This window comes from Chiroxiphia lanceolata, chromosome 2 (genome assembly GCF_009829145.1).
Source record: "Chiroxiphia lanceolata isolate bChiLan1 chromosome 2, bChiLan1.pri, whole genome shotgun sequence".
NCBI lineage: Eukaryota > Metazoa > Chordata > Aves > Passeriformes > Pipridae > Chiroxiphia > Chiroxiphia lanceolata.
In genome coordinates, this window is record NC_045638.1 from 100,291,041 (window position 1) to 100,435,219 (window position 144,179).

Here is a 144,179-nt window from a genome sequence, read left to right on the forward strand (position 1 = left end):
AATCCCCTTGCATGGGAGGACAGGTGATGCTCAGTTCTGCCACAGCTACCAGTGTTTTCTCAGTGGAGTAATGCAGGTATTGATACAGATTTATAAACATCTCCTCTTGTTTGTTCTATATTCAAACTCCTTGTAAAATTAAGATAAAACAAACAGGGAAAAAAAAATCAATGTAAAACACCAAAGGTGAATTTGGATTTATGTTATCTGAAAATCTATGCAGCCCTGATGAACCTAAACACAGGTCAAATATGATGAAATAACTGTCAAATCTTGTTCTGTAGTTTAGCTCAGTTTTCTGAATTTTTTAGTAAACTTAATCTGTATGTCCAGTTTAAAGTTAAACTAAGCATTGTGAAGGCACACAGCCTTGTTTGGGGCTTTCTCTGCAGAAGTTTCACAGTGTCAGTCAATCATAATCTATGCACTAATGACTGTACACCCCTTTGGCTTATTTGTTTACTCCTCTCAGCTGGAAGCTAGCAAAACACATGCTGGCTTTTTGCTTTTTGTTATGCAACAGACAGCTGTCAATCTCTGTCTAATGCTGTCACAGCTTTAGTAATCCCCAGTGATGAACAGCTGTGCCTAAGGATATGAATGAGAATAACTGGTACTCATTTTATTGTCTATGTGGTACTATAATGATCTCTCTCTCCTTAACTTTTATTGGTTTCTATGTCATTTTAACTTGGTGTCACTCATTTTCTAGTGCAGAATTTCCAAATTGCACAAAAATGTTTTGTCTTTTGCATACAGACTTACAATGAAAAACAACTTAGTTTCTATTAAACTAGTTCAAAAGCTCTTGTGTTTGCTTTGCTTCAGGGTATGAAGGAGCAGAGTCAGGGTGATTATCCTGCCTCAGCTGCAGAGCAGTAACTGGTTAGGCCTTTTAACTGTTTGGACTCATTTCCTTAAAGCAAATTTTGGTCAAAGTTACAACTTTATTTTTTTCTATTGGTTGAAAAATGGAGTTGCTGCTGTCACAGGGTTTAATCTACCATGATACATAATAGTGGGCTTGGCCCAAACCTGCTGACAAATTGGTTTTTATTTAAGAAATCTGTTTTTGACATTGAGGATATATGAGTGTCGATTTATAAACCTGTCACCTGAAAAATGCAAAGTAATTCAAATCAGAATGTTTTAGTTATGCTTTCCTACCTTTTGTTTTGACTTTCTATATGAGAAAATATCTCAACTTTCCATTATTATATACTTCTGAGTATGTATGCATATATGTATTTAATAATGCATATTTTTTATCATATTGATGGCTTTGGCAGTATTAAACCAGAATATCTAAGAAGATTTCTTTAATGTTTTCAAATCAAATCAGTTTTTTATGCATGAAATGACAATATTTTCTGGGTTTAAGAAAATACCTGCAATTTGGATGAATGTGTGTTTTCATTATCTGCCAAGCATTAGTCAGTGCAGAGCTTATTTTGCACTTCACTCTCCTCCCTAGGCTAACTCTCCACTCGCTCAACAGCTCCATTTTCAAAGAGCTTAGTTACAGGAAGCAAGGTAGGGATTTATGCTCCTGTGTGGGATCAGACTCACAGGGAGGGAATAGGTACCAACAATATACAAACCTGGAAGTTCTGCCATTGCTGGGACCTTTGTTTTCTTCATTCTGAAGTGGAGGGTATGTGGGGTTTTGTGCTCATCAAAGAAGCTGCTGCTAAAGGTGTAGCAAATCTTCCAGGTGGTGGGGGAGGATTCCTCCCATCTGTGCACTTCTTCAGTGCCAACCCCAGTTACCTAAGCTTGATGCAGTGCTCTTGAATTTAGCTATAATATGATGGGCATCATTTATCTTGGGTGACTGGAGTCAGTCCCATGCAGGATGAACTTATCCCCTTAAAGCTGAGATGTGGGTAGTACATTCATTCACCTTTAGAGAACCATGTATATGACTGTGTGCAAGTTAATCCATAGTAAAACACTTCAGCTGCCCATTATTTCATTATCAGGTACCATAAAAAAACCCACTGTCACGTATACTGTGCCTGAAATTCGACCGTCCTACCATGAAAATGTTGTTCTTTTAGCTTCTGGCAATTACAGAAGATAGAGCTGAGTTCCCTGCGCTGCTATATCCACCAGCAAATGTTAGACTTGGTTATTACTGGGCTCTCTTTAGGCTTAGTGTTGAGCAGATGATCTCCCATATTATGACGTGTTTTGTCTTTGCGGACAGGATGGGTAGGAACTTTGTCTTAGCATGTCTCCTGTGGGAAGAGAGTAGTGAGGTGATCAAAGAGCAGTGTGAGTTTGGGTGATATGGTAATGATTTTCCACTTATAGTTAGGTAGTTTAAAACTTATATGACTGCTCTTGCTGAAAATTCAGTTCTTTGTTTTTCTGTTTAAGGTCGAGGTTTGACTAGATTGGCTGGTCTCAGTGACAGACCAGCACTGATTTTGTAGAGAGTACTTGAAAGATTTTGATGAGGTTACTTTAGCAAAAAGATGAAGTCCAGTTGGCCAAACACTCTGCTATGTGAGAGACAGCCCTGGAGAGCTGTTAACCAGTGCTGACAGATGGCCCCCAAGTTCCTTGCTGCTCTTAGTGAAAAGGTCTGAATTATGTCCCTGATAGATGCATCCTTATTAGATTAGTGTAGTGAAATAGAGCTCCTGTTTCCCCTTCACACACTCTGTGCTTCTCTTTGATGTCAAGAATAGATGTTAGATACACGGACTGGCCTCCTCTACAGTTACTTCTCTGCCAAGACCTGCTGGTTTTCATCATCCTCAGCAATTCAACCGAATGTAGGAGAATACTGGTGTGTGTTTTAATTTTATTTTTGGTTTCTTTATCACAGAACAACTACACAAGAGATCTTCACTTGCATTTAGCAGGGTGAAATGTGGGGCTTACATTATGAAAATACCACCGTGAGGGAATAAATAGGTAGAAACTGCCTGAACAAAACAGAAAGAAACAAAACCAAAAATGCTAATTTACAGGTTAACTGAGAGCTATAAACCACACTTAAATAAATAAATAAATATTCAATTAACTGTGATTAATTATGCTTCTGTACATTAGTCCTGCTTGTCTTTTTCCTCAGCCTAGTCCAGGAAATGATTCCAAATTAATTCTTGGTCAGCCATGCGGTTCCTGGCAGAGTAAACATCCTATTTTTTAGAGAGATAAGTGGTGATGTATCTGAGATCTGCAGAGTTCTTTTTCAGCAGTACTGACAAGAGTATAGTAGTGTAGAGCTACACATATTTCAAAGAAAACTTTTGGCTCTAAATAACATCTTACAGACTTGATGCTCATTTAGTTACTTTATGAAGGTGTCCAAGAACATTTTCAGTGTAAGAAACAGATTACTCAGGTTTCCAGCTGGGACAGACTGGGGAGAGAGGAAAAAGATATTTAGTAATTACCCAACTTGATAATTTAAAGAAGACAACTGAAAAGCTACTGTGGTAGGAACACCCACCCTACTGTCTTCTATTACTGAAAAATCTGATGAAGATGCAGATGAAAGACATAGGTAATACAGCTTTCAGCATAGGATGTTATTTGAACACACGACTAGAGCAGAGCTGCTCTCCTATAGGGAGGAGCAATGGCGTCTGTATCACTGAATCACAGAATTATTGAGATTGGAAGCGACCTCTGGAGATCATCTTGTCTTACTCACCTGCTCGAGAAGAGCCATTTATAGCCAGGTGCCCTCGACCATATCCAGATGGCTTTTGTATACCTCCAGGGAAGGAGATTCCACAGCCCCTCTGAGCAACCTATGGTAGTGCTCAGTCATCCTCACAGGGAAAAAATGTGCTGTTCAGAGGGAACCTCCTGTTCTTCACTTTGTGACCATCACCTCTTGTCCTGCCACCAAGCACCACTGAAAAGTCTATACTCTTAGTGCCATCTCTCTCAGCCTTTTGTCAAAGGAGAAGTGCTCCAGGACATTAGTAATTTTTGTGATCCTTTGCTGGACTTGCTCCAGTATATCCAGGTCTCTCTTGTGCTGGGGAGCCCAGAACTGGACACAGCACTCCAGGGTTTGCTTCAACAGTGCCAAGTAGAGGGGAAGGATGACCCCCCTCAGGCTGCTGGCAGTACTTGCCCTAATGCAGCCCAAGACACTTCTTTGACCCAAGGGCACGCTCTGGGTCATGTTCAGCTTGGTGTCCCCCAGAACTCCAAGGTCCTTTTCTATTAAGCTGTCTTCCAGCTGGGTGGTCCCCAACCCCTACTTGTGCAACCCTTATTGTTCCTCCTCAAGTGCAGGACTTTGCACTTTTCCTTGTTAAGTGCACAAGGTGCACTTTGTACCCCTTTGCACAAGGAGGCCTTCAGCCTCCTGAGGATGGCAGCACAAGCCGCTGGTGTATCAGGCACTCCTCCCAGCTTTGTGTCATCTACTGACTTGCTGAAGGTGCGCTCTGTCCCGTCATCCACATCATTAATGAAGATGGTAGAAAGGATCCCAGTGTGGTTCTCCAGTGCAGCAGAGAAGTTTTGAGTTAATGAGGAAAATAAAAGCAAATAAAAGTATGTTTTTAATAAGCTGGAACATTACTTTTTTTTGGCTGAACATTTTGAGGGATTGCATTGCCTCCAATATCCTTCATCTGCCCATTAATCTACTAACATCAGTTAAGATTCTGTTCATTTATCTATTTACTTTTGAGGTTCTGGTATGTAAAATAATTATCTTACTTTTTAACAGGGTGTTCTGCTATTGCATAGTTAACATTTTGTAAATGACTCTGCTAGCATTCTTTATCAATTATGCCTCTTTGAATAAAAGGTAATGCCTCAGGCCCAGATCTAAATTATTTGCATGTAGCTTGCTGATGTGTTCTTTTTGTTCAGTCTAAAATTCCACTCTACCTGCAACTTCATCAAGCAGCTCTGCTTTTCTTGATGCTCAAAAGATGGGAGAGATGTGAAGTCAAATATGCTTATCTTTTTATCAGGAAGAGGAAAAGGGACATTAAACAGCTTAGATGATTAGACAGACAATATACTCTAGGAGAATGCCTTCAGTATTGGTGAAAAAAATATTATGACATATGAATGGCAAGTTGTTGGTGAGTGTAAAATATTCTGTAGGTTCCCATGCCTGGGGACTTTGGAACTAGCTGTAGAAGAGATGCTGGGACTTATTATGGAGAATATAGCATCCTTTATATTATGTTTCCAGCTTCTCAGCACCTTAGCATGTACTGCTGGTGATTCTATTCCTTTTGCTTGTAGTTGTTCTGAGCCAAGCTGTAGATGAATGGAGGAATATGGTTCTTTGAACTTCCAGTCCAACATTTCTACTGGCAGTCCACTTGAAGAGAAAGGAAAAGTGCATGTTTCATACTTTCCCATTCCTGTCCTCCTATCTTGAACAGATTTAGGTCAGCTTCTTGAGTACCCAGCACAAAAAAAGGGAGAAATTTTTCTTCTCTCTCTTTTTTTTTTTTTTTGGTGTGGTATCAAGGGAAAAAACACAGCCCTTCATGGTGATGATCAGTTGTAGTGATTCACCTGCATTTCAACAAAGCTGTTGATGGTATAATGCAGGGTGCTCTGCACTGTGCCATCTGGAAAGGGGGAGGAAGTAACAAATGCTAATAAAACATTAATAATGGTTTCAGGAGGCATTGCTATATATAGCTTGAATTAGTTCACATTTCTTTTGAATCCTTTTATACCCTTATGAAAGCAAACATTTTCAAGCTTGGGTGCCTGAAGTTAGCCTATTGAATTCATATAGGAACTCTTAAATAAATGTCTCATGTTGCTATATCACATAATTTCTTTCTGATCCTGAAACACTTTCAGCATCATTCAGTATATAAGGACTTGTAAACCTTTAATTTTTTATTAGTGGCTTATATGTAGAACAGCAATTTTTATAAAGCAATTCAAAATCTGACGATAAAAAGAACTACATAAAACCCTGTTATTTACTCTTCTTCAACTGCTTGATATATACAGAATGTTCCAGGAAACCTGTATGTTGTTTCCATTTTTAATAATGGGTGAAACTATCTCTTCCTAGGACACAGGTTGAATCATAATCACTTCATCTTGTAAGGAGCTTCCTTCTGTGCATAATGCTTTCTCTGAATTCCAGCAGGGGAAAGCAATCACGTGAGAGTGGAAACAAGGTGGTATTCGCAACTGAAGGGCATAAGATCAAGTTTTTGCTGATCAAGTTTCAGAGGTGCCCTAATGTACTAAAATGAAACTTCCTCTGTCATATATGTCTAATCTAGAAATCACATTGATCAATAAATAAGTTTATAGACCTGTGTGATTATTAATTTTGAATTCACTTAAAGCAATATATAACAACTTGACCAATGTTCACAATTAATATGTATGTAAATATCTTTTTATTATATTGGCTTGGATTTGCATTTTTATGTATGTTTGTGATTTAGGGTTTAACAGGAACTCATTCACTTCATAAATATTAATTACTGCATAGGCTTTATTCCATATTAGAGCATCTGGGGGAAAAGTGCTGATCATTATATTGCTTGTGAGGATGTATTTTTGCCTAAAAATACCTCTGGATAAATTCAATCTGATTTAGAGAACATTAGTCTGAAAGGTGTAATGCATTAATTTCAGGCATAATATTTTAATAGCAGCAACTGCAATGTAACAGTGTGTTCAGCCCTTCAGTCTGAGATGTGCTGCATTGTCACAGTGTCCTCCAGCAGAATTTGAGTAGCCAAATGGGAGAGTGATGTCATCAGTTTAATGTTATATGGTAGTAACAGAATATGCATGTCCATTGTCGTTAAATTGTAAAAGACCAGTTCTTAGGGCAGCTCCTGAGTTAAAAGTAAATCAGAAAACTTTCCTGTCCTCATTAGCAGGATCATCAACTGGTGTCAATCAGGATTGCTCCATTGATTTCAGCACCGAGCCAGATGAGTGACTGACCTTTCTCTCTTTAAAACATAACCCAAGGCTGAAATGATTGTAAGGTACATGGGATGGTCCACCTTTGCTGCATGGTGCAGCATGTATTATTTTCATAGGCACCTTGACTTGGTGAATAATTTGATTACAGTTAGTTAGTCAGTGCCTGGAGATCATATTTTTTCTTTTACCAGGTCTTCATCATCTTAACATACGCCTGCTATGCCTGCCACCACAGCATTTGACTTGCTCTGCTGGCTGGTTCAAAAAAGGGCTGTGTAGTCACCCAGTCTGTATTTGGAAGATGAAATCCATAGCAAGCTTCACCTGAAATAGTACATGACTTTTTGTCAAGGTGATAACAGTTTGTTGTCATTTCTCTTGAGGGCTCTGGGTCCAATCTGTCCAGCAATCCAGGGACAGTGTTTGTCTCAGTTCTTTGTGTCTAGATCATAGTGTGGGCTGTCTTAGTTTGACTTTGAAATTCTGAACATAGTTGCTATTTTCTGAGTGTTCTGAGCACCCAGGGAAATTCTTCAAGTGTAAACTGCTTACAATAAAACTCTTGTCATATATTTTAATGTGCAATATATTTTCCATAGCTATTTAGATATCAAATCTGAAAAAAATGCTGGTTTTCTTCATAGGCATGTTCTATGTGTTACCACTACAGTCTTTTACCTTCTGGTTTATTCCACAGAATGGTACAGGTTATGGCTCAAATGACCCTAAATGCCTCAATACCTTCATGTTTGAGAGAGGATCAGTAACTCTGTACAGCATTAAGCAAAACACAGTTCAAGAAGTGCAGATTTGCTCTTTCCAGTCTTTGTATAATCATACTGGAACAAAGCAAGTTTAATAGGAATGTTTGTAACATTGCATTTAATATTTTTTGTCTAAATATTTTACCATTGTTTTACTATTTATGTTTTCTAATTTAGGCATGGAAAGAATCATGGATTATGTATCCAATAACAAACTATGATTATTGTTGCCAAAAGTAGATGTTGCTTCTTTATGAGAGTGAGTACAAAAAAGGAGGAGGCAAAGTTCTGAAAGAGAGCCCAGTTCATAAATGAGTTTGTGAGGATAAAATATGAGAAAAGCCACATATTCTTGAAAGAAACAATGGTTAGCAGAAAGGCTTTGGTCATAAATGAGAGGTGAAGCTTCAGTATAAAAGGCTGAAATATATTATAAAAATGGTAGAATTCGGGGATTAACTCCTGTCTCTGTTCATGTCAGTGGAATAATTTATTTTGTTTTCCTTACTTTTTCAGTTACTTTATTGGGACTTTTGGTACTTAAATACTTTATATGTACTATTTGTACTCTGGTAATCTGGTCAAAGGTCCATTCTATTGACTTGAATTGTTACACAAGCATTTTAGGTTGTATTCATAACAATGTACAAAAAACCCCCACAGTTTCACTGCACTTAAATGGCCAATTCTTCACTAACTTTACAAAGACTATAAAAAAATCATACTTGTAACTCCTCTTTTCTAAAGCAGCATAATTTCTTTTTTTCCCAGCCTTTTCTGTAACTGAAATGAGAAATTAGAAAACCTAATTATTTACTAACATTTCTGCAGTCTATTATGTATTGTTTTCCATTCCACAAGAAAATACTATTAAAATCAGAATATTTAATTTCAGTAGAAGAGTTACCAAGAACTTGATTATACTACCAGTACAGGGACAGTGCATTTATCATTTTTAAACACTTATTAATAGTAATTAATAATTCCAATCTTCTTTTTTTTTTTTTCTGAAATGTCCAGAGCAGTTTGAATGTAGTCTGGTTGACAGACAATTAAGTGGTCACCAACTCTTCCTCTCAACTTAAAGACAAGCTACTTTTTATCAAATAAGTTTGTGATTTGCATGAAAAGATACTACTTTATGTACATTTTTTAATGAAAGAGGGGTTTTTAAAAAATATTCCTTGATGGTAGGAAAGTAATTATTTTATTAAGTGAGCTGAATTCTGATGTATTGTTGACTATAAAGACAATTTCCTAACTGAGTGTTGGAGATTGTCACTTTGGCAAAATGAAATAAGCAGTTTCACATTTTTGCTATATTTTTTTCTCACATGGGTTCAGACCTCCAAAGACAATGAAATAATCTACATCTCAGAACTAAAATATCTGGAGAGATGGCAGGTTTCTGCCTTACGAGTCATGTAATGACTTTCTGAAATTCCTTGGTCTAGCCAGTAATTTTACCAGTAAATTTGCCAGTACAATTTTAATTTAATTGCAATTTAGTTGGTAATGAGTTTTGCTACTTCTTGGGTAGTGTTTCACTGCACCCAGTAAGATGTGCACTGGTCTTGGTAGTTTGTTCCATACTGGACTTGGCCTCTGGGCACTGAGGGGCTTAGGATTCTCCCTTGGCTCAGCTATTAATTGAGAACTACCCTCTTTTCTTTTGTTGTTTCCTGTCTGTTCTCAGTGGCTTATCTTTCCCTCTCTTCTATCCCCTTAACTGGAGATTTCTATCCCCAGCATCGCCAGAATTAGGATTCTATCCCACTCTTGTGTGAAGGGGGAAGGAAAGTAACTATGAGCGGGAATTTCCTCCACTTAGTGAGCTACTAAGAAAATAATATTTTTATCCTTCCTCAGTAGATTGATTTGGATTTGCAACTTAAAAAATTTGGTGGTCAGGCTATATTGTGCTCCAAAAAAAAACTTGATCATGGCCCCATGGTCCAAACAGTTTGCGACCTCTGCTATGAAGCAGTGTCTCTAGCAAACTTGTTCTCCTTCTTAAGGTTAACCTACCATAAATAGCTGAATTTGTGGAGTAGTGTAGGGAAAGCAAGTAACTCAAGGGAAATAAGAGTTAATAAGAAGATCATAATCCTCACTTTGTCAGAAACCTTAAAACTGTGTTGGGCTCAAAATTACTAGTTTTAAAAATGAAATATGGACAATATGCAGCGAGAGAATAGAAATTACTTGAATTCCAGTGTCCTGTCTGAGTTGATTTACAGCATTTTCTTAGGCTTGACCTGGATGACTTCTTCCAAGTTTAATGAAAGCTACAATTCAAAGTGTTAAACTTCTTTCTCTTATCCTCTTTTCTCTTCTATACTGCATGTTTTCAAAGAAGACTCTTCTATGTTTTATAACACAGAGACAATAACAGTGTTTTATTGTGATCTAAACTGATTGCAGCATGTGTCACCCCAGCAGCTTTTTACACAGGTGTAATGGGGACAACACAGCAGCTGATGCAGTATGTTTACAGGGTGAAAAACAAATGTTTGCACATTCATGATTTAGGAGATCACCAAATATCTAAAAGGGCTGAGACAATGAGCCATATGTGCACGTGGTAGTCATAGGGTAATGTTTCTCATTTGGGTTTAATGTATATTAAAGAGATGTGCTGTGTTTTCTTCCCAACAGAGAACTTCCATCCTATCAAATAGGAAGTGGTCTGGTCAGTGTGAAAATCCAGAAGAATGCATAGTCTTATGCAGACTTGACTTTTTGCGACTTTGAAAAGTAAATCTCTTTTCAGGTGTTTCCAACACACGTTGAAATTACAGGAGCCAAAAGATACCATGGATCTAATTGAATGTGGTTAGCCAAAAGAATAAGTATCTTCCCTTTTTTTTCTTTTCTTTTTTTTTTTTTTGGAAAAGGGTTTTGGTGTTGTTTTTTTTCCCCCATATTTTTCAAATTATGAAGTGGGAATTTTAGGAGGTGTATTTCCTACACTTCCTCCACCCTGTTTTCCCTTTCTCTTTTTCTACCACCTCTGTCCATGAGAAAGAAGGACATGTTAGCTCTGAGCTGCCAGGTTAACACACTGTAGTGACTGGGACAGTGCCCTGCTCCTAGCAGAGGCCACAGATTCTGGCCTTGGCTGGGACTTTGGCCTGTCTTGATGCTGCCCAGATTTCTCCTGCCTTCTGAGGCTGGAGGTGAACAAATTCTGATTTCCGCAAACTGATGTGCAATTTGTATATTGCAATTTAAATGGTAAGCACTTAGAATCATAGAAACATTAAGGTTGGAAAAGTCCTCCAAGATCATCGAGTCCAACCTTTTACTGAACACCATCACGTCAACTAAACCATAGCACCGTGTGCCACATCCAGTTGTTCCTTGAACACTTTTAGAAAAGACAACACTTTCAGTGAAGCAATTCTTCTGACTTCTTCATTTGCCTTATTCCAGTATTAAAATACCCTTTTAAGAAGTATCCACAGGCATTATTTTCAACCTTCCAGACAGCTGCAGAGACCCTGTGTTTTCCTAGCTGTCTGAAGATAATCACATCGAAAGTTATTTCTCATCATCCTGCAGGCAAGTAATAGGTTTAATACATGTAGTTTTACCCCTGAGCTGTTTTCCCTTTCCTTTGTTTCTCTAATTCACAGCAATACATAGTTCTCTGATGAAGCTTAAGAAAAAGTATCAAGTGTGCTAGTTTCCTGTCTTTTATGTCTGTCTCCTCATCCCGCCATACATGAAACACATTTAAGTATTCTCAAGTCTCCAAAGTGGCTGCCATTTATTCTGGCACTTAGGTGGTTCCATTTGGTGCCACCGTGTGCTGCAGCAATCTGAGGTTTCTATTCTCAGCAGATGGCAGGGGGATGTATTTACCTTTCTTTGGGAATACTATTCTGATGAAAACGTTTGTGCTGTGTTTGTATGTGGGTCACTCAAATGACACAGCCTACCACAGAACTCTAGATCTTGGCTTTGCAAGGTCTAAAGCATTAAGAAATGCTTAAGTGGTCCTATTAACTTCAAAGGAGCTAAGTATCTGAAAAACGTTTGAAGGCCTAAGTCTCCAGATGCATTGGGACCTTGACATTTTTATTGCTATTTCCTTTGCATTGAGGCCTCAGATTCCAAAAGTGAGTTTCACTTCTATTTGGTGAAAGAAACATCACATTTTTTTAGTGCTGTTCCCAGGAAAAATGGGTTCTGAGATGTGAAAAAAGGAAAAATATCATTTAGTCTAATCCTCTCTCTCTCTATAAGGAGTTGACCTTTCTTTCCATGGTGATTTCAAGATGCGAGTATGAAGATGAAATGTCCTAAACCATGGAAGTTTATCTGTGTAGTGTTTGGAGGGAAACCAACATCCAGCCAGTCTGTAATCCTATATTTTGTGTATTTTATATTTTGCAGACCACACTAAAGCTAGTCAATAGAAGAAGCCTGAGATGTTTTGTTTCGTCTTGCTTTCTTTTGCTTTGTTTTTGTTTGCTTGGCATTTTTAACATCTTCTCTGATAACTAATACCAGCACAGACATCGCTTTGCTTTATTTTCCTATTTTGGTCTCATACTGTGCTGTATGCTATTCCTACCTGAATCCTCTGCCTTCCTTTCACAGAATTTTTAATTCCCATGTTCTCCATATCCATCATGTCTTTTTTTTCATTATATTGGGTATTGCTTGTCCAGCGTGACAGCAAAAAACTTTAAGTGATGCATCCATTTTGTCACCAGTATCTTGAATCAGCTTTGGAGATTTTTATGCATATGTTGATATAAAACTCTTAGTGAGTTCTCTTGCTGCTGCCAAAGTGGGATTGAGTGGTGGCAGTTCCTGTGATACTTGTGCTCAGTGGAGAGGCAAATAAGAAGCAGCAGCATCAGGTTTCATCCTTCCCCTTTGTTTCCTTCTCCACTACCCATCTCCCACTGTCAAGTGGCTTAACATGTTTGCTGCTGGTAGCTTTATGGTTTGAGTATACAAACAAGCCACATCAGCTTTTTTTGGATGTTAGTTCCCTTGGCGACCAGACCCTTCCACCCCAATTACCTTTCTCAAGAATATGCTAGAATCAGCCACTAAATACATCAGTGTGTGTTTCTGTCTTCCTCCTTCCCCATTCAGCTCAAACCCAGCCAACACTGATGTTACTCTAAGTGTATGTTTACAGCTCATCCATCACCTTGGCACTGGGGACCTTTTGGATGCAAAACATTCTGTCTTGCTGTATCTCACAGTTGCAAGTAGTCATTTGTACTCTAGCTGGAGGTGGGAAGCTGTTTCTAGGCCACTTGTCTAAACAAACAGAGCCTTTTTCTGCATCTGGGGTCCAACTTAAGACTCATCATTTATACCCTCTCCCACATCTTCCTTTCTCACTGGAAGACATGGCAAAATGAAAAATAGTGAAATATAATGTGCCAAAGGTTGTATCATGTGCTCCAGCCACCCTTTCTGGCCTAAAAAAATCTCTGTCCTCCAGGTCTTTTGAAACAGTTTAGTGGACAGTCCTAGGTTCTTCCACCCTTTTTTCTAGGCTTAGCTTTAGATCTAGCTTTCCTTTGGGCAAGAGGATATTGTCAGCACAAAACATATCAATTTGGAAATAGCTGTATGGATATGGAAGCTGATGCTGCAAGAAAGAGGAAAATGTATACATGTCTGTAGAGAAACTAACTGCACAAAAAAGTAAGCTAAGCAGAGCTTCTTGTATGGATAGAATAGACAAGTACTGTATGCATAGAACCTGCAAGTAATGGGCATCTGGAAAGCCACCTGGTTTTCACTACTTCATCCATAGCTTAACAACTTGTACTTGTGCCATCTAAACATTTGCCCTTCTCTGTTGCCAAATTTCACTGTAGAAATAGTGCCAGACAGAAATAAAAGATGAGCAAATAGAGGGCTTTAGGCATCTACTGTAAATTTGTACTCTGTCAACTAGGAAGAGAAGTTTGGGTAGATACATCTCACTTGCTTCTCTGTGTTTGTCTCTGGTCTCTGCCTCTGTACAGGAGCTGAGAAGTCCCAGAGAAGTGCTGCAGTATTTCTGTCCCGCTTTTGCAAATCCAAGGCTTTTCTTTATCTCTCAGTAAGGTTCAAACAAACTACCTCACACAACTGAGGGTGTGTCAGAGCTGAGCCTCAAAATTGCCAAAGTTCTATTATTTTTTTCACCAAAACTGTCCCTGTATTGCTGGAATCACACTTGCCCTTGCTGTCTCTTTATGAACAAGCTATTGTAATTTTTATTTGAACCTACAAATTCCATATTCATGTCTACGAGCAGAACTGAAGATGTTTGTTTTCTCAAGTGCTTCAGTCATCCTGAGTGAACTCTGTAGAAGTGACAGTTGACATGCCTTTGGAGAGGCCTTGTACAAAATGTATTCTGTTCTGAATCAAATGCTGAAGGCTACAGTGATGTGACAGGCTTCAGGGAAAGTGACTGAGGAGCTAGCCAGGCTCTAATAAGAAATGTTTGAAAGAAAACAGAATGAGACGAAGGGAAAAAATAATCCCACAAACAAATCAGAAAGAGAAATAGAGGATGAAGATGAGGGTGTAGAGGTAATCACCATGATGCTAACTAGATTCTTGCTGTCTTGACTGAAGCCAAAGCTCTGCCCTCTTTTGCTTTCTTCCCTTGTTCTTTTCCTCCCATTCTCTTTCTGTGCCACTGTAGCAGGTGGGATGGATTAAGCTAACCTAACCAGCTGCTTGAGCAAACTACCCACCTCCATTTGCAGGTAGTGGAGATAAACGAACATTTCTAGGATGTGATTTGATTGACTTGTTTTTGGTGTCCATATCAGTGTGATATGAATGGTGCCAAAATGTTCATTTATGCCCTTTAGTCAGAAGAGGAAGCCTCAAACATAAACTGGGAGTATACATTGTAGATGTATACTTGGCCAGATAAAGCATACTGAGAAACAGACCAAAGCTGTGGTCACTGTCTTGGTGTGCTGCTAAGTCTTGAGGTTGGGGCTCGGTAGCTCTTTAGTAATTATATAGAGGATTGAGAGAGCCATCCTCTGTTCAAAAGCACAGTTTCCCTTCACAGCTACTCCTGAAGCAGAGATGAAACATGGTGCTTAAAGAAGCTGTCTAATACAGTGGATGATTAGGTCAAAACTTGGACAACTTCTGTCATTATTAAAGCTTCTGATCACAAATTATGGGCATCTTAGGGACAAGAATTGAGAGAATGACAGCACTTTTGAAGGCTGTGGTAAATTTTGGGAAAGAACTCCGCAGCTAAAATGATGGGAGGACTCAAATCTTTGTAAAATAGAGTAAGGAAATGATAAAACTCTGGACAACAACAAAACAAGACTACTCTTTCAGCTTTCGTGCCAAAAATAGCCTGCTTTTGGGATTGATGGTATTTAGACTATCTTCTAGGAAGTAAGATTGGATTTTCAGATAAAACCCCTTTTTTCCCCCTTCTTTTTTTTTGATAGCAAATTGAAGTCGTGGTTTATTTTCATATAATCATAGAATGGTTTAGATTGGAAGGGACCTCGAAGATCACCTATTTCCAACTCCCCCCAAAACTGGCAGGCACACCTACCATTAGACCAGGTTGCTCAAAGCCCCATCCAACCTGGCCTTGAATACCTCCAGGGATGGAGCATTTACAAGTTCTCTGGGCACCATTTTCCAATGTCTCATCACCCTCATAGTCAATAATTTCTTCCTGATATCTAATCTAAACCTACTCTCCTCCAGTTTGAAGCCATTCCTTCTCTTCCTATTACTACATGCCCTTGTAAAAAGCTCCTCTCCAGCCTTCTCATAGTCCACTTTAGGAACTGGGAGGCTACCCTAGAGTCTTCCTGGAGCCTTCTCTTCTCTAGGTTAAACAGCCCCAACTCTCTCAGCTTGTCTACACCTCTGGAACAGAGGTGTTCCAGCCTCTCATTATCTCTCTGGCCTTACTCCAACACATCCATGTCCTTCTTATATTGGGGGCCCCAGAGCTGAATGCAATACTCCAGGTGGTGTTTCATGAGGACAGAGCCAAGGGGGAGCATCACCTGCCTTGACTTGTGGGTCATTCTTTTTTTGATGTAGCCCAGGATGCGTTTGGCTTTTTGAGCTACAGGAACACATTGATGGGTCACGTTGAGCTTCTCATCCACCAGCATCCCCCACCTCCTTCTCTTTAGGTCTGCTCTCAATCCCTTCTCTGCCCAGGCTGTATTTCACTTGGGATTGTCTCAACCCAGGTGCAGGGTTATATTATACTCAGCCTTGTTGAACTTTTTCATTCTTCAGCCTTTCTGAAATGAAATGCTTTGTTCCAAAAGGATAAAAATATATGATTATGCTGTGTAATGGTTACTAATACTTTGTCTCTTTTTTTTTTCCCCTCATAGAACTATTTCTCAAATTCAAGTTGAATTGATAAGAATATCTGGATTGTTCCTGGCTACAACTGAATTTAGCACCTGGTGAAAACATTTCAACCTTTCTTAATGAGTCTTCGTCTACACAGAGATGTTTTCTGGAAGGCTCTTTGTTCCCAATTTACGTCCTAAGCTTATCTTCTGTTGTCTTTTTTGTGTTTGTGTTGCTGTGAGATTCATTCTTCCAGTCAGGGCTGAAGGTCTCTTGAATCAGGCATTCTGCCAACACAAGAAAAGTGGTACTTACCCTAAAGAGGTCATCACCTGACTGTAGATGAGAAAAAAAGAAAAAGCACTTAGCATAATTTCAACTTCTGTGTCTGAACTTTTCATTATGTTAGTTGTATTCATGTTCCTTAGCCATGATCTCGAAAACTGTTCTGTGTCTCCTTATGCTGCTATATAGAAATGGCCATTAGCCTTCATATGGGTTGTTTTTTTAGGGTAGACAAAGGTACATTTCGAAAAGTGAGATGGCTCTGTGTCTTCATCAGTAAAAAACACTGTCCTTGCCTGAGCAATTATGGGTGAGTTCTTGGAGCTTCTGAAAACCTAGATCTCAATAAATCAAGAGCTGACTTGACAATGGAATAATTTCTGTCCTTGTACAAGATAAGTCTGGCACTTTCAGAGTTGGAGAAAGTGATTCTGTGATCATTGTTTAGCAGAACTGCCAGTGGACCTTTTTGAGGGGCTCTGTGGACTAGATGGATTCAGTCAGGAATGTGTGTAAACCAGTTCAAAGGCAGAGATTATTCACAGTTCATCAGAGGTCTGTGGCCTTAAGAAAGTGTCCTGTAAGTGTATGTAAGGAACAGCAATACTGTTGAAGAACTACAATTACTGGTAAGCCACTTTTACTTTGGAAACAGTTATAGTCATTCTATTTCAATGCAAAGTAGTTTTCTGGTTTTCTGTTCATGCACACATCCTCTTCCTTATGCATGCATAAGAGAGAAGTGCAAGGACACTGGAAGAAGGGTTAGCTCTCTGATAGTCCCAAGCCAGGAAGTACCGCAGGATTTACTGAAATATTTATTTTTTGAAAATTCCTAGCAATATTTCCATGTAAAAAGGGTTATTGCTAAAATTATGTACCATTACTGGCTACTGGGGTTCTTCTACCTGTAACTGGCAATTGGATCTACGTAAAACATCTGAGCTACTACTAACAAATAGGATTTCCACCATCTGCCACATCTATGCAAATGTCTGAATTTCAAAAAAATCAGGTAAGGGTAGTGACTGACAAAAAAACCCAACCAACCAAGCCCCCTCAAAATGCTGTCTAAATGCAGTGCATGGTACTTGGTTGCTTTCAGAGAGCAGCTGCATCTAATGTTTGGAGTTTTTTTGGTGGTTTTGTTGTTTGGTTTTTCTAAACTGGCATAAAGATATACTTTGTTTTTGAGATGCTGAAATTAGGATTAGAATAGTCTTGTGGTCCTGGGAATCAAGATATCCCATTTGCATACTGTTTTAGCTATAAGCTATAAGCAAAAAAGAAAAACCAAAATACCAACCAAACAAACAAATAACCAACCAACCAACCAAAAAAACCCCAAGCCCCCAAACCCAAATAAGCTAACTCCTAAAATAAAACTTTTTTCTTGACATTTCCCCCTCAAAAAATCAGATCCTCTCTGGGATTATATAGTAAGTAATATAAACTTCTGGACTGTCTATAATTGAAATACATGTCTGCAGTCATAGGTACCTAAACATAGCACTTGAAAATTTGTTCACCAGTTAGATAGGCAGAAAAAAATTATTAAAAACTAGTAGCTGAATCAAACACATTTAATAAATATCGTATTTTCTGTACAATGTTTTCTATGCACTCCTGACCAGTTGGTGGCTTCCTGTTTCCGTTGTTAAATACTGTGGTAGCAATAAGACAATATATAGCCACGGATATTACATTGATTTACTGGAAGGGTACTGTAGAAGAACAGGAAACTTAGTTGGCCAGTATTGCACTGCCATAACAAGCATTGCTGCCAGATAATTAACCTTGCTGTTTGTTTAGCACCCTCAGAAAACTTCATTACCAATGCAGTCAATTATCTTCTGGTAATGGCACTACAGAAGGTAGACTTGCTTAATTAAAATTCTTTAGACCAAAAAGACTGTATGATTAGGGGACAGATATTGGAATGGGACAGAATAATCTCTCTGAGCAACATAGCTCATGAAAGTCTTGTATTTTACATTTCAGAATGCCAAATTTTGCATCTTTTTCCACACACAAAATAACAATACTACTTATGTATTCATTCTTCCACCTACATACATTTCCCTGCTCAATAACGTCTTTTCATAAAGCGGCTACGGTGGAATGAGGAAAGAGCTAAATCAACCATACAGAGTGCTTTAAAGGGTAAGGTTAGAAGTGTATCCATTGCATGGAAGGAATTGAAAAGCAATGAAGATTATTTCTGCTAAGTGATGTAACTCATAGCTGTGCAGGTACGTGTTAGGTATTGCTGAGGAGATTCTCTTGATGGCCTCCCCTGAGGAAAGAGATGTGATTTGTTCCCCCCTCTGTGACAATTTGCATTTCCACTTTCTTTATAGATCATCAAAGAAGCGGAAAAAGGCCTGAGTTCTTGACTGTCAGCCTTAGAGTAGGACTAAAGGCTGATTGATACGGAGATAAAGTTCTGGTTGCCTGTTTCTGTAGGGCTTGAAGATAAGGTTTGTTTTCCATACTATAAAAGGCTTCAGAGCTTTGCTCCCACTTCCAAGAGCACTTGAAAGCCCAGCAGGTCCATTAGTACAGTCTTAAATTGATTAGTTAGTCTTATAGTTAGTTCTGTATTCCCAGACAAGTGAGCCCTGACTGATACGTGTTTTGCCAACAAAACCCTCAGTGGGATGGAATTGTATTACTAAAACTGTTCTTTTACCCATCTGTCTCGTTTCATTCATAGCTGATTTTCTTGTGTGCCTGCAAATTTGCAGCCTTGCTGGTCCACTGGAGTCCATGGGAAGAACTCTTCAGTGTACATACAACATAGTGTTCTGTGTAGCTATTTTTGTAATAACAACCTTAGCTTAGGCATGGTATACAATTTATTCAGTACCTGATATTCCTATCAAGGACTATATTTTTAAAGGTAAATAAATGTCACATATGTGATACAAGTGAGGGAAAAAAAAAAAAACCACTAAAATAAATGGCGTAGATTAGAACATCCATTGCAATCCAGCACCCAGTCTACAAATCCAGGTTGGAAAATCGGATTCAGGTATCTCTGTGCCAGATTACCTCAAAAAATTCAAGTCCTACATTGTTTTTGATAATAGGAATTGGCTTTATATGTCAACTATGCACATTTCAAACCTTCATCTGAACTTTCTGATCTATGGTCTTTTTGGGTGAATTGATAATTGCTATAGAGTAGACTCCAAAGGTAGAAGCTAACGAGGTGAAAGAAAATTCTGGTGGAATGGAGTTAATGGCAGAACTCATGTTGGTTTTATATAGCCAAGATCCCACTTATGATTTCTGTATGAACTCTTAATTTCTAGAGTCTTAAATATGTCCCTAACAACTTCAGAACCGGAAAACCATAAGAAACATGAGAGAATAGCTGAAATCATATTTCCTTTAGTATCTCTTTCCGTAAATAATCTCTGTTATTAAGAAAATAATTGTGATCATTTCTGCTAATTTTGTCTCAAAAGAATAACTGTACCCACAGTGCTGAAACCAGGTATTCTTCCTTACTCTTTCAAAAAACCCAAACCAAAATGTAAATAAGTAGCAAAGAGCTACTTACGAGGCATTGCTTCTTTGCTAAGCATGCAATTAACCTATGGACCTTTCTACCTTAAGTTATTATTGAGGCAAACAATTTAGCCAGATTCCAGCAAAGCCTAACTATTTTTATAAGTAGTGAGAATAATCCAGACATATAATAGCTGCTGTAAAATATAATGATTTTAGGAATTGAGTTAAAGGCACAAGCAAGCTTACTAAACCATAATTTTACCTTGTCTTGCCATATTCAGTGTTTTAACAAAGCCTCAAGTCAAAACTATGTTGGTTTGGGAGAAATTCAACTTTCTACTTTAAAAATGTGTAAGTTATATGTTGCTGGTTCTCTTGAGAAGTCTGAAAAGTGACAGATGAAATTCAGATTAACAGAATGCTTGCCTTTTACTTAAAAAACAGCATTCAAAACACAACGGCAACAAAAACATTTTAAAAAGTCAGAGATCTCTTGTATTCAAGATCATAGTTCTTTATAGACCTGACCTCTAAGGTTTCAATATTAGTGGCAATTGTGATTGCAGAAAGACAACTCTGTGGGGTAGTGTGAGGAAAGGACACGTTCATGTTCACAGCTGATACAAACACCCAGAATCACTCCTTCCCCCCCCCCCCCCCCCCCCCCCCCAGAGTTCTGTGAGCTGCACAGGAGGACAGAAAGATGATTGTGTCCTCTTTTCTTTTTTATAATAGAACCATGATAGAAATTAGAGGGCAAATGCAGGCTTTCTCTGGAACGTGCCGCAGATGTCTCCAAATGAATGAAAAGTTTCATGTTTGAATAAGTTATGGTGTTTCAACAACACACATCAGCAGAACTATAGTAGAGATGTGTGAGTAAATAATAATGTGGCTTCTTTCTTACCATCCTCATCCCTGAAGGTATTTATAAATGTGACACTTAGGGACATGGTTTAGTGGGACTTGGCATTTTAGGTTTACAGTTGGACTTGATGATCTTTCGGGTCTTTTCCAACAAAAATGATTCTATGATTCTTGTTTTTGGTTAGTGTAGCTTGGATTACTGTGCATTTATTACAATTTACAAAACTGGATATAGACAATTCCACAGCTGGTAGTAACTTTCTTAAGAGACTGAAACTTCGTTTATATCTCCCCTCAAGAGAGGCTTGTCCACGCTTTAACAGTTCTTGTTGCAGTATCCAGTTGTGTGCCAGAGTGTTTCCAGATGATTGAAATATAAACAAAACCATGGGCACCTTGCTCAAAATAATGAAACCAATAAACTAGGTTGCCCAGCCTTATAGGAATCACATTTTCTTCAGTTGCTTTGTGGCAATAACAATGATGGGTTTTGTTCAAGTGCTGGTAGATGTAAGAGATGAGACTGACCCAGGACAGAGTAGTATTTTGACGGAGCAGGAAAATTACCTCTCCTTTTGAGAAATCTACCTGCAACTTTAAAGCGTTTTATGGATAACCTTTATATTTGCTCCTTCCTCGCTCTGCACAGAGAACTGGTGATGCCACAAGGACACTGCAGCCTAGAGCAGATGCTAGTACCACCTTAAATTAGCTTTTATCATTCAGTGATTGATTTGCAACCAAGTGTCCTTAAACATATTTGTTCCCCCCAAATACAGTAAACTCAAAATAGATCCTCAAGTGAGACAAAGTAGAAACAGATTCAAGTAGATGATATACTGACAATTACTGTATAGAAACAATAAAACAGGGAAAAAATAGAAACCACTTCAAATCTTATTTCCTTCCAAAAGAGAGTGTAATCAAGGTATAATGAGCATTGAAATTAATAAATTAAAAATAAATGCCCATAAGAGGGAGAAAAAAATGTGTTAATCAGTTGGCAATTATATTTTTGGCATTGTAAATTAATTCCCTAAATGAATCTCCTTCCAGTTTATTTCACTCCATTATCTGTTTTCTTCCTTATTTTTTATCTAATGATTAGCATTTCTGAATTCTGTACATAAAGAAAATTTTTAAAAACCAATGTTTGTTTAAAGATAAAAAAGACGGGGTGTCAAATGCAAGATTATGACATTTTGTCCTTTCCAATCTGTGAGGAAAGGAACAGAAATCTCCTTTTAATGAAGCTGTCCTTTTAGAGCTTTGTTTTTTCCTGGATCAAGCCTGGTGGCTTTACTCATCCTTTCAGTAATGGTAATGATTCTCAGTTGTCTCCAAACTACCACCAGACAGCAATATGCAACAAAGCTCATCTGCTTCAACTCCTCCATGTTCTTTACCCCACCCTCAAGTACTAAGAGGCTCATAGACAGCCTGATGAGTTTTAAGTTAAGAAAGAGGGGAGGAGAAAATCCTAACTGCTTATTGGCAGTTCCTTCTCACTTATGTATCTCCTGATATAATCACAACAGCGTGTTCTTTATGCTCATGCATCAAAATCTGCACTAGCTAGATAATTATTGATGCTAACCTGAAATAAAAAAGGAAGGAATATGTTAGATAGCATCTAGGAAACTGATTTGATCTCAGAAGTAATTAGGAGAAAATAGCAGCTGGAATACTTTGCTTTTGTTTTTGCCTCTACGCCACAAAAAACCCCCCCAGAAAAACCAAACACAAAAACCACCACCACCACCACCAAAGAAACCACAACACCTAAAATGTCAACATTGTGTTTTGTAGATGAAAAATCTTGAAATAGAGTGAACGTCCATAAATGTAATTTGCCATAGCAAATGTAATTTGCCATAGCAGTTCAGAGCAGGTGAGACAAAAGGCTGAATTGCTCATGACTTTCTGAAGTACAGCAGAGAAGAGAAATTTATTGCTGAAGCAGGAGGAAGGGCAGAACCAGCACATAAACCAAGATGTCACTAAGATTTCAGCACTCAGGTGGTTTAGGATCCTCTGAATAGTGAACATTTCCTGTATCTGAGGGGCTCAGACACTGCTCTCCAGACTCTTTGGAGCTATGTTCAAAGGTAAGGTGTCAAGCAGACATGAAATATTCTGCTGCATTTGCCTGCCATGCATCTTGGGAGTGATGTGCCAAGGATTCAACTTGGTGAGCTAAGGAAGAGGGATTCTCTCAGTTTCTCCCTCTGATCTGTTTTTCAAGTACCCTGTACTCTTAGAAGGAAAATATATCAATGTGCTGCTTGCACTTCTACCTGGGTCTATGTTTCTGTCACCACTAAAGTCCTCTACTGTGCTCATTCCTGCCACCTGTCCTTACATCCTTCCCCATTACACTAGCTTCCCTAGCATCTTGTGGGGCAGTGACCCAAGGATCTTCACAGCATGGTGGAATTTTGCATGTGCCCTCTCCTCTTGTGTCCTCCCAAACAGCACCTATCCTGATTGGAGTCAAGTGGGGGAAATAGAATAATTTGCCAACCAGCTTGAGCCACTATATGTGGTGTAATGTTGGGAAAGAATAAAACATCTAAAATATTAGCACAAGATGGGTATTCCTGATGGACCAAATGGATTCTGTATGAATGTATGTGAAACATAAATGTGGGGTGTTGGCTCGCAAAGTTCTTGCCTGGGAAATGAGGGAGAGGTGCACCTGTCTTCACTAGCCTCTGAGGAGACCTTCAGCTGAACACACAGTGGCCAACAGTTTTGAAGTTACAAGATGAAATGCTTGTGTAGGAGTGTTTCTGATAATCTTGTTTTTTTACAGTAGTCTTGTCATACTATCATAAGGATGTTTCTAAGTGAGCTGGGTCACCAGGCAGCAAGTTTGTGAGTTGCCTTGACTGTGTGTAGGCTGTGCTGCTTAGAGGAGGGAGTGTTCTGTCCATGCCTACGTGTGCTGGAATGTGATACAGTACCTCTGAAATAGGTGCTGTTCAGATATAATGTAAAGAATTGCCAGCAACTAACCCTGTTCTGCACAGAAAATGAATATTCATATCAATTGTTCAATTAGGTATGTATTAGTTTTGCCAAAAAAACACACAACTATGGCAAAAGATTAACACAGCAGTATTATGTTCTGTATTATCCTAGTTCTGTCCTGGTTTCAGCTCTAAAGATACTCAGGATTTCTCTTTTGGAGGTGTTGGATTGTTTGAAGATATGGAGTTGGTAAATCTTCCACTAGTACGATTGTTTGTGTTAGATTTTTACGGCAATAATTTCAAGCTATTCTGTTTCATGTTACTCTTGTTGTCAGTAAATTTTTTATAACAGTATTCTTAGTCTGCTGTAATTGGATAATACTCCATCAATGATCTTTCTGTGTCATATTAAATATTCCTATGTAGTGTGCTAACAATGTGTATGTGCTCTCCTACATCTTAACAACTCAGTAACTGCAAGTGTTTCTCTGCAAAACTGGCAAACCCTGTAAAATGGACCAGGGCTCTTGGACTATAGTAAGTTGGGCGGTGATGGTGTGACCTGTGTGGTGGGCACACTTTCTCTGCAGATGATGTTATTCCTGTTGTTCAAGAGACTACTTTATTCTTCACTTACCAAGCTTACTGTTTGAAAAAATTTTACTGTTTTGATGTCAGTGTTGTATAATCCATTACAGGGTTTTTTTTTATAGAATCATAGAATGGCTTGGGTTGGAAAGGATCTTAAAAATCATCTAGTTCCAACCCCCTGGCTGTGGGCAGACACGCCTTTCAGTAGCCCTATTACTCAGAGCTCCATCCAACATGGCCTTGAAAACCTCCAGGGATGGAGCATCCACAGCTTCTCTGGGCAACCTGTTCCAGTGTCTTACCACCCTCAGAGTAAAGAATTTCTTCCTAATATCTAATCTAAACCTACTTTCTTTCAGTTTGAAGCCATTCCTCCTTGTTCTGTCACTATATGCCCTTGTAAAAAGTCTCTCCATCTTGCTTGTGGGCTCCCTTCAGGTACTGGAAGGCCACAATTAGGTCACTCCAAAGCCTTCTCTTTTCCAGACTAAACAATCCCAATTTTCTTAGCCTTTCCTCATAGGAGAGGTGCTCCATCCCTCTAACCATCTTGGTGGCCCTCCTCTGGACTCTCCCCAACAGGTGAATAATCTTTTTTGTTAAAAGGAAATAAAATATATCAGTTTTTGTTTACGACTGCTGAATAAAATCCACCCTTAGCCATGACATGATTCAACCTGTAGGCAATGCTTACATAATAACTCCCACATGCAGATAGCAATGTTTCCAGTATCATTCTGCCCCTTTCCATGCCTCTAACACTTCCTAAATTGGTAATGCCCATGGGAGCTTCATCCCTGTTTGTTTACGTAAACGGAGTTGCACTGCATCCTATGAGCCTGCTCCTTATACAGTCCTTTGTAACTTTGCGTTTAGATGTGCAGAATTACGAACCTTGGTTCAGATCTTTGTAAGGGGGAGGCCTTTGTTTCTGAGCCATTTAAACCAGGGGGCTTCAATGATTTTAAGACTCTTCTTTCTATAGCGATGCATTCATTTTATAGCATAAGCAACTAATAATAAGCAGCATGGGTCACTTTCCTGCCATTTCAGTGTCTCCTAAAAAAATGCCTGTTAGTACAGCAGCAGCAGCGTGGAAAGGACTGTCAGTTTAAAAAGTAATTTACAGCTCCACAGAGAACAGGGGCATTTGATTTAAGGAGTGTGCTTTGAATAAAAAACGCTGTTGGTCATGCGAGGTTCTTGTCCTTCCTCTGTTTCTGCACTCGCCAAGAACTAGACTGGCCTCCTGAAGGGACATTTATATGTTCGTTTGCCAGTCTTGAAGATCAAAACGTTTCCCGTTGTGTACAAAGGAGCAACCTGTAGCTTAGCATTGGGCTTTCTTACTATTCCTCCCTTTGCTCAGGTGCCAGGGAACAAAATCTGAAGAGGCAATTTCTGCTCTCAGTTCTGCCCGCCCACCCCCTCCATGCAGATAGGGAGAGCAGCATTGTACTGTGCTGTTTGTTGCTGTCACCAGGCACGTAAGGAACGAAGGAAAAGGAACAGGAGCTACTGACTGGTGAAACATTGGAAGTTGTAGCCAGTAGTGAAGTATCATAGCTGATGGATCTTTTCAGTGACAGTGGTGGTGCCTCTGAGCAAGCCCTCCTGCCCCTAGAGGATGGTTTTGCTAGGGTTATGGTCAAGAAAGAATGGGAAGTTGGTGTTTATTATCTGTCAGGTATCTGTTTAATTTGCATGTAGAGAGTTGCTCATGTACTTACATAGTGTGCTGTTGCTTTTGGAGTGCAGAGCCATCTCCCAAGAACTGTCATGTCACTTTTTACAGAGAAGGGAAAATAAACATGGTGGGCCAGAAGACCTCAAGACCTTACTGCTTCTCTACGGGGCTCTGGAAAAGAGGCAAGGGGCTTATTTTGAAAGCCACCTACTTTCTCATTCTGCCAAGATCTGAATCCAATCATAAGGTGGAAATGCTGTGGAAAGTCATGAAGTTATCCTTGTGGTATTAAAGATTTCTCTCTGTAAATAAGTCCAGCAAAGCTTTGAGGGGGATCTAAAAGAAAATCCACACACATATATGAGTGTATAAAATATATATGTGTGTGTTGATATAGAACATAAAAATTTTGATATATATACATATGCATTCATAAAATAGGAAATAAAGGCTCTATTTATTGATAAAAGCATGTTGATGAATATATTCATCTTCCAGTAAAATTCACATTTGGAGAAAGAACTAAAACTACCATCCTCACTCTTTTTTTTCAGCAGTCATCAGGCATTTCAGGACACAAACAATCAGAGCTGTCCTGCTGAGCTTTGCTAATAGTACATATGTGCTGTCTGTTCCCTCATGTTTTTCAGCTTTCCTGTAATTCATAACTAAGCCAGGTTGCAAAAATACCTGGTACTTGTCTAGCAAATCATGTCATGGCAGTGTGTGCAGCAGCGCAAGAGGGAGTACTGGGACAAAATGAGCAGTAACTTGTTTTTGCCACAGTAAACCTAATGTCATCTTGACATCCTGCAAATCCAGGTGCTGCCTACAGGAAAATTGTGTAGATAACCTCTGAGAAAAGACAGCCAGTAAACTGCATGATTTCTTAAGCCAAATCATCAGAGCTCCTAAAGCTTGTTTTACACCATAAACCAAGATTTATTCTTAGTTCCCAAGTTTTAGGCAAACTTAGTCTCACTATTCCAACTTCCTCTAACTTTTGCTTACACAATTTTTCAATCATGGTGGTCCAAAAAATTGCAACACTTTAGCTAGCTGACAACACCAACTTCATGTCCATGTTATTCAATCATTAAGTTTGATAAAGGATCTGAAAGAAATCTACCAAAAAATCTTTTTTGTCTGTTTTTACTAGCATTCAAGTGGTCTAACTACCTGTAATTACTGCCTTTTTGTTTCACAAAACTGTTGTAAACAACCAGGTACTCCAGGGTTTGTGTCAAATAGTAAAAGTAAAGAGGATGGTTGTATTCTTCAGACTTTGCTGTACTTATTACTGTCAAAGTTTTTAGGACAAGGGCCACCAAGAGGTGCTTCTTATCAGTTCCTTCTTGGGATCTAGACATTGTCTGCTGGGCTGAGATCTTGGAAAAGGGAGATTATTTGTGTGCCTTTTATCAGTGTTGGATGCAAGGTCTGTGCAACCAGAGAGAGCTTAATTAGGTGCTTACTTAAGAAAGGTGAAAGTTACTACCCTTCCCTGCGTCCTTCAGTAAATCAGTGCCTACTTAAAGCTGCCTTTGTTCTGAGGTCAGTGCAGTTAAATGAACAACAGTTTTGCCTGTTTTCCTGTTACTGTTTTATAAAAGGGTGAATAATGTTAGGGATGTAGCAGAAACAGAAGTGTTATTAACTTGAGACTGTATATTGTTTATTTTCTGCTTTTCCTTGGGAGAACTTTCTGTAAATCACCATTCTTGAGGATCAGTTGATACTGGACGTTACATTCTTTGAGGGTGCTGACTTCTAAATAAAACTTTTCACTGGAGTGAAATGTTGGATGAACCTGTATTTTCCAAAAGAAGGCTAAACCCACTAAGTATAATAGTATTACTTTAAATAGTAATGTGGGAAGTAAACCCCATTAAATTATGCTGAGCTTTATCAAAGTCCTCACTTGACCAACAGTAGGCATTCACATAAGGTATTCTTTTAAACAAGAATAAAACAAACCCAAACTGCAAAGTCCACCACACTGCAAATTGTCCAATCAATAAAACAAATGGTTAATTTTTAATGGGATGTTAAAAGCCCTCTCAAACTTGATCCATATTTCCATAAAACTGTTAGAGGCAAATTTAAAGAGGAACAATTATTTATTGAGGATATTCCATTACGGCTGTGTAGCTGTGAGTAGGAAATGAATCTGCAGCAGAAAGCCAGGGTTTAAATCCATTCCTACACTTGACATTCCAGCATAATTTCTGATTGACAAAGTAAAACTGTGAAGTAAGTGTGATTTTCAACTCTTTATTTTTAGTACAATTTCCACTTCAGGAGTGCCTGAGGTCAGACAGGACAAGGTGCTCTGCAGGTGCAGCTTTCATGGGTGCCTGAAAAGAGTGATCCCATCAAAACAGGCCACTGGCTGCTTTGATGCTCATTGTTAATGATAAATAAAAGCACATCTGCTATACCTAAGTGCTCCATAAGCACTCTTTTCCTGAATGTATGGTAAAGGGAAGTGGGTCTTGGAAGACCCAAAGAGCAATTGGCCTGTGTTCTGAGCCTAGCAGTGAGGTAAATGTATTTACCTAGCAGTGAGGTAAAAGCATTTATGGCAGAAGTAAGCAGGCAAGGTGACTGGTTTTTTATACAAAGTAGGCCTTGGAAATCAATTTTTTTTTTAATTGGGGTAACTGAAATGAATGCTCGGTTTGGTATCAGACTTAATTAAGTTTGGGTTTTTTTGTTTTTGGTTTTTTTTTTACCAAAAAGTTCAAAGTAGAATGAAGGTGATGCAATTCAGCATTGATTTTCTTTTGGGAATTATTCAGGCTCCATACTATTATATCATAGTGCAGGGCAGGTTTCAACATTACTATTCTTCATTGCAATTAAATAAATGCAAATGCACTGTGTCAAGAGGAGTCTGATCGAGGAGTCTGGGTTATATTGTATATTTGGGACTGCAGTATTTAGGAATTAGACCTGTGAAGCTCTGTGTCACTGTAGGAAAATATATCTTGAGCATGAAACAAAGGATTAAGAGTCTAGACTATAGCCATATTAAATATTTTGATATGAGGAATGTTGATATGCTTGATTATTTTTATCAAAAGTGCTAAAGCAAAACAGATCAGAGGATTGGAGCACCTCTCCTATGAAGATAGGCTGAGAGAGTTATGGTTATTCAGCCTGGAGAAGAGAAGGCTCTGAAACCCTAGAGTAGCGTCCGAGTATCTCAAGGGGTCTACAAGAGAGCTGGAGAGGGTCTTTTTACAAGAGCATGGAGTGTTGGGGCAAGGAGGAATGGCTTCAAAGTAAAAGAGGTGAGGTTTGGATTAGATATTAGGAAAAAATTTCTTACTGGGAGGGTGATAAGACACTGGAACAGGTTGCCCAGAGAAGTTGTGGATGCCCCATTCCTGGAGGTGTTCAAGGCCATGTTGGATGGAGCTCTGAGCAATCTGGTCTAAAGGAAGGTGTCCCTGCCCATGACGGGGAACTAAATGAGCTTTAAGATCCCTTCCAACCCAAGCCATTCTATGATTCTACAATATTATTTACTAGTTTAATTTCTAGTCTGTGAAAATACTAGGAAATAAATAGATGAAATCTAACTGGAATATATGGAAATTATTGTGATTCAGGATATAAATAGGTACTGGAATTTCCCACAGAACAGATATTCTAAATTTCTTTCTTTTTAAGTGTTAATGCTTTGCATGTATAAGAGGTTTAATGCTAGCCATGTTCAAGGTGTTACTCTTAAGTTTCCAGACCTAAGTCATTGAGAACATTTTCCTGCAGACTTTGTCTATCACACTGCCTACTTCCTCTGAGAGAATCTGATGTTGTTAGATTAAAAAGAGAGAGCTGTTGTGAGCTTGATTCCTATGAGAAATCAGTGGGAGCTGCTCTTGGTGTGTGATGAACACAGGATGGCCCTTCATAGGTCTATGCTAACTTTCTGTAAATGTTTAGATGACGGGAAACAAGCCAGAAAAGTCTACTTTCACACTGTTTTTATTATTTCAGTGCACATACAGATTCATGGAGAGCTCGATACAGTTCATATATTCTGATATGTGCTACATGTCTACTTTATATATTAGGAGGTACCTGGACTTTGATAAACTGAGGTAGAATCTGTGATAGGACACTTGAGAAACTGTATGATATAAACAAGTATCTGTTTTTTGAGAAGTTGCGTAACAAGAAGGGATTGTGACTAACTTGGCCTTTCTTCTCATTAGCAAATGGGAGAATCCTGCAGGAAGCCACAGCTGCCTGTTTTTCCTTTAGCAGGGCTGCACAGAGGAAGAAATCTGGGCTTTAACAAAGCCAGGGAATAAAGTCGGGACTGGCACCAGTGCTGAGAGCTTGTGGAATTTTTCGAGGTGTTAAAAGGTTAAGCAGAGTCTGGGAATGAACATGTTGCCTTTGTGACGTGTTCTGGAGCCAGTGAAGATCCCAAGTGTCTTGTAACACTGCAGGAGTTCACGTGTTTAGACAAGAATATTTCTTCAGCACTCATTTTCTGCTTTTGCTTCAGTGATGGGGTGCTGCTCCTGAGCAAAGTCCTTGAACAGTGGAAGAAGAGCATCAGCAAAGCTCCTGTGCATTACTTTATGAATTGATGCTCAGTATCATTTTGAAAGGATCTCTGTCATGCCTTCACATAGTTCATAGCGTACATTAAATAACAGTACTTACAGGTCCACTTTTGTATGAAGAGTTTGTTTTGATTTTTTTTTTTAATTCTGTGCCCTGATTCCACCCTGTGTATGGTTTTGTTTTATATTTTGTAGTTGATGATTTAAGGCCAAGGTGCTGCTGTGTGTGCTTCTTCAGTAGTCTTATGCTCTGGTGTTCTGTGGAAATAATGAATCTTGTAAGTACCTTCAAATTATCTTAATACTGATCTGTAATATTTATTCTGTAATATATAGTCTTATGTTCTAGACAAAGTCTATGTTCATTTTAAGCATACTTTTTTTCTGAAACAGCTGAATTACTTATTGGAGACATAATTGCACTATGCAATTGTATGTGATGTTTGCTTTTTTATTTAATCACTTTAAGTGATAAAGTGAATATGTCTGATCACTGCTTGTCCCCAACTCCTCTGCTTTCCAACCTTTGAGATAGTTGAAGTTTTATTTAGGCTGGATATCCACAGGACCTTGACGGAAATCACTAAACTGCTATGGTGGATGTGAATCATTCGCTTAGAGAGAGGAAGAAACTGCATAATCAATTATTGATCTCTCCTGCTCTGTGCTTCCTTTTCTGATTAAATCCTCCAAAATATTGATACAGGCTTATAAAAAAAAAAAGGTATCAGATAGGGGTGAATGTGCCTGACCTTGCCATGGGATGAAGTTGAAGAGCAGTGAGACAGGGAGAGTGCAAGAGGAGAGGTGAAGTCATCTGGTAGTTTACAACTGTCACTGTATAGCTTCTGAGAGAGAAACTTTAAGAAAGGCTGGTGTTCAATGTTTCTTCAGGCATTGTTTCAGACAAGAATCCCATAAAAAAAAAAAAAATCTAAGATACATGAACCAGGTCATTGCCAAACATGGGCCCAGAATTAATCTCCTCTGTAGTCCACAACTGCTGTTCTGTCTGGGCAAAACCAGAACAAATTCTCACAGCCTTCTGTGATATACTGGGGAAAAAAAAAAATAGGTTGAACAAATTTATTGAAAAGGCTGAGTGTTCGTGTCTCATATGCTTGAAAGGCTGGTGAGTTTTTTCATGGGCTAGCTACCTTCCTGCTGGAATTATTGTTTAATGAGATTTGATTGCTGCACTAAGGGTTGTCATACCTTGAGACGAATGTGGAATCCTCATTACGTTCCTTTGTGGACCCAGGGCCATAGTCTCTGGGACTTTGATGGTTAAATCCAGTTCCAGATTTTTGTTTAGGGGCACCTTTAGCAGGTATGGAGGAAGGGCTTAGTAAACAGCCTTAAATCAGTTGAAATTGTCACCTTCTGGATGGGAAAAAAATAAATTAAACAAAGCAAGCCCCAAAGATACCACGTGGCAGAGACCATTCCACCTCAAACCAAAATCAATGTTATGCTTCCTGTTATTGTGTTAGAGGATTGAAAACTTGCTTTTTCAATTGATTTGTTTTCTAGTGCAAAACTAATTATGTCCAATGCAGTTCTTCCTTTACCTTCATCCGGAGGGGAAACTCTGTTTGCAGTGGTGGCTCCTGTCCTTTGCTCAGACAGCTGTGTCAATATCCCCATTGCTTCCTTGTTTGTTGAAAGGTGAAAGATCGCAAACTTCAGCTAAGTTCTCCATACATTTATTCAGTCAAAATGCCCTTTTCAGCCTTTCCAGCCCCCAGACACCTGCCATTGATTGAAACCACCCACAGGGGTGCCCTTACAGAGAGAATGTACACATGGATGCACCTCAAGAGGAATCCATCCCTAGGAGTGCTGGATACTAATGCACTTTGCATTTGCCTGGACTTTTCAGAGATGCTAAATGAAGAAGTTGAACTTCTGAGGGATTTATAGTCTTAAATGTAGTGAGAGATTGGAGGGCTTTTATTTTTTTAATACTTTGAAAAAGTGGGCAGTTGGGAGAAAACCCTCCCTCCTTTTAGTAGTTTTTAAGCCTAAAATGTTTCTTTCCTGGAGATGTATGGTAGGTATACAGAGAAGCATCTGTTTCTGGGGTTCCTGTCTGGATTATTACTGTGCAACTCTTTCAATGCCAGATGATGGCAGAGTGGATTTCATGGTCTGTGTCAGCCTGAGAGATACGGTGGCATAGTCCAATTTGGGGTTAAGTGATCCACAGGCTTCATATGTAATTCACTCTCTTGAGGTGTTAAAATTGCAGAGTCCCAGATGTTTTACTCAGGATGGCAGCAGACTGTCATGCCCATGCTAGATTGTCATAAATTCTAGACACACCAAATTATGCAGTAGTAAATCAATTCTGCATGAAAAAAAAGCTTTCCGCAAGAGCAAAACTTGTTCTCACTGAATGTAAGGGCTGGGAGGTAGACTTTCAGAATAATGGTTTCCCCAGATGGTGAGAACTGCATTGGGCAGTAAAAGCTCCCACTGACATTGCCTTGCTAAAGAACAGGTCTCAAAGCACCACGACAGCTTGGCAAGGTGATCCTCTGCATCAGAGCCCCAGCTGCTGCAGAGCTCTGGTGCAGCATGCTGGGAATTCCACAGCAGCTCCCCTGTGTATGAAAAAGGACAAAGGTTTTAATAAGTTAATTGTGAATTTCTCCAACCCAGTCACTGTACTTGCTGCTCTCTACTATGTATTTAGTTGTTGTTTTACATTTGTTTCACACTGTTCTCTCTTTTCAGTTTTCGGAGATGGCAGAGATGTTTGCATTGTTGACACATAACAGTATTATAGGTGCCAGTGGCAAATCAGGATTTAGACATACCAGGATGGTGATCTGTGTGCTGAGTGCTCCTTGTTAGCCGAGAGACTCTCTGCAGTATTGGAGCAACTGACACATGAGGGAGGAAATAAACAGGAACAACACACTTCATATCTCAGGAGCAGTAAAGAAACAGGATTTTCTGAGAAGTTAAATATTCATAAAGTAGTCGTCTCTAAGGACTTGGGGGTTTTTTAAGCCCCTGAACACTTCCTCTGAAATGGTCTGTACCTCAAAAACTTCAATTAAGATTTAATTCAGCATCAGATTAGAGAGAAGGTTGCTTTGGTGCTTTTGTGATGCATATGACTGTTTGGGTTTCTTAGAGTAGAGGTGAACAATTCAAGTGTAGGTAGACAATGAAGGACTTCAACTTATCAGTCCTCCCTCGACACCATTCCTCCTCCTGCCCGACTGTATACAGGCTCCTGCTATGTGCCAACTCTGACTGTACCTCCTACCTGCAATGCCCTGGTTTTGTCATGTCCCTGGCTTTGGGCAGTGCTTTATTTCTGTTGGCTACTTGTTGTCTTGGCCTAGTTTACATGTTTTGCTGTCTCATCAGGTAATATATTAATGCCATATTTTAATGTTAATGTATTAGGGTTTATATCTGGCTTTATAACTCACTGTCTTTCTCTGTTGTGCTTTACACAACATTATTTGGAGTTACAGTTTTAGTTCAGAGGTTCAGTAATCATTAATCTCTTGGGTAGATGCTAGATTGCATGGTGAGTCCCTTCCAACCTGAATGATCCTATGGTAATAATTAGTGCCACAAGCATCCTGTGTTTTCTGTGGGCATGGAATTTTCTCTGGAATAATGAACCTGGAGAAACCACCAGGCTGCGAATTGTGATATAGTATTACCTTTGTAAGTTTATTAGCAGTAGGAAAGATGATGTTCTGGTGAAGTAATCTATCCCATTGCTCTCAAGGCACTGATAAATCAGGAGGTGGAGACAGATATCTGTGTTGTTAGTAATTTTTTCAGGATTAACTGGGCAAAATTAATACCCCCAAATTCCAAATACATTAGTGGGTACCAAAAATCCCAACTCTTTACACCTAGCTCTCAAACTCTCTAAGTCTTCCTTAATATCTTCGATGAGATTATAAATGTTTGATACAAAATATATTTGCTGTATCAAAAGTGGAACAAATAGAAGAATGATAGAATAAAATAGATTTAGTATAAAATAACATGGGGATTGATTGATTGCATTATTGATTGCACAAATAGGTTTGGTGCTTTCATCATTAGAAAATTACTTGCCAAGAGTTGAAAGTTTTAGACAAGTTTAACTTCCTGCAAAACAACCACATAACTGCAGGTTTAAACACTCAATCCAGGGTTCTTAAGAGTATAAAAGAGCTTGGTGCAGGTCATGCATTATCATGTCCAAGTTATCATACACATCACCAATAAAAAACCTTGGCTTTTATGTATCTTTGTGCCAAAAATAGTGATATAGATTAAGTGCTTCTCATTTTCAGTAACAGTGTCAATATATGTGGGTAAGTCTCAAAATGTGTACTTTTCTAAGTTAATGAGGTCGTTTTTGAGGTGAAACAGATTACTTGCAAGGAAGAGCACCACCTTGTGTCACCAAGAATAATGTTGCTGTGGTGCGTGATTCAGAGAAGGAAAGGAGTAGATTTACAAGGTTTTATCCTCTAACAGGATTTATAGATCTCGGTTTCCTCTTTCATTTGCCTTTTCTTTTAAGACCTAACAGGGAAACTGATTTTTTTGAGTGATACAAATTCAACAAATCAGCTTTATTTCATCGATATGAAAAGCTCATTTTCCAATTTCATCTCAGATTTCACTTTTTTAATAGATTCACTCCAGAGAAAGATTGCTATGAAGTCTGAGCAGATTTTCAAACTGTCAATTAGGCTATCAGTCCTTTGAAACTTAAATGTGGTGGTTTTTTACAGACTTCTTATCCCTTACTTCATCTTCCAGAAGCTGTAAGGAAGGAAAGGGATTTTATAAGCTTCCTTCTAAGTAGCATGCAGGGACGCTCCTATTTACACTTGTACAGCTTTAAAAATTTGTATACTCATATTCAATTTGTGGCGAGATTCTTGCAGAGGAAGACACAGGACCTTCAGCCAGACCCATCCACTTTTTGTCAGACTGGATGTTCAGTCAGGCTAAAATAAGTTATAGCTGCCTGGACAGGGCACAGATCAGGACAATGTTAATCCTACCAGCACAAATTTCTTCTGACACATTTTTACACAAGCAGAGGCTTTGGCAATGATCAGTTATTCAAATACAGTGTTAAACAATTCATACAACAGTGCATGAGCACTGCCGGAGAACAGGATGGCAACTACTCTTACTTTCATAGAAAACACAAAATTTAGACAGTTTACAATACATTGATTGTAAAATGACAGTTTTAATGAATATAAGAATATCAGCAATAAGCCATAAGGTTTTGTTTGGGGGAGTTTTTGTTTTTGTTTGTTTGGGTTTTTTTGTTTGGGGAATTACTTTGCTAAAGTGCAAACTTTTACAAAATTCAGAAGTAATGTTTGTTATTAAGGACACTTTATTACTATTGCCTTAGGCATTTATCTCCACAATAGATTAGCTTTTACCACTGAGTTTTATTGTGCTATTTACATAACTGGGACTTAGCTGAGCCTTGAAGACTGGATCTCACCTGTTCTTTAAGAAAAATGTCATTTTATGCTTTCTGACTTGTTTGCTTAGAAGCTTGCTGATTTTTTTTTCAAATGCATATTTCTATTTTAATGACAAACCCAACAGCTTCAAACCAAACCTAAAGCTGACTCAGAGAATAAAAGCAAGAATCCTCTTCCCTGCTTGTGACATGGATTAGTGTAATTTAGCCAAGTATCTGTCAGTCTTGTTCAGTGCGAATAAGATCCCACTGGAGGGATTTGAACTACTGCAACATTCATCGTTTGTTGTGCTAGGACAGACTGTGATCTGGCACTATCAGGTGTCAGACTAATCCTGCAATGTTAACAGGCTATGAAACTTATTTGTACCTGTTTAAGACTGGTAGGTGTGGATGAACCAAACGCAAGCAGTGCACGGTGGATTGAATGTAATCCCAGATATTGCTACTGCGGTAGTAGTAGTGCCCAGTACAGTTCCTGCAGTTTGAAAGGGCACACCCATGGATTAGGGTCCTCTAGAAGGAAACAGGGACAAAGGCCAAAAGTACTTCTGAAGCTGTTCCCTGAACAAAAGAGAAAGGCTGGACCTAGACTGAGTAAAGAGATTTAAAGTATTGCTTTAAAGGGTTTTTTGCTGCTTTTGCCTGGGACAAATAAAAGATGCTGTGACTTACCACCGTTCCTGGTTTCCTTGGTAACATTCTGCATGTTGGGAAGTGGCTGTTTGAAAGTCATGTTAAAGGAAAAACTCTTGGAAAACTATAGTTTGATACAAGACTTTTTCTGTTCTCATACAGCAATAAACATGTATGTATGTTTTTCAGAGAAACTCTAATAGAAGGACCCATTTGTGTGTTGCTGACAAGTTTCATTGCTGATAAAATATACATTACAACTCTAGTCATCCTGGCAGGGATGTCCTGGATCTTTCACCTGATTGGTAATATATAGTGCACAAAAAAATGCTAGGTATTAGTTTGCTTTAAGAAACAAGGAGTAAATAATATGTTTGGGTCATTTTGTAGCATGTTTTGTGAAGCAGTTGACAGCTATTTGTTTCCTCAAGTAAAATTCCTTGTTCCATTTTCATGGCCTGATTGGGGAATTTAACATTTGTAAAAAGTGTTTGTCTGTTTATCTGATAAAAACTCTTGAATCTGTCACACAAAGGTGTTTAAAACTTACAGAGATATCTTCTATCTTCCTGTCTACCACAGAAATAGTTTCTGTTTAGAGGAAAGATGCTTGCACAGCCTCTTTTGCCTTTGGGCCTTGATCCAGTAAAACTTTTAAACTCTTATTTGTTAATGGCGAAAAAAATCCAAGCATGAGATTCTGAACAGAAGTATTAATGGCCTGAATGTTCAAGCAGTCAAGGGAGGTTTCAGTCACTTTCCTTCTCCTCCTGACAATATTTTAAATATTTTAGAGTGGTGAAGGACAAGACTTTTGGAGCAATGCTGGTCCACGATGCTCGCAACAGCTGCTCTGTAGCATTACAATGTCAAACCCCAGATCTATTGACAAAATTTTCAGAAATGCTGATTTTTTATAAAGCTGCTAGTAATGTGAATGGAAGGCTGAGACTTCTAACTGTGGCAGAGAGCCCCTCTTCTAGGCAAAGAGCCCCTACTTCCCCTGTGATCAGAGAGATCTAATCTGACCTCCACGTAGCTTTCTCCTCAGCAGGCTTGGTCTGCCAAATATTTACCTTCAGTGGGCTTGGACTGGCAATCCTCACCCTGAGCTGCCCAAACCATTCCTTCAGGTGTGCAGAAGGCTTGGGCACCCAACTCAAGCCTGTGTTCTCTGCTGGAAAAGGAGCTTGTCAAAATAATCAGTTTCTACTGTTGTTAAAGGAAAAATAAGGTGTTCTATAATGAACACCTAAGCTGAAGGCTGCCAGCTTGATGGCCCAGTGTATGAGTCATTCATGGCTTGTTGTACAAGTATATTTCCAAAGCAGGTGTTCTGCAAAGTCCATATTTAGGAGGCAAACTCAGAAAATCTATTTTCAGGACACAATTCTCAATTTGATTTTTGTCCTTTTCTCTACTGAATTTTGTTTTTATCAAGTACAAGCAAATTTTCTGCCAAAATCTACATTGTATATGCAGAAAATAATATGAAAGAAATTGTCTACTGTTTTCACAGACTAATATTTTCTGTTGTTGTCAACTTTCTGGCTTTTTTTGTATTCGTAAGTATTTTCCTTCCCTTTTAAAGAAACCAGCAACAAAGAAAATATAATCTTGGTTTTAGTCCTCCATAGACACAGCTTTATTTACTTTAAATTCCTGTGCTGCTGAAAATACTTATGTTTATTTCTAGAAAAAAATCAATAAAAAGATTAATCACTCTGAGTTCTCTCTATTTTCAGGAGAACTAGAATAAGAGTCTCACATGTTAAGAGTGGGGAGATTTTCATTCTATAACAATTTTTTCTTTTTAAAAAACTCTGGGTTTTTTAGCCCACACTCATAGAATACAATAACTACAGTATTAACTAGTGTGACTCATAAAAACCGGAAAAACTATAGCTTATTTATTCATCTTCTACCCAAAGGATACAATACAATCAGTTCCTTTTAAAAATGTTTGCAAAAAACATTATGTCAAGATCCAAGCCCAAATATTGTTTTTACTGAGAAGGTCAGTATCAGAAATGCACCTGTATGTCATTCTGCCTAAAATGCCTCACTAAGTGCATTGCAGCTTAATACAGATGGTATTGTGTGAACAATCCTTTTGGAAAAATGTTGGCCATCTCCTTCCTGCTGTCTTTGTTCATTGTAGAGCACCTTATTTTTCCTTTAACAACAGTAGAAACTGATTATTTTGACAAGCAATGCTTAGATACTGCAATGTGTTTCAACTGGACGGCATTTTCCTTTGTCTCATAAAATGAGTAGCTGTGTCTACATATGTTCTTCCATATAATTCCTCTCTTCATTTCTGTGTTTGATCTGGTTCTGTGATCTAGTCTGCTTTGTATTCTTTCTCCTTCACCTATGATGGAAATCTTGGTTGACTACCAAAAGTAGTCCAGCCTCTATGTCTCATATGTAAATTCTCTGAAACAGGAACTGTATCTTTGTCCTTCCTCTAAGGTTTCACTTAGATCTGTGGGACTACAGGCACACCAAGGGTTCAGGTTATAATGAAGAAATGCTTGGGCCACTCACTAAGATGTGCTTGTATTGAAGTACAGGGAGGAATACATATCATACAGCACAAGAATGGAGGGTATCCTCTCTTTCTTCATATCCCTTTCTGAATCTCTTTAAAATGTTTCACAATGCTATTTTAGGTACTTTACCATGTCTTCATGACTGCTGTGGATTTTGACTATTGTAATTACTTTCTCACAGATGACCCTGGCATATAGAAATATTTAATAGGTGAGAAACGTTGCTAAGGAAGTTCTAGGGAAATCTTCATTATAATAATGGAGTTTTCCTGCTCACTAGAAGGGGCTTTTAATTTTCTTATTGTGTTTTCAAATATTGTCTCTGAAACTGGACCTCAGCTTCTCTTGCTGCCGTTGGGGAAGAAGACAAGGAATTTAAATCCCTATTTAGTTAGCTAGTTTTACTAATGGAATTAAAAATTCAGCAGACTTGTTGGGAATTTCAGAGGAACTCAGACAGATGTCTGCAAAACCCCTTTCTCATAAGAACATTTTTGTTGTGCTGTTATAGTTCTCTGTTTGTGTGAGATTTCCTCTTTTCTTTCCTAATGGTGCATCTACGATCACCTTTCCAGTATTTAAGCTGTAGCATTTGAGCTCAGATATATAAATATATATATATATATATATGGGCTCAGATATATATAATTTTGACACCAGAAGAGAGGTTTTGTTGGACCAGTGAGGAGGCAGCAGAAAAATTCTCAATTGTGTTCTGCTTCTGCTGTAATGGTCCCAGATTAAGATTTTTCTCCTTGACACTATGCCCAAAGTAAAGATTTCAGTCTCCAAATATCAAAATAATGAACTCATGTAGTGCTTAATTGTTTGATAATAAACTGCCCAATAAGTCATTTATGTAGCATGGCACCATGAAAGATTTATCCATAAAAACTGACTTTGCCCCCCAGGAACTTGAATCTTTGTTTTAGCATGAATAAGCATTTTAAAGCTGAGTAGTACCACTAACTCATTGATTAATTCTGTCCTTCAAATCAATGTATTATATAACCCTTTCATCCCTGCAAATCATACTAGTCAGTTCCCAGTGCATTAACTGTTCTTCCAAAATATCATCTCCTCTTCTACCCTCCCCTACATTCTTCAAATTAATTGACCTTCTCCCCACTTCCAAATCAATTTTATCTCTATTCTTCCATGGTGTTGTAGGACTTCTCTGCTTTCCAGTTGTTCCTGTTGTTTTCCAGTGCTCTCAAATCCCTCATCATTTGAGTTTGTCCTCACCCTTTCCCCACTGCCACACCTATAGAGGGGCAGTAACAAAATCTGCTTCCAGCTCCTGACTCTTTGCTTCTCTTGTGGAGCAACCAGCAGGGCTCAGTCTGCCCTTTGCTCTTCAAACCCTTCTTTAATTTAATGAGACTGTGCAAAACACCAAATAGTTTCTACTGGGGATCAACAGGAACAGGAAGGGCCAGCATCGCCTCACGCAGCAGCAGGCAAGGCAGGAGCTGGCAAGTCTCCATCCTGGACTCCCAAGGCAGCTGTATTGAATACAGGGCAGGCCAGAAAAAGCACCTAGCTTTTGGTACTTGTTTGGGATGCCTCTGTTAATACAGAGATCCTTTTTGTCCTTTCTTTGTGGTCTTGTGCAAGAAAACGTCCCTGGCTCTTTCCCCAAAAGCCTAGCTTTGAATGAGAATGAAATAAAACAGATTATTGTATCTGCACAACACTTCAGCAATAAACATTATCATCCATTACTTTTTTTTCCAAGTGGAAAACAGAGGTGAACAGATATTCATATGTGAGATTGGGTCTTTTAGGCAGCCAAGATGGAAGTATAAGAAAGCTTTTTTTTCTTGTTACGGAGTAAAACTGATAACAGATAAGAAATGTTTTGCTAAATGCAAAGCAGGGTCTTTGGAATGAAAAATCTTTGATCTCTGTGGGTTTTGCACCTCTGTATTCTAAGGTTTACCAATTAGAGCATTATTCATGGAACTTCATGGGAAAGAAAAAGATAACTTTCTGTCTGTGATCTGAATTTCTCAATTTTCCCTATGTACTAAGAATTAATGTTGCACATAGTTCAGCACCAGTGGTGTTACTGTTACATTAAATTGATTATAACAACGTGTGGGATTTAGGGGTGGTAAAATATAGACTGTTTTATGTGTACATCACACATGTTAGCTTTATCCTTGTAGTAATTCTGCAGATCTCAGTTCCTTTCTATAACTGCATATCTTGACAACAAAAGTATTGATGGTGCTTTGATTTTAGTAAAAAGCAGGGGAAAAAAAAAGACAACAGTGGAATGATAAAGTTCTGTTGGTGTGCAGATTTATAATGTGCTAAATAGAAACAGAAGAATTAATTTAGTAAATGCTTAATTCACAAAACAGGTTTATGTCTGCATGGGTGAATTGCTTTATTGACCTGAAATGTAAGGACAAACAACACATACTAAGAAAAAAATAAAGTACAGCACAGATGTCCCTGTTCTTGCCCTGCAAGGTAGGGTTTTTCTAGTTACAGAGCTTTGAAAGATCTTTATAAAAAGGGAAGAAATCATGTTGCTAAGATTAATTCCTAATAACACTTCACTCTTCCATGGTCCTTTGTTTATCTTTGCTTTCTGTGGCTTCTTTACTCTCTCGATCTGGTAAGATTTTTTGTAATCTTAAAGCAAAGGGAGTCAGCAGCCACAATTAGAGACAAAGTCTCTGATTGCACTTTTATATTCTTGGGGTAAATGTCTCTTCTCATGATGTTCCAAATTTGGCATCTCCTATGTTGTGCTGTTGCTCCTTTGTCCAGTTGGATTTGTCTGATCTTCTCTTCTAGCAGCAGAGAATCTCCAGAACTCGTGAATGGCAAGGTACAGGAAAGCTGAACCGAAAGACACAGATTTGCCACAGCTCTCGTGTAAGTTAGGACAAGAGCAAGAAAAGCCCTTTAAAGTTAGAAAAAGTGTTTTTCATGAGGGGTGTTACAAACTTAGGACAAATATTCAGTTTGGTTTTAATCCATAAATTTCAGTGTCTGTTTGCTGGTAGAAATAGGTTGATAGAACTATTCATAGAGTTTTGATGAATTCAGTTTCTTTCTTGGCCTCAGGGCTTTCAAGCCCACTGCTAAGCCATAGCCCACACTCTATGTGGGGTTGGCAGTCAGGTTTCAATTCCTGCTTGTCCTTCCTTTGAAGTGTTGTCTGTGTTCTGCCAAAAATGCAGAATTCATGAGGAAAAAAAAATGACAATACAATTATTGTGGAAGGATACTCACAGCTGTGGGTTTGAATCCTGCTTTAGTGGCCATGGGCCTAACCTTTCATGTATTCAAAGGCTTGAAGGTATTTTACCCATAGGTTCAGAAAGTTTCTAAACTTTCTAATTCCTATTTTATGATGAATCTTTTACTACATCAAAATGTGGTGTCAAAAAATTCTGTTCTTGCCTACCAAATTTGCAAGAGTCACCTGTGTTTCAATAAAGGAGTTGCACAATTTAAGTGTGATTACAGTGTGCTGGTTTTATAAATTAGCACTATCTAAGCTTATTCATATGAGCCAGCCTCCTAGTGCTCTAATTCACATTTGATCTGCAAGGCAGGAAATTAGCATACACTAAATGGCTACTCTTTACAATGGCTAATCATTGGGGAAAAAATCCTTTTGCATTTATTGTTCATAGGGAACTCGGTATTAATATGGCTATAATTTGTAAAGCTAAAAAAATTCCATTGCAGCTTAATGGATTCATGTCAAATTGGTATAAATTGCTACTATACTTTTCTCGTAGCAGGAAGGGCTGTTGCTGTAAAAGCTGATGAATCTCACTTTGTGAAAAGGTAGGTAAGGTGACATTTTAAAGTTGAAAACAGCAATTGTAATTTGGAATCAATACTTTATGCCCTAGAATAATGTAAGGTACTGTTCTGTCCTAATTGGCTGGAAGCTAAAATGTTAATGCCAACCCAGCAGATGTATCCCCAGCCTGTAGTTTCCCATGAAGATTTGGTTTGCAAATAGATGGCTTTCTATTTATGGGTAAAGTAAAGCCTAATTGTGAGTCTTCACAGTACCAGGAGCTGCAATGACTGCGACTTTAAGGGAAGTGACTGGCTGATCACACTGATGCCGTAGAGCATACCAATGAGCTGCATCAATGTGTCTTTTCCAATATGTGAAAATCTTCAATAATCAGCAGAATGTAGACGGCAAATATCCCATTGTTTTTAGCAGTGAAGTGCTGCAAGATCAGAAAAATATGGAAACCTCTAATTGGATTGAAAACAATGATTTCCTCTCAAATATTTTTCTGACTGAATATTAATATAATCCAGTGATGTCCCAAGTAATAGCTGCAATGCACAGATGGTGGCAAATTGAAAGACTAAATGACTGAAAGTGTTGACATAGTAGATTAAAAATCCATCCTGAAAATATTTCTATTTTAAAAATCCGTCCTGAAAATATTTCTATTTCAGTGTGTACTTCCTGCATTTTACCTCCTGTTCAGACTACTAGATTTTTTATTTGTGTGGCATTTTCTCCTGTAGTCAGTCCAGCCAATGTTACACTAAAAGCCTATTTCTGGGGCAAACACACCTTATGTAAAAGTAAGGCCATGTTTTTATTGTTAGTATAATTTGAAGTTTTGAGAGTTTGATCGTTGTTAGTCCAGCTCTAATTGCTGCAGGACAAGAAAGAATAGTAATGCAGTTAACATTACTGCACACCCCTGAGTTTCTGCTCCTTTTGTGGAGTTACATTTGCACTGTCACTACTAATCTAGATCCTAATCAGTGGTTTCATTCTGGTGCTGGTCTCTGTGGTAGGAGGGTGATGAAGAGTTGTCAGTGTCAGGAGTTCTTTGCCAGGAGGAATATGATACTGAATATGTTGGTGTTTCCTTCTTCACCTCTCTCAGATTGACTTGGGATCATCTTTATATATTTGTTAGCAGACTTTTAGATCATACTCTCTTCATTGGTCTACAGTTCCAGGTTACATCTAAATCTATTATATACTTTATGTAATTAGGTATGATTTCTTTATTACTGCTAAAACCAGTTTTGTCCCGCTCAAGAGCTGCATGCTTTTAACTAACCACATGAATGAGCTGGTTTAGATCTGTGGGATCTCCAATGCCAAACCCAGGCCCCCTCTCGTCTTCCTTTGCCAGTAGTACTCTATACCACATCCTGTGTCTCCACTTCCCAGATCTTCTTTTGTTGTACCACCTTGTATTTTGCTATGCTACATTACTGTACCAGAGTCATAAATATTTCATTTTTTAGCATAACTGCTTTTTACTCCTTTCTGTATGAAGCAGTGGTTGTACCACACAAAGATAAACAAAAGTAAAACAAATTAGCCATAGACAACTGATCAGTTGGAGAAACTGATGTCACAGGTAAATTGAGTACAGCAAAGCTAAAGGAGGTCAAAGGATATCTGGACAGAGCACACCTGACAAGCCACTGTCCTGAGGCCTTGTAAGGTCAGAACAAAGCTTAGGGCTGGATATCAGAAATTGCAGTACCATGGGTTGCCAGAGTAACATGGTTATACGAATTATAGATGAACTGTGTTGAAGGTACAATGGTTTAATATTACCCTTGGGGAGGGACTGTGTATTTACCATGATGATAAACATTATTAAAAAGTTCTTCTCCCTTTTGATAAACCATGAAGGTATACTGTTTGTTTAAGTTGCAATGCTTGACTGAGAGAAAAAAAAAAATTGGTTGGTTTTGAACACTGGAAAATGCACAAAATCAACTAAACTTACATTCTGTGATGTCCTATCATGTGTCTGTCACTAAATCTCCTGCCCCATTCAGCAGTGATCCCATATAATCTTTTTTCCATCATTCACTGCTAAAGTGTAACAGAAGCTCTACTTGTCCTTGATGTCCTCGGCAAATTTCAGCGCCAGTTTATCTTTGGATTTCCTAAGACCATGCTTACATGCCCTAAAAATGTTTTAAATTCCTTCTTTGAACCCTATTTAGCCAAGTCAAATACCTGATATATCTGTCTGTTTTCCTAAGTATCAGAATGTACCGTTCTTCACCTTAGAGGATAGGCCCTCAAAAATCTGCCAGTTTGCCTGAACTCCTGACCCTTCAGAGCCACCTTTTGTGGGATCCCAATGATCAGTTTCCTAAACAGGCTGAGGTTTGTTCACCTCACTCACTCACTCACTCACTCACTCACTCACTCACTCACTCACTCACTCACTCACTCACTCTCTCTCAGGATTTCAAACTCTGCTGCTCCATGATCACTACAGCCAAGGCTGTCACTTTTTTGTTTCTGAATAGCAGATCCAGTTGTGTGTCACCTGAATGGCCATCCTGTACCTCTGTCAGGAATTTACCTCACCCTCCAGAAATCTTCTAGATTGCTTTTGTCCCTTCCAAGAGAGATTCAGGAGATTAAAGTCTTCCCCAAGAACCAGTGTCTCTGATACAGAGACTTTCTGAAGTAGTTTAGAGAAGACCTCACCATCTTTCTCACTCTGGTGGGGTGGTGTGTATGAAAAAGCCCTCACAAGGTCTCCCTTTCTGGCCTTTCCCCTTCAAAGGGATGTAAGGTGTGTGAGGGGAGAGTAGTGGGTAATCAGGAAACATCCTCATCTGAGCTCTTGGCTCTTCAGGGTACAAGGAGGCTCAACAACTGATGGCTGGCAACAGGAGGTCATACTAAACAGTGAGCTGGTATAAGATGTTTATGAAGCAAGTTACTTGCCTTCCAACAGAGGCAGAGGATTTCAAGTGAATGTTTCCAGTGTGTTCGTGAAAAAAGTTCTTTTTCTGTCAAGAAATAATATTGAGATTTCATTGAAACCTTTTGGTCTGAAACCGAAATCTCTTTAGGTTGCAATGAAACTAATTTTTTTCATTAAAAAATTGATGCTTTCTGCAAGAAAGAACTTTGCTTTTCAAATGGCTCTGACAGCCATCAGAGCATAGAATATTGTTTGGTTTAAATGGCAATAAAAACAACTTGTGTGTAAAGGTATTGGGGAGTGTCCTCTGACCGCCTGTTTTCTGGACATAAAATGCCAGTGGATTATTATGCAGGTAAAAGCAATGAATTTTGGAAGTATATTGGTGATAAGTGTTCAATTAACATTTGCTGAAATAGAACAGAACTCACTGCTTTTTTTTTATTACACTTTTAATGAACTTTCATCACTCACATGAACAGAGCTGAAAAACAGTCCCTCATGTTTAAGTTGACCACTACTCAATTCTGAACTGTTTGAAATTTGTCTTTCCTTGTAAAAAAGGTGCTAGTTTAAAAATGTTCTTAATGTTTAACTAATTTTCTTTATCTTAAAGTTGTTTTTTTTTTTATTCATACAACTTTGTCAACTCTCTCCACACCCAAACATCACTTTATGTAGTACTTGAGAATATGGCTGTCAGTGCATTGAAAACATGTAATATGAATCTCACTCCTATGAAGCTAATGTTATTATGAATTCATGTAAGCTAGCTGCAAAGTACTTTTCACGCAAACAAAAAAAAAAATAAAGAGAAGGTAAGAAGAGAAGCGAGTATCTTAGTGACATTTTTCACAGAAACAAACCCATTTTCAAGCTTGACCGAAATGTGAAAGTGTGATAGTGGTTTTGCATTTCATCATGAATATTTCAAACACATCTGATTTCTACACATGCTATGATTGCTAATGTGTGAAGTCACTTAATTAAGTATACGTTTAACCCTTCTTTTCTTTCCTCTGGAAGGTGCTTATAAGAAATTGAGCTTTTAAGCTAAAACAAACCCACAGCCAGCATATATAGTTAGCCCAGACTTGAAAAACAGGCAAAAATCACTGTTGAATTATTCATTTCTTTTGTTTGTCCTAAATGAAAATAATTTTTTATCCAGTTACAACTATTGTATATTCTTCAGCAGGCACTTGGCGTGAAGGTCAGCAATAAATTCTTCCTGCTGCGATGTTTTCTGGGCCCTGGAATCACATATAATGTTAATTTTCTTTGCATTATTTTGTGATTTTACTTGGTCGAGCTAAGGATTGATTCAAGATTATCTTTGTTGGGGGCAGCTAAAGATTGATTCAAGATTATATTTGTTGGGGGCAGGGACTTGAGAGGAAGGAAAATGAATCCATTTTTTTTTTAACTTGTAGCTGAAGAGGATCGCAGATTTGGCCTCAGTTTTCTTTTTTTTATTGAAAGTATTTCAAGAGAGGCAGGGGAGAATGCTTGTGCTGTCACACATTTAGGGTAAAGGAGGGCAGGTGGAGGCTTCTGAGAAGAGCAAATTTTTTTCTTTATTAGCCTCTACTTCTTTCTCACTTGAACCAGGAATAACAGCATCCTAAACCCAGGTTCCTAATGACTTCAAAGGGATTTGAATCAGGCTGTCATATAGTAGTTTTCTGAACTTAGTCCTTGTGACTGAAGAGGCGTTCCAAACCAGCGACTACAAACCCTGCACTGCTGTCAAGTGACTGCGCTGTAACCTTGCGTGGCTCTGTGGCATGACTGACGCAAGTATCGCTGGCCTGTGCCTGATCTGCCATTGCAAGTGACTTCAAAGTTGTGTTCGAGTCTTTAATGGGAGTCGGAGGTCACCAAAAGGCACCTCTTTGACTTCCCTGTCAGTGAGCTCTAGATAACTACATTGTTCCTCTCCGAGAGGGGAGAAAGGGCAGGATCGGTGTTCGTGGCAGGGTTTCTGCAGTTTCCTAATTGAGACCTTAGTTCTGATGGTTTGCAGCGTGAGAGCACGGTTGGAAATTGAACTGGGGGGAAAAATACATGATGGGGCTGTCATCTCCTTCCTTTGGCTGTATATATCCAGTCAGTGGGCAAACACAAGACCTGAAAGGATATAGGAGGCACGGTAGGAGGATTTTTACCTTTTTTTTCTACTGCTTCTGCATACTTCCAGAGAAATTAGAAAAAGTCCTATTATCAGTTAAGTAAAACTTTTCTTCAGCTTGCTGTCACAGTGTGACTCTGCCCTCTCCATCATGCATTGGCTTGTAGGACACATACATATCTGGAGAAGAACATGGTAGAGGTGCTCAGGCAAATCTGTCCCACAGGAACTGCACCTCTTTCTGATATAAAATTTCTTATGCTGCCCCTGACAATTAAAGGGGCTCTAAAATCTCATGTCCAGCTATGGGAGTATCTTCCTCTGAGCAAATATTGTAGATGAAAGCTGCAAAATCTTCCCCAGGGGAGCCACACACAAGATATAATATAGGGTTATATTGGCAGTCAGTCTGGAAAGAGAAAATTAATATTGTTTAAGAGCACTGTGAGGTCCTCAGGACTGTCCATGTGACATTGAAAGCTATTGTAAGTCCTGCTAGCCACTAAGATTTTGGAAGCTACCAAGCTGTTTAAAGAACATGGTCCCTGCCTCTCCCTTCTGTCTGTGATGTCTGCAAGTTCAGTTCTTTGAAGGCATCTCGAATATGTCCTGAGGGTGAAGCAGTTTCCTCACCCACCAGAGTCAACAATGAGAAAGTCCCATAAACTGTAATATCAGTTTTGACAGCCTGGCTCCAAACAACCATAGGAAGCCCTCAGGCTATTAATCTCAGTATGATTTCTTTGTCACTATATTCATGTAAGAGAGTAAGTTGCCTAATTATGTGAATTGATAGGAGTTTACAGAATATAAAGCTTCTTGCATACTGGAGCTTTGCACAGGTGCCTTTTAATGTTCTACTGCAAGAAACTCTAGTCTTGTGCAGATTCTTGTTGTGGATGTCTAACTAACTAGTAGGATTATTCAGATATGTGACACTACACATGGCTAAAAGTTTTATTGGATAGCATAATCACTCAGTGATTTAAAATCCTGCCTTTTGGTCACTGAGTACTCTGAACAAATACGAAGGAAAATAAACAAAATGAGTACCTTAACTGAATGTTATTAAACATGCAATTAATTGGATTTTGTTACCACTGGATCAAGATATAAAATGCTTACTAAAATAATTCTACTCAGTGAATAATCCATTGTATTGGAAAGGATGTTTTTCTTTTCACTTTGCCATATGCAACTTCCAATGGGGTTGTTACTTTTCAGGCTTACAGTATAGTTGCTTCTTTGTCTTCCAGTAATTCTGCTTGAGCCTTTTAATGAAGGCAACCCATAATAAGTTATATCTGCCACAAAACTTTTTAAAACAAAAGCATAGCAACCAGAAAGACTATGCAAAAAGTCTTCAAGAGCAAAAGTATTTTGGGATAATGTGGATTTGCCAGGGCTGGAAACTTAACATGTATATTACTCCTGAGAAATAATTGAACCAAAATGAAAGTGTAGAAGGCTGTGGAAATTTGAAAATTTATTTAAAATGATTGATTAAAAAACTTGAGGTTAGTGAAAGACTTCTATCAACTGTGTGTAAATTCCTTTTTCTCATCTCCGGTACGTATCTTGATGTTATGGTTGGTTTGCTGGTTTTGTGTTACCACTCTTTTAGATTTGTGTGTTGACACGCGATCACATTAGCAATACAAGCAGGGCCACATGAAATGTTTTGAAGATCACAGAGTCATTGAATCATTTAGACTGGAAAAGACCTCTAAGATCATAGAGTCCAATGGTTAACTCAGCACTACCACTAAATCGTGACCTCAAGTGCCACATTTACATGTTTTTGAACACTGTCAGGGATGGCGATTCTGCCACTTCCATAGGTAGACTGTTCCAATGTGTGACCACCCTTCCAGTGAATTTTTTTTGCTAATATCTTTTCTAAATCTCCCCTTGCACAATTTGAGGCCATTTCCTCTCATCCTGTCACTTACCCGGGAGAAGACCTTTGTACAACCTCTTTTCAGGTAGGTTTCCTACGGAAGGACAGGCTCAGAAAGTGACCTTACTAGCTGTTTTCTGAAGCTGTTTACATAAACATAGCAAAAAAAGGAAGTTTTTGTATTTTTGACAATTTTTAAAGTTTTTGCAATAATTACTGACAAGTTCTCTTTAAAATGCAAAGCTCATTAACATAAGGAGATGTATATTCACTTTTAAAAATAGAAGGAATATATATTTTATCTTTGAAGTATAGGAATGTTTATATATTTTTGAATTTAAATTGAACATGAAGCAGAAATATGTTTAAATTTTACAAGAAATATTCTCATAAAAACAGACATGCATAATTAGATCTTACTCATCTGAGGGCAAGACACAAGAATAATAATTTCTCAGTTCAGAACCAGAAAACACAGAAACATGAAACTCAAAAGTATGTTTGTGTGAGAATATAAAGTGATGGCCATCACACATGAAAGTTGTGTGAATGTGTGTATGTGTGTGGATATATGACATGTTCTGGTTTTGCTCACAAATACACAAACACCCTTAGATAAAAAACAGAAAACATATGACCCTGAATTGAACGGAGTCTCATTTGCAGAGATGTTTTACATTAAAAAGAAGTTTTCGAAAACAAACCCTAGAAACACTTCCAGGTAAAAGTTAAAGAACACAAACCCTGAAGTCATCAAAGCCACTGATTTGAAAGTCAAGTCAGTTCTAATAAAGTGTTAAAAGAATAGCTTAAATAAGGTTTCATGTTAATAAGTTCTAATAGTGAATAATGGGAATAAGTTAAGTAGTTTGTTTAAACTAGTTCAATATTAATCCATGGTTATTTGATTTAGCATTGTTTAGAAATTTTGGATTCTTTTTGCATTTTGTTCCTTGTTTACTTTTCTATATCCAACAAATGTTTAATAATCCTTTTTAATTAGTTAAATGTTTTTAATATTGGTGCTAGTTTTAAGAAGTAATTCATTGTAGCATTATTTAGAATTTTTGTATTCTTTTTGAAAATGGATTTAATAGTTTTTTGATTGATTAGATGGTTTTTGTAAGTGCTAAGTTTAAGAAAACAATCATTGTAGCATTGTTTGGGATTTTTGCATTTTTCTGCTTTTTGTGTGTTCCCTGTCTAATGTCTTGCATCCAACGAATGATTAATTGGAGTTTCTCCAAAGCCTTTGTTTTTCAGTTTAAAAACAGAATGGGGGAGATGCTGGATTCAAAAAATATGAATTCTGCAGAGAAGAATTTGAGCAGTCTCTGCAAAATGCCATGAGCTAGGAAAGCTGGGGAAAAACCCTTTTTAGTAACTTCATCACTGTGGATTCTTCCTGCCTCCTCCAGCACAATGGAAGAGACTCCTTGCATGATGTTATCATATGCCCTGCCCAAGCCAGAGAAACCACATCCTGATTTGATCAACCTGTGCAGAAGAACCATTGTGTTTTATCTCTCCTTTTGTGTTACCTGTCCTCCCTGTAAAATCCCCCAAGTTAAAGTGGGTATTTCCCATGAGGTAATTCCTAAGACCCCAAAGATGTGTTAACCTGGGTTTTTCTCTTACCTCATCTTTGTGAAACCCCCCAATTTTAGTACCATGAATATGTAGAGCCCTCTGTTGAACATGTAAACCCTGAAGCCTTTAAATATGAAATTGTGAATCCAATAAATGATTCCAGTTTTCTACCTCCTCTGAGATCGTCTTAGCTTCATTGACCTCTGCAGTCTCCCCTCAGCTTTCTTTTCTCCAGGCTAAACACCCCCAATTCCCTCAGCCACTCCTCATAAGACTTCTGTTCCAGACCATTCACCAGCTCCATTACCCTTCTCTGGACTCACTCCAGTACCTCAATGTCTTTCTTGCAGTGTCGGGCCCAAAACTGAACACAGGATTCAAGGTGCGTCCTCACCAGTGCCAAGTACAGGGGGACAATCACTGCCCTGGTCCTTCTTCCCACACTATTTCTGGTCCATGCCAGGAAGCCATTGGCCTCCTTGGCCACCTGAACATGTTGCTGGCTTATGTTCAGCTGTCTGTCGACTGGTGACCGGCAATCCCAGGTCCTTTTTCACTGAGTAGAAAACTTACTTGACTTCACTGGAGATTCGTAGCAATGGTAGAAGGGGCAGACATTCTTTTTGAGGTATTTGTAGGATTCAAACTCATATTACAATGATCAATCAGATCTTAGATTGGTACTTTGAAATCCACCATTTTACGTGGAAGTAAGTACCACGAGATACAACTATGAATGTTTATAAATTGCACATATAGAATATTGTTCCCCTGATTGCAAAGATGGACTTCAAATTGGCTAAGTTAAGCTTCTAGATAATGGGAGATCTTTTATTACAAAGAAAATGTACATGAATTCTGCCTCTATTATAAAAAATAGAGTGGTTTTGTGGGATGTTTCAAGTAAAATGAACTTTAATGTAGGAGTGTTTTTCTTATAATGAAACCTTCCAGCTGCATCATATCCCTGGTACCAACCCCTGAAAATTTGTTTCCTAACAATGCTAAGAAATGCTTAGCATATCAGTTCCCTTTGAATAACCATACTAATCCTAAAAATGGTTGCTTTGCGAGCTGTTTCACCCTACCAAAAATTATAGCAGTGCTTCTGCAGCTTCCCAACTGTGGAATGATTTTTTTTTTTTTAATTTTTTTTTTTGCCTTTGGATTGGTGATTTTTTTCATTCCTGTATAACAAAGACACTTCTGAGCTTCTCAGCAGGTCTTATAAAATGCCAGTTGATGTACTTATTGTCCTCAACCAACGGAAGACCTCTCACCTTTCTTTTAAGAAGAAATTTATTCTCTTACACTGTCTGTGCTTTCTTTCTAATTGTTATTCCTTTCTTGTTTTCTTGGCTCTTACATTCTTGCAATTTATTCACAAGTAATTTTTTATAATAGATTGTACCCTTGTTACTTTCCTTCCATCCTTAATACTACATTCTGTTCCTCTTTCTCTCCCCCTCTCCCTCCTTCTCTTCTTCTCTTTCACTTTTTTTTTTTAATTTGGTAACCGACATGCTGAATTTCAATATTGCTTGTTAAATTAAACTTTAAACTGTACCAAAAGTGAACCTGTAGTAACACAAAAGTAGTCATTTTTGTGCCAATGATGTTCAATTTAAGCATTTCTGAATTCTTTGGTGTTTATCTTTTTAAAACCCTCATTAGCATAGAAATGAGCATCTCTCATTTCCTGCTATCCTGCATCAGATAGCAAGGTGTCTCAATTTTATAAGAAAGACATGAAGTTTTAGGGTAGATTACAAGGTGTGACAAGAGCATGCAGTGAACCTGTGGTTTAGATAAGGATTGTATTTTGATCTCCAAAATCACAGTTTTTCTTTAGTATTCAAATCAATCTCACTCAACCCAAATGACGTAAGTGGACACTATGCTATGAGGAGGCAACTGAATGGGGATATGATTAGTTCAAAGTACATGAATTATCGTGGAGACAGTAACAACTTCTGCTGTTGATGCATAAAAAGTTATCAAAATGTACCCACTCACCTGGACTAGGTGCTTTAAAAACATACAATTTGGGTGAATACTGGTGTATTCAAATGTTTTTGCTAGTGTATCAGTGATCTATAATGTCTAAAAGACAAACAGGCCAATACAGAATGTCACTAACCCCTGATGTATGAGCATACAGTTGTGCAAATGGATTACAAAATGTAACAAAATTTATATATATATATATATGATACAGTTTTTCTTTATCAAATGAGCTATGAGACTCTAGATTTTTACTTAACGATTTTGCAAAATTGTTTGGTTTCATGATGCTACCATTTGGCTTATTATTTGGTTTATTATTTGGCTTCCATATATTCTGGAGCTGTGGATGTCTGTTACTGATACATAGCAATATTAAAGGAAAAAAAGCCTTGAGGGAAAGTCAGAAAAAAGCTTTATCCCCAGTTCATGTCTAGAATCTAGCGTGGATCATGTTTCATATGTGAAATCTGAGACATGACAAGACATGAGCAAAACTGCTGATGGGATTCACATTAGTTTTGGAGTGAAGCTGGCAGCCTAGGGGAATCTGAAGCTGTCATCAGTGGCATAACCTTTTCAAGTAAAGGGAGCTGTGATTAGTTTAAAGCCAGTTGAACTCATGGAACAAATTAGTCTTCTGTTCATTCGAGTAGGAGCTGCAAGGATTTGGAAGAGAATCCCATATCACTGAAGTTGCTGAACAATGCTAGGATTGATGGTCATCTCAATAGCAGGAAGTTTCAGGGAGCAACTTCAACTCAAGTAGCACAAGCTCCTTTGGACCACCTGCACTAATGCTGGCTGCAACAGCCTGTGTTGTGTTAGGAGTATCCCATTAACTCTTGGAACAGTATGATGGTGTGAACATCTTTGCATGAGGAGTGTTCTGCTCCCCATGAGTAGGCTATTCCTCTTGCAGCATCAGCTCTGCCCAGTGGAGGTGACCTAGAAGTTAAGGTGTAGTATCGCAGGTTCCGTGAATTTGGGTAAGGATCTGATTTGGAATTATTTGTCATTGTTTGACAGTGAGATGTCTAAGGTGAATTCCTGTCTTCTTTGAAGTTGGTCACAATATTTGGTTGGTTTAGGATTTCTCAGAGTATGTTTTTTCATTTGTTTTACCAAACCGAAGATCAGGGGAGCTGGTTGGTTGTTTTGTATTATTTGTTTTGGGGGGGAGGAGGGTGGATGTGTTTTCATCAAGAAACTTAATAGAATAATGTACTAGACCCTGTCTTTACTCTTTTCTGAGGTTTCACTAAGCCCCTTGATAGTGTTGCTTTGTTTCAACAGTACCTATATGAAACTGCAAAGCTTTTCCTGTTTTCAACTGTAAAAGATGGCTTTTGATCCTCTACTTTCATTTTCTTGCGTTGAACTCTTTAAAAACACAATATAGTAGAGTCTACATGAGAATTGAAATTGCTTACAGAGAATTTTACAGTAAATTGATATCTAGAAATACTGCATTGCTGGAAAATTGTCTATTTATCTTAGTATCAGGGCAGATATGATAAAGATATGAAACATAATCATCAAAGTTCTATACCTTGGGACAATTTTAGTTCAAGGCTAAGTATGAAAAAACCTCACCAACTTTTCAGAGGTTAGTATTTTTATTCAGATACACTTTCTGGTAAAATATAGCATACATTTCCTATGAAATGTTTCAGAGAAAATATATTTTGCTGTGGCATAGCTCACAAAAAATGAAGTCTTATGGATTCTATCTGTACAAACACAGACTTTATTAATGCGTACATTCTTTTACAAGGCAAATATAATGCACATCTTAGTATCTCTGAATTGCATTAGAATACCTATAATTAAAATTTGACTTGAAATCTGCGTAGCAGGAGATAATCCCAAGAAATAGTTGGAGGGTTGGAGGTTGCGTGTGTCATTTACATATTTTCTTTATTATAAGGATATTATACCTTGTTGCCCAAGGTATCCAAGTTTTTTCACCTGCTGATAATTTTCAGAATCAGATTCTGGATACTCTGCTGTTTCCTCAGTCGGGCCATCATGTACTTCTATACTCTTAGTGGGACAGGAGGATGGGTTATTCATATTCCTGAAAGCAGAAATATCAGTCTCCCATCCTTAAAAGTCTCTTTAAGAATGGCTATGTTCACTTACTTATCCTAATTTAAATGTATGTGTGGATATGTTTGAAGCTGTGTGTGGCTTGGTACCTCTGTACACTATCATGGTATTATCTCAAGTCCAAGCCTGCAAATAAATGTTAGGGTGGAAGGATTCATGATAGATACAGTCTAGAGGCCTAATTCTTAAGAGATCCATAGAAACCTACTCCCCATCCCCTTTCCAAACATATTTACCTAATACTCATATTCACATACAATGTAGCTTGTCAAATTCTTCAGCTTGCTACCCATTTTCTACCTAAGATAAACTGAATTTCAAGGACAGACTGCCTTTTAAGACTGTACCTGGGGAAGACAATTTTTGTGCACTATGGCCTGAGAAAAAATATAAGAAATGTGGGACCTTTGTGCTACGGGGTTTAAACCCCCTACTCTTCTATCCTTAAAAAAATATTCCAGCTACAGGACAAATCTGTGATGTGGATCACATCCTTGCAGCTTAAGTCGAGCCAAAGGAGTGCAAGAGATGCAAAGTCAGTTTGGACCTGAGAGGTAATAACAATCCTGAGGGAACTTGGCTGGCTCCTGGGTGCCTGGAAGCAAGAGGATCTGTGCTGGCAGTGGGGAGGATGATCCATGAACCTGTGTTTTGCTTCAAGTTTCTTGATGGGAATCCAGCTGTGGAATACTCGGGTTTAGGTGGAACAAAATCTGCTGAAAACCAAGTTTAATGGTCTTCACTTTTAGGTTTCTGTTTCAGACTGTTGGGGGCCAGAGCTGCCAGACTCTCAATGGTCAAGTGCTACCATTTCTGTCAGACTTACAAGAAAGCAGATAGTTGGTAGCAGCAAAGATTTTTGCCCAATAATTATCTGGACTTCTGCAATATGACTCAAAGTTCTGGCTTTTGCTTATTGCCATTTGATTCTGCTGGAACTCTCTAATCTTTATAGCAGCAACTCCTGATTTACAACAGTGCAGGGATTACTAGAAATAAGACTTGATATTGTCTGATGGAAAAGCTTTATTGAGTTTAATAGCATATAATAAGATTTCCTAGGGCTTCTTTCTCTTTTTTTTTTTGTTCCCTTATTCCATTATTTTACTAATTGAATCCCATCTGAAGACATGGTTAGAGAAAATCGCTATGATTTCTGTAGGAGTGACTAGTCTACATCAAATTGTCATAGATTTAGCAAAAGAGTGCTTTGCTGGTCTGAATCCTTTGAAAATTCTGTAAGATTTTATTTTAAAAGTTGATAAAATTTATTTCTGATTAGTTTTTACCATTGCAGAATACCTAACACATATAGTTTCAGCTACAACACTGAGGCATTACAAAGTTTTGTGAGCCTGAATTTTGTTCTTATTTAAAGTGCTGTAAATTCTTCCTTTTCGGTGTCTCTCTCTCTTATTTACATCAGTGTAAATAGGATGTGATTCAGTCTTGCACTGTGTATTGAGAAATTGTTTTCCTTTAGCTTAGACATTCTGTTAAATTGAAGGCTAATAGGGTACCAGGCTTGCAAAGCAAAGAAGAAATTAGTATTTTCAGGTCTGAGCAGACGAATTTCCCTAAAATTGATGCCAAAATAAATCCCCAAAACAAATGATTTATGAACTTACTCAAGCAAAATGGATTATTCAAATAATTACTTAGTAATAGAGGAAGTCTGAGCAATGATACATCCAATAATGAAGCTGCCCACAGAATCTGATGCTCAGGGAGATTATGAGGGATTAAGACAGATTTTTTCTCATTCTTTCAGCTCTGCCACCATCCTACTGAAAATGCAGAAAATTGCTTATGATGAAAAAGAGAGAACTTTTTCTTAGAAAACATAGCAAAGTTAGGGTTGCAATTGAGGAGATTTTAAGCAAACATGTAGATTACAGTAAAGGTACAGGTTTAATTCACTGGTGAAATCCTTGCTAATTAGATCTGAGAAAGTCTGGAAACATTTGATGGAGGAGTGGGAGGATTAAACTTTTTTTTTTAATTTAAATTTGAAGGTTCTAAATTTGAGGACTCATAATTTTAAATAGAATTTAAATATTTCCAAAAGCAGGCCCCCAAAACAATTAAGGCACTTAAACCTCATACATCATTCCTTCTCCCCAACTGGTCTACTTTAGAGAAAGAAAACAAAGCCCTAATATTAGTATTTTAATGTTGATAATTCCCAAATGTGGTTTTCATCCATAGTTGAGCAACTAATTCACACAGTTCTTCATGGTTTATTCCCCCTTCTCTGGATTTCAAATTTCTGGTGAACAAGCAAGAAAAGGATGGCTCTTGTCTTTATTCCTTACTGTGAATTTGGATAGATGTAAGAGTAGTTGCTTATAAAATTGCAAATGTAACAGTAAATCAAACTAACTTGCAGACACGTCAATAGTGAAATATTCCTGCATGATGGTAATAGAGAACTCCAAGTTGCAGCTCATAATTGTGATAAGTCTTCTTATAAATATATATATAAACCCCCAAACACAAAACCACTCATCAAAAAAAGCCCTATGGAAAAAAAAAACAAACTCCCCCTAAAAAAACCCCAAAACCCAAAACCCAAAAAAACCCACAAAAACCAAACCAAACTAACTTCCCACCCCCGACCCCCCTTCCCCAAAACTTAAAGGAAAAGACCTGGTAATGGAGAGGGAAAGAGAACTCTGAAAACTTCCTATATTCAGCTACTTACTAAATAATTAACTAAACTACCATTAAAAAATATAAACATCTCTACCCAAACTTACCAGGGATATCACTTTTTTTCTCAACATGCTGAAAGGCCCAGTTAGTCTTGTAAGTGTAATGATTTATAACATAAGGCAGTATCTAGATTTGGAAATAAACAGGTAGGCTCTAGTCTAAACAGAACCTGTAACATCACTGATCACTATCAAAACCTAATTGCTAATTTTAAATCATATTTTCAGTGAATGTAATGGTCTCTGATGGGTGGATTTGAGAGAACTGGTGTTGAGGATATACTATCCAGTCAACTACTATTTTTGACCATGGGTGTATCACACATTAATTGGTGGAGCATCAGAAGTTGCCACAGCAGTCAGCACAAGAGACATTCTGTTGCTGTGGCACCAAAAACGACTGGGAGAGTTGAGGCAGCAGTGTGTAGGAAGTGCTGGTAAGGAGGGTAGGAGCTTCTCTCTGGAGGTAGCAGGAGCAGTGACTGTAGCTAGTATTGTGCATTTAGTACTGGGACCAGGTTGAGACAGCAGGACAGATTTCCCTGAGAGATTTCCCTTCCCTCTCTGTCCTTTCTGTTACTGTCATCTTGCTCAGTACACACATTGCTCTGCTCCAGAACTGAACCAGAGATAACTATGCAGCTCTACAGGTGCAACATTATTCAACTGTACTACAGCTGTCCAACTGTACTACAACTGTAGTAAAACAGTTCTTATGCATAAAATACGTACTTCATTTATTGCAAGGCATGCAGTGAGGAACTGAAAATAGAGGACTGAAAAAGAGATGGGACAGTGTAATGATATAGGATACTGAAAGTTCTCTAAGGATACAGTCTCACCTTGTCTCTGTTGTAGAGCTCTACTATTATTCAAGTCATTTGACTCAAACCCAAACTGTCCACATTCAGAATAGCCAGTAATTAGCATGCCTTTTTAGAGTACCATGTTGCAGATTGGTCAGGATCCTTTTGCAATGTAAACAGCACTGTGGAGTGTACTTCACAAGCATTCTGAAAAATTAGGCCATAAACATCTCACATGAGATGGCAAAACCTAGTAAGTGCCATCTACAGGTTAGCATGTCATGGGAATCGTCATTTTACAGGTATGTTGTGAAGTTTTATTTCTGTTTGCATTTTATATCTGGGTGTACTGGGTTTGTCAGTTCTTCCTGAGTGTGACTGGGAGTAGACTACCTTATGGAGAAGGCAGTAGTGTCTAGTGTGCTCATGAGAGGTGGAGAAGGGCCTGTCCATTTGAATGTTTGCGGTGTGTCAGAAGGTGAGTCACAGGCTCAGGTAGCAGCAAATGAGGGCATGGAGAAATCTCTCCCTGCACTTGGCAGTCTGGCCCTGATCCCTGGCGCTTTTTCCTGAGGAGAAAAGGAATGGAAAGATTAAAGGATTTGTAGTCTTCACTCACATCTCCCCTCACAGTGGATAGCAACAGGGATAGATTCTGCGGGCCCCTTCTTTCTTGGCAAAATCTAGCTAGGTGGGACATGATGCAGTCCCAGTCTTCTGAAGCTGAGAGTAGGCTTATGAATTCCAGGAAGTGCTGGAGAGATGTTGAGGCCACTGGGAAAAAAGGTGCTGCTGGATTGATCATGGGGATAAGGTTGTTGGATAGCTGCTGATTAAAGGAGCACATTGAATCCTGTGCCCTGAATTAGGTAGGATTCTGTGGGGAAAAAAAATTGTCATCTGATGTGTGTACTAAATATTCATCATAATGCAAAATGTATAAAGATCTGGGAGGATGTAAAGGAGCTTTAAAGTGATGTTTCTTAACTGTGAATACCCAGCCATTGTGGTCCTAATGTTGCTCTTAAACCAGAATATTTTTCTCTAGACTTTGCAGAGAGGCTAAATAGGCTGCTATTTGTAAATAGCTAGTTAAGGAACTTTTTTTTTTTTTTATCCTAAAGAGTGGTTTTCTTCCTAGAGGTGGATGTTTTCCTTAAGAAATATTTCTCTCTGGGGAAGAATTGTCAGCTCAGGGCAATACTTCCTTTGATTTTAACACTCTTAAGTTATTCTCCTAAGGCCAGCACTGCAGACTCTTCACATACTTGTTACTCCAAATGTTCTTTTCCCAAATGTGCTTTTGTACATCTTCTCCTTCCTGCATTTTAGTCAACCTTAACTTTTTTTTACACACTCATTAACAAGCTCATGGTAGAAAAAGAAAAAGGCATGAAAAAACCCACTGGTTTTGGGTTACCAAAAAAAAGAAAAAGAAAAAAGAAAAAAGAAAAAAACTCATGGGATTTAGCCAGTGAGCATCTTTTATTTTGTACAAGTACTATCCTTCTGATTGATTCTCTGTGGATGTTTAAGTAGAAAGAGTAATAAAAGACATCTGGCACATATGGAATGTCATCCTTTATTGTTTTTTCTCAACAGCAAACAATGCACAGAAATGTTAGAATTGTGTTAATCTAGAACTCCTTAGAAAATGCCCATCAAACCTATAACAAAAGAAACAGGAAAAATACATTTGGGAGGAATTATTAATAGCTAAACTTTCCCAAACAGTATATAAAACATTTAGGCAAGGTTAGGTATGTATAAACAACCCCTATGTCCTACTGTGTGTTTAATGACCATATCATATTGTGCAAAGTAAAATAAGTTTATAAATACATATAAATAGTCTTTGCATAATACAAAAATCAAATTGGATGACCCACAAATTTTCATGTCTTACAAAGATAGATTTATTTTTCTTTGTAGTTGATAAAACTATATTCTTTCTAGACATATATTATATTTGAACATGAAGACATTTTATATGTGTTAAAATACATTAAGATGTGATGTTTTTCATTTGAAACTCTTAACCTGAAGTGGGCAGGAAAAGACAGAGATGCTCACTGAATATTTTTTTTCACATAAATGCATGTGAAGTGAGACCTCAATTGTTTAGACAGCTCATAAAAGATGTTCTTAAAAATACCATTATTCACATATCTGAGCATCAAGCAAATACCAAAGTAGCCCTTGGGTCTAGTGTACAGAGGCAGAGAATACTTACTAGAAGTCTACATAATTGCACAGCATGAAAATAATGAACCTCTTGAACTGATCAAGGGTGAAAATACTTATTTTAGGAAGCATTGTTTTAGATGTTAGCAATAAACCTGGAAGAAAAACTACCCTCCTTATTTCAGTGTCTGAACTCTTGCAAAAAGCTTTGCTTCTCTGTAAGTAAGTAGCAAAAATAATTCTGTCAGCCTGGGCTCATTCAATAATCTAGTCCAGTGATCCTAGAAAAGAAATGTCATATACAACAGTTCATCCTGTCTCCTTAGTCTTACGGTGGTGTCTATGAGTTAACGTGCTGTGTTTAAGATTTGCTCTGTCATCATGTAAATTCTATAAATCGTAGCAATTCTCACTTCCCTTACTTGTTAAATAAGCCAGTGCTACCAAGTTCCCAATATTTCCTTCTCTCATAAGCTGTTTGAGTATGTTCTCAGGGAATTTAATTATCATATCAATGAAGAGGAAAAAGTGCATATTAAATTATGGGATTTTCCCCCTGTGTATGCCATAAAAACATATGGCAGCACCATCTGTATTCTTATGACAACAGATTTGTGTGTTTATTGGTTTTAATATGGAGAACAGTGTCATTTGAACCCAGATCTGGCATCAGAGCTTACATCCAAAATTCTGGCTTCAGCCCCTGTTTACATTATATTACAGGTCTAGCTGTCCTGCAAATCTGAAGGCCAGGAATGTGTTAATTCCTTGCATCTGTAGCAAATGGAGATGTATGGCAACGTGCAGCTACCTATTTTGGAGATCTAACTTCTTACTATTTTTGTGCCTTTAGGGAAATCTTCAGTTGACTCTTCAGTTTTTCCCTCTGCAAAGCAATGATAGTAATACCTAATAGGACCACTACTGGAATTGATTGTGCAAATAATAAGGAATTAAGCCTTATTTAGCTTGTAGACAGTAGTAGCAAGTGTTCACTGTCTTTAAGGCCTTGGTCTTAGTTTCATGAAGTTCCTTTAAGACTGTACAGAGCCCTTCCATCGCTATTGTTATTGAATCTGCTGGAAGAAAAAGCTTTCCTTTTTAAGCACTGGATCATTACAGTTCCTGCTGTTTCTCTCAGAAGATGATGCACATGGGTGCTCCAGATTCTTTAACTTTAGCTGGTGCTGGGCTATCGTTGGCACTTACAACAGTTCCGGGACTTGCACATGTGCTTGACTTTGTACTTTTTCTTTTCAGATACCATGATCAGCTTTTCCATAGTTGTTAGCATCCCTTCCTTATTCACATGCATTTTGTAGTCCTTTGTAGTCCTTTTGTAGTCCTTCCACCCCCCAACTGTGACGCGTTTTGACAAATTGTTTTCTTTTGGTTTGATCTCATGAATGTCAGAGGCAGTGGTCTTGTGCAGTGCATTGGTGCTGAAAGCTGCTCCACAAAGGGTGAGTAGGACTGTAAGAATATGAATACAGTAGTTGCTGAGTGTAGACCTCTTCCAGTCTTTACTGAATATGGAAGGCATGCTTACTTGAGGAAGTCCACAATAGCTTGATGGAAGCTCTACACTTCGTTTCTGATGGAATTATTGTGTTCACCTTTTCTCCTGTTTTTTGTAGAAAACCAGTCTTCTCTGCTGAAGAGAATTTACTTCAATTCTTGATGCAGCTGTCAGTCCCTATACTGGAAAATATTGATGAGATGCAGCAAATGTGAGAGAGTGGTTATTGCACGGTCTAAAAGCAGAGACTTAAAAAGTCTTCAGAGCCTTGTTATGCAGAAGATGTGTCATTCTAGTCACAAGTCGTAACCCAAACACATATTTTAAATGTTATTTCAGTTCTGAAAGAAAAACACTCTGCAACACAAGGGTGTAATTCTGTGATGGATAGGGTAATCTATAACCTCACAGGGAATTTTAATGTTTATCTTTGATATTCTTGGATAAGATTTGGGCAACCATACTTGGGATCTTTAAAAATAAATTCCGTGATTTTGTTTCAAGAGTTTTGCCAAACAAAGATTGGAGAATTAAATTTGTTATTGGCTTCATATAAATACACAAACACAACTGAAATCAGCCCTGTGAGGAGTGTGTTGTTTAGAGTTGCTATCCTTTGGTTAATCCATAAAACTTAGGATCTCCTCAAGTCACTTTGTATTCTTTGGGACTCAGCAGAAAAGTACTGAAATCACTTCTCTGCCTTGGCTGAACTCCAGATCTGTTAATGACATATTACCTACTTAATTTTCCACTGCATCTTTGGTTATTAGGAAAGGTACAATTTTTCACCACTTGCTACAAGCTGTAGAGTGGTAGGCATGTACTGCTAAACAGTGGCTGAATTTCAAGCCACAGCTCATTGCATTTCAGAGTTTATCAAAATAGTCTCACTGACTTGTAGATCAGTTAATTTCCATTTAGCTTTGCGATCCTCCATGGTAAAAATGCGCTGTGCGTGATCCAATGCCCAGTTAAATGAAGAATGTAGGTCCATTACAAGTAGAGAAAGGATTTTAAGGAATACTAAATCTGATATTTAAAAATATATGCTGTTTCTTGCCAATGTGAAAGAAAACTTACAAAACCTTAAATGCAATTATTTAAAAGATATATATAAAGGAAAATTTACACACAGGATTAGAAAGCATTAGTGATAGTGAATGATTATATTAGTTTGACAAGGATAGTGTTGTCAAAGGTCCTTATACATATTAAGTGATATGTTTAATGAGAAAACAGAAATAGAAAGTCCTATGATGCCAAAATCATGTCACTGCTAGAACATAAACTTCTGCGTTTTCTGACTCCTGTTGATTTATCGTACTAGTCCAACAAGTAGCACATAAATTGAACAACGACTTAAATGTAAGTGCTTGTGCATGTTTTAATATTTAACTAATTTAGAGCCTAGTTGTTCATACTTAAGAGTGGCATTGAGTGGCTTTTGCATTTTATTTCCTAGACTGTTAAAAATAACTGCTAAGGTGATGTAAAATAAGTCTATTGATATTGTAAGTTACCTTAAGGTGTATTTTTTTGGTTTCACAGAACCACATCACTTATGTTGTTAAGTTCAAATCCCTGTTGTGTCCCGTAGGGACATGTCAGCTTTCCCATAAACCTTTATATTCTGTTGCAAAGAGACTTTTTAGGAGACCTCCTTCTCCTGATTCCTTTTCTTTGTGCATATCTCTGGAACTAGTCTAGCACCAAGCTTGCCCAATTTTAAATATGTGCTGGGCATGTCCCTGTTAGCACATCATTAACCCAAGTATCCTAAACTGGATGGAACAGTGTCAACTGTCTCATGCTGATCATGGTATCTGAAAAGGAAAATTAAAAGTAAAGGACAGTGTATTACTACATAACTGCATTAAGTCCTGAAGCCACTACAGTAGTGTAAGTTATAGGGTGTCCTTAAATAGGTAAATCAGCTGTGCAAATAGTTAAACATATTTGTATGTGTAAGACATTAAAATTTGGACAGAAAATTGGACAGATTTCAAGTCTAGTTCTTATAAGATGTTCTATATTCTCAACTTCTTCTAAAGTCTACAAGGATTAAATGTTTAATTGCACTTCACAAGCTGAAATCTTTCAAGGAATTACAGCCAGAATACAATCATCAAGATAAATTTTGCTTGTTTCCACAGTTAGTGAGATGCCCCTTGAGTCATAGTTCCTTGTCTTTTGCTCTAACCACTCGGAAGCAGTCATTTCATACTTTTTTTTTTTTTTTTTTTTTTTAATACACTCTAATCTTTCTCCTTCTTATTCAGTGACCTGCTAGGGAGCTGTATCTCCCATAAAAGTTGTAAACCTAATCTCAATCAATCCAGTCACTTTATACCGGTCTTTTCCAACCTTAGTCATTCCATGATTCTCAGGCTCGGAGAACCGTTTCACACTGTCCAGGAAGTGTTTTCTCTGAGTGATGACTTTTTAGTGAAAATTACAGAACAGAGTGATTTGACACAGTCTGACACTGGTATCTAAATTACTGCAAACAATGAATTTCAACCACCAAAATAAGCATACTTGCATACTTTCTGTCTTTTTTATCTGGATAAAAAGAAAGATTTAGGAAAATTCATAATATGCAAGGGTTTTGCATTTATTCACACATCTGATTTTGGCTGTCTTACAAAAATATGCTGTACCGCATCCAAAAATCCTACACTAAAAGTACTTTAAGCTTGCAAAGTCAAATAGGTTGAAATTGGGAAACTCTAGAATTAAGTTTGCTTGTGTGACCTTAATTCAACACCTTTGCGCATGTTTGTTATAATAAAATGTACAATAACGTAGTTATAGATTGTGGCATTTTTTTCTCTGACCAAGACCTCAGTTTTGTTCAATGAATGTTTTATTTAATATTGTCTTCACATCTCCACCTTCTTTGTACTGAATCAAAATTATTAATTTCTTGCAGGACTTTACTGTGAATGGGTCAACACAGAATCTGGATGTTTTGCAAACATTCACGAATTTAACTCTTAACTGGGACAGGTTGATATTAATATCCCTTTTTATAGGCCCAAGAGACCAAAACCAAGCAACTCCTAAGTTTGGGTAGTCAATTGAAGGCATGAATCTTCAGATTACTTAGCATACAGGATGCTTCTTACATTCAAACCCTACTTCCAATATTTTAGCTACAGAATGGATGTAAAAGCATTCCCAGGTACCTCAGCAGGTAACCATGACTACTTACTAGTGGATAACCTTTGATAAATTTGTTTTCAGTAATTTGCTACTGTCAAGCAGAAGTGTTGGGGGGCAACACTACTAATTTACTGTTAACTATTCTACCCATTAAATAATCCCTCCTTTTTAGACATCTTCCTGCAACTTTGACTTCAGATCTTCTACAGTGGTTGAGAAGTATTTAGGATTTGTAGAAATAGCAGTCTTTTGATACATATTCCTGATTCATTCTCAAATGGCCATTTTGTGAACTAAATGAGAAGGGACCCAATTTAGTAAAAGGTTGAGATTCTGTAATCCCAAAACTTTTCAGGGGAAAGAAAGAGAGTTATAGCTAAACATACATAAAGCCTTTTGAAAAAGAGAGCCACCTGTATTAAGGATATTCTGCAGATTTGAAACAGAAATTTTCAGAGATTTGGGTTTCCCATCTCTTATTGCAGAGATGACAAGGAAGACACCTAACACATGAAGACATAAAATCCACAGGTCTTAAGCCACTGTCCTAAACCCTGGAGAGACTAATTTGTTTTAAAAGAAAAAGAGGATCAGGTTGGATAAAAGAGAAATAATGAGTCTTCTGGTTGTGGAAAAATGGCACATTATTTTTATCTTTCAGTATAAGTGTACAGTTCTGCCTCAATATTTAAAACATGCAAAGTTATAACCAACTGCAACAAGGACTTATGGTAGGGAAGTGTCAAGTATCATAATAGGGTTACTAGCTCCACATGGAGTGTTCTGATATTCTTTTTAAACATATATTAACAAAAGGCTGAAATGTTACTTAGCAGTCCTTTTGTAGGGTATGTAGCTGTGAATACCATGTAGAATAATGATACTTGTTTCTGCAAAGCAGCATGCAGCTTTGTAGAATTTTGAAGGAGATCTCAAATATTGATTTTCTTCCTGCAGAGATGTTTAAGTTTTCTTTTTGAAGTTGAGTATCACTATTATAAAATAAAAGGTTTAATTAGCAATCTTTTGCTACTTCAAGATGTTTCTTCCACATTCTAAGAGAAATATGGTTATTTTATATAGAATAGCATGCTAAGAGAATTACCTTTTACTAATTTTTTTTTTTGATAAAAACAAAAGCTGAAGCCTTGGCTCTGAATGCTCCTCATCTAAAGGCAGACTTCAGAGATGTAGATGTCAAATATAAGAAATGTTTTTGTAATAAGTAAGACATATGAACAAATCACGATTAGATTAAATAAATCATCCAAGAGTCTCGAGCAGGGACTGTTATTATATATTTGTAATATTTCTAGAACATTAGAGCTCATGTCTTCGGTGATATTCAATGTAAACAGCAAGTAAATACCACCAAGGCTGCTGCTACTAGGTTTTGGAGACAGCAATGCCTTTATGAAGGGTATGCTTTCACTCTACAGAATTTATAGTGAAGAAGTTTCTAGAATTTATAGTGAAGAGGGATTTTAGTGGCTTCCAAGCAAGTGCTTCTGATCCCAGATGGAATTAATGAAACCATTTTGAAGGGGTTCACATGCAATTCATCTTTATAAGCTAATATTTAGAATCATGAGTCCAACAAAATTGAACTCTCAAGTAGAGGTGATAAAAATTCGGGAGGTGACTGAGTTTTATGTATGTATGTTATGAGTGTGCTCAAAGTGGTAACATTCAGCTACTGTTGCTTTGCAGATTGACAAATGGTAGTGATCCTGGGCATGTGCCTAACATCACTGAGGTGAAATTCAGCATATCGAATGTGGAAATCTTGACTGTAATACAAGTGCTTGCTTCTTTGTCAAAAAAAATACATTTCAGTTCACTCACTGACCTTTTCCTAAAGCAGGAAGTTTTGTTAAAGAACTGCTGCATGACACTGGTGATTGCTGAGACATGGAGAGTGGAAGGTGGAGGACAAGGTATTCAATGTTTTTATATGAAGTAAGCTTTTCTCACCATTCTGCATGGTATATTCATGATCCTCAAAACCTATTGAACATTGAGATGTTGATTTTTATTAAATTCCCGAGTAATCTCTCATAACATTACCATATGATAATACCTATAATGAAATGGTACAAGCAAAAGTGGGGTATTAAGATCTTAATCCAGTGGAGCTGTTACTTACATTTTACCTCATTGTAGATAATATCAAACACAGAAATACATTGTAGCCTCCTTTAGATGCTGTTCCAGACTTTTGGAAAGTGTGGCAAGAGATGGATGGTTATTAATATTTTGCAAATAGTTGAGATAATTGCTTTACCTTGATGTCTGTCCTCCTAAATGAAGTTCAACAAGCTTTTGAGTATTGATTCCTGAAAGTTACAAATTCCTTGAATAACATTACAGTAACTTTAAGGGTGTAGACAAATGCGAGGAATGAAATGGCAATCACACTACTTCATACAAGCTCTTTATTTCCTACAGATGTTTACAGTTGCCATTATTTTGCTCAGTAGTTCAAAAAATTCATACCTTACAAATACTTCCAGAATTACAGTTCTGTGAGCTGATGCTGTGAAAGAAACTGTTTGGATTTGGACACCTTATTTTATCAGTCTGCTAATGTTATTTGTAGACTCCATAGCTTTATAATGCCATAAGCACTGCAGTATAACAAAATCACTTTTAAAGAAACAGACTCCTAAACCTCAGAATTTTTGGTTGGCAGAGGTAAAAACTCACTCTACCTCCTCAAATGCTTGTGAATTTTTTATTAAGAAGAATGAATGAACACATAGCAAAACAGATATGAATATTTCTCCTCCTTTAATCTATACTAGTTCATATCCAAAACTGGCAATTTGTGTTATGGACACTTGAAAAAAAAATAATTTACACTTTAAATGAAAAAGATCAATTTAAGGTGCAGCAATATAGCTTACAGAAAGAGCAAAAGCATTTTAGATCCAAGGAGGGCTGGAGGTAGAGGGAAGTCAATATTAGCTTTGTATTTTTTCAGTTGCAAGAAGTAATTTTCTGTCAGTTTGAATGAGCCACCCTTAATTTTAAGATAAGTAGGAGTCCAAAGAGAAGCTTGGCTCTTTCACACTTTGAGTTATACTCTCTCTGAAAAAAATGATTTGCTAAAGAAATACTGACAGGCCCTTACCTTTTCTGGTATTTGAAATATTTATGGAAATGGTTTAGCTTTCATATCTATGCCCATTTCAATCTCTACAGCAACAGGGAAAAGTTTTGCTGCAATTTGAAAAATCAGCTGGTTTGACTATTTTAAAAATGTTATGCAAAACATGAAAAGACCTATTTTGGACCACAATATGTGAAGAATCATGTGCATAATACACAGATATTTCGATTTTGACAAGGGTCATAAATTTTTCTGGTGTCACAGAAATATTCAATTACAAAAAAAAAAAAGCAAAACTTTTTATGTCCAAGATTTATGCCTAGTTGAGTTCTAATGATGCATCTTCAAATACAGTAGAAATGAAGAGTTTAGAGATAGGCATATAAAACTACTATTGATAACATTTTATGGAAAATACTAATGAATACAGTATTATGAGTATAAAAACATAGTTGCACTAAGGATAAATAAAGAGTAATTTTGGTGAATTGAGGGACAAATATTTATCTACAACCAGAACTTTAGAAGTTGAAAAAAATGTTTTTCAACCAGAAATATATTTTAAAATTCTCTTCAACTTTTATAATATTAAGATTAAACATTTTAAGTAACAAACAAAAAGAATCACTGACCTTTACCCCAGGTCTACTAGTTTGGGTATATTGGAGACTATGAGTATAGTTATCCTCAGAATTTTAAATGTTGACCTGACTTTCCCGAAGTCCGTGGGGTACCTTATCATGTGTAAAGTATGTATGTAAATCTTAGTATGATCAGATTATAGTCCAGTCACAAGGAAGGGTCTTTTATTTTTTTAAGGGCAGTCCATTCACAACTTCAAGGTCTGTACCATCATTTTCCTGTGATGAAAGGCGGGAGAGTTGGAGTTGTTCACCCTGGAGAAGAGAATTAGGGGTAACCTAATTGTGGCCCCCAGTATCTGAAGGAGGTCCCCAGGGAGCTGGAGAGGGACTTTACAAGTGCATGGAGTGATAGAACAAGGGGGAATGGCTTGAAACTAAGAGAGAGTAGACTTAGATTAGACATAAGGAAAAAATTCTTTACTCTGAGGGTGATGAAACAGTGGCTTTGAGCAATGCACCTGGCACTAGTTGATCTTGAGAGGTCCCTTCCAACCCAAACCATTCTATGGTTGTTCAAATTGTATTGATTTTATGGTTTCTAGTGCAGGTTTTGTGTCTTTTAATTGAATTACTTTATTAATTCTTGGAAAAATAAAAACTTTAAAGTATCAAGATACCTTTAGAGAAAAAAAACCATAATGTCAATATGAACTGTTCTATTATGTAATAATAGATAATAGATAATTTCATCACATACCTAATGTCAGCAACATTTCGCAAGTAATAAATACAGTTGGTTTAGAACAAAGAGAAACTGGGAACATAAACTATGTTTAAATACTTTCATGAATCCCTACCACTTAGAGGACAACAATTAAAACTGGTTAAAATTTTATGTGCAGTTCTCTGATTACTTCTCTTATCCCTATTGAATAAGATCTTCAAAAACTTTTTTCTGGGACTTTGTAAGAATTGCAAAGCCTTGCACCTGGGGAGAAATACCCCGATGCACCAGTACAGGCTGAAGGACAGTTGCCTGGAAAGCAGCTTTGAAGAAAAGGGCGTGGTGGACAACAAACTGGCCATGAAGCCAACCTTGTGCCTTCATGGCAAAGGCAGCTAACAGCCTCCTGAGCTACATTAGGAAGAAAAACATTAGCAGGTCAAGGGTGGTGAGGTGATCTTTGCTCTATCCTCAGCACTTGTGACATTATATCTGTAGTGGTGTGTCCAGTTCTGGGCACCCCAGTACAAGAAAAACATCAACACACTGGAACAAGTCCAGTGAAGGGCCACAGAGACATTTATGGGACTGGAACATCTGCTATGTGAAGACCCTCTGAGAGAGCTGAGACTGTTTCCCTATGACAGAAGAAGGCTTGGTGTGTATAAATATCTGGTGGGACCATGTAAAGAAGACAGACTCCAATTCTGCTCAGTGGTGCCCAGTAAAAGGACAAAAAGCAGTAGGCACACATTAATATGCAATAAACCACATTTCAACATAAGGAAAAACTTTTTTTACTGTCAGGATGATCAAATACTGGAAGAGGTTTCCCAGAGGGGTTGTGGAGCCACTATTCTTGGAGATACTCCAACTGGACACAGTCCTGAGCAGCTGGCTCTAAGTCACCCTGCTTGAGCAGAAGGTTGAACTAGATAACCTCAGGAGGTCCCTTCCAACCTCAATTATTCTGTGATTCTGAGAATCATCTCTGATAACATAGAAATCTTTTGACTTTGTTTAGCCCTAATGTTCAGTATGAGTTTCTGATATAACTGCAGATGCAATAGTGAGTCGTATCTCTAACACAAATCACTAACTCATTTATGAGTGACACCTCTATGGAACTTCAGTGTCTCAAGTGAATTTGCTCCACTTGTGTCCTTTGAACATGTATGCTTGATTTCCAGACTTATTGGGTTTCAGAACATCTTTTTCCCTTTTGTTTCAACTATTCCCATCCAGAGCTGATACTTCCCCAACATATTCCTTGAAAGCTTTTTCCAAGTCCTTTATTCAATAACTACAGAAATGTATTGTCAGATTACCTTTTTATTTATTATTCCTAGTCTTATATAAGCTGTGACTCATTATCATTTTTATTGAAAAATGCCTTAGTTTTTGCCTATCACTTTTCTCAGATTCGCCTTTATTTATTTGTCCAATTTCCTGACATCTGACCTTTTGACCTCTAAGAAAAAATGCATTATATTTTAATCTATTTTTGTCCACTGATTTGGATTTATAGGCTAAACTTTATTCACCCTAGTAGTGTGCTGGGATTTTACTTGCCTTTTGTCCATGGCCTCTGGGCTTAGAAAATGTGCAAACTCTCAATGTTAAATCAAATAAACTTTAAGAGACGGAAAACAGCTACTTTTTTTCCTCTAAAATGTGAGTTAGGTTGCTGTCCTAACCTCTATTTCAATGCTTCATCCAAATAGCTCAGAAGAGAGGATTTTGAATTTCTTTGGCTTACTGACTAACTCTCTTATCTGTTGTGATCTGTAAGATAATCTAAATCTCTAGAAGGTGGGTGCCGGAGAGATTCCATCACTGTCTGTATTTCCTGCATTGCTAACTGTGATTAAATAACTCACAGATAGACTAATGACAGTGTATTTTTATCTCTAAAATTAAAATTCTTTGAGCTGAGAAGAATGAGGTTTTGAAACAAACAATGAAACAGTGAACAAATAATGAAAACTTTTTTCTAATAATATACTACTGGCAAACTGATATTGCCATAAGAATCAGCAAAACAATAAAAGAACTCCATATGCCTTTGGTATTGTTCTGTTGTACTTTTTTTCTGGGAATTAGTGTATGTTTTGATGGGGATTTTTTCCCATTTGATTTCAGCGCGAACATACACTAAGGTGATTAATTAGATGTTAATGGGACTATAATATTTACCTATTCTAGGGTAAAGATTTGTGATTGAAACACAGCAAGGTTTTTGAATAGGTACCTAACTTTCCAGCTTATCAAAAGCAACAAAAGTATTTGTTGGCTCAAAGGTTAGGTGTGTACTAAACTGTGTGGTTGAACTCGAGCCTTTTCATAGCTACATGAAATTATTAATTACTAAGGACAGTAATTAATTGCTCTTTTCTGTTGTATAGCAAGTGACATCCATAACACCTCTTAACAGCACAAGCAGTTGTGTGTGTCACATGCTGTGCACTTGAATGGAGTTCAGTTGTCAATGACAAGCCATGTATTCTCTGCCTGTTTGCCCTCTGCCTGTGAGTGACTCCATGTAGGTTCAGATGTTAAGAAAAAGCAGATTCCATATGTTTACCAGGATACAAAACTCCTGTTGGTTTGGTATTTTATCTGAAACTTGGTAAAATGATAGTAGGCATAGCTTTCTGAGTGACTGATGTTAAGAGGCTCCCACCTTTTAGTGGTAATTGCCATTTTTCCTCAGGGCAGAGTCCTACAGAAGTTTCATCGATCAAACTGAAGTCAAAGCTCTGGAGGGAAGAAGAGAACAAGTGTTGGGGATTGGAAACAGCAAAGGGGTGTGCTGGAGATGATTACAAGTCAGCAAGAGGATTGAGGCATAATTACTATTAAGTGTAATCCCTTTAATTTAAATATTTAATTTAAATATAGATTAGCAGAATTTAATGGAAAAAAAAAGGACAACCTTTTTGGCGGTGTTTAAAATGGCCTCCACAAATTACGCAAGAAAGAAAGAGAAGACGGTACTGACTTTGAGACCTAGGCTGTCAGTGAGAAAATGAAGGGGAAATTACAGGGTTGTTGAGTTCTGTTTGCCCTACTGAGGAAAATGAATATGTGAAACAGTCAAATCTAGTGCTGCTATGATAGGAAGTTCTTACCTGGAGGTAGGTAGATATTTTTTAGCTGTTGTGAATGAACTTTGAATTCACCTTTATTTGTCCCCTTCTATAACTGCTTCCAGTAATCTCTGGCATGAGTTTTAAAAGTGGAAAAAACTGCTCCTAAGAAGTAATCAAGTGATGCATGTCTTCATTTCATCCTTCTCTTTGTGAGCAGTTTGTAAGACTCCTAAATGGGCATCTTTCAGCTTTCCTGATTCATGTAGCACTCTATATGTGACATTTGTGAAGTCTATTCAGCATGACATATCATGACATGTCAGGGTAGTCTCACAGGGTTAAAATGTCATGATGGCATGGAATATAATTAGAGAAGACTTCTTATTTGGATGATCCATAGTTGAGGGTTTTCTAAATTAAAATGCGTATAATTTCCTGCATGTTAAAGTAGCTGCAGATCTGGGATTGGCATTTACATTTACCCCTTCTACTGGAACTGATAGAATGATTCGAAAGGGATTTATGAGTAAGTGTGCTGAGCTGATGTGCTCATTAGTGTGGTTATATGGTATCAGGAAACCTAGAAAGTGCAGCAGCAAATGAAACCATGGCATGCAAGGATGTCATTTCTCCTTCAGCAGTTACACACTGTCTCTGATAAAGGTCAGCACAATTTAGCTTGCTACCCACATTGCTGAAGTGCATATGTAATGGAGAAAAATGACAAAAAATGACCATTTTCCTCCATGTTACCCTTGTACTACTTGAAACTATGCTTAACAGAACAGTTCCAAGTATTTAAGACTGTATTCAGAGATCTCCCACTAAAAACCCCAAACTGATTTTTTAACATCCCTTATGTCCTCTCCCCTACTTCAGCAGACTCATGTCTGACAAATTTATGATGCTGACTCTGTTTATATTGTGGATATGGAGGAGAATTAAGGCTGTGGTATTTATGTTAGGGATGAAACCTACAGCAGTTGTACTATCTTCCAGCTGAGGAGTGAACTAAGCTGTTTGGTGCAGGGTTTTTACCCCACCTGGTTTGAGTGGATCAACAATGCATTTAAAGACCCTGATAAACAAACGTGCGTGAAGGAGTGTGTCATGTTGGTGCAATTCTGCAGTCTTCTCTTTGAATGCTTTCTATACAATATCTGGAGTATTTGACCTCTCTCCTTCTCCCCTGCCTGGTAGCTTGCCTGTTATAATTTTAAGCAATTCTCACTGTTGCCCATCTAAACATCTGCTCAAAAGAATTACAACATAATATTACAGGCTCTTCTGGCTCCGTGTATTGATAAAAGTAAACGCATGTTGCATCAGTGTAGTGAGAGCTAGAAAAGACCAAGCACTGCTGTCTCCACTACATCTCAAACAGTTTATACAATGAAGTCTGAAGAAATTGACAGGGATGGGCATCTTCCAATGTCCCCCTCAAGGGGTAAATGCTTAACTTGAGAGCTGTTTCCATGACTAGTTTTTAACTTATCTTTGTAGTATTGATTCCTTTTTTTGTAATGATTATTTTCTCCGTTTGTTTCTTGTTTGCTTTTTTCTGGTTGTTTCCTTGGTTTGTTTTTTTCTTGGTTTTTTTTTCTTTTGTTTTGGGGTTTGTGGTTTTTTTGTTTTTTGTTTGTTTGTTTGTTTGTTTTTCTTGTTTGTTTTTTTTTTAATAATTAAAAAGACAGTTATTATCAGTATCTTACAATACTTTGGAATCACTTTTGGAGAACTGAAAACAAAATAATACATCAATTGTCTTCTGAGTGTGATATTTTAGATTTTTTTCATTATTTTCATCTTCCGAAAAAAGATAAAAGACAACAATTTTGATGATTTTATTTACTAGAAAGAACATAGTTAATCTTTACTAGGATAATACATGGAATGAAGAGTACTCTCTAGTATCTTTTATCACAGCATAGCCATACTCTACAAATAATTAGTCTTGTAGAACCGCTTTGGGAGGCCTGAAAGCAGATGTCACAAATTCTGAGCTAGTTTCCTGGTTTGGTAGTGTTTCTTATGGATATATTGCATAATGTGTTTAGTCTCTAACCTATTGAACCAATTTGTGAAATAGATATAATGCAGTGAAAGCAGCATTAATATATAGTGTTGGTTAAGATGCCATTGCCACACAAAGTTGGGTAGTTTCACTGAAAAAGATGAAACTACAAAGATTTATATCAGAACAAAGCTAGGTGTCTGAAAAGGAGGGAAATTAATTAAATGCCTAATTTGGTACATAGAAAATTTGCAGAAAAAGGAAAGCTGTGGACTGTGCAGGATAAAGAGAACTGTTTGTTCAATCAGCTGTTGGTTGATTCCTCTGCAGTTCATGGTAGTGTGACAACACTTCCATTTATGAGCATTCTGTATCAGTCCTGTAGTAACCCATGTGTTCATGTATTGAAAAAGGCTTTCACCATATATTGTCAAACACATTACACTTCTTAAAGCAAAAGTGGAAAAAAAATACATCTGCTTATCAACATGTTGTCTGTTTTCATGCAATGGTTCTTTTATGTCACATAGTATTGACAACATTTAAGCTTCCCCACTCTCATCAACTTTGTGGCTAAATACCTTTTTTTTTTTCAGGTATTAGCTGTAGGAACAGTCAGAGTTATAATGACTTATAAAAACACATACAGTTTGCATATAAATATAAACTGAAAGTTAATCTCCATTGCTAAATCAAGTAGTTAACTCTATAGTTTCAGTCACTCCTGTGTAAAATACTATGATAATGATGGATTTATTTAAAGGCTAATATGTAATGAAATTGTCTGAATAAAGAGCATGGGAAACTTTTCAGGACCTGACTTGAAACACTTCAATCTTAGAGTTTCAGTGCATATATATCAGCTTTAAGAAAAAAAAACAGCAAACAACAAAAAGATAAATGGACACAGGAAATCATGGTACAGGTTCAAACGTGAGTGACTGTGGTAGATGTGTGCTGTTGGTTAGAGGAATGCATCCCTCTGGAGCTTATAAAAGCAAAAATTATCTGAATCAGAAGGTGAAATGTCATATGCAGATTGTATAATAAGTTAAATCTGTCTCCTGGAGATTTTCCAACATTTTCTAGCATTAACGTCAACCAAGGATTTGCTATTACCTCCAAGATAAAATCCTGCAGGTGAAGATTCGTCCTTTCCCCACTCTTTCAGCAAGTTAGGTACAGTTCTTAAATTCTGTTCAGCCTGTTCTGCCCCAGAGATCTGCTATCTTCTTATAATAGATTGTTTGAGCATTTCTGGAGAATTAAAATGGTTTGAGGGAATAAATGTGCCTAATTTTGAAACTGTACATCAGGTACATTGTAAATGTGGCTAGTGAGTATTAAATTGGATTTCCATTTATTTACCAAGGTGATAAAGGGCAGGTTCTGTGAGATATGGGATGATGAAGTACTCAGCACCGTGGGCTCCCCGTGCTCTCTAAGCTTGGTGCTTGTCTAAGTCAACCTCTATTGGTCTTAGTAATGAATTTTGGTTTAATTTCTGGAAGCAAAAGACCCTATGTTCATTGCTTTCAATTCTACTCCCCAAAAAACTTAGTGTGTGCTTATGGTGAGGTGAGATAGTTTTCACATGTAAGAGGGAGAGGTACTTCTATAGCACAAATGCTTAGGAAAAAGGAAGGTAGCAAACAGAAAAAGTGTTTCATCATAAACATCCCAAATACTTTCCCCCTGTCTTTTGCTGGTGCAAAACTTCACATGCCGGAAAGAAAGTATTACAAAAGCAGCTCTTATGGCATTTTTTTTTTCTGAATGTTTTGTCTTACTTAGCCCAAAGTCCATGATTTGACAGAAACAGCATATTGAGGAAAGAAAAGTAGCTTTTTATATTCAATTCAACTGTCTTCCTAGGCAATTTTTTCTTAAATTGCAGCTCCTAGATACAGGCAGCTTGTGTGCATCTCTAGATTATAAAGTTCTTTATTTTACTGCTTGGTTCCATGCAGTAGCATCAGAGGTCAGTTGGTGGCTGTATGACATAGGGGCAACCCAGTCTGGTGACAGAAGGTGGAATCATGAACACCAGGGCTGGAGGCAGCAGTCTGTGTCCATGCCCAGCACTACAGGCAGGGCACTCCTTTGCCTCAGTAAAGATTGTGTGTGTGGGTGGTGTGTGTGTGCAAGTGGGATTTTTTGTTTACATCACATGGGTAATACCAACTGCCCATCTTTACAGCACAATGAACCTGTTCTGGTTTTGACTAAGATAGAGTTAGTTTTATTCCTGGTAGATTGTATGGTGGTGTGTTTTGGATTTAGTATGAGAATGATGCTAACTCATAATACACTGATGTTTTAAGTTGTTGCTAGAGTAAGTGTTTATATTAAGTCAGGGACTTCTGAGTTTCTCACATGCTCTCAGTGAGAAGGCTTGAGGTGTCCAAGAAGCTGGGAGGGGACACAGCCAGGAGAGCTGACACCAAAGGGATATTCACTACCATTTGATGCCATACTCAGTGTACGACTGGGTGGAAAGCTGGCCAGGGGCCACTGCTCAGGAACTGGTAGGGTATGAGTCAGTGAGTGGGGAGCAATTACACTGGGTATTATTTGTTTTGTGTATTTTAATATTTTATCATCATTATTATCATCATGATGTTTGCTTCTTTTCTGTTTTATTAAACTGGGTGAGTGAGTGGCTGTCAGATGCTTGTTTGCTAACTGGGTTAAACCTCAGCAGGACCTGAGAACTGATGAATTACAATTGAGCCTGTGTGGAGAATGGGATAGGAGGAAGAGAGCATCCTTTAGCACAACGCATGAGGAGTAGAGGTCGCACTAGAAGCCTCAGGGTTATTTTTACTGGTATAGAATTATGCCAGAAAAAATTCTTGGGCAATAGAATTCAGTATCCCACCTCCAAGTCAACTATCATTAAACCCAAGCAGTTTCCAGGCATGTTTAGGAAATTAATACGAGATAAGATATCTCAAATGTTGTTTTGATGTAGCCACCCCGTTTTCAGAACAAGTTGATATTGGCCTTTGGCCTTAGTGCCATGGAATTGGTCCAAGACATATTTAATTTTTATGATAGTGTAGAAAACCATTCCAGGTAGAAAACTACAGTGCAGTGACTACTGACCAACCCAGGTCAGCCATACATGTAGCTGTTGAGAATTATGTCATGAGCCACACCAATACCTGTCAACTTTATACATTGGTTTAACAGTTTCCCTTGCACCCCTCACACTTTTTCAGGTGCAACCAAAGACCTGACCTCACCACTGTTGTATGGTAATAATATGCACTATAACCTTTCTGAATCTTTCAAGTCCAGTTTGCAAGACCTGGAGAAATGAGTTGTGGGCTGATGGCTTTCAGTCAGCATTGCATATAGACAGTCACTTAAAAGGCTAGCAGTGTGATCACATTTGTTCAAGAGGATTGAGCTAGGATAGTTATAATACCTTTACTCTTAAAGAAGCTGGGTCCTCTGGGTGAAGTTCTTAAGAATCTGGTGACTTAACATCCCTTCATTATGGAGGTCAAGCATGATTACTTTTTGCATCGTGCGTTTATTTGCAGTGCAGGGCAAATTTCTTTTCGGTACTTTCCAGTTAAGAAGACAAGAATAAACTCAAAGTTGCTAACACATCTAAGTAAGCCACTAATAAGGCTATTACGTAGTTTCAATCTGAGTTCTTTTGACTCCTATTTGGATATGTGTGCTGCTGATCAAGTTTCATAGATGTAAGTAAGGTCAGAATGAGTTCACTTCAGATGTACAAATAAGATAAACATGTGAGAGAAAGGAGAAAGAAGAGGTAGGAAGGAAATCCACTAATAGATAGTTTTTTTCCGACATCACTGAGGTTTATAATGTAGATTCACTGTTCTGTTACTGAGGTCTGAAAGTGACTTCCTAGCCTCAGTAAAGTAAACCATATTTAGTAGCACTGTTAAAAGGCGTATGTGACTGGGAAGTGAATAATATTCTTTGTGAACACAGATTGCTTGCAATATCCTATGTTCAGGGTTGACTCTTGTATTCTACTTGAAGGACAAAATCTGGTTCCTAGATTACTTCTGTGAAAAATGAGTGGTAAAAGTCCTCTAATTCAGTTGTTTTGCTGGGGAGGTATTATCTGAGAATAGCTTATAGGAATTCTATTTTCTTTTAGGTTAATGCTAATTTAACTCTTACATTTTCAGAGGAAGAAAAATAAAAATCTGGTACTGCTACTGTGCTTTACAATGTCGTATTTCCATCTGCAGGGATTCGGCTATATTTTTTGTTGTTTTGCTGTCAAAATGGGATTATTTCCTCTGGTTTTAGTATCAGCTACAATTCTTTTGTGAATATTCTGCTACAAATAAAATAAATTATTTATTAGAATGTTATATACTAATGTTGCTGTGTATTGGTTTTGTGTGGCAAGGTTTTGGTACCGGGGCAGATACAGGGGTCGCTTCTGTAAGAAGCTACCAGAATCTTCTCCCATATCCAATGGAGCCAATGCCAGTCAGCTCTAAGATTGACCCACCACTGGCCAAGGTGATCCCATCAGCATTGGTGGCAGCACCTTTGGGACAGTGTATTTAAGAAGGCTGAAGGGAAGAAAAGACAACTTCAGCAGGAGAGAGGAGTTAGAATATGTGATAGAAACAGCTCTGCGGACACCAAGGTCAATAAAGAAGGAGAGGGAGAAGGTGCTCCAGGCACCCTGCAGCCTGTGGTGAAGACCATGGTGAGGCAGCTGTGCCCCTGAAGACCATAGAGGTCCATGGTGGAGCAGAGATCCACCTGTAGCCCCTGGAGGACCCCACATTGGAAGGAGGTAGATGCCCAAAGGAGGATGTGACCCTGTGGGGATTCCATGCTGGATCAGGCTTCTGGAAGGACCTGTGCCATGGAGAGAGGAACCCACGCTGGAGCAGGTTGCTGGACCCTGTGGGGGACCCACACTGGAGCAACCTGTTCCTGAAGGACAGTAAGTTCTGGAAGGCACCCACTCTGGTGGGTTCATGAAGTATTGCAACCTGCAAGAAGGGACTCATGTTGGAGAAGTTTGTGGAGGACTGTCTCCTGTGAGAGCGACACCATGCTGGAGCAGGGGAAGAGTGTGAGGAGTCCTCCCACTGAGGACAAAGGATCGGCAGAGATAACATGATGAATTGACTACAGCCCCCATTTCCCATCTCCATGAGCCACTGTGGGGCAGGAGAAAAAAAAAAGGAGTGAAGTTAAACTTGGGAAGAGGAGAGAGGTGAGAGCAATATATTTCAAGATTTAGTTTTATTTCTCATTATCCTACTTGTATTTGATTGGTAATAATTCAAGTTAATTTCCCCAAGTCGAGTCTGTTTTGTCCGTGACAGTAATTGCTGAATTATCTCTCCTTGTTCTTATCTCAACACACAAGCCTTTCTTTTTATTTTCTCTCCCCTGTCGAGCTGAGGAGGGGAGTGATAGAGCAGCTTTAGTGGGCACCTGGTGTCCAGCCAAGGTCAACCCACCACATGCTGAAGTGCTTCTAAAGGTTATATTTATTAAATAGAGTTCTGTGCCTACTGCCTATTGAATTGCATTTTAAATAAGGGAGAAATTATGTAAAGATTGAGATTCCTACGACAGAAAACATGGTTTGCCTATGCTCGAAGATACAGGAAAAGCATCATCTGAGACTACATGTTACTAGAAGAACTTTCCCAATCTCTCTGACTTTGACACCACTGAAAATATTTGAGTTACTGAATCATAATAAGGATGGCAGGACTCTGATCATGCATGTACTCCTTTATTCATTCCATGATGCATCTTCAGTTGCAATAGCTGTAGAAGAGTAAGGTACTTCTTCCTTGGTCTTGCACATTGTTTGGGAGTGAAGTGGATTTGGGAATGAATTATTTAGAATTAAGCCCAATGCCATGGCACTCGCTCCAGACAGAGACGTCTGCACAGACAGACACATATGAAATAGCTATTGGAATGGGACTGAATGTTTCTTAAATTAGACTGAAATGATCATAACAACTTCCATTGTCAAAGGCAGCTGTTCTGTCTGTACTCCAAAAAAAGAAGAGTGGAATTAATCATCCTTCTCACTAAAGAATACGAAGACTGTTTTCAGAGTTACGATGTCTTTAGTAGTATGGCAGCAACTTCTGAGGTGTTTGTGTTGTAAGATGATTGACTGCAAACTACATTCGGAGACAAACAGTGAAGCCTAAAATATGAGCCAGTCTGAATCTCCACCAGAACTGTAGGAGCATGTGAAAGTTTTCAAAGCTCTGACTTATAAACAGATGTGGGGACTTCAATCCACTGGTCAGGACTGCAATAGCCCACACCACCCCACCACCTCCAATCAGTAAAAGACAACTGAAATGGTTTTTGTCTTGCTCAGGGTTTGTATTTCCAAATACAGTGCATTGTAGTAACTCACTCTGATGAAAAGAAAGGCAGAGACCAAAGTGGACAGAACTGCAGAAAAGAGTTACTGTCACATCCTCCAGGATGTGTTAAAAAGGCATTGTGTGCCAGAGAAGGTAAGTGCTCAGGAACTCATCAGTGGATCTTTTGCAAACTGGGTTAGAAAAAACAGAGTAGCATGTAAGGAACATGACAGCACACACCCATTTAGACATATTTCACTATTGTAACATCACAACCACATTTCTTTCTAGCAACTGGTTGACTTTTGGCACAGAACTGCAACTTTAAGGCTGTGTCAGTCGGGTAAGGGACAGAAAGAGAGGCAAGAGTTATCAGAACACTGAGGAACCTCTAGAGAGAAGTGAAGCACTTCTATTTTAATAGCTGAACAAAGAGGACAAAAATGGGAGTAATTCTTGGAGAATACCCTCAGAAGAGAACTAGCAGTACTTATCACTACCACATGAAAACTCTTCCAGAAAAAAGAACCATATGAAGAAAAATACCCATTTAATGGGTATTAAATCAGCACAATGCACTCATCTGATGGAACTGTAACAAACACCATCAGTGAGATACATTTTTATTCTATTTTATTCTAGATGAGAAAAATCTGTATGCAATGAATTCAGGGTGAATCCAGGTTGGTTGGACTGAAGAGCATTCTGGAGATCAAGAAACCAAGAAGGTACTGAGCCACCATTATTCTAAGAAAATACTGTTTCCTTGACATTGCAGCCTCAGGAATGGTGTTTTTCTCCATTTGCACAAAATCATGTCAGAGAACAGGAAAATAATTTTGACTGATTATAGTTATGCAAAATTCTGTTAGCAATAGTGCTACTAGTAGATCATCACAACCTGTACATTTGATTCTAATATTTAAACATAAAATAAAACAGGTTGCATTAAAAACAATAAAGAGGTTAAAACTGCAAATAGCCAGAAAACACAGCTGTAGTATTTCCCAGATGAAAGAGTTGTTCAGGGGCTAGCAAATTTAGAGCTTGAGCATGTATGCACACACGTCTTGAGACCATGCTACTCTTTCTTCCTATATTTTTGAAACTGTAAATAGTAAAATCATGAATGGAATTTTGCTAATGGGGAGAGAGAGTACATGTTTTTTCCGGAATTGGTACCAACTCTGGCAGCAAGTCTGTGGCAGGAGGTGATGGTTGTATGTACTTTTAAAGAAATGGCTATGTTTATTTTTCTTCTTCAGTTTAATTTTGTTTCTCTAACAAGGGAGATCAAAAAGATGTAGCTAGTGACCTTGTAAAAGCAGCTCTTTTCTATAGTCCTGCTTGACTGGGGTTTTTAGTTGAGCTGCCTTTCAATTATAATGAAAAGAAAGGGATAATTAATGTAAGTTTGCTCAGTCTACCATCCAGTGAAATAATGGGTTTACTTATTTTACCTATGCTAGTACTTATTGAAACACATCACCATTCCCTAAGCCTCTGGGTCCGTTTGCATCTTTAGAAACATAATTAAACTTCAATCATCCATAGCTGTCCATATTTGATACTGCCAGAAGAGAATCATTAAATTAATAATTTCCAACAAACATATGAGAGAAGGAAGCTGACACCACTCTTGAGATGGACTTTGTCTTGAACATGGGTTGCTCTCTGTGTTCAACTACAGGGACTCAACAGGGAGTGTGTGCGTGTGGGGAGGAGAATAAAATCACAAAAATGTGATTTGGGGTTTCCAGGCATGATTGCTAACTTTGCCTGTCTCAGCTTTTGGATTCCAGCTGGACACTTCAGAATGGCCTGATTTTTGGAGAATATGTGGGAGGCATTCTTCAAAAATCAAGATCCTTTAATGTTCTGCAAAACAGACGCTCTGAAATAGAATTATTTGATGTGATTTACAGAAAATATGAACCACACTTTCGTAGGATTTTTGCTTGTTTGTTTTTTCTGCATAAATAGGGTTTCATTTCCCTCCAGCATTTCTTGAATGAAGAACTCATTAATTTATGAAAGTGCTGAAATGGAATAAATAAAAAGATATCTAAAAAATGCAGCAATGTGGGCTATAGCAACATACATAGCAGCATGGGATGTCATATCTACAGCAATATGGGCTGTCATTTTAAAACAACATGCCCCACAGAAAAGGGAATAAAATTAAACCCACTCTCCGTGTTTTGGATGTTTTAGAGAATGTGTATTTCACTGATGGTCTTGCTTTCTCTTTTTTTTTTTTTTTAAATCTCTTTTCCCCTTATTGTTTATTCATTTTTTTCTCTCTTTCTTTAGTGTGTTGTGTCATTTTTTTCCAGCTCTCTGAATTTCTGTTCAGCTCCACCAAAGGCTCTCAGGGCTATGTTCCTCTGTGTCCCTTCTACATCCCCTAACTCAAGCTATTCCTCTGCTTTTTTATAGTCTTCCTGCTACATATTCTCCATGTTTTTTCCCAGTTATATTCCCAATATTTTTACTTTCCTGTTTTTTCACTTATGGGATAAAATACACATGAATAATTTCTTATTGTGACAAAAAGCCAGTCTCTCATCCAGCTGTCCTGGTTCTGCTCTTGGTTTCAGCATTGGACTTCTGGGGAAAAACCTCTGGCCTGCTCTGTTAGAATGGTTCCTCTTTGTTGTATGTGAATAATATGCCATGTGAGGAAACATCCTCCTGGGTCAGTGTCCTCCTCTGGCATCGGAAGGCACAGTGTGGCCTAAGGGTCTGCACAAGCACAGGGGTGCAGCTGTGGCATGTGTCCCACATCCTTCATTACAGAGTACAACAGCAGGGTCCCTTGGCCCCTCTGGGAGATCTGTACTTGCTCTTCTCCTGCAGAGGAGGTGGTGAACTAGGGAGGTTTTTCCATTTCTTTCCCCGGCTGATTTGTCACTTCAGGTCACTGTTGCTGTGAAATGGTTTATGCACAAGACTAAGCTCTGCCTGTGGTCCTGCAAGCATCCTTATAAGAAATCAAGGAAACAAAAGTTGGTCTATCATTATGTGAAAAAATCCAATCTTGGGGAAAAGGAGATATGAAAATATATGGAATATTTGTTTGTTGCTCAGCTGACTACATTCAGCAGTTTGTGTAATTTGGATTCTGGAGGGTTTTATCCATATTGAAAGCATGAAATCCCAGCAAAAAGGCATGAAACAGTCAGAGCAGTCTAGTGTGTTACAGTCATCAGGTATAGTAAAGAAGGATGTGACCAAACCCATGAGAGAAAGGGCTCTGCAGGAAAGAGTTCCTCTGAGACCTGCCTGACATCAAGGAGAGAAAATGGGGATGTTTAACAGGAACAGGGAGTCTCTTCTGGGACTTCATCCAACCCTTGTTGTCAATGATACAAAAATATCTCGACTGCATTCCAAAATACAAGCAATATTATTTATTTTCCAGCATCAGACATGCCTAAGGGGGAAAAAAAAAACAACAAACCTACTTGGTTCACAGAATTTAAATCAAATCATGATTGTGGTGACATGGTTTTATTCATGACAAGTAATTAATTGGCAGTCACTGAACTATACATTCAGGATCATCATTGGCCATACAACAAATAAACCACAATAACACACTGCCAAAATAATATTAAACACCTATAAATTTCTGACCATCCTTCTGAAGTAATCCTAAACAATCCTAAAATAATTTTCTCTTCATCCTGCACAGTTATACTTATTCCCCTACCCAGCCCATCCACAGCCAGTACCACTGGCTACATCCTATGAGAGTGCAGGTTCCCCTGCTCACACACACCTCTCACTATGGATGCTGCTCACTACAACCTGCCAATAACCTGCTGTGAAAGTACACTGTAAGTTATGTCCCCTGAGGTGTGGGTTCCTACATGTTTTACCCAGTATTGCCAGTCCACTGTCTTGCTGCTCACCACATGGCAGGGATGGGGAGGCTGCTCTGTAAGGCCTGGGCAGAGGCGACTGTACTGGTTGGACAATTTCTGTCTGTGCCAGACCAGGTTTTGTCTGGTTCTCTGTTTCCACTCCAGAATCTTTCTCCCATGTTACAGGAATTCATGTTTCCCATTTATTACTTTTCAAGTTGATTTCTTCTTTCTACCAAAAGTTAATGTAAGACCTTGGCTGCTTTCTAAACTGGCTGGTAGCCATCTTCCTCTTTAACCCCTTTCTCAGAAGCTACAGGATTAAGAGCAAAAACTATACATCAGAATGTTGTTCTACCCACACTGACTAGCTTTGCTAACAAATAGAATTACATAGCTCGGTTAGTATCTCTGTAGTCTGTCATGTCATCCAGCTTTTGAGACTGCTACGTTTTTCTGTGTAAACAAGCAGATGTAGAAAACTCTTGCAGGCAAGAAAGCAAAAATGAAAAAACCCTACCCATGAGGAATGCCTGTGACTAAGGGCTAAAAGCACATTGGCATTCCAGGGAAAGCCTGCAGCATTGCTCTCTTGTTTTAAGGAAAGCCAGTCTGAGCTTTTCTAGATGAGGTCTGTACTGAATCTGACTGGTTTTTTCAGCTGTACAACCCATTCCTCTGCCAGAACTATTTGTCTCTCTGGAACACTTCCTAGACGAGGGCATGTGCCTGCATTTCAGTCTCCCTAGTTCATAGCCTGGTATCTTAATTCAAACTCTCCTTTTCTCCAGCAGAGTAGCTGTCTTAAAGGCAAATAGGAACAGGGTGATGCTAATTACCACCAGTTGCAGGCTAAAGAGGAAAATATTGTGGGAACAGGTTAGAATGAAAAGCCAAGAGCAGCAGCACCTTAAAAAACGTGAAGAAGCATCAAGCCTCTTTGTCAAAGCTGTAACTTGGCATTAGTGAAGTGTAGCATTTGACAAGATTGGGTACATACCTGTATAGGAAGTTACAAATTTTTTAAATACTTCTACAAGCTAGGTAATTATACTAAAATCTGTTTATAAACAAAGATCCTTAATTTTCAAATGTCTACTGATCTATACTGAATATTTTCAAAAGAAGAAAATGCAAGGACTGACCCCTGATTAGAATCCTTGACTGTAAAAGAGTTCCTGTTTAGGAACCCAGCTAAGCTTTCTGGAAAATAGGCATCTGGTAATATGGAGAATAATTAAAGACAAATGAAAATTAGACAATTATATGCTCATGGAAACCAGAAAGAAAGCAGAAGTCAGAACTATTATTGGTCCCATTGCTTCCCTGTATTGGTAACAATAGGAATAGCAGGCAAAAAAATGGAAATTTGAAAAAAGAAACAGATCAGCATGAAGTGAAGTTGTTGCAGGAGAAAATAAAATAGCAATCCAGCTATTCATTGTAGTTCTCTTTTTTTCTCCTAGAGGAGCAGAACAGGGAAACTTGGAAAATGTTTTGACTGATAAAAGATGAGGATTTGTACAATGAGGGAAGTTGAACTTGAAAGAGATTTTAAAAGACAGAGCTTTCTGTACATAGGTAACAGAAAATCATCTTGAACTGGAACTCAATGACAAAATAAGTGAATTGGCAGAGTAGAGTTACATGCTGAAACCTGCGATACAAGATAAAGTCAAAGGTCTTTTGGAGGCTGAAGAGATCCCCAAGAGAGACATGGATAAAGATGTCGAGGGTACCCAGTGACTGGAGGGGAAACCATATGCTTTCTAAACTGAATTCTGCAGTTCACTGAAGTCTGAAACATCAGAAGTTGTCACTCAAAAGTTAGGACTGGGGCTGCTGAGATAGGATCTACTCATCCTTGAAAGGAACAGGGCCAGCCAGCTAAAGGAATGAAGACATGTTTGAATTGGATCAGCTGTGCAACATAGGCAGCAAAAAAAAGTTGACAAATTCCATATGTTCAGCTTTTCAGGTAATGTAGATTCATCCTAGAATCCGGACAGGAGTGACAACTGATGAATTTCTAAATGCTTTTGAGAGCAGTGAATTAGGCTGATTTTGAAGAGATTGCTGGCATTCTTCTGTGGGTTTTTTCCCCATCAGTCACAACTGTCTGAGCAAAATTGCAGATTAAATTCCAGAAAATAAATAAGTAAATGTCCTAGTGAAAGATTAATGGCTATCTATATGGTAGGGAAATAAGGATCCCTAATCTGGAAATAATGCACAGATACACAATGTAGACTGTTTATGTAGCACACGGCATTCCTATAATTTGTTAATGTATATATCTGTGAAAATATTTAGATGGATAACTTTAAACTTTTAAATGCCAAGAAATTGCAGTATGTCATCATGAAATCTAGTTCTTTCATTGGAAATAACAGAGGAAACCTCAAGGAAACTGATTAAATTTTTTTTTTTAACTTTTCCTCAAGACATAGATAGTTCGTAATTGCCTCCATTTATTTCATACGAAAGCATGTATTTACATATATGTATGCACAGATACAGACACATACATATAAATGATATCTCAAAAATCATCAATATCCAAACTTATTAACTTCTTGGGTAGAGAGGGGATAATTTGTCCACACCAGAACATGCTGTCTTGGTGTAGAAAAATATTATCAGGCAAAGACTGGCATTTAAACACAAGTGGATTTACTAGAACAGTGTTTGTCTGCTTTGCTGCCATAATGACCAGGGATAGCTGACCAGCTCTGCAGTGGATCCACCACCTTTTCATCAGAGATTAACAAAGGGATTGACTGATACCCCGATTTCTAAAAGGAATGGGGGGAATGACTCATGTTTATTAGCTCCACAGTTCTGGTTTTACAAACTGGTTTGAAGGCATGGAAGTATCCCAGATAATGGCACATTAGTATGGCACAGTGCACAAACTAATGAGCCTTGTCTCTTGGGGGAATCATTAGGCTGAGGGCAGTGCTATTTTGACATGAGTACTTTGCTCCCAGTGTCATAGTTAACTCGATGCTAGCTTGGTGGGAGGGGATGAAGTCTCTGAACCATCCTATATTACTACATGGTATGCACTGGCTTACAGTACCTCTAGTTCTGATGCTTAGGTAATCTAAATTAAGTTAAATTAAATTTATACCAAATTAAATTAAATGGCTTCTGAAATTGTCTGTTGTTATATATTGAATCCAGTTTCTAGTTTAGTCAATGGATCATTCCGTGGACTTCACTGGGTATTAGAGCAGCCTTCAAACATTTTCATACAAGAGAAATAACAAAAAAGTGGTGGAAGGAAGTGAAAGAAATGTAGACCAGCCCCCGGCTCGGCATGTTAGGAAATTTAGACCGATACTGCAGTAAGAACACACTGTCTTATCTTCAAAGGCAAAACAGAGTCAAGGCTCAGTTATGACAATCTATGCATAGAGAGCTGCAGGGCTAGTTAGATGATGAGAGACTGATTTTCATGAAGAGAGATATACCAGCTGACAAGAACACAGAATCATTTTAAAGGGTAGTGCATAACGTGCTGTTTTTTCAAACATTTCCCTCTAGCTATGCAGAGACAGGAAGGACATCCTACAGAAAGGGGTGTTAGCTTTAGTTCTCAAGAGATCCCACCTGAGTTTCTTGTTCTGCCACAAACTTTTTGTGAAAATTTGAGCAAATTTCTCTGCCTTAAATCCACAAAGGCTTCCTCATGCCAGTTTCAGTCCCCTGCTTGCATTGATTTCCAAGTCATAATGTTTTTGTATCAGTGAGCACCAGGCACTTTCCAAAGAGCACCTGTATGGATTAGCCCTTAGGTTTTCCTTTGTTGCAATTCCTCCTGAGTAAGAGAGGAAAGGAGGTTCTGAGAGCTCAGCTGTTATCCAGTCTAGCTTTAACACGGGAGCTCTGAAGAATGGTTGCAATGGTCTAAGTTTTTTGCTGAAGGAGGGGCTAGCGCAAAGTTTTTTCCAGTTGCTGTGGTTTCCATATTGCAACAGCAACGCTGTGCAGGGATATTTTGAGTGTGAGACTACTTAGGCAGTGAAGGTAAGCAGCTGCTTTTCCTCCTAAAAAAACCCAAAAGAGATTGTAGAGGGCCATTTCTGAGTAACTGAGTTTTTCGGTGTTGCTGTCAAGGATATGCCTGTATTGCATAGGACAGTGTCTTATAACCTGTCTACTGGGGCTCCCTCATTCTGAGGGAGGCCGCTGTTTCAGCATACTGACAAGCCTTGCTGTGAGTGCTACACTCATGTGGCTACAGAGCTTTTTAGAGCTGGCTTTACTCATTGAAAGCCAGCCTGGAATCTCTGTCAGGTCCAGTATATATGGAGATGCTCAAAAGTATGTATGATGTGCAGATCAGACTTGGTCCCAGCAGATTCCTGATGACTGAAGGCAATGTTTCATTACTTTGAAACAATTATATTTTGTTTGGACAGTTGGTCTCTAAACCCTCATTATACGGTGCCTATATCCACTAAAGGGCAGAGGAACTGCTTTTTAAATAAAGGCAGACAAATCCTCGGCTGTGTAAATCAGTGCAGCTCCCTTTAAATCAATGAAGCTATTCTAGTATACTCAAGGTAAGGATCTGACTCAAAGAGTAATGGAAGAGAGGTGACACCAAGAATGAGATTTTTCTGAAGCTCTCAACATTTTCTGACTCTGTGCCCATTTCCTCTGAAAGGAAAAGTCTTATTAAATTCAGAGGGAACAGAGTAATGCCAAGCTGAAAACTGAGAAATCCCATCCTTCAGACCAAGAGTGCCACAGATTTCTCTCTGGTGAGAGATGACTTACTGTGAGGGTTCAACAGTTTGGTACAGTCCTTCTTGGTCAGCAGCGACAAAGCTGAAAAACTCTGTGCCACTCAAAAATCAGGAGAAGAAAGCCAAAACAAACTGGATGACCCAAAAGTAGCATATTTCTGCTGCATCCCCAAGTACTGAAACAGATAAGCTACAAAACCTTAGATTCTCCCAGAAGCACAAGATGTAGTATCTAACGGATCTTAGAGTAGCTTTTTGGATAGGTGTTTCCATGACGATTTCAGGAGATGTTTAGGGCCAAGCTGTTGAGTGTTGAAAGTTGATGTTAGTATATGCCTAGAAGCATATATTGCGTGAGCAAGGGGAATGAGGGCTTGTTTTTGAGGGAGGAGACAAGTGGGATGGTGTCAATATGTACTCTGAAATGCTTAGCATCTTTGCTCATCCATAGTGGAATCTGAAAATGTTTGTTTAATTGACCTTCACCGTCCTTGCTGCATTGGACCTAACAACCAACAGGATGCCAATACAGCATAAATAACCCAAAGAATTTAATTAAAGAAAAAATGTCAAGCAAAGGGGCAAAAAATAATATTTAAGCAACTCTCCTCTCAGGTGTCTTTTTGTGTAATGATGCAAAAAAAAGAAATTTAAGTTCGTACATTGACTTCTAACAGAGTAGGGAATGGGTTAATGTAACTGGAGAAGATAAGTGTCAGCATTATTTTTAACTGCTTTATCTGCTAATAGCACTGAGCCTAAAACAGCACCAATGTGTTAATGTAACTTGATCAAGCTGATTATATAACAGCATAAAGGCATTTTCCTTATCTGCTGGCCTCATCATCATTCATTTTCAGTATGTTTCAACTGACTACACTATACATCAGTAGTTATGTTCTATATGCAGTAAAATTACCACATTACATGTTTGCAATGATATATGTATATATATTTGCTTCCTGAGGACAGGAAGCTTTCCATCATTCTCTGGCTTTGCAAGTTGTTTCACTGTGAAAACAGTTTCACGTAGGAATTGTTTCAGTTATCGTGACTATCCTCTTTAACTCAAATAGATATGGTTAATTCAGCAATAAGTAGACCCTTGACAAGAACATGTCCCTCAGCAACAATTACTTACCTCAGTTGGCTTCAAAAGGGACTCCCTGAAAGAATAAGGGTTCATTTTTCTGAATAAGGGTCTCAAAATGTAGATCTTTGATGTTCTTGAGCCATGGTTCACAAGCAACATACTGTCTGTAGGACCTTCTCCATTACTCAGTACCTTAGGGAATATAAATGTTCAAACTTAATCTGGCAGGGAGAGAGAAATACAATATTGTCTGCAAAATGTTTCTGTGTTATGGCTGCTGGGGCAGAAATGGGAATAGTATCTATGTGGAAGTGGGCTAATGCAGGGCATCATTTTTAGCTATACTGTGTGTGAAAGCAGCTCCCCGACTGTCTGGGGTTCTCTGCAACACAGGCAATTGTGCTGGCACAGAGAGATATTTAGGAGGCCACACTTAAATGCTATAATTTAGGAGAGCATGCTGTGCATGCTATGTTTTATAGAAAGTAGATGAATTCCTGTTTTCAACAGTACAATCCAACTCAGATTACTGTTTGAAGCTTTAAGTAGTGCCTCTATATGTAATTTTTTATAACTTCTCTGTTTGCATCAATAACGAAATCTTAAAAGGGAAGGGAAAAAGAAAACATCATTAAAAAGTTAGGAAATAAACAAAATGTACTCTTTTGGGTAGGAAACTTTTAATGTTAGCATTCATATCAGAACACATGCAGTGCCAGTTCTTCGTAATTATCAAAAAATAGAAACTGTAGGCATGGGGGAAAATATGAAGCTGGAAGTATACACAATGAGAGACATAATGTCTAAATTATTATTATTTTTTTTTATTTCCCCTTTAGTGTTCTCATAGAGGAGAGCATATTTTTCACTCTTTTTTAAAGTTTCACTAATTGTTTTATTTGCTTTGTTCAGATTCTGGAGAAGTTTGGTAATCCTAATACCACTGCATGGCCCACCAACAGTAGCCCCAAAATGGAAGCTGCTCATTATGAGATGTTATCTTCACACCAAGAGACATTTTGGGAAAGTAAATAGCAGTTTGTGGAATAAAACAATTGAAAATATGCAAGTACACTCAGCAAACAGATGGTGTTTAGAATGAGCTGGATTCCCTTTTCATAGCTCTAGCTCAAAATATTTGATTCAAAAGTTCACTTTGAAGTTTTTTCTCCCCTAATCCCTCAGTAAGCTGTAGCAGTCTTGAAGGTTATCTGTCGCCTCAGCTTGAACATAGGTTTTTGTTTCTCAAGTACGATCTTACTTGCAATTAGACCATATAAAATACCAGATATGCTGTTCTATTAAAAAAAAAAAAAAAGGAAAGGAAAAAAAAAAAGAAAAAACCCACCAGTTCTGCGCACCGTAGTTTTTGGATTCCGAAAACTGTACTCTAATAGCTCCAATAAACCAGAGGGGTGTTTCTGCAAGAAATTATAAAAGACAATAATATGTCTGGTTATGATGAATTCCACTTGTTCACAGAACAATATTTTTATTAGAAATACGGAAAAATTTAAACATCATTACAAATTTGAAAGGGTTGTTCACAGTGACAGATAAATGCAGTAAAACCCAGCCAGATCCATCAACTGAAAATTTGTAAATATTTATTCCTTTTCCTTTATTTTGTTGTGTTAATGGAACAGAAGTTTGTCTATATTTAATAACTAGCACATGACTGAGTTATGGAAAGACTGAAAACTAAAGAGAAGGGGATTTGTGGTCTGTGTCTGCTTGGGACAGAAAAGTTGTACCTTGCTTTCTTATTTTTAGAGGTCATCACTATGATAGCCAAGATTGCAATGTTAGAAAGTGTATTGAAATGCTGAAATAATAATCTTGATCAAAAGGAGTAAATGCAGGCCCCAGTTTGGCAGAGCATCTGTAGCCATGCATAGCTATATGCTATGTGCTAGGTTTTGTTTGTGAATCAGAGGGCCACTGAAGGGGACCTCAATTGTCCTAGTATGGGGGAGTGAGCAGTTCAGGTACATTACTTGTTTCTTTGGTGAAATTACCTTTTAACTGAACCTCATTACATGCCTTCTGGCTGTTTACATGGCACATGGTTTTGCCTGTGAATGCTGATTGTGCTGCCTGCACACTTTGTCTCTATGTAGTCCTGTCACAGTGCTCCTAAAGTCATCTTCAGAGCCACACTGCCCACCCATTAAGCCCAGACCAGCCCTCAATATGGAGTTAGTCAGGAGAATGCCTAACCCAGGATGCGTACAGTGACCTCCGGGCCTGCCAGCCTTTTCAGAAACTGTTCTGGGCAGTCCTGCTTTTGTGGTGACTCCCTTCTTGTGAGCACCCTGAGCAAAGCTGCTACAGTGGGCCAATACATCTCCCAGAGACTGCAGCTACTCTGTCACACCTTGTCCCTTTGCTCCACTTTACTCACATCCAATATGTCCTTGACACAACACCACAGCCTGACCATGGCATCTAAATCCTCTTGCTAAGAAGGCTGACTGTACTAAGCCTACTAGCTGGAAGCTGATCCTTTATCTTCTTTTCTTACAATACTAAGGCCTGTCTTTCTGGGCTTGTGCTCACACTGGAAGAGCAACATCTACGGCAAACAGGTCCTAGGGTGTGAGTCCTTTTCAGATTACCTCTATTATGTGTGAGAAATCAGTGGCCTTATGGCCTTGCTCAGCCCTGGTGCCTTTGCCCATCTTTAGTTATTCACAGGCAGCATCCACCTTGGTCAAGGATGCTGTTGGCCAGTTGCTAAGTCCAGGGCTGTCAGGTGCTCTTTGCATGGCTTACAGCCAGATACAATGGCAACCATCAAGCAGCACGCCTCTGCCAGCTACTGCCATGTATGTGCATTCAGCAGACAAGGTTTTTACACATCAGCCATGGCTAAAACTTGCTCAGTCGCACTTTCTTCTCTGACTCTTCCTCAGTCATCACAATATTTCTTCCAGTTTTCACTGAAAGCTGTGGTGTACCATTTTGAACAGGTGGTGGTACTGCCTATATCTGCTATGCACAACCACACAGGCATAGAGATCCATTGGTATTTTAATTAGGAAAATGTGAGAGGGAGTGGGAGAGGAAGGGAAAGAAAGAAAGAGAAGTGATGTGAGAGAGAGAGGAAAAGAAAGGCAGGCAGAGAAAGACGAAGAAAGAAAGGGAGGAAATATGAAAGAGAAAAATGTCATGACATACATAAGCCTAGGGTTTTCTGAAGGTACCTAAGGGACCAGTACTGCAGATAATGAAATATCACTCTGGCAGAGAATGTTATTGTGGAAATTATTACTTTTGCACTGACATTCTGGGAGAGAGAAAAAGACAATCCATCTATTGGTACCCATCACTAGAGAAAATTTTAGGAGCACTTATTTCTTCCATACTCTCTTCTATGTAGGTTTGAGATTTGGTTGGTTGGTTTGGTTTTTACTTTTCAGGAAAAGATGCACTCTTATGTCCTGCTAGTTCATCTGTCTTATGTTTTTTAACAACCAGATGTCCCAGGTTTTACTGCAGTACCCAAGATGCAATATGATGTCCATTTTGGAGACTCTTCATAGTAGTTACATAGCTTCATCACAGAACTGGGTTCATAAGCCTGAACAGAAACAGAAAATAAACTGTCTTCATAAACCCTAAGATACTATGACAGAATTAAAATAGCTGTTTGTTGCTAAAATACAAGTTTACTGTTTTCATAGTGTACTTTAAAGTACTGATTATAAAGAGAGCAAGTATTTTCACATACAGCAATGTTTTTTGAAAAAGCTAGTAGTCTAGCATGAAAGGCTTCCAGAGGAAAATTTTTACTGTGATTGGCACAACTCTATTACCTTTTATTGATAATGCTTGCTACAGAAGCAGACTAGAAGACCAGAATATTTCTTATCCTATACTAGCAAGATGTAGACAAATGTACCAATTGTATGCCAACATAATACTGTATTCTGTGGCTGTTGAAAGTGGATCAATTATATTCAATATTCTTTTCTACTGATGGGTTCATAGGACACAAACATACATATGCCACTTAAGGATACATTATTTGAAAATGGAATGAGCAGTATGCAGTCAGAGCCACAAAAATAGGATATTTATCAGAAACCATGCTTGTAACTCACATGATCCAGGAGAAGCAAATGTGGAAATATATCTTCATAAAAAATTCACACAGTCACAAATTGCGCCATCTATTTCTGTACACTACATTTTTGTTACTCCTGGAGAGAGAAGGTCTTTTTATTTAAAATAATTGTTGTTGGTTTTTTGGAAGACATGAAGTATTCATCTTTTCCCCTCTCCTGCTGCCTTTTAGAAGTAGTCAAAAAGCTGAAATTAATTAAGTTCTGACCTCATGTCAGCATCGTGTATCATAATTAACAGAAAACAACATCCTTAAGGTCTAAGATCTGCACAATTAAAGCCAGAAGTCTGTGAAAGAAACAAGATTAAAAAGAGAGTTTTGAGAGAGAGAGTTTAAAACTTGAATTCCCTTGCATGGGGAGATGCAGTCACTGAAATGTTCACCTAAAGTACCCAGGTGCATTTACATAAATCTCTTTGTTCTTCTGTGCAATTACCTTTCCATTGGTCTCCACAGGGTTTCCTGTGTCTAAATCTGGTATGCTTTTCTCATTTATTTCACACTTACATGTTATGGCCCAGACCCTCTTAAAAACAAATATCCATTGGGATAACAGAGGTAATCAGGATGCATCCTGGATTCAGCCCTGGTGTATGCAAAACAGCCTATCTTATAGCATCTGTTGTTGGCTGCCAAGAAAAAAACACATACCAAGCAGGACACAGTTTTTTCTCTGTCTTACTTTCCTAAAAACGCTTGTGTGTGAAGATCTGCTGGCTGGTTTCACTATGTTATGCTAATTTTGGAGATCTATTAGACTAGTATGAACGGAAAGATAGATTCAGCATTTTGCTACTCATTGACTTACACCGTGGTTACTTGTTCTTATACTCTTGCCTCCAAGAAATTAACCCTTTGGTTCTTTTACTTTGCAAGTTTGGTAATTTCCAAACATGTGTCACCTTTCTTATCTCTTCATATTTAAAAATTTGATATTATTTTTGGCTAGTAGAGCTCAAAATGTAACTAGGTATTCTAGTTTCAAAAATCAATATAACATTTTTTGTTTCAAAATGCAATCCTTCTTTTTCCATTGCCACTTTGTCCTTGAAAATAAGTCGAAGAAAAATGCTATACGAAAAGTGAAAAGATTGACTAATTTGCTCTTCGGTTTCATCACAAAAGGGGGAAAAAAGCAAAATTAATTAAAACAAACCTTGATTTTCTGTTAAGAACAGTTAATTGAAAAAAAAAAAGATCTAAAGTGTTTTGATGTCTTCATTGTTTTTACTATTCCTCTGGATTCATTTTTAATAGTCCTCATAGTCTCTCTTTCTACTAATTTCTGTCAAAACCCCAATCATTCTCCCTGATATGTGCTTAAGGCATCATCTTTATTTTTATTGTTTCTTTCTATTATCCTTACTGTGATTTTGACTTCTTTTTGTCTTACAGCACCTTTCTTCCATGGTTCTTTTATACTAATAAATTATTTTTCTGTTGTTGAGTCTATCTCCAGCATACTATCTTTTAATTTGAATTCCTCAGTCCTACTGGCATATTCTTAAATGAATACTTGATCACTTATGAATGTATTGCCTCAGGGTAGTTAATCTCAAAAGATGTTTAATGGGAGATGGTAAAACCTTGTGGGTCCCTTCCAACTCCAAGTATTCTGTGATTCTAAAGAAGTCACAGGCTAGGTGCACCTTTCAGTCACCTCTATTTTAAAAAATCTGCCAGCTTATCTTTTCATTGAAATTGTGAATGATCTCATCTGTTTGTGTACTGTCCCTGTGTAGAAACTGGATAGTCTTTTGCAGAGTCCTAATCCAAAGGACTTTTCATGTTCTCATTTAGGATCATTCCCCCAGTTCACTTTTTCTTCCACTGATGCAATTTCCTTAGCTTTCTGCCCATCATGGTATTTCCAGCTCTCTCAAAGGCACATTGGGTCTTACTGTCTTGTCTCCTAAGACAACATCTAATGATAAAACTGTGATTCTGATTTCCTTTCTCAGAAATCTTCTTTAGTATCCTGCACAGGTTTCTATTTTATTACTCTAATTCTTTCCAGCTGAAGTCTTATCTTATCCTGGTCTATCAGAAGTGCAAGAGCTCAAATAACCTTAGAGTGCTGTTCTGAATATGTTATTCAGGGGGCCTCATCCAGGCCTTATTTCTTCAATATATTTAAGATAATTTTCTTTCCCTTCAATGCCCTATACAGAATCCCTTGTCTGTATATCATCTTTCCTTCCTAACTTCTACATTCTCTATCTGTCATGAAACCTTTCTTAGATTTCTCTCCTCTATCTCCTGAATTCCTTTCAGCTGTACTTGTACCCAACTATGCATCCAAATCCTCATTTCTATTTTGCAAAGCTTGCTAATGCTAATCTATTTCTGTAAAAGTACATCCCTTTGCTATGGGACAGATTTTGTCTCCCCTGGTAATATTAATTAATGCAATTAGTAGTTTTTTACTGGAATCAGTAGAGCTTCTCTCTAGCATGAGTGGTTGTGTTTCACCCTTCAATAACATTCTGTTCAGTACATGGTTATGCTAAAGAAAAGGTCAGTCTGCTAGAAGATTATTCTCTCAATCAGCCAGAGTGGATGTTTTGGGTTTTTTTTTCTGAACCATATTCTCTGTTTTCAAGAGAAGTTGCTTAGAACCGAGAATTATTTCCTAGAACCATCAAATGGCCTGGGTTGGAAGGAATCTTAAAGATCACCTAGTTTCAACAACCCTTCCGTGGGTAGGGACACTTTTCACTAGACCAGGTTGCTCAGGACTCCACCCAACCTGGCTTTAAACACTTCCAGGGATGGGGCATTCACATCTTCTCTAGGTAACCTGTTCCAGTGCCTCACCACCCTCACAATAAAGATTTTCTTCCTAATACCTAATCTAAAGGTACTCTCAGTTTGAAGCTATTCCCCCTTGTCCTGTCACTACATGCTCTAAATAGTCTCTCTCCCTGTGTCTTAAATGTCCCAAAGGACATTGTTCACACTTTAAAAATACTAGTTACTACCAGTAAAGTGTATCATTAATACCAAAGGTAACAGGGGGAAAAAAAGTTCCATAAAAAGGTTGCAGTGAGGACATACAAAAAATGTCAGCTGTTTCAATTGAAATGCATACTGTAATTCTGGAAAAATAATCACAACAGAAAAGGCAGAGGAGCAAAGTATTGAGCTCCTAGTTCACTTTAACTTGCCCTAATCCTGTTTTCAAATAGCAGCACAAAACTGGCAAGTTTTGTACCAAATTACAGGGAAAGAAGCCTAGAGGTACAACAGCATGGCAAATGTCAACAGTTGTCTCTCAGCTGTTTGGGGCCTCACTTTATTTTCAGCATGCTGCCAATTCTAGCTGACACTGCTGCTTTCTGGAAGGGAAAAGCAAAGCTGCTGGTTTTGTTATCGCTGTTGTTCAAGCCCCTAAAATAGGATTAGCTACAGCTTTTGGTATTGTTCTGTTTAACAGAGGACTCTGAAACAGTATGTTTACAAAGTATGTAGAACCCATTGAAATAATATTTATCTGGTAACTCTCATTAAAGTTGTCATAGTATTTCCTCTACTGATATTCTTTATTTTTCCCAGTGGGTTATTGAACAAGAGAATGATTTCCAAGACAGTAAGCAGGGGCTTCTGGTTCATCCTTCACTGTTTCCAGATATCTGACGCAAGAGTGCAAAAATGGCAATAAATTTCCTCTCTTGAGGAAATCCCATAAGGATATGTGAGATCTGTATTCCAGATTATACAAATACAAAGGCAATTAGGGATGTCCATCATGGGGAAGGGGACAGGTTTTGGATCCAGTGTTTCAGGTCAGCAAGAACCATTTTCTCATGTATGCCGACATGCCATCTCTTACTAGGTATAAACTTTCACCTCATTGCCCTTGTCCTGAGCTCAAGTTTAGGGCTCACTAAAATACAAGAATATAAGAAACTATATAGTCCTGATTTGAAAACATCCACTGTTTTCCTTTGTAATTTCCTGTAGTGGGATGACCATGCTTTTTTATGATTTTTTTTTCTCAAATTGTCTGGTTTCTATTTCCAGATATTGTATCTATGTCTGTCCTTGCTTTAATAAGAAAAACACTGTTCTAGCACCTTACATTTTCTTCCCATGGAGATGTTTATATGCTGGCATCAAGTAAGCTGTCAGTCTATTTTTCTGACAAAGTAAACAGACTGAACTTCCTACTTCTGCTACTGTAAAAAATTTTCTCCAGTCCTGAATCAATTTATCTGGCATTTCCCTACCTCCCTCTCCAGTGCTTAAAATATATTTAAATGTGTCTATTAAAAATGTATGCAGTTTTCTAGTTTCAGCATCTTGAATGTAACAGAGGTAAATAATTTCTCTAAATGCAGTCTCCACGCTCTTGCACATAAAGCATAAGAAATGTCCCAGCAGTTCTTACCCCCGCGAGGCATTCACAGTGGCTTATCCAATATAACTCACAAAAGTTTCTTTGACTCACTGCATTCTAGGACACAGCTCCCAAAATACAGTCCTGATAAGGCCTCTATCTCTTCTGTCCAGATGTTTCTTCATTGATTTCACTGATTTCACTACAGTAAGTGTATTTTGTTTGGATGGATCCAGGACACCAAGTAACCAGGACACTCCATTTGTTCTGCCTGGTTCTTTTGTCATCCTCATTGCTTCTTTTTTGTTGTATCCTCAAGTTTTCTCAACCACCCCTCTAGGAAGACTATTCCACTACTTGACCACCCTCCCAGTAAATAAATGCTTCCTAGTGTTCAGTCTAAACCTCCCCTGATGCAGCTTTGAACCATTCCCACGTATCCTATCTCTGGATACCAGGAAGAACAGATCAGCATTTCCCCCTCTACTTCCCCTCCCCAGGAAGCTGTGGAGAGCAATGAGATTACCTATCAGCCTCCTTAATAGTAACTCTGCAAAAGTTATTTCAATGTTGCGTGACCCTCTCCAGCCCTGAGTGTGTGACCAAGGGAAAAAAAGTGTGTGATTGGGTATCTTCTTCCTGAGAGATCTTTACCTGCCCTGGGGTAAAGGAGCAACTGGAAGATGGCACAAATTTTGTGAGAGAAGATTAACTAGAATAAAACCCAGGGATTCAGAGAAAGAGAAAGAATAGAAATGGCTCTTCAAATCTTACATCACCTTTCAGTTTTCCATATCCAGGTCTACCTGGTTATACTTGAAAACTAGGACATATAACTGTAGCAAGAAAGAGCTATGCCATCTCCTGATGCATGTGACTTTTTAATTAGCTTCGATTCAGTCTGAAAGTCACAAACACTATTTAAATAGTCATTCTTCAAATTACACTATATCCTACTCATAACATGGGTGCAGTCATCCACTATCAAAAGTACAAGAGGGGATGGAAAACAATTCCCAGATCAGTTGGTGGAGATGATGGAACTGAAAACTTACAGGGACATCAGTAAGCTTTATTCCTACTCATCCACTTGTTAGAAGTCAAAAGCTGCATAAAGCAACAGGGAAACAGCTATTTCTTTCTTCTAGATACTATGGCTGCATCTGTACAATGAAACAAATCCCTTCTATGAACATTCCCAGGACTGTTTAATTTACTGTTAGAGCTGTAGCAGATAGAGGGATATTCTCTAGATTGCAAAAAGAAGGAGGAAACTCAACTGCTGGGAAGAAATACATTGTGAACATACAACAGAGTAATGCAGTTGTCCTCCTGCACAAGTTGTGGTTTTGTCAAATAGTTCCCAATTTTCAGGCATCCAGCTTTATTCTGCTTTGAGCTCTTACCTTCTGGGCAGTTGTTATTCTCACAATATTTTGTGAGTGAAGGGGAAATTGCTTTCCTGCCCAGAGAATAATTACCCTCAGAGAACTTTTAATAGCCACAAATATCCTCCCAATGTGGAAGGTAGAAAACTAAACTGAAGTCACTGTACAATATAGTCAGCTGAATGACCCCAAAGACTCTCTAGAGGTCTCTATAAATAGGATATTCTCCTTGGAAATAACCTGGCTGGTGTTCCTAATCAAAATACTCTTTTTAAATTATTATTATTTTCTATCCTCATCTGTAAATATGGTTGTGGACTTTACTTAGTACACTGCTTCTAGCTGCCTGTCATGGTTTGAGATAGCCCAAATTCCAATTCCCTAGCTCCATCCCCCCTCCCACATCTCAACCCAATGTGAGATGGGTTTTTTTCCAGACAAAACACAACCAGACTCAGAATGGGGAAAGGGAATATATTACAATGACTATACAAATAAATACTACAATACATTATACACACGACTACAACTATCTCTACCATGACATAAGTATTTACAATGGATCAGATCTCTTCTCCCCTCCAAATAAAAGTCCAGGAGGGAAAGAAGGACAGATCCCTTCCAGTCCCTCAGAGCAGCAGCTTCTTCAGAGTAGCAGTCACTAAGCAGCAGCATCTTCTAAGGCAGCAGGTTTCTCTCTCTCTCTCTCTTCTGTTTCTTGCAGCAGCTGATAGCTGGATCTCTGCCAGCACACACGGGGGGGGGTGGGTATCCCCCTCAGCCACTCGTCTCTCCAAACGAGTGGTCTTCCGTGGGCTTCGTCACCCCAGACAAGGTCGTATCACCACGTCATATCACGAAGCACAGGGGGTCTTCGTGACGGTCTGGTATCTTCAGGAGATTCAAGCTCCTTGCAGGGCCTCTGTGCCCTGTCTCAGGCTGCGAGCTTCTTTGTAGCTTGCAGCAAGGGAGGGCCTCAAGGCCAACCTCCCACACCGTCCTGGCTGAGCTCTCAGGACGACCGAGCTTCTCAGCTCCTCTCTGCAGTGCATGTTGCACTTCAAGGCTCTTTCAAGTAAGAGTCTATCAACTTCCTCCTTCCAGGAGGTCTCAAAGGAGTTTTGGGGGGTCTGGTATCAGTTCTTACCCCCAAGAACTCTGTAGCACTCAGCTGCTGACTCTCTTTCCCTCGGCTCTCCTTCCAGTTCTTTCTCTGGTCAGTGCCGGCTGCTGCTTTCTCCGGCCACTGCCCACGATGGAGAAAACATCTCCCGGCATAACTACAGGCACCTAGCCCAGCTTTATGCTGTTCCAGGTCCCCACAGGCCCAAGCTGGGGCTGGGGGCCAAAGCCCCCCTGTGGGGCTCAGAGCCCCTTCCTCGTGGCTCACAACATGGCCACCTTCTTCTAACCTCCAACTACAACTCTTCTCTTCCGGTCTGGTTGTGATATGTTTACATTTTTTGCAGGAGCGCTCATTGGACAGAAATTCAAAACTTCCAGGGGTTTCCACCCCTTGGGGTCTACCACTTTTCTTATCCTCTGGGGGAAAACAAAGTCCAAACCACTACAACACTCCACCCCTCGCTCCTGCGAAAATGTCAACATATCACAACAACTGAAAAAAAACTCTAATCAATATTCAATCTTCAATAAACTAAAATATAACTAAAATCTCTACTAAACATCATTAAAGCATTATCACAAACTTTACTCTTAGTACTTAACTTACTATAGTCTTACTCTCACTACAATGGTACAGTCTGTGTTTTGTCTGGAAAACTCTTTCTGTTGCCACAAGCATCATGGCTCATCTCAATTTATCTCGATGGTTCGCAACCATCCTCTGCTACCATTTTATGTCATGGTTTGAGATAGCCCAAATTCCAATTCCCTAGCTCCATCCCCCCTCCCACATCTCAACCCAATGTGAGATGGGTTTTTTTCCAGACAAAACACAACCAGACTCAGAATGGGGAAAGGGAATATATTACAATGACTATACAAATAAATACTACAATACATTATACACACGACTACAACTATCTCTACCATGACATAAGTATTTACAATGGATCAGATCTCTTCTCCCCTCCAAATAAAAGTCCAGGAGGGAAAGAAGGACAGATCCCTTCCAGTCCCTCAGAGCAGCAGCTTCTTCAGAGTAGCAGTCACTAAGCAGCAGCATCTTCTAAGGCAGCAGGTTTCTCTCTCTCTCTCTCTTCTGTTTCTTGCAGCAGCTGATAGCTGGATCTCTGCCAGCACACACGAGGGGGGGTGGGTATCCCCCTCAGCCACTCGTCTCTCCAAACGAGTGGTCTTCCGTGGGCTTCGTCACCCCAGACAAGGTCGTATCACCACGTCATATCACGAAGCACAGGGGGTCTTCGTGACGGTCTGGTATCTTCAGGAGATTCAAGCTCCTTGCAGGGCCTCTGTGCCCTGTCTCAGGCTGCGAGCTTCTTTGTAGCTTGCAGCAAGGGAGGGCCTCAAGGCCAACCTCCCACACCGTCCTGGCTGAGCTCTCAGGACGACCGAGCTTCTCAGCTCCTCTCTGCAGTGCATGTTGCACTTCAAGGCTCTTTCAAGTAAGAGTCTATCAACTTCCTCCTTCCAGGAGGTCTCAAAGGAGTTTTGGGGGGTCTGGTATCAGTTCTTACCCCCAAGAACTCTGTAGCACTCAGCTGCTGACTCTCTTTCCCTCGGCTCTCCTTCCAGTTCTTTCTCTGGTCAGTGCCGGCTGCTGCTTTCTCCGGCCACTGCCCACGATGGAGAAAACATCTCCCGGCATAACTACAGGCACCTAGCCCAGCTTTATGCTGTTCCAGGTCCCCACAGGCCCAAGCTGGGGCTGGGGGCCAAAGCCCCCCTGTGGGGCTCAGAGCCCCTTCCTCGTGGCTCACAACATGGCCACCTTCTTCTAACCTCCAACTACAACTCTTCTCTTCCGGTCTGGTTGTGATATGTTTACATTTTTTGCAGGAGCGCTCATTGGACAGAAATTCAAAACTTCCAGGGGTTTCCACCCCTTGGGGTCTACCACTTTTCTTATCCTCTGGGGGAAAACAAAGTCCAAACCACTACACTGCCTTTTTTAGCTTCTTTGGTATATTGCTCTTTCTGGATTTTCAGTTTGTTTTGTTATATTCCAGTCAGTCCATTTCTAACTAATGGCATTAAAAACATCTTAAAAGCTCAAAACGAGAGAGCTTTCTGCAACTTCTGCATTAGATTTAAGTGTTTAAGCTTTCCATCTCTGTGCTCAAATCTGTATATAACTCCACATCCACAAATATTTTTCCCCAACTATTTTTTTGCCATTAGTGAAAAAGCCTTCTCAGAAAAGACTCTGGACTAGAAATAGAATCTCTGTGAAACAAAAATTGCAGTGTGTCAATTCCCCACAAGACTTTTTATTTTGTTTAGGAAACATAAAATTCATAAAAAATGTCCTGAAAACTAACGATTTTCTTGCTGTCCTCCCATGGAGATGTTCTGCTAAGTGCTGACAAAAGCAACCCCTTCTTTTTTTTGCATCTATGAGAGAAGAAAGCAGAAAAGTAAGGATGACCAGTTAGGATATAAGAACTACTCCTTTTTTACCTTTCCCCTCCAAGCTTTCATTCCAAATGACTTTTGCAGCTGCTGCAGCCTTGCTAGCCACAAATAATGCACATTGTGGTGTGCTTATTCCATTGGCTTTGCTCCTTTACATCTCAGCTGCTGCTTCCTGTCCCCTAGAGTAAAACTTCCTGCAAGCACAGTCTCCCTTTCTTCCCTTTGTTATATACACTTGAAAGTGCATTCCCAGTGCTTAGTAACTAAGCTAAACGATCTACTCCTTGGTTTGATTACCAGTCAGGTAAGAATGAGGTATACCTGTGGATGTGATGCCTGGCTTCTCTTGCCTTGGTTTTCAATTGTGCAGAATCATCCAATTGCTCTGGTGCATGTCATGGGGATCATTTTTCTTTGACTCATTTGCAAAAGCCTTAGTATTGTACCACTACCCTATATGTAAATATTGTATTGTGTGTGTGCATACACACACGTGCTTATTTAAATAAGAGATTTGAAGATGCCTTATGGTATTTAAAGTCTCATTGAGGCCTTTGTGCAACCAAAGGGCATAAGTAGATAGATACTTGCTGGAAAGTCTTCTAAGTCTGGATAAAGGTGGATTTGAAAGGAAAACAAATAGTGACATTCAGTGGCTTAAACAGTCCAAGACACATCACACTGAAAGGAATCACTGTACAAAGCAAATTTTCATTATTATTACTTTTTATCTTTTATTCAAGGTGTCATCTTCCAAAAATCTAGTTTGTTGACTTTAATGGCTAAAATTTAATGTGACTGGAGCCGCTAGAGTAAATGGTTGTACTCAGTTCACCCTAAGCACATAGTTAACTAATAGCTAGCAATGTCCTAAAATAAAACCCCAAACCCCAAATGGCTTCAGCTTCTGCAAAAAGAGTGTCAGATTTCATCACACGATAATATCACCAGAAGTTGGGCCCTACAACCTGAGCTGTAGTTAGAGATTCACCAAAGCTCAGAGAATATTTTTAATGATATCATATTTAACTGCTTTTCTGTTCCCTCTTATTCTGAGATTGCTCACTTAAACCATTGAGCTATTTGTTCTTTACAACATATCCAAGAGTCTTCATGAATGCTCTAAAATTTCACTGGTTTAGGATCTGTACAAAAAGAGGATGTACTCGTCAGGTGATTATAGCTGAGGATCAAGGTTCAGTGTTAATCTCCACTAATCATAATGCAACTTTTATCCAAATGAGGGAAGAAGTGTTTTCTATAATTCTCACAATAAATACGTTAATACAAATATTATTATGTATGTTCCCAGAAACAATGGGGCAAAAAAGTCCATGTAAGTGTCCTGGATTTACAGAGGTGTCCAAGATTTCAATGTGATACTCAGGGTGAAAACCCTGGCCATTCCTGAATGCTTATTCCCTAGAAAATAATGTGATACAGTTATCGTGTAAGTGCTGCCCCAGGTATGCTGGATAATCTTCTAGTTTACAGAGGAGTCAAATATGAATCTGTTTTACCCCAAACAAGCAATTTAAGTGTGGCCCAGCATGTGGCACATACTGATTATGAATACATGAAGCACAAATTTCCAAGGTCAATATATGAGTATGCCTCCTCTAAAATGCATCTTAATCCTAGAAGAACTCTTTTAGGGAATTAAACCCTCTTAAGAAAAATAACATCCTGTAACAAATTATTTTTAAGAAATTAAAATGAATTAATTTCAAAAGGCAATTACATGCAAATACAGTAGAAGGAGAATAATTTGCACTAATGACTGGGATACCCATTGCAAATTACTGAGTTTCACAAATTACCGAGTGAATAAGCAAAACAAATCCAGGCCAAGAATAATGCATCAGAAAATGTCCAGCATTTTGTTTTTCCAGATGCAATTTAGTTTTAATTATGATATAGTAAAGCAATGAAGGGGCCGCCTCGGGGAAAAATGCTTCTAAATGCATGAGAGACCTATGGCCCAAATGCTGTAATCTCAGTGTAGAATCCCAGCCAATAAACATCCCTTTGAGCTACTTAATTGTTTTTTGGTATTTCCTATAATAATGTAGAGGGTAATAGAAATGCTAAATTACTGATATTAATCATAAGGTATAAATGGGATGAGTCTAAAAGAGCAAGGACTATGAATGCTGCAGAAACAGAGGTCAGCTTTTAAAATGAAGTATCGCTGTCTATGTGCTTGTAAGTTCCCCCTCACCGTGATAGCTGAGTATTTCACAATCCTTGATGGATTCTCTCCTCTCATCATTTTGAAGCAAGGAATTTTTCCATTTCACAGCTGGGAAATAGCACTGTGGAATAGATTAAGGAGGTCACATACAGAGTCTGCTGATGAGGTGGGAATTGACCTGAATCTCCCGAGTCCAGTGAGTTACCTGTCAGAACAGGCTTTCATCTGGTAAAGCATCTTAAGTAAGGCAAAAAATTATTTTATTTGTGCTCAAATTAAAGTATTCCTCAGTTCTGCTACCTGTTTTTCAGGGAGGGTTCACTGCAGCTGAACCTGGAAACCAGAAATGCCCGTGGGAGATCCATACACACTAAGTAGTGGCAAAAAAACCCTGCAGATCTGTGTATAGACCAGTGCAGTCATCAGGGAATCAGATGAGACTGGCCTTCAACTTTTTGATGATTTGCTCAGAAAATCCCATCTTGGTGGAAGCAGGAAGAGGCTGAATGATGAAATCATAAAACACGGTGGTGTAAAGTAAAAGTTGAGATGATATCAACAGATGAAGTTCAATCCATATATATTCTTGCAGGTATTCACACAAGATATACTGTTATAAATCTTTCAGCTGCTATAAATGAACCAAAGCTGTTAATTCCTGAACTTATGCTCTTCCTTCATCCTCTTTTTCAAAGTTACTGACGCTGTCTTTTTCTCTACCGTTTGACTGGGAATCAGTCTGTGTCAGAAGAATTCCAGAAACTATATATTTTCCTCATGGGCAGAACTTCTCAAGATACAGCAAAGCTGTTGTAATGCCTTTCTCTAACAGTCAGTATGAAGAGATTTCCTGGACCTGTTATTTAAAAAAAAGGAGAGAAACTTAGAGAAACTTAAATTAAATAATTGTGTTGTGTTTTGGGGTGTTTGTTTGTTTTCATTTGTCAGTTTGTTTTGCTTGGCTTGTTTTAAGACTAAGGGAAATTAAAGATGAAAGAAAGATGACACACAACTAGAATGATAGGACAACGTAGTGGCTGCCAACAGAAGCCAAGGAACTCTGAAAATGGAAACTCCCACAATGATACTGTTTGGGTGGAGAAGCGAGATGGGGATGTCTTATGGATTGCAATGCAGAACTGGTGGCACTGTTACTCCTGTCTGCTTGGAAGATGACTGGTTGCACCTGAATCCACAGTGTTTCTGACTTCAAGTATTTACTACACAAATTTACATTCGTGGTAAGTAGATACTATGACACAGTTCCCTGTTATGTTTCCCATTGAACACAGTCCATCTCTAATGCTTTGGGTGTGTCTGGCACTTTCAAAATAGCTTTACTGAGTTTTCCTCAAAATGTTCTTAAAATGTTGAAGACTTAAAGTTGATTGTGAGGCTCAGAATACAAATTTCTTTCCTGCTCCCAAATTAACAGACTATCATATTGACTAGGCATGTACGTTTATTCTGTAGACCTCTGTTAAAGCTGTGTGTCTAATGACTTTAGAAATGGGCTACTTCCAAAATAGCTTAGAATAGTGTCTGTTTTCCTGCATGTGTATAAAGAGAGTAATGCAGAGGAAGGAGGAGCTGTTCTTCCGTCTGCTGTGATACAGATCTCTCACTGGAGTGGAGTGAGATGAGTAAACCAAGCCTGGGGATGTCTGAAGTGAACTGTACTGCTCCCCTTTAGAGATAAACAATAAATACAGACTTTCAGGCAGTAAGCTGATAATGCATTTTTTAAAATGTACATGTCTGTCTTTATTCTTTTTTAAGGTGAAGAAACCAATACTCACCTCTGCCTGGGGAATATGAAGAAACTGGAAGAAAATTCTAAAATTCTCACCCTGACTTCCTCCTTTAGAGCCGCTGACATATCAGTGTACCTCCCATCAAAATGTGTCTAAAGAAATACTTATTTCACATAATAAGCTATTCCAATCAAATAATAAGTTATGGAAGAACCATTACAGGTTGCTGCTCAAGCAGCCCAATATCATATGCATTTTGAACTATGCACAAATACTTTTGTTTCTCTAATAACTGTTGTGTCTACTTGGCAGCTCATAGTTTAGAAACCTCTACACTTGGTCCACTGAGACAGTTTCAGTAGGATGGATGGTGATCAACCATACATGTGTGAGCCTTTCAAAAACAACAACTGATTTCACAATTTCTCATTTTTTGATGGAAAAAACTCTATCTAGAATAACAACCTGCATTTATCCCAGGAACTATCATGTGATCATCTTGGAAGACCTTTGCCTGGGACGTCTATCTGAAGCTGTCCCTTTAAATGTGGGAGGTTCAGGAAATGGCTGGTTTTGCAAGCGCATTTGCAACTCTCCTCTGTGGGAGCTGGTGAGCATACTTGATATTGATTTTGCTTCCCCTCACATCTTTCTTTTACGTTTATGCAGAATTGAAGGCTGCTGACTGATCTCTCTCAAACAGCAGTCTCTATTGTATTTTACAGTGTCATTCTTTCTATATACTCGTGCATTTCATGTAAGCTCTTTAACTCAGCACTTGTATTTACAAAACCCTATGTGGCTAGGTCTTCCTTCAAAATTCTGGTGGTAACTTTTATTGATTTTAGTAAGAGTTGGTTTTTGGGGGGTTTTTTTGTGGGTTTGTTTGTTTGTTTGTTTTAAGAAGTACAGGGAGGAGCTGATTTTTTATTTTTTTTTTGGTAACCTGACTCATCTTATATTTTTGCTTGTCTTTTTCTTTAATGCTACTCCACAGCTATGGAAACAAGTTAGTAAAGAACACTGTATCAACACTATTATAGTAATATGGCTCTGTATGAGTAAAATAACAAAGTGGGGCTGAAAAATTCAGGTACTGATATAACTGTATTGTCTGGAGCCCAGCAGAAACCAATCCAGTGCCTCAGCACTGCACTGTCAGGATTCCTGTTTTCCCATCTTTTACCCTTTTGTCTCTCCCTAGGCTATTATAGTCCCACTTACATGTCATTATCTTACAGTATAATGGCTCAATACCTAGTAAAATACAATTATTTAAAGAGGTTGATAGAACATTCACCTCTGTCACTGCATGGTCTTTTTATTTCCTTTCTAACTCAAATGAAAACAGTTAGGGGTTGGTTTTTTTCCTCCCTTGCCTATACCTCCTTATTTCTCTTTCCCTTTGTTATAATCTTTACAGCTCAGTTGACTCCGTGACAGTTCAGTTAACTCTGACATTTTGGGGACATAGTTTGCATGAAAGAAGCTACAAAACAAAAACTACACTTCATCTTCAGAGGCTGAGTTCTGAAAACCTCTCCAGAAGCAACATAGTGAGAGCAATAATGATAGTGATTCCTACATCATTAATTATCATATAAAATTGCTAACATCTGAAGATTGTTATTTAGGCTGCAAAATCAAGTATTAGAAATGTCTGACCTGGAAGTTTCCCATTCTGCTTTAACTCTAGTCCTTTCAAGTCTCTGCCCTGTGTGCAAGATGGTTTCTACAAGAGATATTGTTTGTGCCTGTAATTAAGTTGTCACAAGTCTTATGGGCCCATAATAATGTTTTGCTGGCCCCTGAACAACGAATTTTCCTGTATTTTAAGGAGTCCTTTTCAGGCTTGATCTTATTTAAAACTATCCACTGTGTGCATGTAACATATTACGTAGTGAGCATATATGCAAGATTTTCAAATAATAAAGTTTGATAATCAGATGCTAGAACTAGATTCCCCTGTTTCCACCTCAAGTCCCCTCTTCTCCATCACACTAAGTGTATTTGTGTTATATGTTCTTCTTAATATCCTGTCTCTGATGCCCTCTTGCACTGAGTGGCATGAGTGGGTCCAGTGAGGAGTAAAAATCTGTAATGAATAATAGGTCAGTAGATTTCTGGTAACTTCTAAGGCTGTATTTGTAGCAACCACTTTATTTTTTACTGATCAGATTGTTGACGTTTTTATGGTCACACTTTTCTTCCTTTCAGTAATAAGGTCTCTGTATTCAGAAGCTGCAGTTGGCTATTTCAGAGCTATTTGAGTAGGTTTTGTCTTGTTAATGTTAGTAATAGAGACTTCTGGACTTGTTTTGCAGATATATTTTGCTTACCTATACAGACAACTAATCCAAAAGTGCACTTGGCTTAAAGTTTCCCAGCTTCTGTTTCAGTTCTGTGAACACTGTAATGGGGCTACTCATGAACTTATTTCAGTGGATTAACTCATGCAAAAAGCTAATAATTTGCAGGTGGATTTGCAGGGTTGGGTCTCATTTATATTCTGTTAGGCAGTTGCTGAAGTCTCTCAGTCATGAAACCATTGGAATGCCTTCAACCAGTTAGTAGCTCTTAGTGATCAGGAAACCAAGCCTGGCTGCAAAAGGAGAAATAAGATCTTAGGATAGGTAGCAGGCCTTCTTCCTTCATTTTAAGATATGATAGTTTGGATTCTGTCTAAGTATGGCAAATGTAACAATGTCTCCCCTTTCTTTTGTTAAGAAAGTTGTCTGATAAAGAGGTGGTAATGCTAATGATCAGACCAAAAGGTAATAGTTGAATCTTTGACCAGTCTGTTTGGTTTTTCTTAATGAAAGACAACCACTTGTTTAATTCTAGGAGATAACTATAGTTGTTTTTCACTGTGAGGGTTAGGTACCCAAAAATATGACTGAGGACAGCCCAAAAATCCTAGTCCATGTGTTTGATTCATTTGTTGCAGCCTTTTTTTCTATCTTTAGAGAAGAGGAGAAACACATAATATAGCTTTTAGTATTTCTAAGAGGGGTGGAGAGTCACTTATCAAAATTGATACATTGCTGTTTAACACTGCACCCTTTTTTTTTTTTTCGTTTTTCTCTTACCCTGTCATCAGTTGCTGACAGAGTAGCTGACAGTCAGTTGCCACAGTTAGCACTTATGCTTCAAGTATTTCCTTCTGCACTTACTGCTCTGGAGTCCCCTTTCTTCCCATACTGGCCTGATGCCTTTTCAATGGGTCATCCTGAAATAATACCTTGGAGTGGGAACTCAAGGCTTTTTCACTACTTCTTTTCCTCTGTTTGCTTTCTTGCCCTTCTCACATTTTATTTTTTTGGTTTCTTACCTCCTTATCCTCCTCCATGAACACTCATGTACTTCACTGTAGACAATTTCAACTTTGTGGGGGCTGCCTTGCTGAGCACACATCTGGGTGGAAGAACTTGTCTTTTTTACAAGTGAGTGCAAGGGAGGTGGCCTGCACATGGCTAAAAGCTTTCTGATGCTGTGTGTGTGGTGAAAAGGAGTAGATGGTTTTGTTGCACTGGTATGCTGAAATGGGAGCTTATGGTTTCTTTTCAGTTGCCCAGCCACTTGAGGCAACAGTTACAAGCAATCATGCTGCAGGAGGTCACCATGATTTTTGAGTGCACGATTTTGGCACTGCCCAGAGCCTCTTGCTGAGCTCTAAATTTCCATTCTGAGGTTCATGCACTTCTGAACCCTGAAGGTGGTAAAAGATTCCCTTCATGGTTAAAATATAAGTGAGGATAAAGGAACTTAAAAACAGTTGATCTAAAACGTTCCTCATACGAGCACACCCAATTTTTTCAGGGTATGCTGATACTGGCTCCAAATAATAACATATTATACAGAGCTCTGCAAATTAAATGTTTGCTGAAAACAGAACTGCAAGGGGAGCAATAGTTCACATAACACTTTGTAATATGCTTAAGTGGTATCTGTATAGCTGGGGAATTTGAGGTATGTTTGTTTTTCACTGCCATCTTTTCAAGTCGTGTCACTAGACTTGCGGCCAGCTCTCAGGTTGTTTCAGGAGACTCTGATGTTCCTCCTTTTATGTTTCATAGATGTCTTCAGGAAAACAAGCCTGGCACGTAGGGAAATCGTAGCCAGATTGAAAAGGGGCAAGGAGCAACAGTGGAATATTAACCATGACATGACTCAGTGCAAAGAAATCCCTAACAGCTTTACTTTCTCAAGCAGTGAGAGAAACTGGAACAACCCGACTGTAGTAGAAAGTGATGCAGAAATAATAGCAACAGCCACAAGAGAGAGAAAACTAGCGAAGAAGGACCTGCTGCAATCTGAATATATTAATCAGGAAAGCCAAGCATCTTGGGGAGTGCCACTTGCTCAGGGAGCTGAATATATTCAGGGTGAATACACGGCTTTATACAGTTGAGGCATGTGTTCTCCCATGCTATCTGGGCACTGGCCACTTTCCTTTGGCAGGTGCATGCCACAAGAGCAGGAGGATGTTTCTTCTCATAGATACCTTGGGTGTCTGGCTGAACCAGGCAAACTGTTTGTATAGATTAGCTATGATTTCTTTGGTTTTTTAACATCCTCCCTTCCTAAATCTAATTGATGCTCTCAGAGGAAAAGCAACTTATTTTGATCACGTCATTCTGCCCATTTCATTTTAGTTCATGTGTTTGATTCATCTGTTGCGGGTAAACAAAACACAGCAGACACACTGGCACAGACGAAAAGTATGACCTAAACACAATGGTGTTAGCACGGGTCTGGCAGGGTTGATCCAGTTTCTTGCTCCGCCACAGACTTTCTGTGTTGGCTTGAATTCACCTGATTTTTCTGGACTTCAGTTCCTCATCTGTAAAATCATAATAAAATAAGGTGATGAATGGATTTTTTTCAGTTCACCAACCAAACTGTAAAATCAAATGAAAATTTGAAAATCAAATGAGAATTTGGTTTAGAGCAGAAACATCTTACCAAATCAGATTGAATAACATAAAGGTCATTTGGAGTGTTTCATTCAGTCTAAAATGAATTGCTGTGATTAGCTTTATATACTTAAAGAAGACCATCTTTTTCTTTGAAAAAAAATGTTACATTGAAATGCAAATTTAGTTTTCATGACGAGATCTGAATGAAAGACTATCATTGCCAAACAGTTCCATGTTTTCCTCTTTTCTACTCTAAGACTTCTCCCTACTTTGCAGAGCATTTTTCACCAGAGTTGAAAAATAATTTTTGCTTCCTCTGAAACATTACTGTTTGAGAAAATAATAACAGTAATAAATTATATAGTTTTATACAGGCTTGTATAGCCTAACAGCCTATGTGTGTATATGGAAGATGCTGGATGTCTCACACAGAGGTATTTGTACCTAGATAGAAAAGCAGAAAAATCATCTTCAATGAGTAATATTTCTTTTGGAAAGAAGTGTACCTTGGTGGTAGAAAGGTCAATGTTGCTAATCCACAATCTGAATTTTATGCCAACTCTGTCTCTAATCTCACTGCTGTTAAATTTAAAGCAAGTTCTATAGTGAGCAAGATCACCCTCTTCTGTGTGACCTTGATAAGTCACTTAACCTTTCTGTGCTTCTTTTTTCCTCTCATTGGTTAAATAAGGACTCATCCTTCTTTCTTCACAGAGGTGGCTTTCTGTAGAATTGACTCAATATTTGCAATGTGCTTTGAGATAATAATTTCTCTCTGTAGACCTTCAGTAACACCACATGCTGATCAAATTCAGCTTGGTTAGACAACTTGGTAAATCTGAGAGACGGACTCAGAGTAATGACCATCGTCCAATCTTTCCCTTCCGAGTCTTTTTCTGTCTTCTTTTATGCGTTAATAATGAGGATGAGCTTTTATACAGATTATTAACACTGAATAAGGTGCTGGGGAAATGAGAAGTCATTAAAATACAGAAGACAAATAAATTTAATTTTCTTTCCTTTTTTTGAAGTTTAGGTAGGTAAAAATCAGTATCTAACATGATCTGATAGAATCAACAAACCAATGTATCAATATAGGAATATATACCACATCAATATAGGAATAAACTAATAACAGTCTGCTAGTTAAAAAATTATCTTCACTGCACATAAAGAGGCAGAGTTCCAGTGCTATCATGCAGCTATTTCTGTTATAGTGTTTCTGTGAAAAGCAATGCCAGAAGCCTTTCTGGAAAAATAAAGCCAGAGAAATAGTTGTCGTTCATATGAGCATCTGACACAGTTATATAACTTCTGAAATCACTGCAGCTAGTTCTGAACAATGTGTAAAATGAAAAAATGCCCACCAAATGCAGAGAGCCGAGAAGAACTACGAGGCCACTTGGAAACTGCTGTGCTATATTACTCTGTGCAGGCACGTAATCTTCAGCCTGGTTGGAGACAGAAGTGCCTGAGATGCTGTAGATTGCCCACCTTCCTCCATAACTAATCTGTTTGTTTACTGAGGGGTTAATAAGAGCTATGCTCCTGGAGGATGACCCCCCACAGTGTTCTAATTTCTCTTTTTTTTGGACAGAACATTGGTGACAAGGTGTGAGAAACAGAAAGAGAATATGTGCGTGCTGTATTCTTACATTTAGTCTCTTGCTAAAAAAAAAATCTTCTTGAGAAAAGTTTGAGAATGTCTGTGTATTTAACTCAAATATTTCTCCTACCTTTTCTCTGCCACTGATTTCACTGGTTCGGACTACAGCAATGTTGATGGTGACCATAAGTCACCCTATCCAGTATTGCTGATTCTGACCATCAGCTACAGCTCTCTTAACTATCAACAACAAAAATGACACAAACCCAAATTAAATGTCAATTTCTGTTTGTTTCTTTTCATGCTTGCTTTTGTTTTCTTTTCTTTAGCATTTAAGTGTTTTGTTTTCAAGTTTTTCTCCGTGTTTTGCCAGGCCAGTAGCTAAAGAAGTCTGAACTCCTCATACAATTTCCCAACTTTCAGAGCTTGGCTGGGTGGAAAGCTCATTTTCTTCATGACTTGCAATGATGAAAGCCCCAAGATTAATCCATGCTACTTACTCCAGTGTGGAGTCTCGCTGAAATCAGTGCTGCTTTTCACAGAACCTAATAGTTTGGCCTGGATTCAGCTGCAGAATTGAAGTCTCCAGTGGCTGAAAGAAAAATAAGGGAAGGACAATATAATTTTTTGCTAGAAAAAAATGATCTGTCCTATGCAGAATCCTTCTCACTTTTGATAGGTCTCCAGGAGGAATTCTGACCAGCAGCCTCATGGAGTTTCACAGATTATTTCTTTAAAGTGACACTCTCATTTTATAGAGTCAGAATGGCTGGAGTACTCATAGAAAAGTTCAAGTCTTGGAATACGTCCTTTCACCTTGATAATTATACAGACTGCTTTCTAATTTCATAATGTAGCTCATCCACAGGTAGCAAACACTTTTTCATAGGGTGTATCTCTTGGATCATGCATCATCCCAGTCCTCCTCCCCAAGGCTGCGTCCTTCTCCAGCCGCACTCAGTGGGTGGCGTGAGCTGAGAACTTTCGTTGGGCATGCTGTGAGCTAGCCAGCAACAGAACAATCCTGGGATGGCCCATCCGTACGAATGTGGTGTACCAGAGTCAGCGGGAGGGGCGGGCGGGGGTTCCCGGGAGCGCTGCCGCCGCTAGAGGGGACCCGAGCCCCGCTCTGCTCGGCCGGGATCGGCCGGGGGGCGGTGGGATGGAGGGACCGACCCGGGCCGGCACCGAGGGGCAGCGGGGTCCAGAGCCAGCCCTGGCACTGGCCGGTGTCTGGCTCGGCACAAAGTCAGCAGTAAGAGCCGGCTCAAGCCCGCGTGTCCCCCCGGCTACCTCCCCGCTCTTACAGGAATATGCTGCTGGACATAATGCCATAGCGTATTCGTTTTGTTCCCACCTTCACCGAGTGAACCTTACAGCCTGATCTGTGTTTTAGGAGGTACATACAACACGGACTTGTAGTCAGCTGCTCTGCAATAGCGTGAGATAAAATTTAAAGCTTTCTTCTGCAGGAGTGAGGATTGCAGGCTGTGTTGAGGCATCTTTGTGCATTGGACAAACTACCCTACTGCTAATGAGAAAAAAGAAAATTCACTCTCTGTAAAGAAAGGATCTGCCTGCGAGGTGCTGTTTGAGTCTGAATTTTGTGTGTGGTCTTTAAGCCTTAAAACTGTGTCCTATTGGAGCATACAGGACATGAGGAGCAGCAACTGTTTCTAGCTTCTCTTTGGCTAAACAATTATGTGTTGACTTGAAACTAAGCATGGAAGATGCACAATTGTCTCCCACAAACATCTCTGATATATTTGGTGGTATCCTATCTGCCTAGCATCCTGGTACAAAAGGTGGGATCCTGCACTCTCCAGAGTGCAGTCCGTTTTTCAGAGCAAATTACTTTCTTAGATATCAGTAATGAATTAGAAACAGTAAAGAGATTTTCTTTCATCAGGAGTTCTAACATGCTGGGAAAATGTACTGTGCTGCTGGAACAACACGGCAAAGGGAGATGCTATGCTCTCTGGAGTGCAGCTTATGGATAGGTTTCTAGGTTTGCTGAACATATAAACAGCATATCCAGGCTTGATGGTAGTTCAGGAGATGCCTTATTATAGACATGTGTATTCTCACTGAGGGTTGAATACATGCCTAAGTGCTTTTCCAATTTCTGTATTTCAAAATTTAGTCCAGGTCCTTGTGAAATATGAGAGGAATGTTCTATTTGCAGAAATAGATTTGAAATAATACCCTTATTATAACCATCTAAGAAAGGATGCAGCTTGAATACGGATATTTGTGGGTCTGGATTCTAAATAGATCCAAACCAGAATTTATTTATTATATTATCCTTTGATGGGAGAAACAATAACAAGTATCATACTTGCATTATGTACAGATAAATCATATTTAAATTATTTAACAGCAAATTACTAGAAAAACTTGGATAATTTGAATCTGGTTTGTTTTATTTTTTGATAATAGCACATCTGATATTATGATTTGAAACACTCATGCTTGTTAACATAATGTTCACTCCCACAGCGGATGAGTCAGCTCTTCAAAACCAATAATTAGTACCCTTATTGATTCATGCTATCACTCAACCCGTGATGGGTCATTTGTGGCTTCCAGTCTTCTGGACACAGCCATATGGCATCCCACTGGGATCCAGGGCACTGACCCTGGGCTGTTACAAGGGATACATGGTTGGCACGCTAGGCTGCTGATTAAATATTAACCACAGCAGACACATTATTTCCACTCTGCTTTGAAATGAGTCTTTAATTAGAAAGAAAATAACAGCAGCAAATGAAGTTTCATGGTTGTTGTCTGAAGTAAATATTTTGACCCGTTGCCTGTGGTACATGCTCAGAAAAGTCCCTGGAGATTTTCAGGCTGCCACTCAGACCAAATACAGGTGTCTTGAATGGTATCCAGCTGTCAATCATCTGACATAGGTAAGGAGATTTAAATAGAAGAGATGACTTGCCTAGATAAAAAGAACATACTTCTGTTAAATTTAGCCGTGTCTTTTTCTAGGAACAGCTACTCTTGAAGCTGTAGTTGTATGAACAACTGAAAATATTTCTTTTCTTTCTTTTTTTTTTCTTTCTTCCTCGTAATGGAAATTCTTGTCAAAGAAATTTACCAGGAGCTTTAATTCAATTCGTGATTTAACAGTCTCGTTTATTATTCTTACATGTCCTGATAGAAGAGTCATTGGGTTTAATTACATTCTGGGGTAGGGGGAATAACTAGTTAAGAATGCACATTTTACATTTCATGAATAATGCATGGTTTTAGGTACATAACTTTAATGTTTTATCTCTTTATGAGATGCTGAGATAATCCAGAATTTATTTTTTCCCCTCAGAAATGACGATGTAACATTTTTTTTTAAATTCCTTATTCCTAAGACCTTGAGTTTGTCTTTGCTGTTTTCCAACCCCCAAGAAGCCTTTCCTAAAAATTAATCAGATTCTTAATGTTTAAAACAACTTCTGATTTACTTGTAATTAAATAGAAATAGATTTGCTGATTCTTAATACTTATTACACATCCAAGGGAGTATTTTCTAAACAGCAATTTTAAATTTTTCATTGTGGAGAAATACAGACTTGCTGTTCCTGTCAAATAATGTGCAACTCCTAAAGTATATAGGAAGCCAGTTCCCTGTTTTTATTGAAAAGAAATACAATTAAGCCACTTGCTAATAAAAACAGTGCTTTCGTGTACATAAATCCTGCCACTCCCTTTTGTGTTATAAGCCCTAAAAGTGACTATTTTTTATTTCAATACAGTTTTCTCGGGGACAAGGATGAGTAAAGCATCTTGATGTGTTATAAAGATTTTTCTTTGTTTTGGTTTATATTCATTTATAACTTAAATATGAATGCAGTCTTAGAAGGAATTTTTGCTGTGAGTCAAAGCAGAAGCCCATGAGAAGCACTGGTAGTACAAGACTTAAAATATGCGTATTGTAAAAACAGTTCTCATAGAGGATGCCAACCAGCTCGTAGTTGTTTTATGCCCTAGAAAGTCTGATTTATCTCACAGTAAATGCTTGTACTCATGCTAGTGTTTTCTAATGTCTGTTTCTTAGGACCACTGTTACTTTTCTTCCACAGTATGTATATACTATGGATTCTATTTCCATTGAAAATACTTGCATTACATACATTCATGTGATGTTAATTTTCATAGGTTAAATTTCACAGCAGCCCACTTATTAATTTTAATGAAAACACCACCCATCTTCCCTCTCTCCCCTCAATATTCTACGCTGGGTTATACTTCTGCAAGTTAAAAGCATGTATTAATTTTCTTCCTTGCTTTTTAATTAAAGCTGGTTTCTATAACTGAGGTTTGAATTTGGTGTAGTACTCTTTAAAGTAGCAATGTCTTAATCCACAAATGAAAGTGAATGTTTTCTTTGTTAACAATTAGGAAGATTGTCTTCTTAAGCAAGTAAGACATGTTTTGTTTGATAACAAACATAAATTGTGCATGTTGGTATTGAAGAAACTCTCTGCTTGTTAAGTGAGGACAGAGTATTCTTGGAAACAGAGGAACCGTTAATGAAGAGGTGACATTCAGGAGATCACAGGAATTTCTGTAGGGAGATTGTGCCCTTTGAGGTCTCACTTTCATCACTGGGGCACACTAAAACCTGGGCTAAATTTCATAAAGTTGGTAGTAATGCCCATTGCCAGCAGTTGAAAGGTCTTTCCGACTCCTGGTATAGCTGCCTCTACACTTCATTGGCTCTTGTGCAGAGGTCTTGGGTGGTCTTCCCATTTCATTCAAAGGGAAACTCTACACAGTCTGCCTGTGCCTCTTCAACCCCATAAAAAGTCAATAGCAAAAGGGAGAATCTCTTCCCTTTGTGTTATCTGTATGGTAGGAAAGGTGACCACTGACATCCTCCCTTCATCAGTAAAACTAGCCCAAAGACTAAATTCCTTAGGGAGATTCCCTGTGACTTCCCCAGCCTTTTTCAAGCCTGCTGCAACTGCTCACTGTGGACTTCTGTGTGCTCAGCCCTTCCTCCTACATTAAACCTTTCAAAGTTTCCAAGAAGAAATCTATTTTGAGTCTATGTGCACTCATTGGATTAGTTACATGGTAGAGAAGAAATAGCTGTTTTTCTTAGCCGGTATTATTGACAATAGGTCAAATTCTGCCCGCGGCTTTTCTCGACGCAGAGCACATCTTCTGAAATGCATACAGATTTTTCTGGTTTCACTTTGGAACAATTTGAAGCAGAATTTAGCCCATTACACATAATTACATGAGAATCATCTTGAAAAGGTCTCATTAGCCTTTCTATTTGTGCCGCTGTTTTTCTACATTAATCATTCCAGTTAATATGTGAGTGATATTGGGTCTGGTTGTTTGCATACCAAGAATTTATATTCTAATACTCTGTTTAAAATCTCTAGCTGTGTTCTTGGGTTTTCTTTTGATGGTAGTAGGACTTGATTTAAACAAAGGGATAAATGATTTCAGAACTATAATGAACCACCACTAGAGAAAACTCTATTGTCAACAGCTGTCTGTTGATTTGGTTTTTTTATTATTGTTTTTTTAACTATACCAGGAACTCTTCAATATGTCATTGGTTTCCTTCAGGTTCCTCAGCATCATCAGGGCCTCAGATATAATGCATATTGGAGATAGAGGACTCAAGTAGAAATGTACTGATTTTACTTCAGGGTTCCTGTGTGGCTGGAAATGCAAGCATTAATATTTATGATAATAGGAAGAAAATGAGTAAATTTTGCAGTGCTCAGAGGTGCAGTGTCTATTTATGTTACCTGTTAGCAGATAATGCGGTCTCTGAAGAACTCTACCCTGGGCTGTGTTCTTGTCACTCCTTCCTCCTTCGTGTCTGATTGAATAATCCGTAAGAAATCCTCCTGGGGACAACTGACTTACCGTAGGAAGTGGGTAACTGTTGGTGGCAATCTTGCTTGTTAATTGCAATGATATCTTAATAACCCAACATGTCACTTTGGATACGTGGAACACAGGGCTCTAAAAGAGAAGCCAAAAGTGATGTTCTCGTCACTTGTCATCATGTATCCAAGAGCATTTATGGATGTTTTATGACACTGTACTTCAAGAGAATTAACTTCATCTTACCCTCACCTAAGGGGAACAATTGCTCGTCAATACTTCCTCCGTCTTTCTGTAAAGTCTTTAAGCCTTCAGACTGTATCTGAACTAGTGCAGTACATTGTGGCAGATGGATATATGCAGCTTCCAAAAAGCTTTTAACTAGAAAATGATGTGAAAAGTATAGAAGAATATGAAAGAATATCTTTCCAATCATGTTTACTTGGGTTCGGGGAGTAAGGCGATTTTTTTGTTTGTTTGTTTTGTGGGGTTTTTTTGTGTGCATGCTATCTTCTACCCAGTCACATCTATTACTTAGAACAAAGTCCTTCCATTTCTTGTATGCTGTATCATTTCAGATCCTCCCAGATCATAAGGACATATCTCTCCTGTCAAATAACAGTCACAGAAACTTTAATTTTTATCCTCTGACCTTACTAAGCCTAGAAAATATAGCCTATGAACCCTAACTATTGATGTGTAACACCTGCTGAAACACTAATCAGACAGCACAGTGGCTGATTTCTCTCCTTTATCTCCAAGGAGTGCAACAGTTGCTCAGAAATGACCCAAATAATTTTTATTAATGGGCTTAACATTACTTTCATTTCAAAGGAGACAAATCATTTAATAAAATGTGTGTTCAGTTGTGTTCATTAGTGCTAATCAGTAGTTCATTAAACCTTAATCATACCAATTTCGGGCCACTATTATTCAGGTAGTTTAATAAAGGACCCAGCAGTAAAAGAGCACACTTTGCATATTCAGGAACATATTCATTCCTAGCAAACCCTGCTTGAATAAACGCTGTCCATTCAGGTGGATGTTAGGCGTGTGATAGTAACAGATGAAAACAAAAAAGAATATACCTGGCAAAACACCACCGACATGCTGTGCTTATGTATTATGAAGCTTTTGCCCCATAGACCACTGTTGTTTACTTGGGTGGGAGCAATGTTTGAGCAAGGAATGCATCAGGCTGAGACTTTTGGCAAATGGGGTTGGCCTCTGTAGTGGAAACAGTCTAAGCACATTGGTAATGCTTAGTATTTTGAAAGGTTGATCTGTAAAAGAGCATATTGGTGAGCAGTACTGTGTCTTCAGTTCATAGAGTAATTATCATATGTACATATTTAGGGTATGTGTAGCTCTAGTGAAATCACTGCTTCTAATGTCTTATTCAAAGCTCATGAATCTGGCTTAGTACTTTTCCAAGATCTCGTACTATCTTCCAGGAAAGGCTGTTACCAGTTGAACAATTCGCCCTGGATGTGTGAAGCCCAAAGAGTGCTACAGACAATGCGGAACAAAAATGTTTCACTTGTTACTACTTAAGTATTAAAAAGTCACCCTGATTTTCATGCTTTTCACTGAAGTCTGAGGAATGAGTGATTCATATTGGTATACTAATTCTGTGTCAGAGTTCTGATGTGACAAAAACACCACGAGCTGTTTTATTCCAGTTAAATTTTTATGCTAATGCACGTTTGTACAAGCATGTCAGTCTCAATTGCTTTTGTGAAACAAACAAGAATTAATGGTTAGAAAGATGAAATTTTAGGGAGAAGCCTAGAACTACTTGTTGCTTGTTCTTAAGATCTTTTCGTTGAAATTCAGTCATAATTTTGAAATGCTAGTTTCTGTGCTTTGGGTGACCATAACTGAAGCAAGTAGAGCAACATGTGAATCCTTCCCTCCAAGAAGTGTAGTGTACTTTTTTATCATCTAGTGCAGTAAGATGTTATCATATAGAGAGGTCATGCTTCTGATCCTGTCCAGGAAAGAAAATTATTATTTAACTTGGATTGGACCCCTACTTTAATCTGATTTTACACTCTCCTACTATCTCTACTTTACAACTTAGCAGTTGTCATGGATGGTGTTGACCCATTTCAGCGAGAGATCTTGATGTTTTTATTGAATTTTTGTCCTATAATAAAACACTGTACCAGAAAGAAAACAATGAATTACCTCTTCTCTCCTCTGTAGATTGAATATCATATAGAACTTATTTCCTTTTTTCTTGCTGTAACCACCACTTTCTCCTTTTTTTTAATCAAATAAAGAAGTGAAAAGGCTATGAGAAGATATATTCTGTAAAAACTGCATGCAATAAATGAGTGTCCAGACATATTAGTGTAATAGAATTCTAAGTGTTTCTGCTAAGATAGCTATATTCATCATGTCTTTACTAAGCACTCTTGTATAGGTAAGTAAACAGTATATTTGTTTTCTGCCTCTCTGTTGACTGGAGTCTCATGTAATGCACTTTGCAATCTCTCTAAAACTCTGCTTGAAATAAAGCTGACATTAGAATAGGCTGATGATGTTTTAATGTACTGGATAGGAACTTATCAACAGCTCCAAGAAGCAGTGTGGGTTCAAGAATTGCTGTCAAACCTGCACTCTATCACTGGGATTTTCATCCCAGAAGGCAAAGGTTAAAATTTTAGTGGGGCATAATGTTTTCTTCTCCTCCTCTATTGTCATATGACATGGAGAGCAAACAAGTCTAGTGGTGACAGACTGGTCTGTGCAGATAGGTTGGATCTCATGTACATAAATAGCATACTCAACTCTTGGAAGTTTTCCCTGCTGCCCTGTCTTTTATATTCCTTTGAAACTTAGACACCTTTGGCATATAGTATGGCAAAGCCTGAAAGAAGAGGTTAGATAGTGGAGGAAGAAAATGACTCAAACCATGTACAGTCTGGATTTGTTGAAGGATCCAACACAATAGATTTCAAGGACTTGTTTAAATAATTTGTAATAGTAAGGTGCATGTTTTTTGTGAAGTCAGAAGAAAATCAAAGCAGAGGTTTTTGGGAAGTCCTAAGAACTACCAATAGGACAAGATCTCTGAGACATACACTTTGGAATATGCAAGCTGTTGGCAAAAAAAAAAGCAGTTCAACCTTTAAAAGGCTGATGGTGGACTGGCATGAGGTTCTGTTATACCTCAACTTTATACTCATGGAGGTGGCATGTCAGATGTTGAAGAGTTGGTTTGATCTGGATATGAGGACATGGGCAGATGCAAGTTCTTCTGGACCCTGTCTGGAGTCACTGATAGTGCTTCAGCACATGAAATCAAAGCTCTATTGCTGTAGGTGATCTTTCTTTTCTTCCTTCCCTTCCTTCGCTTCCTTTTACACTGTCATAGGGACTCTCCAAGGGGAAAAAAAATAATGCATTCAGCTTAGCTAAAGAGTAAGGCTCTGAATGAGTAGTTCTAACAGACTTATTTTCTGTGGCTTGGGATACCTGGGATACCTTGACTAGTGGACCAGTACAGGAATATAAATAATACCATTTGTGTAGCAAGGATGGAAAGAGTATAATTAGGAATGCAAGTTGCTCATAAAAGTTACGTGCTGGTATTGCTCAGGGCATAAAGCAATTTAAATACATTATTTCTTTGCAAAATAGTAATGATATAATACTAATAAATACTAATATACTAAAATACTAATAAAATATTTGGTTTAAGTTTAAAAGTAAGTGAACATTTGGAACAGTTGAATCCCATGTTTTATATAGGCTAATAAAATATTATGAACTGGATATATTTCTAAAACTGCTACTAAGGGGGACTAGACGGTGTGGGGGGATTACTAACATGGTGTAGAACCATTAAATTTTGCTCACTGTGGTTCAGGAAATCTTAATAAGAAGTGAGCCTTCTCTTTCTCCTTAATGGCTGTTTGATGTCCTTCATGAAATCTGTGTGGGTGGGTTTTCAGTGCTTACATTCAACAGGCAGATGTCCACATTGTGCAATAAAACAGTGTGTTAATTTGCCATTATGTTTTCTACAGGAACTATTACAGGAATGGGGGCTGAGCACTGAAGCTGGGGACTACAGACTGAACATCTAGCAGATAATCCATGTTACCCATCAAATATTATTTAAATAGTTCAAAAGAAACATTTTTGTCATATGTTTCCGTAGAGTGTGATTGCATGTATATGTTTTGGTTTTGAGTTTACCTTTAAGTTGGCAACAGCTGTTCAGCCACCACAAATGTCTTCCGTAAAGTTGGCAACCTGAATTCCTTGTTCTTAGGACATTACTTCCCCCATTTCTGAGATTCTTTCTGGACATTCTTAATGTTCACTGTGGTGTCTTCCAATCCTGGTTGGTTTTGTTGGGGTTTTTTTAAATGTCTAATGTTAACCTGTTGGGTGGGCCTTTAAATGAATTTTGTTCTCCAAAGCCCTTTCAGCTTGGCTGTGAACTTCTGATTTTAATGGGATACTTTTTCAACTAAACATGTTCTGTCTGTACTCTGATCCACTGTATGAGAGACTAGTGAAAGAGGTGGGAAAAACACACTGAGATGAAGGTTTTGTCTTTTTTCTAATTAACTGATAAAAAAAAAACAAAGGAAGTGTATTTGAAGTATAAATAAGGCAGCTTATTTGAAGTGTAAGATATTGAAGGAGAAAGTTAATAAAAATATATGTTAGGAAAACTTGAGTGAAATATAGAAACTCCAGGAAAAAAAACAGTAAATGACACATGAGAAACCAGGTTAAATATGTGGCATATTAAAAAAAGTAAGCGTACGAGAAATTTGCAGTAAAGCCAAGGGTCAGCAGGGCTGTAAGGTTAATCTTGAAAAAATCTGAAATGGTTTGTTTACAATGATATTTGTTCAGGAGAGCACCTGAAGATCCCAGGCTAGAGACGATGATAGGTGTTTCTTCTGTGAGGAAGTAAAGTAAGGGTTATAATACATTAGACTTCTGAAAATTAAAACACCAGCTGAATTACATTCACCAGGATTCAGAATAAGTAAGAGAGGAAATTGGAAATCTGATGGAAAAATATAGAGGAAAGTAATGCGTAGATAGATAAACAGTGTTTTCTGAAGCTTGCTTTGCTGGAGCTGTGGTTTGGTAGCTGTATGTTGTCATGGAAATACCTTATTTTAAGAAAATGGAGATTAAGTTTGCAAACACTTCATCAGTTGTTGGATATTGCAGCCTGTATATATATGTTGCTTGGTAAAAGAATGTACCACCGTAGTAATTCAGCAGAGTTTGAAAATGGACCTAAGGGATTTGGAAGCAGAAATTGCAGTGCAAAATTATAATGAAAGTAGTACTCATGTATCATCTAAAATACATGAAAATCAACCTGAAAGTGTCAAGGGGTTTTGTTGTTCTTTGCTTGTTTGGTTTCCTAGTAAACTTGTCTGCATAAGCACTGGGAGAAGTTTTACAAACTTAACTAACACGTGACATTCAAGAGTAAGTTGTTTCAGTGTTGGGTGGGTTTCAGTTAAGTTTCATTGTATACATTAATTTCATTTTGTCTTCCACCCACTTGCTGTGAAATCTCTGATGGGAAGATGTTGATGTAAGATCATTTGTTGAATAGCAGAATTTTATCTGAACTAATTTACAGCAATGACACTGTAAACTGATGTTACGTCAGGGAAAAAAAAGGATTTTGGAATCCATTTTGAAAAGAACTGGGGCCATAACTGTAGATTGCTTTAACTAGATATTATAACCTTGGTCTAAGATGCTTGGCACAAATTGCTCATAGGGAGTCTGTAAAGCTGTGTATGCATGTACATTTTGTAACACCAAGGAACTGTAGACAGATGGCCATGGGGATTTTGGTTGTTGAAGAACCTGAGTCCTTAATATACAGAGAATGTGTACGTAAAAACTTGAATAGTTGGTCAGCACTTTACCTGAAGAGCACAGTCTCATTTGTTTCTTTTTCTGCTGTAATCCGTCTTCAGCTCTTGTTGGTTTTTATCTTATGTTTGATTTTCAGTCTAAGGATTCTTTCGAGTGAGAGGGTTTAATGACACTTGGACAAAAATTAAATGTTTTTTTTCTCATTTCTGTCCAACTGTACTGCAGACAGATGGAAACGTGACTAATAGAGTAGATAAGTGTTTCCCTATACTTGAATCAAAACAGCCCAGTAAAACTCAAGGCTCTGGCTTTGTGCCCTTCGTTCTGATCCTAGCTTAAAGCAGACCTAGAGATCAAAGCTTGCTCTGTCAACAGGTATAAAGATCATCATATATCGCCTCTCTGCAGTATTCTCCGAGTCTGATTTATACTGCATGGAGCACAGAACTAGTTGAATGGTAAAGTGTAAATGAAGTGTTGGTAAACATTTGAGTCATTGAGGATGAATTTTTGAGGGAAAACCAACTAGCTAGTTCTTTGGCTTGTCATTCTCAAGCCTTATGTAAGTAATGTCAGAATGCATTGGGACACCTTTGCTTGTTCAGGTAGAGATATGCATCAAACTGAATGTTTCATCATACTATTTTTCCCCCAAGCAGCTGAGGAAGCCCTTTGATAGAGTTTCACTAATTTAAAAGAGGACTTCTTCAAAGGCCCAACATTTTCAATAGCTAAGTCCTCATGTAGGACAGTTTTTCCTTGATATTTTCTTTAAAACTGAACCTAATAATCATCAGCCATGAATTACAGAGAGATGTCCATTTTGTGAAATGTCAACTTATTGGCAATCATTTCCATCTTGGTATAGGGAGGGAAGAGCTAGAGAATAGCACTTTTCATAAAGCTCCCAGAAAGGAGGTTTTTTGCTTTTAATTCATTGGAGGTAGAAGCAGGATCAGATATAACTATTCCAGGTATAAATGCTTTATGGGAATTATAGTTCAAGAGCCTCCTTCTCACATTTCCTTGAAGCAGGCTATAGCTGGAGCAGGTAAGACTTCTGACCTGTCTGAAAACAGAAGGAAGTTCTGGTTGTGGTCAAGATGTAGCCCAGCCCAAGATGTTGGAAGGAGAGTGAGAGGCCCTTCAACTGCAGTTTCCATGAGGTAGAGGAGCAATGAAATGAGACACAGCTTATTTTGGCCTAACAAGCTTCTGCCTGAAGACATTGTTGAGGATAACCCTTTTTTCCTTTCTTTGTCTGTAGAGTAAATGAGACTTTGACTAAGATTGACTTCTCAAAAAAAAATTAAAAATTGATAGTTAATAACTTTGCTTACCTGTATGCAATGAATTCCATCTAAGAAGTACAATTATTTATATTATGTCACCACCTGAGTGTCCTGTTCTCTCATCTATTTTACAGATCCTCCACAGATAGTCCCACTAAATATTAAATATCTTTGTTTGTGTGCCAGGGACTGACCTGGTTTTCAGTTTCCTTTGAATACAGATGTCTAAAGGAAGACTATTTCTACTAAAGCACCAGAATAAACTACAGAGTAAAGGCCTTTAAGCATTAACTAAAAACTCTGCAGACAGATATTGCCATTTTGACACTTCAAAACAAAAATCAGAGTGGGCATCTGGTATGTTGTGTGCCCATCCTTCTGAAAACTTTTAAGGATCTAACGAGTTACTCTGGTGCTTAAACAAAAAGGAAAAATTGAATTTGGATTATTTACAATTCAAAGCTCTTTTGGAAAGTACCATGCCTAAAACACTCTAGAAACTTCAGAGCTACAAACAGAAGATGTTTCTGCTTCCGAGAGCTTGGTATGTAATGAAACATCTTGCTTCATATGATCCCCAGAAATTACTTGAAGGGTGAGAAGTGGAAGGACTACTTACTGCAATACAGTGAAACAACAACGTGGCATTTTTGCATTTCTAAATTGGGTTGCATCCAATTCTTTTTAACTTTTTTTAGATTTCACTTATTCAGGTAAAACTTACTTCTGCCATGTTGTATACAAGGGATGGCTCATGGAGGAATTTAAATTAAGAAAAGATTATGGTCCATTGAAATGGCAGATATTCCCTATATAAGGAGCAACGGGAAGTGTTTAAGGAAAGAAACCAAACAAACACAAACTCCCCAACTAATACAGAGTTGCATTCTGAAGCCTAGCCTTGAAATCTTTGATTAAAGAACAGAATATTAAAAAAAAAAAAAAAAAAATCCATGGTAATGCTGTAACTCATTCTGTAGATATGAACTTACTGGGGCACTTAGGGATGCTGAGATGTTGGTAATGCTGGCGTTTCCTGAATTCTGACAGGTGCAGATTTAACAAAAACCTCCTGTAGTGCTAGAATACATCCCAAATGCTACCATGCACCGTGTTGGCGTGAATGGTGTGTGGCTGGATGGGTTTACCAGATGTCTGGATGTGTCACAAGCAATGGCAGTGTCCTGGTGCTGCTCCGTGAGAGGCTCGCTGGTACCACCTTGTGCCCTGTGGGGCAGGGAAGCAGAGTGAGTTGTGTTAATTGTGGTGAAGCTTCATGAACTGGACTGAACTTTCAGGGCCACAGGTCTGAAACTTAAATTACTTCTCAGGACTGCAGATGTCTTTGGCTCACCACATTAGATATGTGGATAAATTATGTCATGAAAGTCTGTAGTTATTCATTCTGGAGCTCCTAAGATGCTTTGATGTGCTTGGATTAGATGGTGAAGAAACCCTAGGTGAGCTGGCAATATCCCACAGAGGGCAGATACATGCATATAGTACGAATATAAATTCTCTTTGAGGCCCTTACAGGGAAGCAGGGTTTCCATATGGATCTGACAAACTATTTTTGGCTTCTGTAGGAGGATCTGAAAAGTGGAGTGTACAGCAGAAAAAGACTGTATGTATATGGAGTGTCACTTTGAAAGTTGCAGGTAAAAATCTGTATGTGCTTTTATGAAGAATGAATAAAGTACCATTTTGTACCTGGTACAAACAGGCAGAGAAAGGTCATGGTACTGAGCATGGCATTTGTAGTGGCTTTGTTTGAAGGTAGCAATAAATGAATGGGACTTGAATGCCAATTATTTGTCCTGGGTCTGAGGGGATGTAGTGGAGTCCAGGTCCATGGCATGTCCTGCTCTCTGTGCATTGTGCTTTTCTTACATCCATAAATTGCTCATATGTGAGACATGTATATTTATAACACAGATAAATCAAAATTTACTTATTTATTTATTTATAGCAACAGGCTTATGCGAATGCTGGACATCGAAGTATTGTGTGTGAAGGAGCACTAGTTAATATGTTTATTCTCTTCTAGATAACAACAGCAACAATCCCACCATGACTATTATTAGACCATGTTAATTTTCTTTCTGTTCTCAGAGCTATAGAGTTTTAGTGGTGTTTGTTGTTTTGTGTGTTGTTCTATTGTTTTACTTTTTCTATTCCTTGTTTCTTTTAATTCTTTTTCTTGCAGTGATTTCTACCTTCAAAAAGAGAGAGAGAAATTCATCTTTTGTAATGACAATTAAACACAGTTTGAAAGATCATAGCCTGGATGTAATAGCCAGATTCTTGGAATTAATTAGCTGAGGCATGAAGTGAATAATTCAAAACAAATAGCTTTCTTGAGAAATGGACCCTCCAGCATTCTTAATATTTTCACTGGGCAGGTCATGTTGCTGTCATAATTGTTTATAGAAGAGCAGATACTACTGGTTTCAGCTGAGGATTTCTTTTAGAGTAAGCTCTTGTCGTACAGAGCACCAAGAAATGTGAATGTATTACATTTTTTTATGTGTTCCTTGTTGATGGGTGTTTTGGTCCTGTTTTTTGACCTGTCCTCTTGAGTTTAGAGGGTTGGTTTGCTTGTCAAAACATACATGTAGCTGTGTATTCAACATCATCTTGAACTTGTTGAGAGGAGAGTGATGGTGATCTAGGAATGCAGTCCTAGACCAGAATCTCAAGAAAGCTCTGACCGGAGTCTAGATCAATTCTATCCTGATATGTAAGGAGACTCCTTGTGTCAGAGAAGGACAAATCTCAGCTGTGGTCTTCATCCCGCATTTTTAGTGGTCTCTTAGAAGGAGTATGTCAAAGATAAGGAGGAAGACCTTTAGTTTTGCAGTTTTGTAGGACATGTGCATGTACGTGTACAGTAGAGCTCTGATGTATATACAGTATTTCTGAAAAGCTGTGATAGAGAAATATTATGTATAACTTGAGTTTTCCAAGTGCTGGAACCATCTTCACCAGAAGCTTTGATTTGTTGTAGTCCAGAGATAGCAGACATGTATTTTCAGTCTCTCCTTTATCACTTTAGAGGGGGATCACCTAGAACAATTAGGATGCTGGAAAGCACCATCTCCACTGTACTACTCTAAGTGTGTAAGATATTAAAGTTAAAAGGAAAAAATAGGAGGCAAAAATAGAACTGCTACTATTGCTGATCAGAGACATGAAGCAGGCTAGTGGTGGGTAAGGACTAAAATTTGGTTCACTGGCAATTCCTTTCAATATTGGAGTCATGGACCACGTGTTTTTCTTAAAATAGTTTTGATATTTACAGATATTCTTTGAGATTTCTTGATTTTATCCTAAACTGTACATTGTGTAGAGTGTCTATAGCTTTTATTGAGCAATAATTCTTTATGATTAGCTCATTAAATAAAGTACTATGCTTTGAATGGTATAGAGGTATACACTTATGCTTTTTCAAAAAGGTACTCGAATTTCATATGCTGCTGCTTCCAATTTTGTCAGTTCTTTCTGTGGACACTTACTCTCTAAAGGGTTTATTTCCTGGTTCTTCGGGGAAGGCAGATGGTGGAGAGAAAACATGTCAAAGACACTTCACTGAAAATTGGTAGGGCTATTTGTAGAGTTAACTGTTGCTCGGCTGTTGCTCAGCACTGTCTAGGGATGTGGAATTGGAAGTGGGGGAGAAAATTACGGATGACAGGGAATGAAAGGTCAAAATTTAAACTTTGAGTAACTAAACATATAAAAAGCTACATCAAGATCCTGATATTTTTAGTATGACGGTTCCATTGTAATCCTGGCAGAGAAAAAAAAAAAGGACAGTTGCATGTTATCTGTACTTATAGCCAAGGAGTGTCATTTTACATTGCATGTCAGGGGCTGTTCATGAGCCATGAGAATTAGTAGGGGGGCGGGGTGGGCAGTGAGTGGCAGAAGGTGCCCAGCACTCTGAGTTTGCACAGAACAAACTACAAAATAATGTTTTTTTCCTCCTAGCAGCCTAAACTTAAAAGGAGCCAGCATTTAGCTGTGATATCTTATTTATATTTAAGAGGGGGTTTGTGCCTTCCCCCAACTCTCTCTGGGCTGATTTCTGAAATGCTTGAAATCATTTAGGGGATGTGCAATGAGAGAGCTCCCAAATGAAAAAGAAAAATACTAGATGAGTATGTGTTAGCAGTGTAAAGAGACAGCAAGCAAAGATATTATTGCCAGTATATACATTCATGGATCACACTTTTAAAAGCACTTATTTAATGACTTAATATTTAAAAATTGTGTATTTTTTTTCTCTCATCACTTGCAGATTTTTACATGCTGTTTACTTAATAGAAAGTCTTGACAACTTACTTAAATACTTTGGGCATATGTTTATGCTTATCTAAGTGTTTATTCTGGATTGTAGTAGTGAAAGAGCTAGATATGAAATGAGTAGTTACTTAAGAATGAGATGCTGCAGGTGCCAACATCTAAAGTTGCAGAAAATTAACCACAGGGGCAAGATGGGCTCAGCACTAATATCAGGATATTTTTCATTGCTTGCTATTTTGAATGTTTGGAATTCTTGTATGAGAAACAAAATCAACTTCCAGATGAAAACAGGGGAAGGCAGAAATTGTGTTTTTATACTACAAATTATTTAAGTCAACATAGATTTGTACAGAACAAAATGCCAGCCAGTCCTACTTTTCAGCTTAGTGAGATCACCCAAACACCTAAAAGTGTAGAAGAGAATCTTGACTAAACAACAACCTTATTAATGGTAGAAAGTAAAGGGTAACTGCTTATTTGAAACAATAGTACAAACTTGACCAAGCTAGAAATTCAGGTAAATAAGATGCATTTAATTCTAATTTGGCATACATTACCCCTCTTTAAATTGAAATGCAAGATAAGCTACAAAGTATTTTAAAGATAAGTACAGGATTTTAGTTTTGTTAGGGGAAAAAAAGTAATTGTTCTATAATGTCTGCAGGTGACTAATTATGTTGTGTTCCTGGAGGAACTGAATTACTCGTCTGCTTTGAAATTGGAAAGATAATAAAACCATTTAATGTTGTAAAATTTAAACTCTGAACATTATCTTTACCTACAATTGCTTCAAAGTTATAGAAACCTCAAGCTAGACACCTAAGCACTATCACATAGTGATTTTTGTTTTGCGTTTTAAAAAAAGCAGCAAGCCCCAAACAAACAAAAAAAACCCCATACCAAAACACCTTTTCCACCTAATTACACTTGTGAAACATCACTTTGAGATGTAACAGAGGCAACGATTTATTTCTCTGCCATTTGTTCCCTGCATTAATCTTCAGGTCTTTTAATAAAGGTGGGGACAAAGGGTCAGGATGACTCAAAGAAGTGGTAATGGGATACACAGAGCTCTTCACCTGTAAGTCATTAGGCCAAGTCCAGCTGGGATGAATGTTGCCTGAAACCTTTTCCACCCTTTTATTACTCTGTGTCTTTAAGGCATATGAGCTGAGGGATGTTTCTGCTTTCTGGTAAACTGGTGACCGGTGCTGCAAAAAGCTACTGCCCCTCTGATCCAGGTCAGTGGCAAGGGCAGGAGTATGGGACTTGCCTTCCCTGTCTAGCTACTTTGACAAGTGACTGAAACACGCTGATGAGAGCAGCGGTGAAACTGGCTTTATTGCTGCCTCATCTGCAGTGCTTTTGTTCTTGATCTGTGAAAGGTGTTAGTTCAGCCCCCTCAGCTCAGTGGTAACATGGTGGAAGAGAGAAGAAATAAAAATAAAAGTGGGATGTGTCTAGATCCCAGCTGATAGGGAAAAAAGTACAAAATTAAATGAGATATCTCTAGCACTTATTTGCAGGAAATTCCCACAAACAGACCTGTGACTAGGTGTAGCCTCTGATAATATGGTAGTGAAATCAGTGTATATGTGCGTAATTTTCGAGATTTACTACAGAAATATATAGAGCCTTGTGGTACCTGCTTTAGAGGAATTAAATTAACACAAGAGTGACTGGTCTTCTGTAAACTCTGACTCAAATGAAATAATGCACATAACTTTCAGCTATGATATTTGAGTGTCTAATACTTGGTTTATAAATGGTTGGATGTATGTGGTCTTTTGTGTTCAAAGGGATTTTTGTCTCCATTTTTTTTTAAGGGCCAAAAGTATACTCTATAGCTATTGAATAAAAAAATTTAAGAACAAATATAGAACTAGTGAAAGGACTGTCCATATGAAGATAAAACTGATAGTTTTGCATATTATTATAACATGAATTTCATACTGTATCCTGCAAAAAAAATCTTGTTCTGTTTTTCCAGCACTTTTTCTTTTGGACATTGGTAATTGTACGTTCAACTGCCCTTGGCTCATCATGGAGTAAATGTCATGTAGCTCCACTTCTGTCCACTGAAGTAAGGTCTACTCCATTTTGATTTCTCTGTTACCATCTCTCATCTCTCACTAAAACTAGCATAGTAATACAAATGTAAACAATTAAGGCTTAGGGGTGGCATACTTGTGTTTTATTTGTCTCTATCAGAAGAATACTTCAAATGAAACATTCTTCTGCATGTGTTAACAAAGAAACCAAAACAATCTTGGTATGTCTAAAACTCTAAGGAATTCAGAACTGAATGTGAATTTTATGTTAAAAGACCAGAAGCAATTCTTTAAACTTTCTGATGCTTGCAAAATGATACAGTAATTGAATTACAAAAGCATTTGTAGGGGGTTTTTTTCCCTCCTTTAAATGATTACATTACATGTGCGTGACTGTGCCAAATCAAGGTCTATTTGGTGCAGTTTCCTGTCTCACAGGAGCTGAAGGTGGGTGCTTAGGGAAGAATATAGGAAAAGGGTTGGCTTCTGATATTCCCCCTGAGCCACAAGCCAGGGACTTCCTGAGTCAGAGGGTAGTTTCTTTATATTTAACAGCCTTTAATGCATTTTTCTTCCTTGATCTTGTCCAGTTTCTTTTTGAGACCACGTAAGCTTTTAATGCATCCCATAATCCTGTGGTATGGTACATTGCAATAAAACCACATGGTCTGTGTAGAACCTGCAACAACCCCAAGCTATGAGCAGCTTCACCTGCTTCTTGTATTAGGAGAGGCAGCGAAGAGTCAATATGGGGCTGTATCATCTCCATGTGCTATGGGATATATATAGATATCGCTTTTAAACACCTCTCAAATGTTTGGGTTTTTTAGGGTTTTTTTTGTTTTTTTTTTCTTCTAACTGAGGACTGGACTTTGCTGTTCTGATTCTGATCTTCTCAGGTTTTAACAAAATTGAGACACATCATTAAGCCTTTTTAAATTATTATTTTAAATGGGAGACCTGGCAACAAGTAACAACGAGGCCTGTGATCTAGGATTCCCCAAAGGACTTATTTGGTGGAAGGGTTGCATGTATATATTTCTGCCTGTAGTCATGGCCCTAATATTTTGAAAATGTCTTCCATGAAAAATTACGACCTTTTTTTAGATGCCTAAAAGTGACTGTGAGAGATTTTAGATAGAATAGGTTTCAGAAAATGCCTCTTGGGGTCGTTGGTTGTTGTATTGCTGGTATATCGGTACCTGAGGTAAGGAATCTGTTTCTGACAAATGCATTTCTGCTGCGGAATTACCTCTGGCCGGGGAAGGTTGAACAGCAATTCCACTGACTATAAAATAATTGGTAGGTCCCTTATTACTGGTAACACTACCAAAACTATCTATGTGTTTGGTTGCGTACTTCAGATAGTTTTCCCCACTGGAAAAGGTATTTTTACCTTGATAACTTCTAGTAAAATCCAGCAGCCCCCTCCTCCCTCAAGGCAGGTCCTGCTGGTGGTCAGGCAGGATTAAATGAGATTTAAGCAGCGAGGACTTGCCATCCCTCAGCTGCCAAGCCTTCTCCCTGCACCCATGTCTCTGGCTTCCCTCAGATGAAGGAAAGCAGGATTCAGACACACAACCTGGAAATCTCGGTCGCACGTGGAGCGGGAGACACCCACTTACTGCAGATACCACTGGTACCTCCTGCAGCACACACTCCCCTCACCAACAAGGACCCTGGAGTGTGCCTACCTGGAAGGAAGAAGCTGTTTGGAGCCTGGGTTGAATTGTCCTTACAGTGTCAAGGACTTACCATCTGTTTAGTGTTTATTCTGCTGGTAGATTTTCAGTCTCACTATTAATGTTACTAATGATTGATTAATCCAGCTCAGTGTGGACAGAGCACACCAGGCAGTTATAAACTAATTGCAACAATTTCTCTGAAGCTACCTTTCACAAAATGTGCTATCTGGGGCATAGATGAACAGCAGCGGCTCCATTTCTAGTCTTGACTGTGAGCTAATTAGGACAGATCCTGCTCCCTTCCATCCACTGAGATGGAAAAAGAGAATTTAGAAGAGGTGTTTGAAGGAAAAGTTCTGCCTGGTGTGGCGGGGGTTGTTTTTTTGATTTTTTTTTTTAAGTTTGTTTTTCTGTTTTGTTTGGTTGATTTTTTTTTTTTTAAAGGAAAACATATTATGGGACCTTCTGTAAACTCACTGCTGTCTGTAAACATGAGGGATTAATAAGTGTGAGAGCCTGTATACTGGTTCTTGAGATGAATACATTGTATTTGACAGTGTAGATGTGTATGATAATGAATTTTCTTCTGAGGTTGGCTTGGTTTTGACTACTGTTATTTGTTGTGGGGTTTGGAGTTTTTTGTTTGGTTGTTGTTGTGTTGGGGTTTTGTTTGGTTTTTTTGTTTGATTTTGGTGGTTTGTTTGTGTTTTTTTTTTTAAGGAGAAACAGTTGGGGTGGTCAGATACCTTATGCCTTTACAGTCTGTCATGTTCCTTAGTGCAATATACACCTGGTTGCAGACTAGCAATGCGTGCTTATTATAATGGCTGCCTGATTTCTAAGTCAAGAGAAGAAGAGCTAGAAAGAAAAAAAAAAAAAAAAATTGGAGTGGAACTCAGGCTGCACAGTTTTCCACAAGGGTATTCTGGAAGAAAGGGTCAGTTCTGCCTGTAGAGGTGGAAGAACCCTTTATATGTTCCTGCTATATCTTACTGTTACACGAATTGATTGTGCATCTTTGTCAGAACTGATCGTTTCCAACAAGTGGATTTGTTCAGACTCTGCAGAGGCAACCTTCAATAGTTCACTGGCCATAATAATGGACATGGGTTCCTGTTAGAGTCCATTTCTAATGATCAACATTAAAGTCCCCGACATCCTGGCCACAAAAAAAACCCCAAAACAAACCGAAAAAACCCAAACCCAAAACAATTATTAAAAAAAATTAAGAGATCAGTAGCTAGGGAACTGGGAATGGTGTGGAGGCAAGATTTTGCAGTTCTGTCATCAGCAAATCTGACTGGAGAAATTCTTAGCAAATAGAAGTCAATTTGCCCTTACAGCTGTATGCATCCATTTATCCAAACCACTTGGTGTTTGGTCCATGAACATCTGGAAGGAAGATGAGGGTGGATGTGGGGAGGAACACTTTCAAAAGAAACAATCAATGCTAGAACAGAAATCAGAGCTTTTGCATTTAAAGCAATTCTTCTCTGAAACTGTAGAGTAATGTGATTCTAGGCTGCTCAGATTCTAATGTTAACACGTCTCTTTAGGTTTTGATGACAGTTAACATAAATATTAATGACAATTTCATTAAAACTTGATTTCATACAAAAGTGGATTATTCTTTTTATTCGTTCCCTTGTGCTGTCATTCCCTGTTGAATAGATGCGTCATGCAAAACTGCCATGTATGACAACTACTTTATTACATTCACTAAAAAACAAAACATTTTTCAGATTACAGGCATTTGCACAGAGTGAGATTAAGGTGAACTCACATTTGATGTAATGACTATCGATTATCCTGCAGAACAGGGTAAGAGTGCAGCAGGAGAAACTGGAGGACAAAGCTGAAGGACAACTAATATGGCAGGTATACAGAAGATTACTGTATTTCTAGTAAAAAATTCTTCCTTTTGTTCCTCCCTCTGTTAGTATTTACTGCTCTATGTTACTTTTCCTCAACCCTATATGTCATGGCAAAAAGTAAAACTAATTTCCAGCTATGTGTTTACTATTAGGTTTACAGTGTGGGTTTTATCTTATGTATCGTGTTTGTGTTTATATTGCACTTGTTGATGGGCAAACTAGTATTCTTCACTTTCTCTAATAGCTTTACTGTAAATGAGTCCTTTTCAGAAAACACATAAATACTGTGATTCCCAGCATTATGATGTCATAGCACCTATAAATACTCAAAGTACAGAAATGCATCCTTCTAAATGGAGAGTTTATAGCACTCTTGTGGATACCTTCCAGCCCGAGGATGAGCAACTCATAGTTCTTTTTTGACAGAATAAATAGGAAATCCATGAAATCCAAATCAAGTTCTGTAGAAAGACCCAGGCACCCAGATCCATATGCCATACTTTGCCTTGTACATGTTTGAAGCGCTAGCAGACTTAATTGTTATGCCCTGGGGAATCTTCAAAACTACTGTTGGCAGATACAAGTGATATTAACAAGACAAATATGTCTCAGTATATTTACCAGGTGATTACTGCTGTTTCAAAAGCAGTAAGTTATTGTATTTATTAATCTGTGATACTTTCATGGGAACAAAAGACAAGCTGTATTTTGAAATTTTTTATTTTCTTTTTTTTTTTTCAGTTTGAGGGACGGTTAAGGATAAGGAGATGGGAAGAAAGAAGCAAGTTTGGATGGTGCTACGGCAGCAGTCAAGTTGCATAGTTTACCATTAACTATGTTTCAACAGTACCATTTAAAATCACAAGGTTTTCATTCTGTGTATGCAAGTGATTTGTAACGCCATATACCCTATGTGATAGCATATGTAGTCTCCAAATGTTTCATCTAGGCATTCTGGTTTTTAAATCACTGCAATATGTTGAGCAAGCAAAGAACTTACCATATAACTTGATTTAGCGTGTGTTTGTTTATATTTACAAAATGTTAAATATCCTATCTCCTTTCTCTCATCTGCACTTCTTTTCTCTCTGTTTCCTCTCCCCTCTTCCCCAAGATCTTATTAACCAACACTTAAATTTTGTACCTATATGTTCTGACTTTACTAGTATTTGGCTTAAGGTAACTAAATCAACCATACATATTCAGCATAAAATCTTCAACCTAAAGCTCCTCGTGAGAATGAAACAATATTTTTCCTCTTTCCCCTCCAACTAACCCTCATGCTTTTTAAGCCTAAACTTCATTTGAGGATGATCAGGCATAGTCCTGCATGGAGGCTGTGTGGACAATATGACCACTGATGTACTAATTCTGCTTTTTCTTACTTTCTCAGCTGGAAAATTCCCCCAGAAGTTGTATATAATTTTGAAACCTCTTTATGGAATTTTGAGACCTTTTCAGAAATCTATGGCAGTGACCTTCTACTTTTCCCATAATGTACAGACTAAAACTAACATAACAAAATCAAAGTCATACTTATTAGCAAATGCCAGAGTTAAATTTTAAAAATTAATTAGGTCTCCTTGTACAATATCTTACAAGGTAGGTGGGATTGTACAGCATGTTTAATTTTTCATCTGTGAAGCCCCACCTTGTTTGCCAGATGTGCAGTGCTTGCTTGATGAGCAGCAGCTTTGTTTTTTGCCCATCCTTCAGTACAGGTGTCTAAACCTCAGCTGTCACATGCTGCTTAAAATTGACTTGGGAGACAGCATTATTGGGTTTAGCGCTTGTTCTAGTATCTACTTACAAAAAATGCTTATTTTCAGAAAAATGTTGTGAACTGAGGTGCAAGGTCTTGCACTTGGATGAAGGTAAGCCCAAGCACAAATAACAGGCTGGGCAGAGAATGGATTGAGAGTAGCCACGAGGAGAAAGGCTTGGGAGGACTGGTGGACGAGAAGCTCAACATGAGCCAGCAGTGCGCACTCGCAGCCCAGAAAGCCAACTGTGTCCTGGGCTGCATCAAAAACAGCCTGGCCAACAGGGCAAGGGAGATGAATCTTCCCCTCTGTTCTGCTCTCATGACACCCCACCTGGTCTCATGTCCAGCTCTGGACCCCACCAACATAAGAAGGATGTGGACCTGTTGGAGCAAGTCCAGAGGGGGGCCACAAATGTGATCAGAGGACTGGAGCACCTCTCCTATGAAAACAGGCTGAGAGAGTTGGAGTTGCTCAGAAGAGAAGGCTCCAGGAAGACCTTATAGCACCTTCCAGTACCTAAAGGGAGCCTACAAGAAGCTGGAGAGGGAGGTTTGATGGATGCTGGAGAGGGCATGGAGTGATAAGACAAGGGATAATGGCTGCAAACAGGAAGAAAGGAAGTTTAGATTAGAAATTGTGAAGAAATTCTTTACTATGACAGTGGTCAGACACTGAAACAGGTTGACAACAGAAATTGTGGATGCCCTGTTCCTGGAAGAATACCTAGGCCTGGTTGGATTGGAGCTTTGAGCAACCTGGTCTAGCAGAAGGTATCCCTGCATATGGCAGGGGAGTTGGAGTGAAACGATCTTTGAGAGTTCTTCCAACCCAGGCCATTCTATGATTCTATAGTTCTAGCTATAATGTATGAAATTACCTCCTTTGGGTGTCTGTTTTGTAATGCCTATGGAATTTGAGGGTTTTTTTCTTCCTTTTTAACATACTTAGCATTAGTTAACACTGTACATAGACAGTATAACACACTTTATACATAGAAACATGATTCTCATTGAGCAGTTTGCAGAGTACAAGCACAATTCCCAGCTGCAGCTATGTGGACTCAGCGCTTCTGCAAATCTTGTTTCAAGACAAACATGAAAATGGGGAACAAATGATGAGTAAACAACAGTAAAACACTCAACTAGTTGCCTTGCTTGAGATAGTAACATTAGTTCTAACAGAGTAAGAACGCTGTTGTTTGGTTTTATTTATTTCTTCCTCCCTAAATTTTCCCCTCCTTTTCCCTCCATCTCTTCTGGTCACTGAATAATGGGGAAACGCCAGGAAACTTTCATACTAAATATGAAAGCTCATACTAAATATGAGAACTCATACTAAATATGAGAGCAGAGTCCTGGCCTCTGAGTCTCATCATATTCATGATTCTTGGGTATGATTCATCATATCCTTTGGTCCTTGCTTGCACTTTACTTGTTAGGAATTTGTTGTTTTTCTGATGTGTCAGTTTATTTTCCTCCTTAATCTTCTTAACCCCCTTAGCCTTACTTTGTTTCCCTTGTTCAGCCTGTTCCTGCTCTGGCTGCCTGTTTTTTTCTGACACAGCTGCAACTATAGAAAGAACATCTTTTTTAGTTCTGTGGAAAATTTTGACACAAGTGTACAGCATTTTGAGCTACCTCAAGACTCCTATTAGTCAAGAGAACACTATGAATAAAAGTCTTACAGTACTGTACTGCTGGAGACAGTGTAATTGCAAGAATAAAAATCCACATAGAATGTGTCTCAGTGTCGGTGACAGAATGCCTGTGTTTGATACTGGATTTCCAAATACTTCTGGTCTTTGCTACACTTGTGCTCCCTTGGCGTGCCTGTTTTGAGCAGGAAAGAAGCTTGAGGAATTTTTAAAAACTTTCCCTTTTATGGAAATGGGCAAGCCTTCAGGTTTCTGTGTAAACAAAACAGTATTAGGCGAATGCTGCTGGCAAAGCCTGGAAAAACACAGTGTGTTTATTGTTCAGGATAGAAGAATATTCTGTTGATGGGATTGGTAGGAGGCTCGAGAAGGGATAAAAGGTTTTAGAGAGTGTTATCTCACATGGTAATGCTTTGGAGATATCTGCCCTTCCTAAGATCAAGTACTTTCTGAAGACAAAGAATTTGTGGCTCAGAAATGTTTTCAGGAGCCTTGGGGATAAACGATTTCTGTCAGAGATGATTTAGCAGAATCCGGAGGAGAAGTGATGCCATCTGATGCACCATAATCATCCTTCCAAACACCCCCTTAATTTCTTTGTGAAATTCTAACAGGGCAATCCCTGGGGGCTGCCTCACTGCCAGCTCTACCCACAGATACCCGTCTGAAACACTGCATATGGATGCCTGTTTACTGCAGTGCAAATCTAGAACATCTGCTTTAGAATCACACAGATGTACCTGGTAGCAGATGAGCTTAAATGGGACTTTCATGGGGTTATCTGGTGAAACAGTCATCTCTTTCTGTTCTTATGGTTATTTTCTGGTAAATTTAAATAAAGAGTAAAAACTGCAAAAGAGCATATAAAAAGTGTGAACTGCTCAGATTTCTTTTTCTGACAACCACCTGATATTTTCTTTCCTTTCTAAGATAACAGTAGTTAACTAGAAGATGCCAAATACATTATTTTTAAAGTCTTTCCTATAACCACTGAATTTCTGCTGTGCAGAACTCATTCTACATAGCTGTTACCATCTGGTGGTCATGCTTGGTCTTACCATCTGTCATTGAAACATCAAGTTAAATGTCAGATATATCTTAGAATCATAGCTCTGCAGCTGCCCATTTTGAAGACCTCCATCCTTCATACTGCTTTGTGTCCATTGTCTGTGTGTCTTGGAAGTCACATACTTCTACTTGATGCCTTTGACAGAGAGTTTACAATAGCCCAGTAAGAAACTGCGGAAGTGCATAACCCTGACTGCATAAGAGACCCTGTAAGAAATCTTCAGCCAGAAGAACCACATGGAGATTAAAGACACTGTGTGGGCACACATAGTCTCAGCTATAGTTCTTTTTTAAAAATGAATTTCTGATTTCCAAAATCAGCTTTTTTTGTGTGGGTTTTTTGTCCCCCATGTGTCACTTCTACTGTGATGATATTGTTGCACATACTCTTTCTGCATTTCCACTAGTATGGTTTAGCACACTGTAACCTTGCCTTTAACATTGAAACCTTGCCCAGGTTTAACATTGCTTGCCCTCTGACCACAGCTGAAGGGAAGGAACTGCCTTCCCTTACACTTGGTAAGAATTTAGCCTGTTTTCTCACAAAACACGGTGGAGACATTGGGAATCTTCATTTTCTGCTTTAACAACACTTGTTCAGTCATACCTTCTTGATCTAGTGATTAGCCTGACCACAGCATTCAGCACTGAACTTTTTTGCATCTTCCAATTCTTACAGGAGCACCTTTTCTGCCTCCTCTTGCTGTGTAGGGATCAAAAGACCCAGACTGAGGTGCATGTGGCCATTGTCACAGAGCTAGCATGAGCATTGCATGAGACCTTAGAGTGCTTGTGAAAGGAGAGGTGAACTGGACCAGTGCAGCAACATAAAGGCATGAAGCCTAAGATAATATCTACTTCAGCATTCTTAGAGCAGTGGGACCAACTTAGGCCACTCCTGAAATGTTAGTGTGAACAGTATGGACACATCTAGTTGTGGGTATTTTGGGCAGGGAGATAAACCACACTGTGCAGATACAGGTTTTTTTATAAAAGATGCAAAATGTATGACTGTACTCTGATACCTTTTTCAGATCTTTCTGACCCAGTGGCCACCTAGTCTATGGTGTTGGAAGTTCAGATTTTCATTTGTTTTTTGTTGAGAAGAGGGAGGTAATTCTAGCTATGTAATTGATGGCATTGTGTGCTCACTTTATACACACAGTGCCCATAGATCTGGGCTTCTGGTAAGTCTGGCATCTGCCTTTAAAACTTACCACTTCCACTGCAGT